The sequence below is a fragment of the Onychostoma macrolepis genome, chromosome 12, assembly GCF_012432095.1.
Source record: "Onychostoma macrolepis isolate SWU-2019 chromosome 12, ASM1243209v1, whole genome shotgun sequence".
In the NCBI taxonomy this organism is placed as follows: Eukaryota; Metazoa; Chordata; class Actinopteri; order Cypriniformes; family Cyprinidae; genus Onychostoma; species Onychostoma macrolepis.
The window spans coordinates 14,396,727-14,540,905 of record NC_081166.1 but is presented as its reverse complement, the minus strand read 5'-3'; the positions used below and the strand labels follow the sequence as shown (position 1 = coordinate 14,540,905).

General features: G+C 36.7%; 5 protein-coding genes across 21 annotated transcripts in view; 4 read left to right on the top strand and 1 right to left on the bottom strand.

Annotated features, from left to right (window-relative positions):
• The window catches only part of jcada (junctional cadherin 5 associated a), a 20,288-nt gene extending 8,079 nt beyond the window's left edge, over positions 1-12,209 (top strand). Inside the window, 4 exon segments of the mRNA XM_058794344.1 lie at positions 2,240-2,721; positions 4,504-6,353; positions 6,356-8,542; positions 9,830-12,209. Coding sequence (XP_058650327.1) covers positions 2,369-2,721; positions 4,504-6,353; positions 6,356-8,542; positions 9,830-9,864 — 4,425 coding nt within the window. The 5' untranslated portion in view covers positions 2,240-2,368 and the 3' untranslated portion in view covers positions 9,865-12,209.
• An 11,300-nt stretch (positions 12,210-23,509) lies between these two features.
• On the top strand, positions 23,510-90,982 carry svila (supervillin a). 15 transcript variants are annotated; one of them, XM_058793040.1, is made up of 42 exons: positions 23,510-23,677; positions 49,376-49,436; positions 49,936-50,021; positions 53,266-53,326; positions 54,534-54,682; positions 54,879-55,539; positions 56,270-56,353; positions 61,055-61,222; positions 61,777-61,811; positions 62,777-62,841; positions 63,783-63,919; positions 64,808-64,903; positions 65,911-66,196; positions 68,280-68,649; positions 69,990-70,212; positions 71,477-71,606; positions 73,005-73,052; positions 73,855-73,923; positions 74,729-74,779; positions 75,235-75,403; positions 75,554-75,649; positions 75,826-75,912; positions 76,015-76,192; positions 76,341-76,513; positions 78,123-78,278; positions 79,024-79,160; positions 81,121-81,268; positions 81,413-81,558; positions 81,920-82,095; positions 82,449-82,596; positions 82,699-82,892; positions 82,974-83,056; positions 83,470-83,618; positions 83,906-84,011; positions 84,133-84,340; positions 84,426-84,559; positions 85,589-85,744; positions 85,981-86,124; positions 87,030-87,151; positions 87,236-87,391; positions 87,755-87,775; positions 90,106-90,982. In XM_058793040.1, exons 4-42 carry the CDS (start codon positions 53,319-53,321, stop codon positions 90,190-90,192), a joined length of 5,754 nt encoding a protein of 1,917 aa, XP_058649023.1. In that variant the 5' UTR covers positions 23,510-23,677; positions 49,376-49,436; positions 49,936-50,021; positions 53,266-53,318; the 3' UTR covers positions 90,193-90,982. The 15 variants fall into 15 exon arrangements, 14 of the variants coding, with proteins under 14 accessions (XP_058649023.1, XP_058649024.1, XP_058649014.1 ...); XM_058793041.1 differs by lacking the exon at positions 23,510-23,677 and adding an exon at positions 36,780-36,926; XR_009273619.1 differs by lacking the exon at positions 23,510-23,677 and adding an exon at positions 45,489-45,699 and having other exon boundaries at positions 87,714-87,775.
• A 2,616-nt stretch (positions 90,983-93,598) lies between these two features.
• On the top strand, positions 93,599-126,747 carry psme4b (proteasome activator subunit 4b). 2 transcript variants are annotated; one of them, XM_058793632.1, is made up of 47 exons: positions 93,599-94,125; positions 96,181-96,321; positions 96,691-96,807; positions 98,277-98,330; positions 104,447-104,491; positions 104,825-104,974; positions 105,103-105,166; positions 105,264-105,338; positions 105,831-105,953; positions 106,039-106,131; positions 107,380-107,645; positions 108,099-108,285; positions 108,410-108,499; positions 108,595-108,659; positions 108,745-108,895; positions 111,649-111,747; positions 111,834-111,903; positions 111,985-112,052; positions 112,576-112,791; positions 112,912-113,069; positions 113,202-113,297; positions 113,812-113,867; positions 114,010-114,066; positions 114,168-114,223; positions 114,347-114,445; positions 114,530-114,592; positions 114,875-114,970; positions 115,057-115,188; positions 115,289-115,498; positions 117,108-117,244; positions 117,328-117,381; positions 117,479-117,608; positions 118,359-118,440; positions 118,591-118,744; positions 118,830-118,896; positions 118,977-119,102; positions 120,031-120,183; positions 120,264-120,368; positions 121,043-121,134; positions 121,223-121,354; positions 121,455-121,749; positions 121,882-122,010; positions 122,892-123,047; positions 123,148-123,304; positions 124,522-124,655; positions 124,774-124,912; positions 125,151-126,747. In XM_058793632.1, exons 1-46 carry the CDS (start codon positions 93,929-93,931, stop codon positions 124,906-124,908), a joined length of 5,532 nt encoding a protein of 1,843 aa, XP_058649615.1. In that variant the 5' UTR covers positions 93,599-93,928; the 3' UTR covers positions 124,909-124,912; positions 125,151-126,747. The 2 variants fall into 2 exon arrangements, with proteins under 2 accessions (XP_058649615.1, XP_058649616.1); XM_058793633.1 differs by lacking the exon at positions 98,277-98,330.
• Positions 126,748-128,638: 1,891 nt separating this feature from the next.
• On the bottom strand, positions 128,639-135,567 carry chac2 (ChaC, cation transport regulator homolog 2 (E. coli)). The gene is made up of 3 exons (XM_058794130.1): positions 134,885-135,567; positions 134,714-134,749; positions 128,639-133,587 (listed from the first exon to the last, which is right to left on the bottom strand). The coding sequence occupies exons 1-3, from the start codon at positions 135,146-135,148 to the stop codon at positions 133,210-133,212; spliced, it is 678 nt and encodes a 225-aa protein (XP_058650113.1). The 5' UTR covers positions 135,149-135,567; the 3' UTR covers positions 128,639-133,209.
• Positions 135,568-136,117: 550 nt separating this feature from the next.
• Positions 136,118-143,203, top strand: asb3 (ankyrin repeat and SOCS box containing 3). Of its 2 annotated transcripts, XM_058794129.1 has the most exons (10): positions 136,145-136,225; positions 136,602-136,811; positions 137,632-137,790; positions 137,894-138,006; positions 138,377-138,509; positions 140,553-140,730; positions 140,939-141,145; positions 141,237-141,506; positions 141,673-141,806; positions 142,947-143,203. In XM_058794129.1, exons 2-10 carry the CDS (start codon positions 136,613-136,615, stop codon positions 143,102-143,104), a joined length of 1,551 nt encoding a protein of 516 aa, XP_058650112.1. In that variant the 5' UTR covers positions 136,145-136,225; positions 136,602-136,612; the 3' UTR covers positions 143,105-143,203. The 2 variants fall into 2 exon arrangements, with proteins under 2 accessions (XP_058650111.1, XP_058650112.1); XM_058794128.1 differs by having other exon boundaries at positions 136,118-136,811.
• The last annotated feature ends 976 nt before the right edge of the window (positions 143,204-144,179 follow it).

Genomic DNA, 144,179 nt, shown 5'->3' with positions numbered 1-144,179 from the left:
GATGTTAGGACCTTAATATGCAGTATGGTCAGATATTTCCTAAATTGTGGGGCTCAAATATGCATGTGTGTATTTGCAGTTGGACTCTGAAATGTTTCTGAAAGACATAGCTAATGATAACGGATGGCACTGATAAAACTCACATTAAGGGTTTTCCCTGTGGCAGTACAGATGGGAAATATACCTCCCTCATTTTTTGTTTGTGCTGAATTTGTCTGTGTGAGTGTCTGCAAGAGGAGACAGCTAGAGGAAAGAAAAAAGTTGGCATTATTTTTGGTGCTTCTTTTGACCTCTGTGTGTGTTAGAAGATGCTGTGAGAGGAAGTTGTCTCTAAGGGCCTTTAATGGTGAATGTGGATCAGTCTGGAGTATCTGGGTTGGAAAGTGTGAAAATGCGAAAGTCATACCTCTGCTAACTGCTTCCTTCTACTTCTGACAAACATCATTTAGATCAAAACAGACATGACAGGTTTTTTTTCCTACTTCGCTTTTCAGTAAATATAGCGGCATGAAAATGTGAGTGCATTTGTTTCATCATGTGAACGTTCGATGCCATCAGTAAAATCTCAACCCGTGACTTGCTGTCACCTCATTTGTTACCTGTTTCACTTTCAAAAGTCAATCCTCCAGCACTAATGGGTTTGAGAAAATCATATTTGCATTCTGGCATTCTGTGAAAGAGAGCTGTGCATTTAAATGAATGGTGTACCCTACCAGCCTCACCTAATCTTTTGATGTACTTCCTGGTATTTAAATAACTATTATAAGGTTTATTTGAAACTAAGATTTAAAAAAAATAATAAGTCATGCTGAAATTAATAATTAATTTGAGCAAAGTTGTGGGTGTTTATAATTGTGCATTGACTCTTTTATAATGAAATAATGTAAGATTCTGCTTTAGCTTGTTTTAGGGGATTACAGAATCATTCAGCTTGCAAAGCAGGGAGAACATTTAGGTATTGTGGAAGTCTAAGCTTTAGTTTGGACTTTACCCTTAACAGATCAAAGAAATAACTGTAATAGCCTACTTATAATAGTGGGAGATTGCAGGCAATTTTGTTTTGTCCTTCTCTCTCTGAGTGTGTGTGTTCAGAGCAGGTTAGGTAACCTCTCTTTCCTTAGTCTTGCTCAGACAGTTCCATTTCTGTCTTTTCAAGGCAGGTTTCGTTTTTGTTGCTTGCTACTACACTAAGTTCTTGTAAGTCTTCACTGGTGGGCCTGCTACTGTTTATTCTAACGCTATCTCACGACCAATGCATACATATTTTATGAGGTGGCTAATTCGTACAAATTATTTTGTATGATTTCTGTGAGTGGTAGATTTAGGGCGGGGTTATGTGTGGTCCTTCGTACGAATTTGCCACCTTGTAAAATACGTAAAATTTTTCACAGGTATCTAATTCATATGAATTCATACAACCTCACTCGTACGAATTAGCCACCTCATGAATACGTAGGAATTGCCGTGAGATCGGGTTGTTTATTCTGTTGCAAGTTCGAATATAAATCTGATCTATGAAATTATGTTTCATTACACTCTGGATTACTGTCATGGATTTGTAGCAGTGTAGTTTATATTTTTCGACCCTTAACCAAAAACATAACACTCACACTTCACACACACTTCATACTTTTTGCATTTAGATATTCATTAAGGAATTATTTAATAGTTTTCTTAACCTGTTTTCCTTGAAGGGCCAGTTCTGTCCAAATTGTAAGTGATTTCAGGATTTCTATCCTTGTAGATTCAACAATTCACACAGATTCAAATATCCAAACAACCTGCTTCAAATAATTACGTATTAGATTTTACTGAGGTTTATATATTTAATCAATGACATTGCTAATTGTCATTTTATTAAAATGGTCAATTGCCACAAATCTGATCAGAGTCTTTATAACTATTAGTCTGGATTGTGGCTTGAGTTTTTTCACGACATTCCACACCTGGGTAATACGAAGTTTCTGAGCGTGAGGTAGTCAGTCATCTGGAGAGATTTTCCTTTCTGGATGGAGAACAGAGGAAAGAGGAGAAGAGGGGGCAGATGGGAGAAGAGAAGACTGGGTCAGTGGATAGACAGACCGGAATGGTTTCTCTCGTGGTTCTCTTGTTTTGTTTTGGCTGTGAGCAGCAATCCTCTTATGAAAAAGACTGTGAGAGAGAATCATTTTAACTTCATCTGTGTGTCTCTCTCTCTCTTTCTCTCTCTCCCTCCCCTCTGTCCCGTTTTCTTTCACAGCGATGGCCTCTCCTGTGCAGCTGTTCATGAGCTTGCCTCATCTGGACTAGGAGCGGAATTCATCTGACACTCACACATACACACACACACACACACACACCACTAAAAGCAAAAACACACCGCTTAGCCATGTACAGCGTGGAAGACCTTCTCATCTCTCATGGATACAAAGTCCCTCAAAGGAACAGCAACAATGTCCCTGTCTCACATTCGTCTTCCCCCCACCCCGCAACCTATGAGAAATGTCTGCCGACGCGAAGCGACAGCCGGTGTGAAATCGCTGAGAAGCGTAAAGGACACAGCGGCGTGAATGGCTACGAGGGGGACCATGTTTACAGCGGCGGAGGCATCAGACAAGCTCCTGCCAGGGGATTCCCCGGTGACGCCGAGAACAGGGTCAGGAAGCAGAGGACACAAGACGTGGACAACGGTAACCTAGGAGATGGACGTTTGCCAGAAGATAGCCTAACCACGGACAGTGGGTGAGTTGTGCTGATGAGTTGTTTTTGACCTCTTCGTCTTCTGCCCTGCGCTCTTGTATTGCTACTGTCTTTCCTTCTTTTTCATTCGTCCCTTTGATCTGAGGTTTAAGCTGTCTTGCATGATGAAGAGTGTTACGTAAAGGTAGGGGCTGTCAAGGACTTCCCTTTCGCACCAGGACAGATCCCAGTTTAAACCTTTTTCTTTTTTTTATTCCTCCCCTGTCGCCTTTCTCTCTCCATTTCTTATTTTTGTTTGCACTTTCTTTCATCCCCTGAAATCTTTGTACTTCCTACATTTTCATGTACTCCGTTTCCTTCGTCTCACTCATTTCCCAGCACTCTCTCCTACTGCACTCCCCCTGTAGCCGATGAATTCATTAACTATGTTTAGTAGATTTTGCAGTGCGGTTTTCATTTCCTCTCATTTCACACGGGACCATAGTGGAATAAACACAAATGTTGTCAGAAAGCCCACAGCACCCCCTACTGAGCATGCTTAGTTCTGCAGGCAGAGGCAGCAGTAAACTACATGTCCCATGAGCCCATTGTCAGATCAATATTCCATTCCTTATAACAATCTCTTACATAACACCATTATTAATAAAACATGATGAATATAAATGTGAATATCTGCATTTGCCAGCCATATTGTCGCAGAGCAGCTTCAGAGATTTAATTTGCTTTAAAAAAAGGTTACATGAGAACGTTTCATTTTCCATAGGAACAGTGTCATTTTTTCTTTATGTATGTTGATCAGTAAGTAAGTCATAATGTCCTTGTGACATAGATTTTTTATGTAACAGATAGATAGATAGATAGATAGATATACAGATAGATAGATTAGATATTATTGGCATACCATCAAGCTATAGTGCATCTTTGCACTTTAAATTAATTGCATGTCACATGGTTTGAGACTCAGCAGTTCAGGGCAGGAAGTACCTCCACTGCTGTGACTGTTACTAAGCTAGATTATCCTTCCATGAGTGCAGGTCAGGATTGTTTAACATGCAGATCATATGCTCTCTGCTGCCAAGATGTTGGATGAGAGAACAGACCTTCAGTGCTGACTCAACGGTTTGCACCACACAAGCTAGTCGTGTTCCTGCTTAAGAGAAAATGCTCATTTATCTTGGTTTGTTTGCACCATTAAAGCCTCCCAATCTATTGGGCCCTTTGAGGTGCTCTGTTTTGTTGACAACATTGTCAGCATACTTTTTCCCCTCTTAGTTTAGTGTTTGTGTGATGTTACCTGTGTGCTTGCATAATGGGATTTGAACACAAATGTATTGATTGTTATCCAGTTTTTGTTGTCTTACCTAATTCAGTGGTTCATATCTTTGCTTCAGGACCCAGGATATGAAGTATTATATACAAGCAAATGCAAAAAGTAAAAAAAACAAAAAGTCTGTGTTGACATCTGCCCAATCCAAGCATTTTCTCCTCCCTTTGGAAAGTTGCTATTTTAATCTATTTACAATTAAGTTTATACATTTTGTTATATATTATTATGCAAAATTTTTATTGTCAGTTCCAGTTTATTATTTGTATTTATTATTTCGGGTCATTACTTGATAAAAGTTGAGAATCATCAACATAAAGAATAAGTATGTGATTAATAATATTTCTTATTAATAACAAGAAATGAGTAGTTGTTTGAAAACTAAATGAAATCCTTCATCCTACATCCTCAAGTCATATAGATAGTGTCTATTAAAGTATGGCTTATCAAATATAACAACCGACCTCTATTTAATTGCATATGTATGTTGTTTGATGCAGGTTTTTTGAGACCCACAGAGGAATACATTCTCAGCCTAGATCTGAGCAGGATGTGTCCTACTGGCGAAGAAGAGGTCAGGACTTTAGTGTGCTTTTGGATTATGCAGACTTCAGGGACCCACGTGGAAGTGGAGGAGGGGTTTCCAACAAACCAGAAGGCATGCAACGGAGACCAGAATCTGCCTTAAGCACAGAGGAACATAACCGTGAAAGACAACGACGGGCAGAGAGTGCACGTGCCAGGGAGAGAGAGATGGCCCTGCACCAGTGGAGAATTGCAGCTGAAAGGAAGTACCAAAGTTTGGGCACGGAGGAGTGGCGCCCAATGACCAGCATGAGCCGTCAGCCATCTGAAAATGAGGTGGCACAAGAGCAACGCAGGCCACGAACTGCAGAAGGAGCTGTTCCACCCAGAACCAAAAACAAGTCCCAGTCACTGCCCAGAATGGCTCTGCAATCTGAAAGCCTCCAGTACTTTAGCATACCAACTGCTGGGCAAGATTCATATGGAGGCTATAAGTTAAATGGCCACCATGCACGAGACCCTCATGGACGGCATCTTAATGATGGGGAGAACAGGCAGCGGTGGACTGACCGATCAGGTGCTCAGTCCGCACCACTATCAAAACCCAGATTCAGCCGACCTCTCAGACCTCCATCTTATGAAGTGCACCAGCAGATGCGTGGGAGTGCAGAGATGCTCACAGCGGAGCCTGCCCCTCGCGCAAGAGACAGAACTCCACTGCCCTTCTCAAGGCAAGAGTACTTTGTACAAGAACTTGCTGGATCTGGTGTGGAGCCCCCCGGTTATATCCCTCCTCCATCCTACAGGAGGCAGCCTGTAGTTAATAGAGGTCACAGAACTTATCCTATCTCTATGGGTAACCACCAATATAGAGGTGACCCATTTATGCAGGGTTCTGCAATGACAGAAGTGCAGGAATGGTTTATCAGGCAGACTGGGATGGCTTGGCCAGACCATTACAGGGATGGAAGAAGAAGTATGCCCTGCAGGAGACAGGCGTATCCAGGCTACAGTGAAGAACGGATGGGTAATGTTCAGTATATTCCCTTTGACGACCCCCGTGTCAGACACATTTCAGGAGCAGGGATAGATGGAAACTCATTGACGGATGCAGACAAAATCAGAAACATCAGAAATGAGATTCCAGTCAACCTCTTATCTGAGAAGTCTAACGACAGTGCCTTTCCTCTCACAGAAAAATCCTTTGACCGCACTGAACCAAGTAAAAGCAATATTAGTGACTCTGTTAATGAGGACAGTATACACAAGGAAGTGCTGAAGGGGACAGAAAGTTCAAACACAATACCTGACCAAAACTGCAACAGACATCCAGCTACCCATGGAAATATAGTTGCTCTTCAGATGACAATGCAGCAGAACTCAAACCAGGGTTTGATTGAGACAGTGACACAAGTAAAGAAATTTGAGGCAAAAACTGTGTCTGAGAACAAGAAAAACTCAAAGAAGAAGCTCAAAGAGACAATGTTTTGCCTGGTATCTGTCCCTATTAGTATGCAAGCTAACAAAAGTGTCTCTGACCCAAATAACAATGAAAAAGTGACTAATTCAATAGAAAACACAGTGGTGCAGCATGACAACCAAAACCTTTTAAAAACATCAAGCAAAGAGAAACAAATACAGTCCAGCAGCTCCCCATCCATTAAAAGTTCCCCTTTGAGGAAAGAGATTGTAGATACTAGGTCACTTAATCCAAGCCAAGACAATGAATTGTTCTATGCAGGATCCTGGCCTGGAGATCAGTACAGAAACCAGGAAACTCAGACGGGTTCTCCAGAAGTTTCCAAAATACCCATCCTCCGGCAAATGACCATTCCTCCCCTTACACAATCACTGATAATGAAGGTGAAACCAACTGTAGTGCCAACTACGGATATCCCATGATAGGTCAAAAGGATCTCAACCCTTCCAGCAACAGTGCGTTCTCCAGAACTAGGACTGGAAGTAGTTCAAGTATAAGGAGCCCAACTCTACCCCAATCATCATCAATTCCACCATCTCCAGACCGTCAACCTTTGCTGAGAAAGACAAACCAAACAGCAGATTGTCAAGAAGTTTTTGGACAGTTCTTGCTAAAGCCGGTGAACAGACGCAAATGGGATGCTATTGGGGAGCTTGAGTCTTTTAATAAGGAGATACAAGATCATACTGGGAAGTATCCAAATGTTGATCAGAATATAATAGAGGAGCTGGATGAGGCATTGAACAGTATTCTGGAGCTGAGTGACTCAAGCAGAGAAGTCAATGATACAAGACAGGAAACCACCCCACTTCATGTGAAGAAGGAAACTGACCAGCAGTCACATATAGTACAGGTCACAGAGATGCAAATGAAAAGCAATAACTTAAATGTAATGTCTGATTCAGGGAACAGAGGCCATCCAGAATACAAAGGTATAAAAAGTTCCTTGTCCAAGGCAAAGGTGAACTTGGACAGCCAGATACAAGAGATACCCGTCACCAAAACTGATAATTATGTCAACTTTGAGATTCTGCAGAGGAGGCACACTGATCCAGTAGCACATCGGCAGGATATCCCAGTCCCAAAGGAGTGCTTGCTTAAGGATGTTGGTTTAACAGTATACACTGCCATTCCAGACACTGTGACCTCTGGATCCCCTACATGCTTGAGTCCTGAGTCACCTATGTTAACCAGCCCCTCAGACAACTCAGAGATGTGTGAGACTTTGCAGATTACATCATCAGACAGTAGCGGAGATTTGAGCAGGCACAGTCCTGAGTTTGCTGAAGGTACTCAAAGCTTGAACAATAATAATGCCTTCAACTCCAAAGCCCTCAACAAGAAGGAAGCTGGGAGAGAAAACACAGACGTTACTAGATCAGGGAGGTCATCGCGTATCCATGTGATCAAGAGTCTTCATTGTAGGTTTAAGGCTAATTATGAGGATGACGATGATGACAATTGTTATTCAGATTATTTAAGCTGGAGTAATGAAAAGACCTTGGCAGATGAACATCTTGAGACTCTTCTGAGTCAAGAGAAGGCCAATAGTATGCAGACCGAAGACCTTAGTAAGCTGTACCAAGTCCAGTGTGCCAAAGGTATTCCTGAAAATGAATCCATTGAACAACGGGCCGCCAGAATACTTGGTATTGCAGTGCCAGTTGAAGCCTTGGTTGTTGATCAGGTTGATGACAAACCAGTAGAAAGAAATTTGAAAACCACAGATGCTCCAGAATTGGCAACACAAACCAAAGAGTTGAGCTTAAATGAGGAGAAACAGAATGTCAGTAGACAGTGTGAGGAAGTGCCAGATAGGTCTATGGAAAGTCATGAAGATATGTCAGAGGTAGGATTTGGAGAGGATCCAGAGTCTGGAGAAGATTTACATAGCACTGAAAAGCATAGCCAGAGAGCCTCCTCGGTGTTGGAGCTGCCAGAGTTTCCTCCAAGCAACTTGTGTTTGTCGCTTCCGCTGACCGAGGATGAGGAATTGACTCTTAGTGTAGGTGGGGGAGACAGGAAGGAGACGGTTAATTCTGAGATAACACAAGCACCACATAACTTGCAGGCATATTGCCAACCTCCTCTGTCTCCCTCATCCACAAACGATCAAGCATCCCTGGAGTACACCGTCTATGCAAAGGAAGAAAGCTCTCAGTCATTAGTGAGAAGTATCACCAGGATCACTTTGGCCAAAGAGACAGACTTAGAAGAAAAGGGAAGTGAACTAAAAGAATCCGCTAAAGAGGATGAAACACTAGTGGAAGAGAACCAATACAGTGAGAATGTAGTTAGAGAAAACAAAGACATGACCAGTTATATGCAAGAAGAGGATGAACAAGCTCAGGAGGAGGTTTCAGCTGAAGAGGTGACACTAAGAAGATCAATGCAGCCACCAAAGTCAATGGCACGTCCAATCCCACAACCCCGCAGTGGCATGGTAGCGAAGAGAGAGATCACTCTGCCACAAGGATTCAGCATGGATAATACAATGTCTGCAATTGAGGATGATGACAAGCTGTTTATTTCAGGTCAGTACACCGAACTCCAACCAAGTTTGTAAGTCTTACAGACTGCACGTGTAGTAAAAGTGCACTCCTGTGCAAAAAAAAACAACAACAAAATAATAATAAAACTGTATTAAAAAGCTTTTAATGGCATACATTACTTTTAAGGAAATTATCAAGAATTAAGCAAATGCACTCCTTAAAAAACATTGCTAGTCTCGGAAAAAAAGAATAAAGACAAAATTAGGTTTTTGGCAGAATACGGGAAGTTTGATGTTCAGCAGAGTTGTTTGGACTGATGAATCACATTAAAACACAACTTGCACTGTGATGCATCAGAGCAGAGTCACAATAATGAAGGCATCTCTACCACAGTGAGTCATGATGTGGGGAGCCTTTTCAGCTCTTGGTACTGGTGAGCTGCTTCACTGTGAAAAGTCAAGTGATGCTTTGGAGTATAGAAGAATATTGCAGAATGGCTTGTTCCCACAATTGAAAAGTTGTTAACTACAGAGGAACAATCAGATGTTATTGCAAAGACAGCCAAGAAGTGACTTGAGAACAAGTCCATTAGGCTCATGTTTTGTCCTGGTTAGAGTCTAGATTTGAACCCTATAAAAGCACCAACTTGCTGCGAGACATTTTTCAGCTACTCAAGAAATGTTTGAAACCATCAATATTGAAAGGAATAACATTGACTCCTGTAAAAAGTAGTCGGCAACAAAACAAAGGGAAAGGCTATCCCGTAATAAGTTACTTAATCTACAGTATTTGTTAAATTCTTTCTAATGTCTGCACCAACACAACCCCCACCCCACCCTTTTCTTTTTTTTTTTTGCCCAGGAGTGTACATATAGCTTAGTTGTTGTTTACCAGTCTGCTTTTAATATTAGTGTTGTTTATGTGCTATTGTGATATTGGTATTGTGTGCAGTCCACTCTATGTAGTGCCCAAGTCAACTTGTACTAGGGCAACTTGTACCCCCATTCTGTAGAATTATGAGGTGCCAAGCCACAATAACTGGTTTTAATACTCGAGGGTAATGAGCAATGAGGTTCTTCACCACAAGAGGGAAGCGTGGTCTGATTTATCATACTCATTGCCATGACAAATCAGCATAGAATAATGGATCAAAACAATCAATTCGTATTATATTATATTTCTCCAAAAAAGTTTAGACTAAACTTATATTAACAATCTGCTTATCTGTTATATTGTACATATATTGTACTATATTTATGGTCCTTTACATGTCCATTCTCTTTTGGTTTTGAATCAAAAATGGCTAATATAACTTGTGTTTGTTTTCAGATGCATATGACCCCAGTCGTGTGGAGAGAGTCTGATCTTGGACACTGTCAAAGCAAACTCTTTGACCTTACTGGAATACACAATGACAACAAACACTCATCTGAGACTGGACATGATGCAGGCTTGGACTCAATCTACTAATACATAGTCACAGAAGTTCATAAGCAGGCAGATTGACTTCATGCCACATATTAAGACTAATTTTCAGAACTTCTATGCTGGTGATGGATGAAGTAGCTAAGTTGTTTATCAATGAGATATGAATGTATAATGTATATCAAGTAAAGCTCAGACATTACAGAAATAGCTACAAATCAGTCTGTATAGACTTAATAATTTTCTAAAGTTTCTCTGCACCAGCAAATGCTGGAGTTCTGTCGGACTTTCACAGAACACAGTGTCATTGTGCCAACAGCGACAAGAAAGACACAAAAGCTTGCACTTCTCATTTTCTGCAGTATTACCAATGAGAGAAAGGAAAGAGGCCTTGATGTATTAAAGCAATGAATTGGACTGGTGAGGTAGCAGCTGAATCGGTGACATTACACTGTGCTTTTAATCACAGAGAAATATTTTTGTAAGAAATGTTAAAAGGAAAGTGTAATTATCTGTTTTACAGGTGGGAGAAACCATGTATGTCACTGTGGTAAAACTGCAATATAAAATCATATTTTTTGCAAATGGAATAGGCTGCTTTTACCCAAATGAGGCAGCTAAGAAGAAAGCTACACAGAGGCAAAGATTTAAGAATATTTTGTGTGAAGTCTTGGTCTCTAGCAACTTTAATCTTAACTGCAGTGTCTTCAATAGTCAGTTCCCATAGTTATTGCTTTAAAATGACTTCCTTCACTCAAGTTTTAATATATCTCATATGCAGTTTGAGCTTTTCAGTGTAGCAATCTGATAATGTATCATCTCATCACGAAATGCAATCAAAATAAGAAAAAATGTATTTATTTTTATCAAGCTATCAGTCTGTACAGATGAAAATATATTCAAAAAAGTGTTTTTATTTTACCTTGTGAGTTTGTTTGCTTGCTTACAATCATTATGGATATATCATATCTGAATATGTCTATTAATCCTGTATTACTCGGACAATGAATGATTCTTTTATTGTGCCGTGTGGCGTGCTTTTTGTTGCACAAATGTCAGAAAGTGTTTCTTTATGCACATACAAAGTATTCTGCATTTTAAGTCCAATATCAATTCTGAAAGCTTACTCATATTGTGAGTATATCTACCCTTGTAATTGCTTGGTTGCTTTCTATTATGACTTGGACTGTGTCCAAGGTTGAGGTGTTATATGTTATAGTTCAATGTTAAATCCATCACATAGTTTTATAAATGCAGTCCAAAGTGCACTAAAATGAATTTAATATTTAGCACATCCAAAAACTGGCAATAGTGGCCAAAAACTCAAGAAGAAAGTCATTGCATCCATTTACTCTGAATCTAGTTATTGTTATGGATAGAGAGTGCAATACCATAATGTTATAGTAATATTATTGTCAATATATTCCATAAGAATAATAATAAACTATGAATTCATGCAGATAGATGTTCTGTAATCAGTGGATGGTTAGAAAAAATATATAAGACATAGCATTCGTCACACTTACTTTTTGTAAGTTAGAATCAAATAATTGTTGTAAGTAGTTCTTGATTGTTTCTACCATTTTGTACAATTTTGTTTTTCAAAACGGATGATTATATTGTTGCATATAACGCATATGGCATTTAATATCTTTTTCTATTTTCATACAGAAACTGTACATGATTATTTTGTATTGGGCTGGAATTGATTTGCTTCTCTGCATGATATAAGAGATGTAAACTGGGGTCAGGAAAATGTTTTGCATACAACTGCATTTGGTACTACATTAAAATATATTCATTATATTACATTGTGCACATTTTTATCCTGCTAAAAAAGCTTTGAACAATATTTAAATTCAAAACAAGCTATTTTTTGAATATTTTACAGAAAGGGAAGTATTTACTGCGCACCTCAGTACTTGTGTCTTTGAAGTATTGGGTGAATGTGAATGAAATGTTTGAGAGGAAACTCCTTTGTATATTATAGCAGATTGCTCATTAATAAACTCCTTGCATGGACTGTTGTTTTTATTTTAAGCTTTTGGTTAATTTCATGTGTAATATGAAAAGGAGAAACAGTTTGAATGCTTATTTCCTCTTTAAACGTTTTATGAAGACTCATGCATAAAACAAAACAATTCACATGTCAGGACTAGTAACTTATTCTGACACAAATATGATGATTCTCTCTTACAATGCATTCAATTAATGTATTAATAAAGTTGAATCCTTTCTGGAAACAAACCTATAAATGATAATCAAAAACATTTGTTGAACAAATGCCAAGTAATAAAGAAAACCTTTTTCTCATTATCCTCTCTCATTACTCTCATTTCTCATTAAGCCCTTATTTTGAGTCATTATTTAAAACTGTTCCCCACTTTCACTGAGAAGCTGGTTTTATGTGACCCTGGACCACAAAACCAGTCTTAAGTCGCTTATATTTGTAGCAATAGCCAAAAATACATTGTATGGGTCAAAATTATAATTTTTTCTTTTATGCCAAAAATCATTAGGATATTAAGTAGAGATCATGTTTGAAGATATTTTTTAAATTTCTTACCGTAAATATATCAAAACTTCATTTTTGATTAGTAATATGCATTGCTAAGAACTTCATTTATGGACAACTTTAAAGGCGATTTTCACAATATTTAGATTTTTGTGCACCTTCAGATTCCAGATTTTCAAATAGATGTATCTCGGCCAACTATTGTCCTATTTATTCAGCTTTCAGATGATGCATAAATCTCAATCTCGAAAAATTGACACTTAAGACTGGTTTTGTGGTCCAGAGTCACATATTGTGATAAAGATTAAATTTATCAAACATTCATTCGGTTACAGTCATTCAATTTCTTTTTATTTTTTTTTATTTTTTGGCAAACTATCACTTTATATGAATCAATATTACATTTTATCAATAGATTTTTTAAGAAGGCAAAGTGGGGAAAGAAGTGAAATTTGCTCTCAGGAAACTGCATCCAAAACAGTTCATTAATTAAGAAAAATTATTTCAGAGTGCAGGAGTCTCCAAAGGAGGCTAAACTTGGGACCCCAGACCCCTCAATTCATGCAGTGTACCACTCGGGAACCCCTCTACTATTTTTAGACATCTAATGTTATTCTTTGTAAATGATGACTGTTTTAAACCTTGTCACTTGACATATGGGGAATGGATCTCACAGGACCGTTATCTACCCATGATTATCAAATTGGCATGAGGCGCAAAGAGGATATGACAGTGTGAAATTAAATTAGCAAATTAGGACTTCGGCTGAGAGCTGTTTTGACATTGCCTCCAATTTGCCAACACTTAAATATGAAACAAATAATGATGTACAAATGCTTAAAATTCTCTGAAAATTCTGGACAGATTTTATGAACGGAATATGCATGTTTGGCTCATTGTAAATCTTTCAGCTCTCTCTCTGTCAGTCTGTCTGCCTCCCTCTCATGCCGCTCTGTGTTATTTCAAAAGGTCAGAAGCATAAATCACCAGCCAAGTTCAATTAAAGTCACAGGCAAAATTGTCAGCTGATGAGTGTTTGTGGGTGTGTGTTTGCGTCTCCGGTTACAGAAAGAAAAGGTTAGGCTAAAGAATTACTCTTCCCTGGACTGAACCAGAGCCAGTGGCCTTTTCCAAGACTGACCCTTAGTTGAACATTCAGTCAGTGGCAAACAGCCATGAGCTCATTCCAATTAGACAGACACAGAAAAAAAGCTGCTTATTGTCAGCGTCTAACTAATACGTTAGATCTCACCACCTAACCGACCTTTCAGAGCAATCTCAGATCACTCACTCACCACTGGCAATTGAGGAACTACTTACTGTCAGTACTTCAATCCAGAGATAGTCATGCAACTGAATCCTTGTATCCTACCCATCATGTCCAGGGTGATTCAATCAGATTCACTAACAAAATGCATTTAATGTTGGATTACGGTGCGGTTTCTTTTCCCAAACCCTGGATAAAGTTTAAAGTGATTGTACTTGTGACAAGGATAGATGGTTTACGGTTTACCCCTGCCAGACATTTACTTGGTAACCTTCACAAAGTAAAAAGATCAAAAAGTGTGCCGTTGACTGGTGACTCTTTTCATCAAAAGCATGTTTGAAATCAAGCCCAGCTCCATAGGAGGGTTTGGCCAACCTATTTATGAGCTTGGCCCCATCACAAAATTAGAACCCACCATTTAGCTAACCAAGAAAGTCTATGGACCACCTCACATCACAGAGCTGAGGTCTATGTGAAATATAGTCATTTCTAGCACTTTTATTTCATGTTTTCTAAATTTTCTAAATCTTTTTCCGTTGCAGTCCCTACCTTCTGCTGATTTTCCCAAGGTGTCAATCAGTATACCATCTTTACTTAGTTCCAGTTCTTGAATTTCACGGTAAACAGTCCAAAAGCACTGCTACGTTTTCTTAGTTTGTATAAGTTTACTTGTTTGCTCGTTCCAGTCAGACAGCGAGACTATTCATTAGTGCGACTCTTTCTGCAGACATCACTACACCAGTAGGCGGCGGCAGGTGACTGTTTTTATGAGTAAATCGTTTAACCAGTCAACTGGTTCGTTCAAAAACCATGATTCATTCAGCAACGAAATTCAATGGTTGAGTAAGTCATTGAATCATTCTGTCAACCAATTGTTCAGAATGACACACCGATATGTTGCTCGAAAATAGGCCTACTACTATTAGGTTGTTGTTGTTTTTTTTGTTTGTTTTTGAACATATTTTTGCTGAACGGGGCAAATGCACTAAGTAACTGGCAATAATTTGTATAAAATGTAGGATACTCAAAATTAACTTCTTTCTTTATTGAATTGTTGTAGGCTTAATGGTGGATAATAAAATGTGTTACTAGATTACATGGGCTAAATTTCTTGTTCTTACTATAGGCCTACAGTATATAGGCCTATTGTAGCCTAATATTTACGTTTTCAACCTGTTACCAAATAGTCACATTGTTTTTTGATAAATGCATTGTGAATATAATTGCTATAGTTTAAATGTGAAACTCACAGTTGAAATCACCTTTTAGTTTGGTTTGTTGGATGTGCTTTAGTTCTATTAATAGATCACCAATACCTTCAACCATTTCAAACTAGACAGAGGTCACTTATCTCTCACTCATTTTCTCTGTTATTGGGCCTATTTGTCAGTTTCTCTCTTTCCTTCTGTAATGTTTCTGTTTATATGAGTAACTGGGTGGATGTCTTTCAATTATTTAGCGAGAGTAACCGGAGGCAACATACAGGATGAGATCTTTTTGTATTCATCCTCTCAATGGGCTTTACTGAATAATGCATATCTGAGAGTCATATGAAAGTAGAAACTGGATGAGAACATTTGACATAAACACAATACAGCCACGGGCATGTTATAGTTGAGAAATAATGTTATTATGATGTCTAACTCAATGGGTGGTGGATGGTGGTCATATCTGAGGCCTTTTGTATTCTTTTCCTTTGCTTTCTTTTAGGTAAACACAGGCTTTGTCTCAGCAGGGGCTAAAGACATCTGACACTGCTCAGCATGAGCATAAAACATTTACAGATACAATTTTATCAATTTGTATTATTATAAAGATCATGTGATGCACTGTAAAAAAATCCAATTAACCAAATGTTGGAAGGGCAAAAATATTTAAGTTGAACTAATTTTATTGCTTGGGCTTAGTTGAGAAGACATATATTAAGTCTGCACAAATATATTTTAAAAACATTAAATGAATGGTTATTTTCAAAGCCAGTCAACATTCATAATGCTAAATGTTGACTAAACTAATAAAAACAAATCCAGCCAACACTGAGATCGTTCCGCACGTGCAGGTGCCTGAGTGACTACGCGGGAGAAACGGCGCAGCCATCTTGTCAAGTTCATGTGTCAGGTAAGTTGCACTAAATAAATGTTATTTTTTTTAGACTAAATTTAATGAGAAAATCATGCAACATATTCGATTTTGAGTGGACATATAGAAAGTGAAGAAAAGTGGATATAAAGCCCGATTCGGACGGTAATAGTTTCTCATATGGACGTCTGTAAAAATAAATGTAATGAATAAATTACATATTACCTCAGTGATGAAACTCATGGATTCTGAGGCGATTTATTCACAGTGGAGGAGCGAGTTATGTGGTCTACGAACCCGGGAAGCGCTGCTCGGGTGGCCAGTCACATGATTGTCTGCTGTAAGTTAAATACAATTAGTTTAATTTACAAATTTATTCTTATTATTGTGTAAATTGTATGTAAAAATACTTATTATGTAAAATGTATTCTTATTATTCCAAGCATATTTTGTAATATATAATCCTATTTATTATTTGATTATTTAAATCTCCCGTTTAAAAATAGGAAAATAGACGCACTATAGTTGTATATAATTATACGCCATATATATCTGTTTATAATATTAACACCTTAGTTAGTTCCCTAGGCAGTGAATCACTAGATCGTGCACACACTGCATTGGGAAAGACCGTGACTCAGTAAACACTGGGACCGCTGATCAATCAATTTTTGTAAAACGTCCCCACTGGTATTTATCAACAACACGCAGGACCGTTATATTTTGATATTATTTTTATGCTATTTGAAGTAACTGAAATGTACATGTTCTATTACAACCCTGCTAAAAAAAAAAAAAAGGAAAAAAAAAAGAAAGAAACCATCACAGAAATTTTAATGGTTTCCATTAAAATACCATTATAAACCATTAGCTTTTTCCAGTAAAACCATTACAAAATTCCTTTTTGTAGTGTGTTTTGGGCATTTTTCCAATAGGATTTAACATTCCACCGATAGAATCCATCACATACCAGTAGACACCATTATAGTTTCCATTAAAACCAATACAATTCCCATTATAACCATTACATTTTCTATTGTGTTTTGGGCAGGGTTCTATTGTTTTTTTTTTCAGCAGGGAAATCCAGTCAGCATAATGCTCCCTGTTGTGCAATGAAAAAAAAAAAAAAAAGGTTGCAACTTCTGTTTCATCACAAATTTAATTAACTGATATTGATACATTGTAAATGATTTAAAAGGCATCATTTCATTTTTTGAACCTAAAATGTACTTTTTTTTCTCCATCAGGGTGTGGCCAAAGGTTTCATTGGTGCTTTGTCATCGCTGCAAGATTTCAGATGCAACCCACTCAGTTCCTCCAAGGCACCAAACACTGGCTCGTGACCAGACCGCTCCACTGCAGCTACATACTGTGTGTGTGTACTTTCAAGACTAGGAGTTTGTTGTTTTCATTCCAGGTAATATGTGTAACTGTTTAGAGTTTTTACTACAATTATAATGTGCTTTACTGTTCTCAGTCGCATCTACGCTAATATTAGTCTGTTTTATTCTTATTCTGAAATGAATGGGCAATATGGCATAAAAAAAAAATCCCAGATTTTTTCACAAAAAATCAGATTTACGATTTAAATCGATTTTTTCCCCCCTACTTAAAATCAATCTGCAGATGACAAAGAAATTGTTAAAACAAGTTTTAACTTTATTTTGTTTTGCTTTTCCCTTCTAGGATTTGATCTGGATTTCCCCCTTGGGGTTAAAGTTCAATCAGAAACAACAAGCCAAAAAGACAAGATGGCAGGCCCTGCCATTGTAAACAGTGAAAATGTAACATAACAGATAGGAGGTAGTTCTGATAAACAATGGACGATGACATCGTGGGGGTTAGGGGGTGTGCCTGAAGTGTGAATCCGTATTCAGAAAGGCATGGAAAACAAATAACGATTGCTAACGGTTGCCTGTTTATAAAGTATATAGAATTTCACTTACCACATAAACAGAGTAAGGAGAGATGACTCAGGATGATGACGAATGATTTGCAGATCATGAGCAAAACTGACAAACATCTAATCTTGTAAAATGTGTGGTAAATACTGCCGCTTTATAGTATAAACAGAGGACGTGCAATTGTGAATCTCGAAAGCGAAAGTGAAACTAAAAGGCGCTCGTGCATTCAAAAGCAGTTTCAGTGCCAGGCATAATAACGGCTCCCTGATTCCCGCAATTTTATATACAGTATGATAATCACCCAATGATAAAACTGGGAGGGAAAGAAATATACATTTTCCTCCCATCTTGTATTTATTCCCTTTAAGGGATCCGCAGTACACGTCATTTTCTTTCCGAACACGTTGGGATGCGGCGGATTGCTGGGGGTATGGTGGGGATCACAAAACCCTACCTAAACTCTAATATGGCAAACGCGCGGGGGGAGGGCTGAGTCCATTCGGGACTATGGGAGCCCAGAGGGGAGCGTCGGCGGATGTTAAAGAGAAAACCGATTTTCATTCAAACAAGTCGACGTAAACTACACATTCGAGTTAATCGATAAAATCGATTTATCGCCCAGCCCTAGAATGTAGCCACCCAGGACGTATCCAGGTCAGATGGTCACTACAGTCACCCAGATCCAGTCCGTATCCAGATCAGATCGTGGATCAGCACCTAGAGATGACCTCGACAGCCCTGAATGTCAGCAGAGACCATGTCAGCTAGATGAGCTCCAGAGACAGATCCCCTCCGAAGACCCCATCAGCCATCAAGACAAGACTACGAGAACCAGACAAATCCTCTGCTCAATCTGACCTGTGTTGCAGCCTAGAATTAAACCACACCATGCTGGTGAGAACTGCCCCCGACTAAGACTGGTTTCTCCCAAGGTTTATTCTCTATTCTGTCACCGATGGAGTTTTGGGTCCTTGCCGCTGTCGCCTTTGGCTTGCTTATTTGGGGACGCTTGTCTGATTGCACAGACACTATTGGAAGAGAGCTGAACTGGATGATGTCATCACCGAATCACCAATGAACTGACTTTAACTGGAAAAATGACTTGTTATTGTCCTTTGACTCTGTAAAGCTGCTTTGACACAATCAATATGTAAATAAAGGTGACTTGACTTGATTTTATATACTGTAACACCTGGTTCATTTTATTTTTTATTTTTATTTTTTTTACTTCTGCCTCATTTTAAAGATGTAATTGTGAACAGTAATATTTGTAAATGTTTATTTGCTAACATTTTGTTTAGCTTGTTTAGTTTTTTTCTTAGTTCATTAAACAAAGTTTAAACAGAATTTTGCCGTTGTATTACAGATGTAATGTTTGTCAACTTGAGCTTTAAAGGGATAGTTCACCCAAAAATGAAAATATGCAGTTAATTTACTAACCCTCAGGCCATCCAAGATGTAGGTGACTTTTTTCTTCATTCCTGTATGTTTAGTTTGTACGAAATTTTTTATAAATGGAGATTGTTATTAAAAAAGGCTATTGTGTGTTGTAAAGTGTGTTTTTAGTGATTGTTAAACTACAAAAATATGTTTATGTAGTTCCCCAGCAATTTCTTATGATGCCCAAATAATAAATCTTAGTTGAGGTAACATAAAACACATGGAGTAAACGGTTAAATTTTAATTGACGTAACTTGCTGTAGTCTTCTAAGTGTTTGACCAATTCAAACATTTTAGTTGAATGGACTATAAAACTAGTTCACTAAAGGTTGAGCCAACTAAAAAATAACAATTCAGATAACACTTTGAAGTCAGAAATCGACTGAATGTAAAATTTCTGTGGAACTACTGTAGTTACTAAATAATAATTAGTTGAAACCGCTTGAAATTTTTTATAGTGTGTGTTTTATTACAAATTAAGTCCTTTTAGTCATCTGAGATATTTGCTGTTGCACATCTGTTTTAATACATTGTGTCAGGACTGTTTTACATGTCATTTCACTAATGTTTTGCAGTGTTTCTATTATATTGTTTCTTTTTTTGTCCTAACTTCTCTGAAAACGTTGTAGCTATAGCTTATACAGAGTTTTAGAATAAAGGGCTTTAATTTAAGATCCAGTATAAACTAGGGTTCTTATCTTATTTTCTCTACAAAAGAGAACCAAAACAAGCAAAGCCTTTGCGCCATGTGAGATTAATGGATCATAAAGTTGGAGATGAGTGTGCATGCAAACTGCCAAGGACAACCGGTCAGCAAGAAATACTCCATCAAGCTTTGTAATTCTCCGGTCAACTTGAACCTATGATTCATGGTTTTCGCTCTCAAAAGACACATTTTCCCTATTATCTGGATATTGTAGTATGGTGTAACGTGGCTCCATTGGGTTTTTTATTAGGCTTTTTTTCTTCACACTTCCAAGTTATGTTTGATCTAATAGAATCTAGCTCCCATAAATCTGTACTGCATAGAGATTCATTGTTGTAGGCAAAATAGCTATTGCTCACACTCAATATGGCTCTTGCTCTTTTCTCTAACCCAGAGACTCATCAACATGATCCATGTAATAAGTTCTGTTGTTGTCACTCTCATTTCACTCTCCATGTGTGCTTCTTCATTCCTTTCTGTTTAGATATGTTTCTCCTTGTCCCTTGTGAACCATCCATCCTTCATTCTCTGTCTCACGGCCTCACAAGAAAAAGAAGAAAAAGGCCTCCAGAGCTTGGGCTTTACAGAGTGTTGTGTTCAAGAGGCCGTCACTTTGATTATCACAGTGCATAAAACTATTGAATAATTCATTTGTTATTTTTATTCCATATATGTTGTTCCCAATCGACAGCATTCATGCTTTTTCCTGCTGATCTGTTCTATAAAGATCTGGCTTTTGTATGTATGTATTTAATATAAAACCTACATAGGAAAAAAAAGCAGTGGTTCTAAAGTTATATCCTATGCTACATATTTTTAATAGTGATTTGCCAGTTTAATGTTTTAAGTGCAGTAGGCTTTATCTACTGAAACGTAAAGATGATGTGCTTAAACAATACATTCTTTAATCAAACTGCATTAACATATTCTTTGATGTCAGAGTTGAAAATTGCCTTTAGATTCACAAAGGCCAGGATAAAGATGTCTTCCTCTGTATAATTAACATAGCTGACCTGTTTGATAGCGTCCTCCTTTACATAACATTCTCTTGTTGTAATCTTAAACTGGGTAATTTTCTTTCAGGCGTTTACACCACTGCTGAAACTGAAATAATACTGATTTAGTGAACTTGTATTCTGTGTGATGTAATTATAAAGCATTTTTCCCTGTTTTAAGTGAAACGTGTAACAATTATGTACTTAGGTTGTCTTAGTCTGCACATTTATTTATGTCTTTTGTTAAAAACTGAGGATATGAGACACTGCTGGGACCAAGGAACAGAACCTCTTTGACCACCTCGGTACACTGGTAGCATTACAACAGCCTGAGTCAAAAGAGCATTGTTGATCAGTCATGGCTCAAAAGCAAGAACTTACATATCCTTTTTTATTTCTTCATTTCAAAAGGTTGTAGTTTCAGTGAGTTTTGTTTGTTCTCATTCACTCTATCTTTGTCTTCTTAGCCTCAAAAGAACATTAGAATCAGTGTTGTTTTATTAGTATTCAGTATTCATTAATATTTTTATATTTTCAGTTTTCATTGTAATTTTAGTTTCAATAATTTTATGTACTTTTGTCATTTTTTCCTAATATTCATTAACATTTTTAAGTTCTTTTTGTAATATTTTTATTTCATTTAAAATAAATATTATTTAAATTTATTTAAAATAAAATAATATTTTGTAAAATTAGTCTTATTTTTATTTATTTTTAATTTCAATTTTCAGTTTTCAGTAACACGTTTTAATAGTTGTAGTTTTAGTAAGCAATAACAACAGTGATTAGAACAGAACACACACACACACACACACACATATATATATATATATATATATATATATATGACCACCCTGCTACATAGTTTATGTCATAAAAATATTAAATTATTTGTATATATTTTGTTATGTATGTCTATTTCTATTTACATGTGTATATAAGTTTAATTTAAACTGAGAGAGTTGAGAGAGAGTAGAGTTATCGTGACTGCAGCGCATCCTCAGACAACAAAGAGGACCGCTTGGGCAACCACTAACTCTTGTCTCTGTCTCTCTCATTTATTGTTAAGGTTAGTTAATTTTATTAAAATTTAATTTAATGTTAATATTGTGTTTAAATTGATCATTTGTGTAATTGTGTAATTTTAATACCTGTTTCATAGAGAAGTTTATCTGAGTCGTTTGCATACCTGTAATACTTACCAGTTGATCTGAGATATTTATGAGTAAATCCAGATGTGTGGAAGATCTACAACATTTCTGTATATATGATTATCTATTTATTTGTTTACTGTGATTTTAATTAAGTATTTATATGTGTTAATGACTACTGTGATTCAAAGTGTCTTAATGAAATGCAATGTTTATTAAAGACAACAAAGAGGACCGCTTGGGCAACCACTAACTCTTGTCTCTGTCTCTCTCATTTATTTTTAAGAGAGTACTACATATATATATATATATATATACATATTCAGATTTATGCATTATTTTCAGATGAAGTCCTGCAAGCTTTGCATGAGACTTGAAATGCAATATCAAGACATAAAGAGCAAGATGCCGAGGAAGGTCACATCTGTTTCCTATGTATCAAAATACCAAATGGATTTGCAATCAAATTTCCCTTCTGCTGCATGTGAAATGACGGTTCATGGAACATTATTTACAGTGTCAAACATCTGAATTTTGCTTCTCTTCACAAGGAGGATTGAAGTGGGTCTTATATTAGTGAAATCAAATGTCTTATATGTAAACTTCACAATTAAATTAAGATTTCATATAAATTAATCACAGATAATATATTTGACTGTTGATCAAAAAAACTGATGCATACAATGCATCAATTTGTTTGAGTGTGTTGCATCCAACACAGGTGTTTAACTCATAAACTGGATGGACAGATTCAATACACATATTCAATGTATCCAACCTCTGGCTTCTTCAGAGTGACTTTTCTTGAAGTTGGAATGACAAGTAACCAATGTTGGAATGATTCCAGCTCCAGCTCTTCTGGATCCATTGTCTCATACGTGGTAACCACATGTTTTCCCTGTTTCAAATTTGTTACGCTGGCATGCTGTTTCAATTCATGTTGTCCACCAAATAACAATCATTGTCTTTTCAAACTTCAGCTCTCTGAATACAAAGATGTCTTTATTGCTGTAGCTGAATTTGTATTGCAGGGAATTTGGTTGCAAACCACAATGATGTATCTGACAGTTTGTATATTCATTCAAAATAATGAATAATGGAACAGCTGATGATAAGGGAACAATTGTTATGTCTGTTATGGTTTCATGTACGATTTCAATTTAGTGAAATTTTTGTCGGTTATATATTTCATTAAACATAAAAAAATATTTATTTTAGAAATTTTATATTTATATAATATATAAATATATTGTTCCAAAAACGTAGATGTTTGGAAAAACTAACTCAGTCACCATTTCATTAATTTCAATGAAAGTGAATGGTGACTCTGTCAGTCCCTAAAATTTCCTTTCCACAGAAGAAACAAAGCAATACAGTTTTGAAACGTCATGATGGTAAGCAAATTATTATAGACTTTTTTTTATTTATTTTTTATTATTATTATTCTGGGTGGATCAACTATGCCTTTAAGATTACACTCACGTCGCCCGGAAGCTGCTGCTGAGGACAAATGCAAGTTCGAGGCGCGCGCTGGTGAGCGTGAATGACAGACGGACGCGCGCGCGGTTCCCCTGCACTCACGCAACTCATTCGTTTGTCAAGATATGTTTGTTGAGCTATTCTTTGATGCCGCTTTTGTGTTCACGAACTACAGTTTGGAAATAACTCCTAAACATCAGTGACAAGTACTTCTCGGTAAGTTGTTAAATTAATTAACTTGCTTGCTTATGCACAGTTCGTTGGGTGTTACGCCTTTTAAACATTATTTCGCTTTTGCGTAATTCCCGAAGTGAGTTTAGTCTTGTTTTCAGTAATTAACAGAACAATAAATACAACATAAGTAGGTTTGTGTTTAAATACTCTTGAGGAATTAATACATAGCGTTAATGAGCTAAAGCTGCTTCTCCTCAAACCTGTTGGTGGTTTGTTTTTGTCAGTTTGCTTAACGTTAGCGATTTCCGAGAGAAGTATTTTTGAATCGTTTTTATGTTCTTATTTCTTTAGTTTTATTTTAAGCGTTGCAGTTAGACAGTACGACTATCGTTTTGTAATGTTTCTTTAGTTTACATCAAGGTTTCTTGAGTTAAAGAGCGAACGGGATGCGCGCTCCCGTGCGCCAGCAATTGAATGATGGTTGTGCTCACACGTGAAAAGTGTGCAAAATAGACCGTGAACTAAAGTATTGAACTTTATTGAAGTGTATCCGTAAGATAAGAACAGGGCGAGGTTTCGAAGCACCATGCAAAGTATATTCAATGCTCTGTTTATCCTTCATTGTGGCTAAAGGAAGGGTCGCTCCCGTTACTTGATACACTGCATGTTTCCCAGCTGGGGTGCGCGGTCATGAAGCGCGCTCCTGGGGAGATGCATCTCACAAAAGTAGAGACATGAATGTGACACCTGATGACTGATGATGCTCGTATGATGTCACGGACTCTGCATTTGGGTGTACATTTTTTTTACATTCTAAATCATGAATCTTACTCTTATTAGTTGTACACAACTAATGTAAAAGTTAGTTGTGTCTATTTAAAGAGTTAGTTTAATCTACTTTATAGTTTGAGAGCTCTATGTACATAGTTAGCACACAAACAAAACCTGCCTTTGCTGTGATGCACTGGATTATTTTATGATTCAGTCTCATTTGCATTGATCAAATATAACACCATCACTGATGCAGCTTTATGACTTTGTGGTTCCTTTTTTAATTTAGTTCTAAACAACTTCATTTTTACATGTGGGTAGTTGGTCTGAATTGGAAATGGGAAGTTGTTCTGTGTGACATGCTGTAGTGTAGACCATCTAAAACTATTTTAAACAACATTTGCATAATGAATTTATATAATTAGGCAATCAGTTTTATAACATCCTATTGAGAGACTGTATGTATTTTACTTAAAAAATTAGGAGTCAGTGAAAAAGTGGACTAGTTACAGGACCTAAAATACACTTTACCTTGTACTTTCAAATATGTTTTAAACTTAAACCTTATACTGATTTAAAAAAAAAAAAATACTATACATGGTTTTAAATCCAAGTTCATTACTTTTTTAACACATGGATTTTATTAGAAAATGTGAATGCATGTAAATGCATATGGCTGACAACGAGCATTTGTGATCTGCCCTGTCAAAGTGCACTTACTGTAAAGCGAACAGTAATAAATGCAAGTGTATAATCTCTTGCCATTACATTTGAATTACGAAACCTTGTTTTGCATTTACAAAGGGTATGAAACAGGTTGTCAAGTCCGTTTGTTTGAGAAATGGCTAATATTCATATGATAAAAATATACAATAAAAAGTGGCAAAACAATAATAGGAGCATTTTGCTATCAGGTCTTTTTACTTCTATTCAGGGTGTGCCTGGGTTGCATTTGGAAACCCTCCTGAGCTTTAACGATTTCCTGCTTGGCCTTTAAAATCTGAGTTTAATGGGTTTTGTAATGCTGGCAGCTATTAGCATAGATCTTCAACCAGAGAGAGAGAGAGAGAGAGAGAAAATGAAGGGCTTAGATATTGGTATAGACTGAAACCGAGACAACTGGCCCAATGATGTAGGTTTGTTTTATACTCCAAAGACATTAAATGTTCAGCATGCTTTGTACGTGCCCATCTCTCCATTTGGGTGTAAACAGGCTAAAAGTTATATATGAAATTGCTCATCCATACATTTTTTTGTTTGTTTGTTTTTATCGCTAATCATTCTTAGTCTTTTTCAAAAATATTTATTTTATTAAAGGAATAGTTCACCCAAAAATTTAAATTTACTCCCCCTCGGGCTATCTCAGGCTATCTCATCAAAATGCATTTTAAAAAAATTAGCATTACATCATTTGTTCACAAATGGATCCTCTGCAGTGAATGGGTGCTGTCAGAATGTGAGTTCAAAAAGCTGATAAAAACATCACAATAATCCACAATCAGTTCGCATGACTGCAGTCCATCAGTTAACAAGTGAAAAGTAGCATGTTTTTAAGAAACAAATGTATCAAGGCATTTTAACATTAAACTTTGCTTCTGGCCAAATATAAGTCCATGATCAATCATAAGAAACTGAAGAAGTCCTTTGCCTGCTGTCCTCACATCAAAATCCACTGACATATTTATTTAGTAGGTTTTTGGACTGTTTTCACTTGTAAACAGTACTTGATCTGTGCATGTTTCTCCACTGATTCCGACAAGATGACTTTCCTTTTTTTTTTTTTTTTTTTACTGGAGAAAGCAAATCATGGATACAGCCAGGACTCATATTTTAGCCAGAAGCAATGATTTGAAGTTAATGTCTTAATAATGGATTTGTATGTTACAAACATGCAGCTTTTTGCTCCACATGTTATTTGATGTACTGGAGTTGAGTCAATTGCTTTGTGGTGTTTCAGCTGTTTAAACTCTCATTCTGATGGCACCCATTCACTGCAGATGATCCATTAGTGAACAAATGATGTAATGCTAAATTTCTCCAAATCATTTACATCTTAAATGGCTTGAGGTTAAGCACATTTTCAGTGAATTTTCATTTTTGGGTGAACTAACTGCAAATGTTTTCTCCAGTATAGGAATAGGTAAATTTCATTTTTCGTTCTCCAAACTAGAGTCAAAGGATCATCCTGTCCATTCATATCTGTTTTCATCACAGTGATTGGGGGAGCTTTGCCTCGTGACTGATCATAGCTCTTATGTTTCATAACAAAGCTGTCTTTCCATAGGCTGCTATATTTTGCAACATCAGGAAGGAGCATGATGTGGATTACAGAACAGGATGTCTAGTCTAGTAAGTTTATGGTTAACCTAACTTTCCGTCTCTGGTCCTTGAGTCAGATGACTGTTGTAATGTATACTTTATCAAAGCTCATTCCTTGTCTGCTTCAAATCATTTTAAAACTATAATTTGTATTAATTGGTTCACTTCTTAATGGGCTATGAATTAGAGACCCAGAAAACCAGACTGTGATGGTATAAAAGTATGTCAGTAGTTTTTAAATGTGTTAAAATGAATTTAGGCATCACTATAGTATAATATACAGTATTAAAAATTGATGTTAAATGTGATATTTGCTAAAGATGAAATTTAACAAGTTTACTGAATTGTCTGTGTTTTTATTAACTTTATATAGATTATAGCAAAGATAATTAAAAGTAAAAATAGAACTAAGCATACACATTTAAATGCCTATATGCATGCAATATTGAATGCAGTGTTATTTTAGTATTGTGTGTATATATACACGTTTTATTTAAAAACCTTGTACTTGTGAATATATGGCTTAAAAATAAATAAATATTTATTATTCTAAAATATTTTGCATGTGAAAATAAAACAGAATAATACATCTGGTTCATGTTGCGTTAATGTTTCAGTTCACACACACTTCTCATAATGGGGGAATGACCATGTGTCAGCGTTGGCACAGTAACACCCTACCCATCATTCAGCAGACATAACCCTCAGGGCCTTCTGAAGCAACTGCTCATTAATCAGAATAAGGATCAGCTCTCTGAACAAGATAATAGCAGCTGTAGTCTTGCTCTGGCCTAAGCAGGAAGAGACCATGACATCGCAATGAGACTGGATGGTTTTCTTGTCACCAACAATACTTCTCCTTACCCTTGATTAATACCGTAATTTCCTTCACAAAGGATGTCATTGTTTTATTCATATACAGTACTGAGTTTCTTTGTGTTCCTTTCTCGTTTTTAAATATTACTGATGAACTAACCCTTCTATCCTAGTCTCTGGGAAGCTGTGTGGAATAAAATCCGAACGTGTACATATAAATATTTCCTTTAGGTGTGCCTACAAATTTATAAAAACATAACAGGCACATATAAAGTTACAGAAAATTGGTCTTTCAACAATCATCTAATAAATGCAGCTTATGAGAACATTTAATGAGAAAAAGGTCTTGATGTTCCCTTTCTAGTGCCCCTGAGCTTTCTCTCACACAGTCCCAGTGTTGTCCGAGAGGAGAACTTCCCTGTAGACCCTCCTGCTTTCTCTCTGAGTCATGGCTGACCCTGTTGCATAAGTGCAGGGGCTGACATCATTGTTAGAGTCCCAGCACTGGGGTTTGAAGGCAGTGTGAACCGGTGTGGGGCCTCAAATCTCCCCCTGCACTGGGATGAGGAGCTGCTGGGGCTGCTGGGGCTCCTGAGGCGTGGCCTGTACTGTTGAGAAAAGATTGTGAAACAGCTCCTCTGTATGTACTGTAACACAAGCACCTGGTTTTTGCATTTTGCTTGTAAACGATGTAGGCCATAGCTTGGTGTGTGTGCCTTTTGTCTTTGTTTCTCCATTGAAAGATTTTGCCTGGACATAACCTTTGGGAAATTTGTAGAGAAGATTTTAAACCACAGAGAAATGTTTAAAATGCTATCATGTGCACATGTGGTTTAATAATCACAGACTAAGATGTGTAACAACACTAAGTATATTATCAATAGTGTTTGAGCAATCAATAGTCATTTATAGCCTAAATAAAGTGCAAATTTTTAAAAATGTGTTTTAAAGAGGTTGCTTTGTCGGTGCCAATAGGGCAGGACGACGACATATAGTGCTGGTGCGCTTTGGGTGTCCTGAATTCGAGTTTCCCGTCCCCAACCCCCTCTCGCTCTCCCACTTCGTTTCGTCTAATATACTGTCCTATCCTAATAAAGGCATAAATACCAAAAATAAATCTTGTAAAAAAAGAGAGAGGTTATTTGTATTTTTTCTCCTTATAATGTAACGACTTTTAGTCTTTACTTTTTTTTGCACCATAATAGGCTATTTGTTGCCACATGCTTCAGATCTTCTGTGTATCTTCTTAATAAGCTATGACTAAAATGTCCACATATTGCGAAGGTAGGACTGAAATTGATCAGGAATCTTGTTAAAAATAACGTGATTCTTCAGAAGAAAGTGCAGAGCTGTAGGTGCTACACACAGCCAGCAACAGTGCAAAGCTTAACCATCTTTTATTAAGAATAATAGTATTTCCCCAGATTTCTCCTAATTGTGCGTTTCTGAATACCAAACAGGAGTTGTATAATTGTGTTCATTTGTCTAAAGTTTTAAAGTTGCAAAAGAACAAGTCATGTGCAGTTCAGTTTCTTTTTACACTGGGGAGGATGTTTTGAGTTTTGAAAGTTACAGTGTTTTCATAATACACTGAACTCGTCCTGGAAAGTTCAAGGAAAATTTGATTCCTCATGGTATGACCCCTTTAAAGCTTAAGCTTGGAGGGCATGTTTTCTTAGTTTAGAGAAAACGGATGTGTCACAATTATGAGCTGAGAACATCTCTGACTCACTGCGAAGTATAAACACACACATACACATGAGCTCCTGACCATGGACAGACTTTGCACCATATTTACACACCAACATACCTTCTGCCCAGACGCACATAGTTAAAAACGTATATTTAGTCCTCACATGAGGATCCCAGATGTGTCGATCGCTCAGGATGTTCTCTGGCAGTGGGCCACACAATCCTGGAGTACACTGGGAAAAACACTCTGTTTCTAAGGGCTAATGAAGACATTGTCTTGTGTTTTTGTTTGTTTAAATGTATATGTGTGACAGTAGGAAAAGCACATCCAATTAGAGGTTAGATGGCTCATATCTTTGTTTTTCATGCCCTCGTTCCCTTTGCACCCATTGTGACTTCATTTAAAGACAACAGTGCTTTTTAGGTTGATTCTTTATGTGCACCATCAGCTGTTTGGCTGCTTGCTTATTCAATCTAAGATGCTTTGAGGAGGTTTGAATTTATGTAATTGCATTTGTTTAAAACATTGTTGCCCACGTGATGGAAGTTAACAACTCCAGACAGTTGTTAAACTATGTGTGGTTTGCAAATTGCATTTGGTTAGTCTCTTAACATGGAATATGCAGGCACAGTTGTCAATTTTTTCCTGGCTGGATAGTGTAGCCCTTTTTTTGCTCTCAGCAAAATCATTTGAATTTGGCAGGTAGTCAGCAGTAATTTTATTAGCGGAACTTTTACATGGATGATTTTTGTTTCTGTTGTTTATTGTAGCTTGAAGTAAATGATGCCATTGAAATCAGTTAGCCGAAAAATGCAAAATGAGAATGAGAGCCTTTACTGCCGTTGTTTTGATCTAAGTTTTTATTGAATTCACCTGAGGTTATCTAGTAATCCTTGGACATCATGAGGATGCACTTAAAAACAAATGCCAGCACACTTTAGACACATGCATCTTCTCGTCTCTGGTTGTATGCTGTGTTGTGGATGGATTTGTCTTTCCAAAATGCTACTCTGGTTTTCATAACTACTTGTCAGATGGATCAGGAGTTGATGAGATGATTTATATGGCCTTGTCAGCTGCAAACTATTGCCTCTGCAAATGGCACTAAACTTTCTTTAGCACAGTGGATGTCACAGAGGAAAAGAGGCAAGAGGCTGTTTTTTGCAGAGGTGATGGGTTCAGCCTGTGGTTGAGCGAGAGAAAGAGAGCGAACATGATTTTTCAATTAAGCCTTCCCTCAGAATTTTCTTCGTAAGAGTGCAAAAAGCCAGATCTGGAGGGAGATCAAACCTCCACCCAAGTTGTGCATGTTAAATTGCATACACGCACTCACTTTTATATAGAGTAACAGAAAACCACCCCATCGTGTTTCAAATCTTACTCTTCAACATTCATTTGTTAGATGCAGTGTGTAGTAGATAGCCAATAGTGTCAAGCCCATGTTAAAGAATTCATAGCTCATGTTGTGTGGTATTTTGACGATGTCTGTAGAACTTGTAAACTCGTAGCACACACACAATGAATTTTGGATTATGATGGCGCTAGTGAGTGATCTGTAGTTATCTACTAGGTCTACTATGCATATAGGGTTGGATTATTTACTGTGTTTTCACTAAAAGACCAGACTGTGCAAATGCATTCGTCAAATGCACTCATTGGCAACAATCACCATTGGCCAAATATTTTGCTACATAAGAATGAACACTTACTTTCAGTCATCCTGTCATACTGTACATCTGCCTACCTTTTACAGCATCAGCATTTTTGTCCATCTTGTGGATGTTTTGGGAACTAAAGTTCACTTGAAGTGCTAACTGATTGTCTTTACCAATTTAAAAATTATATACATTTATATTTGTGTTTAAAACAATATATTATAACAAAGTGTGTAGAATTTTTTTTTTTTTTAGCTGCTTCTGTTCTTTCTCGTCATGTAGTTTGCATGCAAAAGACACTGCACAGCATTTTTTGTGGAGCATTCTTTGCGATTACATGGTCACAAGCATTTTAAAGCTTCTGACAATCACTGTGTTTTCTTACGGTCTATTTCTCTAAATGATTTTTAAATGCTGATATTTTTCCATTGTTGAAATCATATGTCTCTGCCCACTTTGGAGCAAATGTCACAAAACATGTTCTGTGTGTGATGATCATACCTAATCTATGCAAACTCTTGAATCTAAGAAGTTTTAAAATGCCATTCTTCACTTTTACTTGGCTGTTCATTGATTGACATGGAAGGATCCTCTGTGTCACTGTCGTTTTCTGTCTCTCTCTCATATGCTGGCACATCTGCTTTTTTTTTCTCTCTCAGCAGGTGTGCCATCAGCGTTGGTACTTGACATATGATGATTGTTTGAACAATCTGATATTTTTCTATTTTGACATGTTTGACATGACAGTATGCTATTCTTTGCTTTTCCTGTTCATATTTTGGCATGTTACATGCAAAGACATTTGTATACAAAAACATTAAATGCTAAAAGTTGTTTGCGCAATTATTTGTGCCCATTGTCGAAGGAACCAGTGGCAGTGGCTTCTGCTTGGTCATAAAGACTTAAGGATAAAGTAACTAATTCCAAACAAATTCCATCATTTTGACAGTAAAAAAATAAGAATACAACTAACATGTACGGAGTCAGACAGACAGTTGCGAAATTTTGTTGCATTTGCAAGTCATTTACTTGGAGAGGGTTTTGTTGATTCACATACCTTCAATTTTATGTAGTAAATACACTGTTACTTTAAATAACCAGTTCCTTTGATTCTTTGGGTAAAAGAAAATCTTGCTACTTGACACTCCAGGTGACACTCATGCATAAAGCGTTGCATAGTTTCCATAAAGTTTATTTTAGCAATCTTTATGCAAACTAAATAAATAAATAAATAGTGTATGTAAATTGGGTAGTTATGTAAATATATCTGTACCCAATGCCCTCTTATTTTAGTTTTAATTTGACATCTAAAAGTATGAGACTATTGCATTTTCTTATAGTCTAATACTTTTTGATTACATGCAAATGTATTCACTATGGTCTCAGACTTTTGTACTCTGCTGTATGTGTGAGTACTCATCCAACCATCCTTAAAACACCAGCCAGAACACTATAATTTGGTAAAATGTATTATGTTGACTTCAATTTACCAGTTTGACACTAGAGTAGCTCAGAAATAGGACACTTTTCTAAATGTGTGCCTAGGAAATGGGGCACTTTTTTGTTACAGTTTTACTTGAGACCACTGTCTTTTCTTCCAGTAGTGCTTATCACAAGATTAGGCATTATCTGTGTGCAATATATCTGTCAGACATAATGCAGTAATGGAGAGATAAGTCTCCATGGTTTATTTGATGGATGGAGTGGTGGAGATAGAAAAATTGCCTGAGGAGAGACATGGAAAGAGGACGGGTGGATACAAATGTCTTTTTCACACATTCTCTTCGCCTTTAGAAAAGCGTTCACACAGATACCCAGGGACGCCACATTCAACTTTGTTAGTCTGATTCTGCCCCCCACTGTCTATAATAATGTCAAGCTGTATTTTACCTGTCTTCAGCTAGTAGAAGAATAGGTTGCTAACATTTAAGCATAAAACACTAGTGGGTACGGAAAAAAAAAACTTAAATCCCCTCATAAGGGGGATAATAATTATTAATCATATAAGTAGATACAAGACTACTTTTGTTTATTTCTTGTTAAGCCTAAAATCTGAAGTGTCTTAATGTGACCCATGAAAATATTTTTAATTAACATAATTTGGTATTTAAGAACTAATTACAATTGGTTTGATTGATTTTTATGTTTGCATTATTATTATTATTATTATTATTATTATTTTTTTTTATATGGGTCAGCCGATAATGCTGATGATTCTCACCCAGTAGATGATCAATTATACTGTTGTCTCTTCAACCGAAAACTATTTTTTCATAGTCTAATGATTGTCTAGTTGTTATTGTGCCAAAAAGCGCAAAAAAAATAATAAAAAATTAGTTATCAATAACAGGATGTTTTTTGTAGAATGATTTTTTTTTTTTTTTTGTAGATTATTATTTTCTTATAATAATGACTTATCAATGCAAAACACTCAGGTCAGCTTCAAGTTTGCCCAAATACAACAGACTGACAGCTGTGATTATAATTGGTCATTTGAAATGTTTTTTTTTTTTTTTTCTGTCCGTACAGTATGTCCAGAATAACATTATAGACATTGACCTTTCTTTTACGATTATCACATAATTTTAAACTAGCTTAAGTGTCCATGTATGTTAGTTTGTTTGTTTGTTTGTTTGTTTGTTTGTTTGTAAACGTCAAGCTTTTTTGTTCATGTTGTCTTTGGCAAGAACTGGGTTTTCAGTTTGTTGCTGACACAGGATGCACAGATGTCCTAATGAATAAAGAGGCTACACTCATTGTGTGTCTGGCCAGATGGACCAACTGGCATTGGTCCATGTTATTTATATGAAATGTTTTCCTACCGTGACCCACTTGGTACCCTCATTAAAAGTTTTTCCACCAAGATTTATGTTTCTGTCAACATTGCAGCACTCTAATGAACTGTTATCTCCATTCATTTGAGTTCTTGATGAGTTGGCCAGCTTTTCGTTATCCTTTTGTGCCTATGGTTTGGGGGCAGCCGTTATAACTTTGGCAAGGTCCACTGTCTGTATGTGGGTACTGTACTTGATTTTCTTCCTGCTGGCCTAAAACCCTCTTCCAGATTTATGCTCTTGCACCTTACCAGTCGTAAAACGATAACCTCTAACAAAAACACTCTGTGGTAGCAAAGCTTCTCTGGTGTGAAACCACATCATGGTTATGGGTACGTCACGTGTTTCTCAGTTCACTGGGCTGTCCTGTCCTTCCCAGACCATCCCATTTGCCTGTCTCTACAGTGTCTTCTTCCCAGTCTTTGCAGGATGGATCGTCTTTCTGTCAGTTGTACATGGTCTAAAAAGGCTCCTAGATTTCTCTCTGCTGTCCAGGTGCAAAGAAAGAAACGCTAAAGGGAGAGATCATGTTGAGAGGTAAAGTGCTTTGGCTCAACGTACAGTGTCTTTCTGTTTGTCATATGCAGATATTTTTGTTATGCAGATAAAGCTTTTCCAGAAATCTCTATCTTGGGCTGTTTGTTGTTTCTTTGGTCTATATTTTAGCTCTCAAAATATGAGTCTGTGTTCATGTATATTTGCACTCTCTGCCTTTAGTCTGGTTTCTTTTTGTCAAGCATGTCAGAGAGGATTAAGAAATATTGAAGAGCCTCATCTGGTTTTGCCCATTTTAATGAGGCACATACAAGCATGTTTGTTTCTCATTTTTCTCTGTGATAAAGTGAGTATGTGCATAAAGGAGGTTGGGGAATTGTCCCCTCTCTCCTATAAATATGCATCCTCTGCCAAACTTGTTTTGCCTAATCTTATATTTCAATTTTTTTCTCAGTAACACAGAGAAACTTGATTCAGGTTGCTGCAGAAATATATTGCTATTAGTATTTTTAATTTTTTTGAAACTTTTTTGAGCCATGAAAGTGAAGCAGAATAACATGTTAATTTCATAGTGCTGATGACTGACTTCTGTGCAGCTACATTTTTAAAACCTGTTTTTGTACACAAACAAGGTGTTGATTATGCAGTGGTTGAGTGTTAGTGTTTATTTACTAGTTGGCTGCAGCATGTACAAGCACTGTAGTTATTGGACTGAAAATAAAAATGTCCTGTGGACAGTGACACAACACATTGTCATTATATTTGATTATTTAATATAAAGTTATGAGGAGTGGCATTTTGGACCAATGAGATTTTACAGTGGGTGGGGTTATTTAGTGCAACTCCACAAAATGGAAAACAATTTCCTGCAGCTTGTCGAAGTGTTAAGACAAAAATCCAAATGAATGTGGAAAACTGGACTCCGCTGATGTGCCTTGGTTTTTACCCAGTTGAAAAAAAGTCATCAGTTTAATTACTATTTGATGGCATCTACAGAAACACAAACATGCATTTGCTTATCTAAATGAGGACATTTTATATAGTTTAATGTGCTTTCTAAAATGTTCTTTGTAATAGGGAATAATTATTTCTCCTATTGAGGGTGTCCCCAAAAGAAAGTTCTGCCCACAAACAATCTGAGTTGTAAAATGCTAGATAAATGCCCAGGCTGTTGACTAATTCAGTCCAAAGTTAACTTTCCTCAAAGGTTACTGATGAATTGTTTACTTGACCTAGTTGCATAAGCGCATTATGAGCACAATAAGGAAATGGAAAGAAAAATATTTGTAAGTGTGTGTGTGTGAGGGTTTGAAAAGGGGCACTAGGTGGAGCTCTGATCTCTTTCAGGAGCTCAGCACAGGTGAGGATCTTGACTTTTTTCACTGTTTCTCTTTGGGGTTTTTTTGTGTGATGTGTCTATCTCTCAAACACTCATTTGCTGTTCTTCTTTACTCCTCACTCTTACAGAATGCAGTAATCTTAAACAGTCATGATCTGTTTTATCTCACCCTGACACCTAGAGTCTGTCCTGCACACTGTCATCATGTTATCTCCAGAGATCCCGCTCTTGGTTTAGTGTACACAGCACATTGGTTTTGTTTAGAGAGGAAACAACTTGGACATCTTCCCTTCACAATTTTAAAAAAATGTTTTGCTTTGATTCATATATTTTTTTTTTTTTGCAACATTAATTTCCGGTCTAGTGATTGAGATTGAATGTTGGCCAGGACAATTAGTCAGCCAGTATTTTGCCTCAAAAAAAAAAAAAAACAACTGTCTCTACGTCAAAGAATCCTGACAAAAGGTATCCTGGTTTCCACAAAAATAATAAGAAATGTTTCTTGGGCACCAGTAAGCATATTAGAATGATTTCTGATGGATCATGTGACACTGAAGAGTGGAGTAATGGCTGCTGAGAATTCAGCTTTGCCATCACAGAAATAAATTAAATTTTTTTAATATATCAAACAGCTATTTTACATTTATATTTCAAATAAATGTTGATATGGTATGCATAAGAGGCACATATAAAATCTTGCCTATCACAAACACAGGAGACACATTTGTGACTCATTTGATTTGTTAACTAGACACGTATTCTGAAATTTCTATTCACTTTAATTCAAATTTTCAAATTTGTGAATGTTCTCTTGTGTTGTTTTCATGTATACCTGCAATGTTCCATTCCATTCTTCTATTACTGTGATCTGTATTCATTTTTTAGCTCAATAACACATCACATCAGTGTGTCAAACTTCACTTTGTCCTTGTGCTTTCATGTCTCAGGATCACATTTCCACTACTCTCCTCCCTGCCAGTCTGTGAGGCCTGCTATGGCATGACTGTGGTGGGAAAGCACCGTGCTATATTTGAAAACCTCTGATGTCTGTCTTCACATGAAGCTTTAGCTGCCGCACAGTACTCCAGTAGAGGGGGTGTGATTGACAGTAAAGGGGAGCTTGTTAGTGTGTGTGTGTGTGTGTGTGTGTGTGTGTGTATGCCAGTACCACATGGCCTTCTGCTGTCCTCCCCTCTTCCTGTTGCTTGTTCGTTCTCTGACCTTCTCCAGAGCCGATACATCTCTTTGGAAGTGCAGCGAATACATCTGTCCTGAGTATTATTGTATTTAACCCTTTCGTGATTGAAATGCAGTGAACATAGTCCACTTTCCCCAGTGAGGCACATCTGATACGAGCATTACTGCTACAGTAAGTTATTTGGACTTTTTTTTTTTTTCTTCATTTTTCATTCTCATATTCATTCTGTTATTTAAAGTTTTTGAGTTTCAGAAAGCTGAAATATGAAAGCATGTAATTTTAATGAATTGTGTGTCCTCTTTAGTCTGTGTACGTTAAATGAACTCAGAATCCCAGTATATGTGTTGTTTTTTTACTGTAAGTAAAGTGGGTCAGTATCAGTGACTGAGAGTTCAGAGAGACTGTGCAGTGTCCATTAAGACTGAGTGATCTTTGATATGAGACAGACATGGAAAGACAGTGACAGAAAGTGCTTATAGACTGCTGAACTAAGTGGTATTGAATCCTAAAGGGCATCTGTTACCTCCCATTCCTGACAAATTCCTTAAACTCTCTCAATGACTCATTCTTACTATTCTAGTAAGTATTAATTGATCTGCTTGGAGTTGCTGTGAATGCTTTTTAACATCATAGTATTTGTTTATCATAGTACTTTATTTTATTTGTTCCACTGGGTGTAGCCTAAATGATCACATCTCATCTGATTATAGCATAATACAGAATAAAAGTTTGAAATCCACATAATGTATACAGATGTTTGCATAACATTCTGCTTGTTTAGATACCTTCATCTGATCCTAGATTTGTCCTTTACTACTGATGATATTGCTGTTCAGTTTGGTGGAAAGAATAAAAATAGGGTCTGAAGGAGTGGCTAAAGGAGTAGATTATGACATGCAAACTAAAATATATTTATTGTGGCCACATTAAGAATTTGTCTGCTGGTTTTCTTAATTTATTTAAATGTAATAATAATTACATTTAATTGATACATTTTTTTTTTATTTAATTTTTTATTTTTTTTATTTTTTTTTAGTTAAATCAGCTAACAAATAAGAATTGATTTCCACGAATTATTCATTCATTCATTCCCTTGTTTTATTAAATTATGGCCATCTTGTACTAATCTGTTCCCTCATTTTAATTTAATTAAAACTAGGGAGCAAATTAGTAAAAAAAAAAAAAAAAAAGTAAACATTATGAGGTATTTGATAAAAGCTGACTTGAATGTTTTCTAGATCATTAGACAGGATGTGCCTTGAAAGCCTGTTTCATTAGAAGGTGCTTTCGTTTAAAAAAAACAAAAACACTGCTTGTGAAGTCATTGATCTTAGGTTTCAGACACAGCCATAGTGTTTTTCTGAGCACTTTCTGTTGCTGAGTTGTTCATCCTTTAATGGTGTGTGCGGGCAGTAAGCCTAAATAACGAAGCCTCATGCTCAACAGCTGTCCAGTGACCCCCCACCTGCTCTCTCTCCATCACTTTGACCAAAATAGACCCCCACAAATGGCAGATACACATTACAAAGAATATTTTCTGTACAACATGAGGTCAGAAGAGGAAATTAGGCTTTTATGCTTGTATCCATATGCAGTCAGATGTGATTAGGACGTGAAAACACATTCTGTACTGCTGGATAAGCTTTTAAGCTATGTAAATATTTTAACTCCATTTCCACACCGCAATATCATTTTCCATTGGATGAGTATTTGTGTCTGTAGTCCTTAATAGTATGACAGGCTTACGTGTTTGCTGTAAATGAACTAGCTCAATGCTAAATATACTCGCTCCAGCTTTAGCTAAGCTTAACTGGCTAACAATGACTTATTATCTGGCTTAAGGATGATTTTCTGTGCTTTCTGTCACTGCATAATAAAATTCACATGCGTCACGACAAAGTGTTTAGCTGAGAGCATTTCTGAAATTTGTCAAGCCTTGTGATATCAGACTAAAAACATCTGAACACATTTTTGTATTCAAAAGAGATTGAACACATTGAATGGAACAGAGATGATTTTTAGAAAGTTGAACTGTTTTTAAAGCTGCAGTCCGTAACTTTTGGCACTCTAGCGGCTAATAAACAGAACTGCGTGCGTGTTGGAAGAACATTGTAGCCGGAGCTACTTCTCTCTGTTTATGTCTATGACGAATCACACAGATACTGGGCTACTCTGCAGCGGTACGTACCCGAACCAGTCTGAATGGTCCGAATACACATCAGTTTATTTTAGCTACATTTACATTTTAGTTGAAAGTTAAACTAAATTTGTTTATTTAAATGTAGCTAAAATAAATTGATTGCAACCACTTACCTTAAATTTAGTAAATTCAATGAATATTTTTTTCAGTGTATAAACACTTATTATAGGTGTACCGTAGTGATTCAGGACAAGCCAAAAACACGGTTTGGAAAATGGATTCATGGTGTACTCGCTTATTATATACATTTTGTAAATTTTGAACACAATGTTACGGACTGCAGCTTTAAGTTGACACAGCTTCTTAAATACTGCAAAAACATACTTCTGATGCATGTGTACACTACCGTGTCAAAAGTTTGGGTTTGGTTCGTGCTTTCCAAAGCTGCATTTATTTGGTCAAAAATAAATTAAAAACAGTAATATTGTGAAATATTACAGTTTAAAGGAACTGTTTTTTTTATTTTAATATTTTAAAATGTAGAATTTTTAGCAGCAATTTATTTCTCCATTCTTCAGTGTCACATGATCCTTCAGAAATCATTTCATTATGCTGATTTGTTGCATTTCTTATTATTAGCAATGTTGAAAACAGTTGTGCTATTACATGTTTGTGAAAATCATAATACTTTTTTTCAAGATTCCTTGAATGACATTTATTTGAAATAGAAATTTTTGTAACAATTCACATCTTTAGTGTCACTTTTGGCCAATTAAATACATCGTTGCTGAATAAAAGAATTAAAATAAATAAATCTTACTGACTTCAAACTTTTGAACAGTAGTGCCCTTATAGCAACAATCAAAAAATGCTTTTTGTGCGAGTTAGTATTGTTCTGTTTATGTATATACTGGCACTTGTTTATAGTTTGTGTAAGCTGGGTTTGAAAGGCATGGCTAAATCTGTTGGCTGTCTTTAGAAGGTGACTTGTCATTGTTGCCCTAGATACTCAGTGAGGGTTATGCACTGGGCACACGCACAACCTCCTATTGCTTTCAACATAAAGGTACAGTCACATCATTGACACAGCCCAGCCATTCAGACAAGGGAAAGAAAAAAGCGGTGACCCAGAGTCAGCCACTCAGAAAACACATTCCCTTTTTAGGACCGAGGTAGGGGGTGTGTATGTGTGTGAGTGAGTGGTAATTTTAGGTAAATGTGTTGTGGAATGAGTGGACAGTTTTCTGACCTTGTCCTGCTACATAGGACTGACCCAAATCAGGTGACCAATGAGTGGATGAAACAGGACTCAATGATTGTTTACCAGTCACCTCCCAATCTTGGGAATTTGATCATATATCAAGCGCTGTAGTCATACTGCTTATGGAGCAGAATGCAGCTATGGGTCATTATTTCATTCTTCTGTTACAATCTGAGATTTCATTCTGCTACATCAGTTACGGGGGTGAAGCATTGATTCACTGATGTAGCGTGATTTCGTTTAGCATATTATTCACATACTGCTTCAGGTTCTGCAGCATTAACATAGATGGAATCTTGAAGTGCCAAAGTTTCCAGCCTTTAATCAATTCACATATCATTTTTATATATATTCGTCATTTAGTTTAACATTGCTCCTTTTTGTTTGAGTCTCATTTCAGCAACCTGAAATGGAATCCGCAAAATTGGCTACTTTGGCTATGTAGAATGTGGTACTTCAACTCTGAATGTAGCAGGGAAAATGTTATATTCATATTTCTGAGGCCCAGCACTGCTGGAAACCCAACTCTCATAGTCTAACATTCAAACAGCAAAGGTGACGACAGATACCCATCTAAAGAGATGCTGTTCATCTTACTTCATATTATCCAGCACAAGATAAGGCAGCACCTTCAGGGTTTTACAGTACATCTGAAAAGAATAAAATGACACATTTATGGAGAATATTTGTTGGTTGGTTTTATTTAGCAGATCATTTAGTTGTATTAGAAAACCAAAAGTCAGAATAGCTTAAACTCCTTGCCAGGTAGTGTTGTTCTGGCACGGGACCTTCTGAAAGTTGATATGTTGGAAAATCAGGGTCATTTTGAGGACAAGCTGAACATGAGTTATAGCCTAGAAACACGGCTAGATTTCTGCTAGTCATATTTGAACTATCCAGACTTTAATTAATTGCTAAAATGGATCAGATTTTTTTTTTCTTCTGGCTTTCCTACATGTTTCCATTCATTTATAATCTGTTTATTTGCCTTCCCTGTGACATCTGACAGTACTGTTTTACAGATGATAGATGCTAAGAAATTCAACAAACCAAACTGTGGCCAAGTCTCTCTGCTTAGATTTATGAAATTTTTTGGTACACAGGAAACAGTTCTTAGGCTAACATGCGATTTTTAAACTCTGGATTTAAGCTTAGACCCACTGCATGGCCTTTTGGCTTAATTTGTCTCATAATTCCTCTTTATTTCTGTTTATTGTCACCATTTACCACTTGAATCTTTATTTACTACTGTAGCGTGCAGATGGTGTTAATCCAAGCCCAACAGTTTGAGCTGTAAATACTGAGCACATGTGCACAAGACCATATCATTAGAAGGTGTGTTTTAGATCAGGGGATGATGTCATATTTGTGCTATTTGTTATCTGAGAAAGCAAACCAGTCTCCAAGGAATTAGTAGATTACATTATTTGTAATGACAAGGCAGTGCACATGCCCTCCTCGAGTGTCACGCAGTGATGTCATCTCTTTTTGGCCTTTAGTTAGATCCGGACGGGGTCTCAAGTGCTGATTATTTTAGATATTAGTTCAGTCTCTGGTATGTCTTTGATTTCCTAATCATGGTCTGTGATGAAGGCTGATCTCTGTGATTGTGTCAAGAGAAACAGCAGCTGGTTTCTCTGGCAGCTTGAGACACTCATTGACACATTCTTGATTTTTGATGGGTCTCAGTCTCAGGCCATCCTTAAGGGCGTTTGTTTGAGTGTCGAAGAGTATGATAAGTATTGCAGTTGAAACATTGCAGTCAGGATAATAAGCCAGAAATAGTGCAGGGCAAATGCCATTCTGCATGTACACGAGTGCTTAAATGCCCTGCTTGCTTGAATGCGCATTGATGTTAAGCTCTCTCTACTGCTCTCTACTCTCCCTATATTACACACTGGCCTGTTTCTTATTGTTCAATGTCTTGTAAGCTTCATACTGCCTCCCTCAGTCCTTTTTGTATTCCAATGGCCATTTTTTTAAACTTTTTTTCCATTATAATGTTATTTATAATGGCCATTTTATAATGCATTCTCACAACCGCAGAATGTGGTTTAGAAACCCCTGGTTTAGATGGCTAAATATGGCTATTTCCATAGAGTTAACGTTGGGTTTACTGTAAGCCTTTCCTGTGTTATGGAAGTTGATGTCTTAGATTGTTTGCCACTATCGCAATATTAGAAAAAGGTTAGTTCAATCCAAGCGGTTACATTCACAGGAAAATTCTAGAAAAAAGCATGATGTCCATTAGGGGTGTAACGGTTCACAAAATTCACGGTGCGGTTCGATACGATACAGTAATGTCACAGTTCGGTACGTTTTCGATACAGCAAAAAGAAATGCCAGAGAAATTTCCTTGATTTTTACTTTTTTTTTTTTTTTTTTACTTTGAACTAGGGGATGTAACGATTAACCGTGATTCAAATATCCATCTTTATTTGTCCCTCTAAATCTAGCACACTCTATTTTATCTATCTGTTGTCTTTTTATTTAAAAAAAAACACACACACACTTGACCCTCTATCAATTGCATATTTATCGTCTAACTGCTAGCTTTTCTAAAATCTAACACTAGCTTTCTTTTTTCTATTCTATCTACTTGTTCCTTTTAAAAAAAAAAAAAAAAAAACTGTTTAGTTTTTCTATATTCTATCTACTTGTTTTCTTAAATAAAACTTATGTGTACTGCTTTAGGCTAACCGAGACTTGTCATAGCACTTGCATGTTGTTGCTCTTTTGTTGATTTTGATTGCTTCTATTGTCCTCATTTGTAAGTCGCTTTGGACAAAAGCGTCTGCTAAATGACTAATTGACGCAATAAAACCAACAAAAGAGCAATAATATGTGAGTGCAATATTAGTATATTATAGTGTTATATTTCAATTTCCCAAAGAAATGTGCAACATTTTGTCCAAGTAATAATAAAAGGACACATTTAATTTATAATTTGTCTTAAATCTCATTTTGTAAAAAAAAAAAGAAAAAAAAAAAAAGGTGAATCAAATCGTGAAATCAAAATCATGAATCGAATCGAATCGTGAGTTGAGTGAATCGTTACATCCCTACTTTGAACAATGATGGAGCTATACTTGACCCATCTTCTGGGGTGTCGTCTTATCAGCATATAAAACAAAAACAGCTCCGGTTTGAAGTATTCCAGTTGATGTAGCAGATTAATCTTTTCCAATAAGCAATATGGGCATTTTTTTACCTTTTTATAAAGCCATTTTTTTTTCTAAAAGTGTGCATCACCTTTTTATTTATTTTTATTTTATTTTTTTTAAGTGTATTTATTTATTTTTTTATACATAAGTCAATAAGACATTTGGGCTGTTACCAAGCAAATGAAGTCAGTATTGACAAAATTCATCTTTGCAATGCAGAGGAAACATAGATATTATGTTGATATTTTGAACATAAAACATTGACAACTGATGCTTGAAATTAATTTAAAAATTAAGATACTTTAAATGTGAAATTAAAACCGCCAGCAGGTGGCAGCAAGTCACTGTTAATAAGTGAGTCATTGTGATTGAACCAAATCATTTAACGGGTGATTCATTCAGGAACGAAACACCGTCATGTTGCTCAGGAAGTCAGAATTACAAGTTTGTATCATGCAATTATGAGAAAAAAAGTCAGAATTGTGAGAGAAAAAGTCGCAATTACCTTTTATTTTTTATTCAGTGGCTGAATGGGCTTCCATGCAAAACAGTGCTGTGGCTGTGTTTGGAATTTTGTTGTCGAAATTGGGCAAAAACAGGCAATATGCTGTCTAAAACGTAAGTCTATTAATTAACTTCTTGCTTATTGAACTGTTGTAAAAATCATTTGTAATAATGCTGATTTTGGAGAGAAAAAAAAACTCTTCTGTGATATTGATTGACTATATGAAATTATATAAATGTATACATTTTCTGCCCCCATATCTTGAATTTCGCAATCATTGTGGCGGCATATATGCAAATTCATTCTCTGCCAGCAGGAGGGCTTTTAGAGCGCGGAGAAATAGCGATTTCCCCGGTAACACTGTACACAAAGCAGCGCTCCGCTTACAATTGCTGCTTTATCAGACATTACATGCAAGGTGAAATGAAAATGACATCCAAAATTTTCTGAAGACAGTCGGTTTCCTTCAGAAATGCAGTGATTATAAAAACACCTGCACTGGGTTTCGATTTTGAAACGTGCAGTGCTCTTGTTTATTCAACGAAGTCAAAGCTTTTTGAAAAAATCTATTTGTGGCGGTCAGTTTTGATATTGTGGCGGGCCGCCACAAATAAATCAATGTATGGGGAAACACTGAAAATATATTCAAACAGAAAACAGTCATTTGAAATTAATATTATTGCAGTATATACAATCGTAACTTAACTTGCTTTAGCTTTTCCTACTGTTGCTATAATTAATTCATCATATTTTTTCTCCTTACACTTTCATCTTTTCCTCCATTCCTCAGCAGTTAGTGTCTTCCTCACAGATGGGTGACTTTATTACACAAGAATTTCTGAGTTTGGCTGCTTTTGGATATTTTATCCCATTTGAACCCCGGAGCTAACAGGTGCACTTGGTCAGAGTCATTCTTTTGAAACTCATCGTTATTCCTAAGCAGAAACTCAAGCAAGGAAGTTTGTTTTTTTTCCTACACCAAAGGGACCAGGATGGTAAAAATGAAAAATCTAAACCTATTTAACACACACATTCTCTATTGATATTGGGAAGACAGAGTGGGAAAGACCTGATGAGTTCATAAATCCAATGATTTTTTTTTTTTTTTACTACACACGTCGTCAATTTTGTCCCTCCTTTGAGCACTTGGCACAACAATATGACTTGGCAAGTTACATTCCCTGTGGCAGGGATTTTGCTTTTCCACTCTTTCTTTCTCTCAGTACCACACATATGTCATTGCTCAGAGATGAGTGGAATTTCTAGTTCCTTTGAGACACTTATCTTCTCTTTCTTTCTCACCCTTCAGCTGTCCTAAAAGCTAAACACACATACACTGTATGCAGCTGCTAGTGCACACAACCGCTACTGTCTGACCACTGTGGTCTTCCCTCTCACCCCTTTCTATACATTTCTCTCCCTCCCCTCATCCTCCAGCCTCAGTATTGTTAATCTGATTAGCAGTGAGCAGCATTAGCTCCGTAGTTACCTTGCTAGCATTTAGCAGAAGCCATGCAGACAGCAAAAGGCTCTCCGTCAGCATAGTGTTGGAGAGAGACTGTTCTCCTCCTCCTCTCGCAGCATTTTTTTCTCTCTCTCTCTCTCTCTCTCTTTCTCTCCACCTCCCTTCTCTGGCTGTCCCAGGACTGCTGCAGCGAACTCTGCATCACCTTGCAGTTCAGACACTGCTGCCTTTCTGCAGTCCTCTCTCACTCTCTCCTAATTTCCTCCTCTCTTTGGTCCTTCACAACCCCCTCCCTCCTTTTCTGATCACTTTCTTTTCTTATCTGTCATCCACTCCTTATTTTATTTTATCAATATGTATCGGAACCCTTGGATCTCTAACTACATCAACCATGTCAAGTTGTGCCAAGGTGAGTAAATGGCAGTTGGGGTGGGATGGGATGGCACAGGCCCACCAAATGCTGCTTGGGTTTAAATGGTACTAGAGCCTCCAAGGACTTAAGTATTCAGGACAAGGAACACGCTGACTCAAAATGAAGAGAACTGAGGCATTATGAAGCAGAATAAGTACTGTGCCTTTTGCATTTTGTGGTTTAGATGCAAATGCTTTAAATAGTTTAAATTCTGCAGATGTGTCTGTTAGTCAGTTTAAGAAAGTTCGACTTGTGGTACTGCCTTTTAATGGTTTTGTTTTGGTCTGTGCACTTGCGCAACAGCACATGCTTTTCCATTTATCCTGTGCGTTCTTAGTTAAGTGGTGCATTTGCACATTTATAGCAGGTGTTTGTCTTTTAGACATTTTGTGCATCCAGATGAATATAACTTATTATTTTCATTAAAATGTTTAATTTGTTTTCAATCAGAGTCAAAGTATTCTATTATAATCAGTGTTTAGACTGCTTTAAATGTCAATAGGTTAATGTGTATATGTATGAATGGGTTTTAGAGATTCCCTGTCACCTAATTCGCCCTTTCCTGGTGTGCAGACACCAGCTGTCTCATTTAAGACTCTTAAGATCTTCATCTCTGTCTGTGAATCTGTAAATGACAGTTTTGCACTCGTTTGAAGGTATTGAAGAATGTTTGGAGTTGAACTAGCATTAAACATCATGATTTAGTGTAAATGTCGCCATACCCATGCGTGATGGCACACTTCCTGTGTCACATTTGACTAATCCTTTTCCTCTTGAAGACTAATCCTTTATTAGATGCGACAAGTCCTACAATAGCACCTGACTGCCACATTTTGGCCCTGTGTTTTCCAGTTTAACAGGTTTTTTGAATGAATGGCTAGCATTTTCTACTTGCTGACTTTCATAGTTTTATCGCTTTAAGTGATTAGTTGTTAATTACTTTGCTTTCTTAATTGTGCTTGAATGTTATAATTTAAATATTCAGATTTATTATAAATATTTATTAGATCATTTATTAGATCATTTCAAAACATTTGGGGTCAGTAAGTTTTGAAAATGTATTAATACTTTTATTCAGCGAGGATGAATTCAATTGATCAAAAGCATTTATTTGAAATAAAAATAAAATACTGTTCTTTTAATTTTATGTTCTTTATACTTTGTTAATTAAAGAATCAAAGAAAAAAGTGTCTCTATTTCCACGACTGTTTTCAGCATTGAACATTAATAAAAAATATTTCTCAAAAGGATCATGTGACACTGAAGACTAGAATAATGGGTGCTGAAAATTCAACTTTGCCATTATAGGAATAAATTGTTTTAAAATATATTCAAATAGAGAAGTTATTTTAATTGTAATATTTTATAACATTACAGTTTTTCCTATAATTTTGATCAAATAAATGGAGTCTTGGAGAGCACAAGAGACTTCTTTCAAAAACTTCAAGAAATCGACCCAAACTTTTGAATGGTAGCGTGTTGAAATGTGATTGATTTAAACCTTTCTACAATAATTTATTAAATTCATTTTCAGTTATTTTACTTTCATTGAGGTTAATCATTTCTAACTGTACCTAAACGGTGACTGCGTTTAGGAGCCTGAGAGCATTGGGGTTATAATCTCGTCATATGACCAAACAGGCTGTGACTTGCTTCAGCTGTATCTCCTCCATGTGCTTCTACTCCGACTAATGCCAGATATCAGTGACTGAACCCTACAGTCATGCAAGTTTATCAGTCACCAAATTATGACTGTGCTGGGAAACAGGTGTGTGATGTGCTGGAACATAAAATTAACCCAAACAAGTTTCAGAGCTGTGCAATCAGCTTCTATATGATGCTTGTTGTATCAGAGAGGTATGTTGGTGTGTCACAGGCCTGTGGAATAACAAGCGTGCCATTTAAAGTGCTGTAAATGTCACACTTGACTGTCTGATTAGCATCTGTACTTAAGCGGGCACACAGCCAAGGTGTTGTGGATTTCCATGCATGTCTGTTAGCAGTGGGTGCTCTCAACAAGACCATGCAATGCACATAATTAGTGTTTAGGATTTAGTGATCAGTCCAGTTTATCTGCATTACGAACTGTCAGTTTGCATGATGGGTTTGTGTTGTTGTTCCTGCTTGTAGGAAACATTGTCATTAACTTTTAATTTACCCTGTAGTGTTAATTTAGTGAGGACATCGGAAAATCTGCCAATGCTTTGTTTTTAACGCTGGCATCATTAATCACTTGGTTTGCTTGAACGGCAATGGCTTTGTAGTTGAATTATCCCAGATGCAACAATAACATGTCGTTACATGGCACAGAAAGACGTCCTCAGCGCAGGGTACCAGAACAGAGGAGCTTCTGTCATTTGCTGTGAATTCTTTGTTCTTTGAAGCTAAAAAACATCTTGTATCAGGCATAGCATCACAAATCCACTTTATTTTGCCTCCACCCAGTTTCTTAGTGTATCATTTCTCTTTTCTTCCAAAACTTTCCTGTTCTCTTCTTCCACCCCCCTCCGGTTGATGTTGCCTTGTCCGTTGGCCCTGTGACTCTGAAGTGTGAGGAGATTTTTAGGCAGTGAGGAATGTTTTTCGCAGATACTCGTCCCAGCTGTGAAAACTCACTCCGTACAAAACACAGTCCATCAGTTGGCTCTCTCATTCACTTTTCTTCTCAAATGTTTTTTATAGATGGAGAAGGAAGGAGGTAATGACATGTAACCACAGTCCTTATTGTAGATGAAAATATTTAAATATATAATTTTTTAATGTCAAAGAGGGGGTTTGGTCTGTGTGGGTGAATGTGTGGTCAGGCTATTGATCTGTGGGTAAAGTGGAAACACATGTTCTCCTCTTCCAATCCCTTTGTGAGACTCAGATGTCAGATCTCATGTGCTTATTCATAGAATTGATGCCACACCTGGATAACAACACTAGTATAAGTCATTTAATTGCATTAATCAAGTGAATGTTAACAAAACTGTTAAATTAGTCCCATCAGAGTGAATGTATTTTTATTTGTTTTTAAAAGGTTTCTTGCATCATACTGGTTATTGCCCAGTATTGATGATTGTATTATTATTATTATTATTATTATTATTATTATTATTATTTATTTTTTTTATATTTTTTTTTTCTGCTAATTTAAAACATTTCTCGTAATTTAAATTACTGCAAAGATTTAACCTAGTAGGAGTAACCACATAAGCATCAAAAATGTTTTGACATTGACAAAATGTTTGATTTATTTATAAGTAGCGAAAGTATTAATAATTAATATTAACAGTATTAATATAATAATTTTGCATTTATTTTGTCTAATTATTTGCTCTAACAGTATAAATAATATCAAATGAATTATTATTAGTTTTGTGCAGGATTCATTATCACTGCATTGCTGTTTTCTTATATCTTTGCTGTTGCTGAGTGGGGGAAAAAAAAAAAAAAAACAGCACAAGGGCCTATAGGCAGTTTACTCTCTGCATACAAATGTACCTTTGAGTGTATGCAGAAATATGTCTGTTCAACTATGGACACTGCACCATGTTGACATCCATGAAATGGATACTATTGTTTTCGTTCCTGCCCTTCACATGGGGCCTTTGAAACATCTTTCGCTGATCACTCCTGTCACCAGCAGGAGTATTTGTAGTCTGAAGGCTGCTCTCTTTTGTGTGCACAGGCTTCACAGGAGAAACAGCTCCTAAAGTTGGCAATACCAAACTACAACGGAGAGCTCTTAGGTAAGATCCTCATTTTTATATAACTTGGATTTTGAGTGCTTTTATAAGCTCAATGGAAAAGATCCACACCAACAGAAATGCAGTCTTTTTAAATGTCTTGTATAAGGCTTGAACAAATTTAATAGGACTACATTGTGTACCTCCAGATGTGGGATGTTTGTTTTTAATAGAATGTGGAATATTTATTCTCCCAACTAATTGTTTTTGTCCTGTACGGTGCTTTGGCATTATTTGCTGTTGGGAAAATATTTCTTAACCTTATTACCCTTGTTACTACTTTAATAAAAATACTTTTTCCATTTGTGGAAAATCACTTTTTTATGTGAAGATATTGCATTTCACATTTTTTGGATTGAACTGTGTGATTTCTGCCAAGATTCAGATCTCTTTTCAGGTGCTGCTTCAACAAAAGCAGGCAATTCTGAGGCCTCTTGTTTCTGTTATAAACATTATATGCAAAATATATTGAAATTTCAGGCTGGTTTCTCTTTCTCTCCAGCTTCCAGAAAGAGTTCTTGTTTGAAGAGAAAGACGAGGGAACTAACAAAGAATTACATGTCAGTCTGCTGGGAAATACACCCAAGGGTAAGTGCAATATACACCAACGTTTCAGCTGTGTGGTTCTTTATCATGACTATTATATCAGTTCAGTTCAGTTTGACTCTCTCTAAACCAGGAGCCATGAGCTCTGTCACAAACTTAGCAAGATTCACTTGACTTTATGTGAACACTAAATGATCTGTGGCTCTTAAGCCCGTTTAGTTTTACGGTGTCTTTCCCTGATATAGTCGCATTAGACATTCTGTATTCACATTAGACAAGAACAGTCTGCTAAAATGGCAAGTAAGAAAGTATACAATGCTAGTGCCTTGATCAAAGTTTACTAGACTGTATGGTCTTTCAATTAGCATTGTCTTGATGGTTCCTGGACACATGGAGGTCATTGGGTTGGGGGGATGGGACGTTGATGACCTATATTTGGTCTGCTGGGGGCCACCTGTTGTTGGGCAAGTTCTCTTGCTTACTGGCCCTAAAAATGTGACTGTTGTGTGAAAGAGAGTGCCGAGATACTTTGTAAAAGGGTTTGTACTGAAAGCCAATAAAGAAAATGGGTGAACATGATTTTGTGGAACTCTCGCAGGAGCAGCCTGCTTCTGGTAAGCTCCAAAAGACATTTTTGCATTTTTAAGTTGTATTCTGTCTTTTCGTTTTTACAAATGCTGCCAGTGGGCTAATACATGTTGTCAGTCTCTTAACAGACTTTTTTACAGCATATTTTGAATTGAACTTAAGCTTATTTTTATTGCTTGACTATATCTGAATTGATTTCTAAATGCATGTTCCTGGTCTTATTGTGAACAATTGTCCGTTGACGCCACATGGGCTGTTTATGTATTTGACAGCCAAATAGCAGTTTAGATATTTGTTTTAGTAAACTCACATTTGATTTGGCTCCATTCTAGTGCGTAATACCCACTTTTCACGTAAAATTAATTCTTGATGGATGAAATCAAGTCTACATTGTTTCCCTTTTTGTGTGTTTTGTAAATTTGCAGGTCACAGTAGGTGTTCACCTTACTGAAAAACTCATGACAGTGATTCATTCTTGGCTAAAACTTTGTATATTTCAGTTATTTTATGTCCCCCATTCATTTTGCCGTCATGAAGCTCTTATAGTTGTGTAATCCTGGCTTGTTAGAATCAGGTCTGTCTAATGTCAGATTCATACTGCTGTTTGTTCTTCCCCACTTTCCAAGTGGAAACTTGATTTAAAGCATGACATAACAAACACTCTCGCTGTGTTACTTTAAAATATATTGAAGTGTCTGGTAAATACATAAAAATAAATATAATGAATTGTTCTTTGACATTTTTATATCTTTGTCCATATGTCCACTTTTTTATGGAATTGATTAAACTAAGCAAGTAAGAAAACTTGACCTTACTTCAGGGTGTCTGCAGGTCTTAAAAAGTCTTAATTAGCCCTTCCACAAATTAAGGCCTAAAAAGATCTTGGATCAGAAACTGAGGCATGTAATTAAATGTAGCATACACTGCAAAAAAATGAATATCTTCCTCAGTATTTTTGTTTTGTTTTCCAATACAAAAATCTAAACATCCTTGAATCAAGATTAAGAGAATTAATGTGTAAAACAAAAGAACAAGCATTTGAAAATTAAGCAGATTTTTTTCTGAGGCAGATATTTAATATTTTAATCCTAAACATTTCATTTTGATCAATTTTTCATAAAACAAAAGGTTTACACTTGAAGGGGTGTGCATGATGAGACTGACATGACACCTTCATAATCATGACATGACAAGTCATGAATATGAAGGAGGTTTTATGCAGGTTTATGGCAACTGTCACTGAGTGTCATTCGCTCAGTTAATGCAAAGATGACATTGTTTGAGATGTCTTTGTTATGGGCTAGGGTTAGGGGTAAGGTTAGGTCAAATAATGTCATCTTTGCATTAAAAATGACATAACTGAGCGAATGACAGTTGTCATAAACCTGCATAAAACCTCATTCATATTCATGACTTGTCATGTAATGATTATGAAGGTGTCATGTCAGTCTTATGCACACCCCTTCAAGTAAAGTGTTACCAACAAAAGTTACTGTTTCGTCATTTTGCTTCTCAAGTAAATGCATCTAATTTAAGAATCTTTAGACATTTGCACTGGAAAACAATACAAAAATGCTGATGAAGGACATCTCTTTTTTGCGGTGTGATCTGAGGCTACAGTAAAACTATTTTTATGTAGTGGTTGGGAGCAGAGATATTCAAAAAAATGAATAAAAAGGGAAAATGAATAAAAAAAAAAAAAGGAGATTTGAGGTTTTTTTTTTTTTTTTTTTTTATCTTAAAGATATTCAATCTGCTACATATTTACATTTAAAGACTATTTTGAAGTATTGTGTTGTGTTCTGTTCAATTTATTCCTTTTAATTTTCTTTACTTGGTCTTAAAAAGTTTGTTACTTGACTACATGTAACAGAAAGAGAGTCTTCATTGCATCACTCCGATCTTTGCTTTGAATCCCAGAGAGACCAGGCTGAGAAAGCATTGTTAGAAACAAGTGTGCCGTGTGTACACACTAGCCCATGATGAGTCTCCTCTCAATCACTTCTCAGTCTCCTGGTGACTGGACACAGTTGAGTGTCATATTTCCATGGCTACAGCTGAAACAACATTCACTGAGGATGCACCTATGATTGGCTAACTTTTGTGGAAAGCCAGTCAGCCATGCTCCTAGCTAATGTCAGACGACTCTAAGCAGCTTTTGTTTTAGATAACACACTGGACTTTTGTCTCCTCAACTATTATTGGAATTGTCACTGTAGCTATGTGCCAGTATACTTTAGTGACACAGGCAGCAGTACTATATAAGGATCATGAAGGATATTTATTTTATTTGGAAAACAAATACAAGGGATGGGATTGGCATTTTTATGTTTACCACTCATTCTTTGGTCTTACTGTAGGAAAATGTTAGTGTTGCCAAAGAGCTCTCAGAACTTAACAGGTTTATGAAGCTGCTGGATATGCCCAAATTCATCATGAAACAAGACTTGGTATTAAACACCAGCAAAGCTAAACTATGTAAGGATTAGACTGTCCTCATGTGCTGTGAAATGTTGTTTATCTTGCAGCATACAGGAAGCTCTACTTGTTTTTTTTTCTTAGTTTAAGAATTTAAAAATACAGGATACTGTTTACTACGTTTTAGTATTTGTAATGGTTTTGATAGATTTACTACTCCCTTGGTCTCTCATTCTTTTACCAGTCCATTCTCACTTTCCCTTTCTTTTTCTTTTTTTAGTCTCTGAATTAAGGAAACGTTTTGAGAGTGTAAGCTCGAGTCAGAGTTGGGACATGAACAGGTGAGAAGTTAAATCATTCTCAAAGCATGCACAGCCAAAGTTCAGTTAATGCAGGTGTCTGGCAACAATAACAGTCACAAAATTGTCAGGACACTTTAATTTCCCTTTCACCACACGTTTCAAGCTCTTCACCAGAATTAAAGTAGCATACGTATCCAAAAATACCACAATAACTGAATGTATAATAAATGTGTACACTATCATTTAAAAGTTTGATGTCATTACTGTTATTTTTTTTTTATCAAATAGACATAGCCTTGGTGAGCAGCACTAAAACCTTTCTTCAAAAACATTAAAAAATCTAACAGAATCTAAACTTTTGAATGGTACTGTATAAATATAACAAAAAGACTTAACTAATGAACATTTAAGTGTGTTTTTTAATTAGCAAAAGTTTTTTTTTTTTTCACATTTTATTTTCAGGTCCAATTCTGGCTAACAAACCATTAACTTTTGCCTCAATAAATTCCTAATTTGCTGCCTATTAATAGTTAGTAAGGTAGTTTTTAAGGTTGGGCAGGATTAGGGATGTAGAATATGGTAATGTAGATTAAATACTTTTATAAGTGCTAATAAACAGCCAATGTGTTAATAATAGGCATGCTAATAAGCAACTACTTAATAGTGAGAATTGGTACTTATACTAAAGTGTTACAGTTTTTTTTCTCCCCATATTAAAGGGTTACTCCACCCCAAAATGACAATTTTGTCATTAATCGCTTACCCCCATGTCGTTCCAAACCCGTAAAAGCTTCGTTCGTCTTCGGAACACAATTTAAGTTATTTTGGATGAAAACCGGGAGGCTCGTGAATGTCCCATTGACTGCCAAGTAAATTACACTGTCAAGGCCCAGAAAACTAATTGTTGAATAAAGTCATTATTTTTGTTTTCTTTGTGTACAAAAGTTATTCTTGTCGCTTCATAACATTCAGATTGAACCACTGATGTCAGATGGACTATTTCGATGATGTCTTTCAAACTTTTCTGGGCTTTGACAGTGTTATTTACTTGGCAGTCAATGGGACAGTCACAAGCCTCCTGGTTTTCATCCAAAATATCTTAAATTGTGTTCTGAAGACGAACAAAGCTTTTACTGGTTTTGAACAACATGGGAGTAAGTTATTAATGACAAAATTTTCATTTTGGGGTGGAGTAACCCTTTAAGAATTACACTTTAATATGCCCTTGTACCACTCCTGTTTATAGGAAAGAGCGAATTGCAAGACGTCTGGAGGGAATCGATAGTGACGCTCTCCAAAATCTCCCAGGCTGTGATGGTCTAGTTACCAATCGACTGCTAGAGGAGGACACTCCGAGATATACCCGTGCAGCAGACACCTGTGACCCCTGTACAGGTGAGAAATGTGTTTAATATGTTTATACTTTGAATCGTTCACTCACCTATAACATGAATGAGAAATAATGTGCATTAAATATCTTTATTTTAAGGTTGCATATCAGTAAAACAATGATAGGTTTGAGTTAATTAGAAAAGTTTAGGCAAACGGATTCTGTATAAACTATGTATTATCTTTATCTCTCTCATTGTAGTTTCTCTTCAGCACTATGGCAAAAATGACCCAAACTTCCCAAATCCGCACAGTGCAGAGGTTCAGTCCAGAACCCACACAGTCCAACCGGAGACTGTCTACAGCACTGGCTCCACTCATGTGGCAGAGCTGGACTCTAAAGCCGAAAGGATCGCACGCTACAAGGCAGAACGGCGCCGTCAGCTAGCAGAGCGCTACGGCATCTCTCTGGACCAGGAGTTGGAGACCGACTATACGGCTCGTTACTCCAAAACCTCCAGAGAGCCCGATGGCTCAGACCGACAACATAGGTCAAAGGTAGAAGGAGGAGATGGAGTGGAGCATAATGCTTACACCCCTAGCCATCATGTAGACAGGGCCAGCTCACACATTCACAACGATCCAGAGTCCATCTCCGAGCGCGAGAGGATGATGAATCTGGAGAACCAGAGGAGGGCACAGGAGCGGGATAGATTGCATGGAGGTGGAGGGGCACCTGACCCATCTGCATATATGGATGTATCAGGATCTGTCAGGGTCCCAGGGAAGGAGCCAGGGGCAATGGGGGTTCCCAGCTCGCCTAATGCAGGTCGAAGGACCATGATGCCATCTTCAAAACAGGGAGCATCTCCTGGTGATCTGTTTATTGAGCAGCAGGCTCACAACATCCTCCAAAGACACGGGTGAGTCTTCTCAGCATGATAGATCTAGTAGTATATATATATATATATATCACTGTCTTATTTTCCTTCACTTACTCTTTCCTTTCTTGGAAAGAATGTTGGCTGGTATTCCTGTGAATCTGTCTTTCACAGGTATTTTCCCCAAAAGAAATCCGTCAATTTGCAGGATTTGGCTTGCATACTGTTAGGAGTGTTTTAACAGCCCCCTAAAGATGGGTGGGCTCTGTTCAGAATGATACATTATCCATTAGCATTGACCTTTACTGTCCTTTTGGCATTCATTTCTTTATGGCATGGGTCAGTGCTCTGTGTGACGCATTGGAATTAAAGTGCGTGCCAAATTAAGCAACAAAAGATTCCAGCAGAATTAAAATTCCCAACATCAAGCCAAGCCAAAAAATTACAAATGAATATGATAAAGAATGATATTCAGGAAATACCCAGAGCACATTTGTAATGTCAGTGTAAAGTTTGATTGGTTAGTTAATGTGAACAAATGAGGACTTGGCCTTTAAAACCCTGTTCCCAGCAGGCCAAGCTCAATTTTCATAATTTATTTGAGGCCCTATTTTCTTTTCAGGAACCTAGTTTTTTTTTTTCTGAAGTTTTCCCCCACCTTTTTTTTTTGAAGAAGAAGCAGAAAAGAAGAATTGTTTTTTCCCCTCTCTCTAACCATAAACACTAAACTGTTGAGTGGTTCACTCTTTTGGGCGTTTCTCAACTAATTTAGCTCCTGTAGCCAGTCAACAAACCAGTGGTCACTTCAGACTGATTCAGAAGGAGACACCTTCTCTCCGATCAACTGGCCTTCCAGGTACCATACACTTGGGATTTATGGGTGTGTTTGACACCCTTCACTTAACAGTGGTCCCGCCTAACCTCATGGCCCTATCTCAAACCATCTCTAGTCCTGTCCTATAAACGTCCTTGCTGGTATGCGAGGTAAGAATGACTGTGACAGGAATCTTGTGTTTTCTAGTGGTTTATTGGATTGTAGTCTGGTGGTTCCACTTTACAACTTACTGTGGCTAGGAACTAGTGGTTGTGCGATATTGACAAAATATATTTGAGTTTTTTTTAGATAACAATAATTAAACAATTTTGCTGAGTGTGTTTTTGTGCTGGTACCTTGGCTGGTTTAGGCTTGTCATGGATACATAAATATGACACTAAAACCACCAGTAGATGGCAGCAAATTTTTGTTTTTGTTTCTTCTTTGCAAAGTGAGTGACATACTCGGTGTCCACTTACATATTGTTAAAACAACAGTTGCAATTATTAAGTCGCAGATGCTAAATATTGCACACCCCTACAAGGGACCAAACTTAGCCTGGAAGACTGGACCACAAAGTTGTAAATTATGTGACTGTTTCTTACTTAAGTGATCATAGTAGCAACCTGGCTTTACAAAGGGATAATAAGTGCTGGTTTAGTCTGTCAGGTTGTTAGGAACCAGCCAGGCAGAGGGCTCAGGGTGTGGTTTTGAGTTGGGCCTATCATTTCAGTAACAAAGTGGCCATCCTCGCACACATTGCTACCACCCATCCCATCCACGCTGTTAATGAGTGCTGTGGGTTTGAATTTGGTCAATCAACGTTTAGACCTCTTGCTGCAGTTTACCATTAACTCTTGCTAATATACTTCAGGCACAGTCCAGTTACTTTGTGTGTGTGTGGTTTATCCCTATATGGCAGTTATTGTCCTCATATTGTATTTCAGTACGTGGCTGAATCAAGTGTGTCCATGTTTGAGTTTGTGGTATTGTGTGGAAGAGAAAATTGTTGAGCTGTGAGTCACCAAACTCGACAAGATTGGAAATGCAGATCATTTGGCCTGCATTAGCTCAATATGCCAAATGGAGAGTGTGATAACTTGATTAGTCATGCAAAACACCAGAGCCAAGTTTGCTGGGAATCATTTCACACGCAAATTGTGTTCCTGTTTTGCATCTTTTTTTCCTCTATTCTTTCCCTGTTCTTTCATTCTCACTACTTATTCTTTTAAGTTCTTCCAGAGACTAAACTAGTTTAGTGTTTTATTTTACGTGGACATATTTCTCTTTTGCAATTCCTTGTCACTGAATGTCTGCTGACTTTAACAAACCCAATGTATATAGAAGAGATGTGTAGAGAAAGATGGGCTCTCCAGCACCTCCTCTGAAAAATCTACAGAGTATTTGCACAATCATTACCTTCTAAAAAAATATGGTTTCCTTTTGTTATAGTGATCAAGTCCGAGATTTAGATGATTTTTGAGTTAATGTTTAACTGCCATAAATTTGCATTTGAAGTCAACATGAAATTTTATTGAGATATTTAAATACGTGATATTGGTCTTATTGTAAACACAGACTTTAAATTAAAAAGCGTCTGTGTTTATATTAGCATTTAATTTTTTTAAAATTTATTTATTATTATTATATTTTTTATTAACCATATCTCTTGGCTACATTTTGAATGATATTTTTCTAATTTAGCCTTGAAAATACAGTCTGCTTAGAGGAGGTTAAAAACAGTTCACATGACTCAACAATTACAGAGCGCAGTGCATGGCTTCACTTAAACAAGGGTCCAGAGGAGCTCAACGGAGTGCATGGTACCATGTGTGAGGGTATAGATGGCAGCCGTCAAGCTCAGGTCTGGAGAAACCGCTTTTATCAGCTAGAGGAGTGTGGGATAGAACTCATGAAAGAGTGATGTGTAGAGAATGGTTAAATTGTTTGCTAACTTCTGTTTTTAACAGTATTATGGCTCTGAGCTGATGGAAAGCCAGCATTAATGTAGGTGAACAGGTGGAGATGAAGAGGTAGACACACAAACAGTGTAACCCTATAAGAAACAGACATTTTTAAAAGGGTTATAGGAAGTTTTCTTGGTGATATAAGTCTCTTCACTGGTAGTGCACTGACTGCTAAAACTTTTGTATGAGAATCTTTTGCCTCCCCCTACTGAGAACTTTGATTCTGCTGACCTAACATAAAGAACCAGTCATCTCAAAATAAGCTAGTTTATCAGCAAACCTTTCTCACCCAGCATGTAATGAAATGCTGTGTAGTGTGAAATTAGCTGGTTGTTTAGATGTCCATAGCTATAAATCTATTAGATAATATATAAGGGAGAAACCGCCTTTATGTATCAAAATGGTTTTAGCTTTTTCTACAGTTCACAGAAAAGCTTATTCAGAATTCTCAATGCAGAATCTTTTGGTTTTTCAGTCATTTGTCATCTGAAGCAGGGCTTTTCAAACTGGGGTCTGTGGAACCCTAGGAGGCTCTAAGGAAGTCGGGGACCACGGTTAATTTGGAAAAAGAAAATATTTGATTTAAACTTCATTTTTTCTCTTCAGATTTATTCATGCTACACTGCAGATATTTTCCATTTGCCAATTGTTTAAAGGGATAGTTCACCCAAAAATTGTCATGTTCTCACCCTCATGTCGTCCCCATTGACTTCAATAGTATTTCTTTTCCTACTATGAATGTCAGTGGGGACCACTGTTTGGTTCTTCATTCTTTTAATATATCTTCTTTTGTTGCTGGAACGACATGAGGGTGAGAACATGACAAATCTTTCATTTTTGGGTGAACTATTCCTTTAATGGTTTTGTAATTTGGCATAGTATGAATAACATAAAATTGTATAAAAGCTAATTATTTAATTTTGCAAACATGTTTTCTTAATTTTCACAGTTATTTTCACGTATGAGCCATTTATACTGTTTCAAGACAGTATAAATGGCTCATACGTGAAAATATAGTTGCCTATAAACAGTTTGGGATTTGAGGATCTGTTATCATAGTTAGAAAGCCTCTGATTCAGTAGACTGACCTTTTGTTTATGTTTTGACTCTAATCACTATTTTGAGATTGTTTCAGTATGTTCCAGTTGTTTGAAATATCACAGTTGTTTTGCTGCTCGATTTTTGTTACAGTAAGCGCAACTTTTTTCACATGGTTCTCATTATTCCAACCACTGAAAACATCAACTTTTATTAGTGTCTCAGTGTTTTATATTTTATTTCAAACACTGTCAAAGTTGTTGTTTAACCACATTCTAATAAGCAGAAACCATACTGAGTTACTTCTACTGGTTCTGTGGCTTGGGTTGTTTTGGTTGGATCAGAATTTCTTGCTTCCACTCACTTCCGGGGCCATGAAATGGTTCTGTTTTTTTCTTTTCTTCTTTTGCAGAGTCAGTTAATATCTCATTAAAGTCTAAGTAACCAACCCTTTTCTCCTCTTCTGAAGAATCCGAGTTAGAGAGAGACTGGCCCGTGATGAGCCGTTTCACAGGGGTCAAACAACAGAAGGACCTGCATACAACCAGTTTCCTCAATCATACCTCGATATCTCCCTCACAATCGGAACCTCCCTGATACTCCAGCCAAACAGTGGCTGACCCACCCTGGACAAGACGAACGCCATGACCTGGGGTGCCAGAGCTATTTCTCTATGGGCAGCGAATCTGTTTCCAGGCATAAACTAGAGATTCAAGAAGTGCTTGAACCAGAGGGAAAACAGGATGTGAGGACAGTGGGGCTCCTGCGGAGCAGGAAGGCAGTTTTACCTTCTGAAATTCGTCGGAAAGAACGGAGCACTGAAGACCCGTGCCAAGGAAGTACCGACAACGTAGAGATAAACCCAGGCATCAGTCTGCACAGAAGGGAGGATATTGCAAATGACCCCAGAGGGCGCCGTGGAGGTCAGTCAAGACGGGAAGTTTACACAGAGCATGTGTCCCGACTTCAGGCCGCCGAGTCTATGCAAGCAAGAGCTCGAGAGGCCCATAGAAGGGCTGACGGTAGCTGCTATGCCCCAGTCCAGACCTCCAGTGACAGATATATGCCAAAACCTCTGGATACTGGAAATGTCCAACAGAATGCCATCCAGAACCTAATCAGAGAGCCTGCCCCTCAGGAGAAAGTGCCTAATGGCCATCGCCTTTCCCACGATGCAAGGATTTCAGTTGCCCAACTCCGCCACACCTACCTGGAAAGTGTTGCGAGTCCCCGGAAAGCCGAACTGTAGGTGGTGGTACATTATCATTACGTGTCGACTTACTAACATTATCTAACATTGATGATTAACACGCAGTTAATCAAAATCTCATCTAATGTAACTGCTTGGAGAATTAAATGTTAGAAGAGACATTGTGATCTTACAGAGGAATCGCTCATTCATAGTTGACCAGCAGATTTTTAATGCTCTATTCTTTCAGCCATCATACTGCTCGGCTTGTCTAGTGCGCACTTTGTCAGTAATAATTAACCATTTCTGCCTGTCTGTCTTCTTACCTTGGCTTGGCAGCTTTGTATTTCTAGAGACAATTATGTGTTTACGCTAGTTGTGCTGACAAAATAATTCTTAACCACTTTTTATGTTTGTTGGGTTTTCATTAGTTCGTTTAACCCACTATGAGGACGCTCAGATGAAATATTCATCCAGCATTAGCATTTTGCCTGTGCACCTGCCATTCTTCAATGCTGCCTTGTTTAGTCATGCTTTGTGACGTAATAGGGCAGAAGAGGTGCCTCCAGATACACATGCACCCTGGAGAAGTGAGAGAGTCAAAGATCGCTCATCTCGTCGCCCTTTGCGGTATATATGTCCCACTGAGAATAGAAAGACATCTGAGAGGTTTAGAACGCAGCCTGTCACATCAACTGAGCGTGAACAGTCGGACCGGTAGGCATTTTGAGTAGTTTTATGCACGATATTGTAGAGTTGTCCTGGAGTGCAAATTTAAAATTACACTTGATGTGCAGAAAACTAAACCCAGAGTGGTTTGAAATGTATTTTTTAAATTTACCTTTTTTAACTGCACTGTATTTATGCGCTGATTACTTCAAGTTAGCTTTTAGCTCACTAAATAATTTTACTCCTTTAACACACTGTATACTGTTTTTGTGTATTGGATTCTAATCCAAAGGTTTGGTCAGTGATTTTAATGAAAGGCTCTTTTGTTGTCATTTTTTTCTTCTTCTTCCATTTCTGTGGCATGTTGCGAAATCTATAATTCTGTCAAACGCTGTGGCTTAAGCAGGCCTGATTATGTTTTCTGCACTTTCCCACTAGCTGCTTTATGTATTTTCCTGATTCTCTTTTTCCTAAATATGCTGCTGCTTTTGTCTGCTTACACTATTGCAAGTCAGCTGGTTGACCTAATCATTTTAAAATCCAAAATGATTTGATGTTTATTTGTAACCATTTTTTAAGACTTAAACTTTTGTTCTCTTTAGGTCTCATCTAAGCCCTGAACCACTGAGCCCTGAAGGTAAGTCGTTTTTTTTTTTGCATACACAACACAAGGTTTAATATAGCATATTTTTTCTATTGTGTCATTTTAAAATAGAAAGTCACTCTAGTCACTTTAGTTGCTGTCTTGCGGTCTGACTTGTGTATACAAACTTTGTGATGGGGCAGGATGACACAGTAACATTACAAAACTTTTGCGTTAGTAATACAAACTGACATGCTGATAGTACATACAATTATTGAAACAAATGTGTTGCTCAATATTTTTATATACATTATAAAAATATTTAATACATTTAATACATTTTAGTATTATTACACTGCAAAGAACAACATTTATTTGGGAAAATAAATCAGTCTAATGCATCCTTGCTGAATAAAAATATGCTGAATTAATGCTGACCCTAACATTTTCGACAGATAAAGTTTGAGCAACCTTGAGCAACATGTAAAAATAAACGAATAGTATTTGATACTTTGACATTAAACTTTGGTTAATCTTTGAAGCACAAATTAAGATATTTTTAATGAAACTTAATGACACATGAATCTAAGTTTTGGTTTCCTGAACTTTCAGTGGAGGTATAGAAGTCTCTCTAGTTTCATTAAAAATAACCTAATTTGTATTTTGAAGATTAACACAAATTCTATGGGTTGGAAGCAACATGAAGGTGAGGTAAATGGTCACAGATTTTCATTTTTGGGTGACATGTCCCTTTAAGTGTTGCATGAATCATGTCACACTTTATATTAGAGCAGATTTTAATATAAACGTTGCATTTAGTGTCTTATTTCATTGCTGTGTCTTATTTAAGGTAACCTTTGTGAAATCAGAGTAGAGAAGCAGAAATTTGCTTGTGAAATCTTTCTACCATGTGTTTAGCATTGTGTTTGTCCTCTGAAAGTCATGGGATTTCGTGAAATAGTTCTCATGAAAAGGCTTCTGACTCATTCTTTTCTTCTTCTCTTCCTGTGTTTTTCCAGTGGATGAAGAGAAGTTGGATGAGAGGGCAAAGCTGAGTGTAGCCGCCAAGCGCTCTCTTTTCAGGGTATGGGTGTGTGTGTGTGTGTCTGTGCTTCTGTTCCAAACCCTGAAAGTGAGCTGCTTCATTCTACTGTCTGTAAACAGAGAGCATCCTAACCAAAGTCTTTTTAAGTGGCTTATTTGAAACGCTCTGTGTTGGCCACAACCCTGCCAATGGTTATGCAGACCACACAAATATTGCTCATTATCTTCATACATGAAGTGCACATAAGAATCGACCACAGCTCTGTTGATTCCAATGGAGTCTGATGTTAGCATGTTGCTAAGCTAACTATTTGATGCTGTAATAAACAACAAATGCATAACACACTAATATTGGGTGAAGTGCTGCATTTTAAATTAGATAGCACAATCTAATTTAAATTTCAATTGTTACTTTTCAGTGCTGAATAAAATATACCTCTATCGTCCTGCTATCTGAATGAAGATTAAAAATTACAATTTTCTCAGAGCTTGTGGCAATGAGTTCTGGGATTACCCCCACCCCCAGTTCAGTTCGCTCTTTGATATAGTCCAAAACAAGATCTCTTTTGCTGCCTGTTGATAGAAACATGACATTGGTGACTAACAATGTTGCTTAAGCTTTCAGTTTTCTTGTTTTTGGAACAGAACTTGTCTGTCTGTCGTTGTACATGCTTATTAATTTGGCATTCCAAGAATTGTGTAAAGAGGACACACCTCAGTCCATCACCCCTCAACTCTCACACCATACAAAAATGCACATTCCTCAAATATGACATTTGAAATGCCAGGAAATAAATTGTGTCCAACACAATTTAGTGAGTCTAATAGAACCCTGAGTTAAAGGAAAAACATCTGATATCTTGAACAAGCTAGTAAAGTTCCTCAAATGCAGCATTTTAGTGTTTTTTTATTTTTTGTTTATATTAATTTTGTTAGAAGTTATTGTGCAAAGCTTTCATATAAAGTCTTCCTGTTTCTTAGGAGCTTGAAAAGACTTCAGATGGTTCAGTTTTGAAGGCATGGAGCCATAACCCTGCTGTTGAACGGAGGCTGAGGAGAGGTCAGGATCGCTCCCGCACTCAGCCCGTCACCTCGGAGGAAGTAGTCATCGCTGCTACGTAAGTGTTATAGTATGTGACATGTTCAATAATTCAGGTTGAGGGCACAAAAACCCCCAAATGTTTACTTTTGTTAGCTTCAACATTTACATCAACATGAATATTTAAAAGATTTGTCAAGATATAAACTACAGTTCAGTGGTGGGTCTGTAACATTTTTTTATGTTTTTGAAATAAGTTTCTTAAATTCACTATTTATTTGATCTAAAATACACTAAAAACAGCAATGTTGTGAAATATTACTACAATTTAAAATAACTGTTTTCTGTTTTAATATATTTTAAAATGTTATTTATTCCAGTCACTGCTCAATCATTCTAATATGCTGATTTCATGCTCAAGAAACATTGTTTAAAACAGTTGTGCTGTTTAATATTTTTGTGGAAATCGTGAATTTAAAAAAAAAAATATTATTCTTTGATGAATAGAAAATTCAAAAGAACAGCATTTATTTTAAGTATAAACCTTTTGTAACAATATACAAGTCTTTTCTGTCACTTTTGGTCAATTTTAAATTGAATAAAGTTGTATCTTTTAAAAGAAAAATGTTAATGACTCCAAACTGTAGTGTAAGCATCATATATGTATCGGTCAACAAATGAATCAGTCAGAAAGAGCTTTTTTGCCAAGTGTTTGTTTTGGTGACAGAAACTTACAGTACACACAGACTACAACAACACGCAGATAACAAAAGTAAAGCGATATAGAGATAGATATAGATATAGATATAAACAAAAATAGACACACGCTCTATTTACACAGTTTTTTCCTTTAAATTCTATCCTTTCCTTTTCTTTCGTGTGGTGTATGTAGCTATGATGTTTTCTTCATTTTCCTTCAGTTTTTTCCTGTCTCTGTTTCTTTCCTTCTGCTCTGTGTGGTTTAAAGTGTCCCTGGCCATCTGTCACAGTCCGTGACTGTACAAACCTCTGTAACGCGTGTTCCTAGTCCCACTCTAGTCAGCAGCTCTGTGACCAAATACAGGTACCCAGGACACACATACAGACACTCCCATGAGCGTGTGTGTGTGTAATACAGGCATGGCCACTCTCATCAATACTAATGTTTGTCACTGAGAGCTTGCATGTTCACAGATTTTTCTTTACAAAAATGTCTCTTTCTTTAGATTCACACATCATGATGAAAGCGCTCAACGATTGTATTGTGAAATATAATTACAATTTAAAATAATTGTTTCCTATTTTAAGATATATTTTAAAATACAGTCTTCAATGTCACATGATTTTTCAGAAATCATTTTAATATACACATTTGGTTTTATTTACAACTTTGAAAAGTCAAATTAAGAACCAGCACCCTCTTGTGGTATTTTCAAGCCAATACAGAGTATTAGTTACTAGAATTAAGAGTGAGAATTTCAAAAGCACACCCACAATTTCATGACTACAAATAAATTTATCATTATCATCACTGACTTGTGCTATAATATGTTGTTAATGATTTGTACGTTCATGAAATGGTAACAGTTGTTAAATGCATCTGAATTACTTGGGAAAGTATGACACATTTCTTGGAGGGATTTGAGTCGCTTGTTTGTTTTTTTTTGCTTCATCAGCAACAAGTTCAGCATATAAACTCCATGACATGTTTATCTGCACATGCTACTATAATCTTAATATTAAGAAAGGTTTTATTTATTATTTGTCCTTGAAAATGTTTAACACAGACATTTATTCATTTGTGTGGATAAATTGACTGCTGAAAGAACAACACATTCAAAATGTTTCTTTGTGGTTACCTTTACAATGCTTTATTCATACTGTAACATGAATCACAATTGCTTGTATATTCTATGCATGCACGTGTGTTTAATCCAAGTTTATGTAAGTAGTTATTTACACAAAATGTTGTAATTCTTTAGTATTATCATAATTATATATGATAAATACAGTCATGCAGCCCAGCCTTACAGGTAATATAATGGAATTAATATGACACACTTAAGTGTCTGGTGTTGATGTGTCCTACAGCTTGCAGGCATCATCTCAGCAGAGCTCCATGGTGAGGGAACAGGCCAGAGAGGTTCGACTGGCTCAAGAGGCAGTGGAGACGGATCGAGCTCACCACGCATCTCCAGGGGAGGATGGCCAAGAGGAGCCAGACCTTTCCACACTGAGTCTGGCAGAGAAGATGGCACTCTTCAACCGCCTGGCACAGCCGTTCAGCCACGGCCCTCGGGCCAGGGGAGACACTCGGTCACGTAGGAGTAATGCCCGCTACCAGACTCAGCCAATCACACTAGGAGAGGTTGAACAGGTACGTAACATTTCTGTCTCTTCATTAAACAATCAGACCACGCTTATTCATGCCACATTTGGGAATTGTATCAGTTTAGTACATTACTCATCATGTAATTTAAATCATGAATCATGACTTGTCATTAAATTAAGCACATATGGGTGTGATCTTTGGGTGTGCACATGCTTTTGGCCGTATAGTGTATGTCAGTTAAATACTGGAGGAGAAGAGAAAAGACTAAAACAATGAAGCTATAAAGTAAAGAAATTTCTGGCTGATGAATTACATTCTCCAAGTAGGTACTTTTTTTTTTTTTGTTTGTTTGTTTTTAATGCATACTTTGCAGCCTTTAAAAATTATATTCTGTAAAGTATTAATGTGTGTAGCGTGAACACATTAATAAGGATTTTTTTTTCTAATCAACCGAAATGTTTAGAAATATTGTTATATTTGTGCTCATATCGCCCACTGTTACCATGTACCCTGATTTAAGTTTGTTGGGCATATGTTGAAGTATTACATCCACAGACATGCAATCAATCTTAGTTCAACACACACAGACACATACGATTGAACATTTAAAGGGGTTTGTCTCTGATGCAGGATGATTCTGATTCTGAGATGTTTGACGAGGAATCGGAGTTCTCAGAGCTTCTGAGTGATCTGGAACATGTGAGGATACCAGAGTCCTCTAGAACCGTATGATATTTCTTAGAAACCAAGGTTTTACTCAGCCTGCAGTAAAACCATTGTCCCGTGTCTTAGAAGCAGTTGTCCTAATGCTTCAGCATATAATTATGTCCCTTTGTGCCAGTAGGCTGAATTCAAACATTTCTTTTAAGCATCTTGCTTAGATGATCATACAGCCCCAAAGAAGGCATGGAAGTAAATGCTTCTGTTTGTGAATGTAGCTCCGGATTGCTGGTAGATCAAGTACAGGCTTCACAGTCTTTATGTGCTTTTGAAATGGAGTTGAGAAATGTTAACAGATATGATGTTTTGTTTGTTTATTGTGTTTTATGTATAAACATCATTAGTACTGGGTTACTCTGCAAAGAAATTTGCTATAGTGTGTTTTGCTTTCTGTGATTTAATTCTGTGACGAAGCATGGAAAAAATGTGAAAATGCAGACTGGAATGTGTCTTGAGTTAAGAAAAGAACTATTTGTAATCACTGTGGGCTATAGATAACTATTTGTATAGCCCGTTTCTAATCGCTTTTTGGGCTTTCTCACATCTGGAGCATTTGTTTTGGAACCTGGTGTGTTTTCTCCGTTAGTTCGGGTTCATTTAGGCATATATGATCACAGTAAACATTCTGTTACTAAAATAATCATTCTGACATCATCTGATCATGTCTTGGCCCGATTGAAAACTCTGGGGTGGTGGTTTGTGGTGAGAAAGCAATCCGACCACTGCAGTAAGATGCTGCTGCTTTACAGTAACATTTCCCACATACTGCCCACCCCTACTCATTATTGTTCTTTTCTATACTTACTATTATATGAATATTTAAATTGTCACACTCCATGCATTGTGATCAAGCAGTTCTCTAAAGGAAGTCAGTTGTGTTTCAGTTGTTGTCATTGAAGATGTTCTGTGTTTTTGCCTATGAAGACTCCCTAATGAATGAGTGGGAGGTTTTGAGTGTTTTTAGGAGAAATGTCACTGCTGAATGCTTACTTTATTTGGAAATCAATGATCTTATTCTGAATGTACACCGCAACTCTGCCTAAAGCCCTGCTGACACAGTAGTGCTAAACTTAATTGATATTATCTGTGACTCAGTGTGTCTGTTTCTGAGGGCATGATGGGAACAGACGGGTCCAGTATATAAAGGGCATGGCTTTGTGAATGGTTTTGTTATTGGCTGATTTGATGCTTGCCTTTCAGCTACAGGAAATTCACTAAGTCAGCCTCTGATTAGTCAGCATGATTGACGTGTGTCTGCTGATGAACTGTTGATGAATGTGCTGTTTCCTGCCCATGCTGACTCACTTTTTGTTCTCATCTCATACCTCTCTCTTTGCTCAAATCTTTCTTCTACCCTTTCCTTTTCTGCTCAAACTCTTCATCCTTCTCTTTTATTTTGCTCTTGTAGCTGCAGCCTGCAGGTGGAGCTCGTTTTGCATCCACCTCTAACTCGGCCCTGAGATCTTCGACCGTTTCCACTGAACATGCTGGTGACATCCACCTGACCATGCCCAATGTATCTGGCCCTGCCTACTATGAGCAGACCCTCTCCCCACCTTGCCAACCTCAAACTGCTCATCAGAATCCAGATGTGTTCCCGGTGGCCCAAGGAGAAAAGCAGTTATTGAGCATGGGGAAGAGGAAGCTCCCCTCTCCAGAGAGCATGAAACAGACACCACACTCTCAACCGGAGTATAAAGGGCACAATGAGGCTCTGGTGACCCCTCAAGACCCTTCAGAAACAGATGGAGAGCACAAGTCAAAGGCAGCCATATCAGGTAGAGGAATATAGGTGATGTGTTTGTTTTCTAAGTGGCACATCTCATACGTTTCTGTACTTCTATGTAGTTATTTAACACTTCTTTTCTTTTTCTTTTTTACCTGTTTTTCCTAGTTAATAATATGGTGGGATGCTCTCTGTAAGAACAGTGTACATTTACTGATATATAGTGAAACATGTACAAGTTGGTGACGCATCATCCAATACATATTTTATTATTACGGGAAATAGATGGACGCAGTTGTTTATTTAGTTGTAATTTAATTTTGTCTCACTGTTTGGGTAAGATGAGCCCCTAAATAGGACAGATAGCCCCCTGGGAGAAAATTCAGGTCACAGCGGCCATTGGATATTTACTAAATATGCCATATATATCTGATATCATTAAATAATACTTCCAAGCAAACATTTAGTGGAGTCGGTAAGATCAAAGAAAGGCGAGTGTATGAAAGTATGACATTTCCAAAATGACATATCTGAATAGTTTGTGTATTTTGTGATTTGATGATAGGAAAGGAAGACAGCAGAGCAGTGTATTTCTTTAAAAAGTGGCATTAATATTTTTAAATTAATTTAATTAAGGTCACTCAAATGGAATAAAACTGCCAAATCTCAAAATCACAATCTTAAAAAAAAAGTTAAAGATGAGTTATATGGAATTACTAAATGCTAATTCCAATTAATTATCATTTAAAAATTTTATTTAAAATATTATTTAAATTACTTAATCTTTTTGCATCTTACCCCAAGGTTCTAATTTGACTGTTCCATTTCGAAATGAAAAAAATATTAATGCATATTTCCATCTTAGACCTAAATCAATTACTGTGCCCATGATGCACATCTACATTTCACACAGTCATGTACTTTTGTTTTATCAAGGATGGCTTGTTATGATGGTTTCCTGCAGTGTCTGCTGTACATGTGTTCTGTGCTGATATCAGTGTGACTTTACAAAAAGATAGGTGTGGATAGGATATGATGTGCGTTTGTTCTGTAGAGTCTTCCTGTTTGGTGTCTGCCATTCAAGCTGGTGGTTTTAAACTTTTCGCCATTTAAAAAGACAGAAAGATGTGTGTCTAAGCCACATGGTTGCAGCATGAACAACAAAGCGTCCCTTTATGCTGAGAAACTGACACTCATTTCCTGTGTTACATATTCATCAGTTTTACTATGCATGTATTCACATGCTCAAGCGAGCATTAACTCTTGACAGTGTGTGTGTGAGAAAGTTTGGCTATGTTTGTATGTGTCTGTGGAGGCTCCGCCTGTCAGTGTGCTGTTATTGATTGTATCACTGGGGCTGCTCTAACCCTTTCCTGTGTCTGTGTTTAACAGATCTTCCTGTGCACACAGCCGCAGTATGTGCAGCGGCAACTGTATCGCAGGGCTCATCCTCTTTATGGAGCGGTTCTCTTGCGCCACACACGCACACAGAGTCTGCCGGACACCCCTCGGAGGACAACAGGAGAGAAGACGAGCAGGAGACTGACTTTAAAACAGAGGAGGGAGACAAGCTCTCAGACATCATGTCTACCAGACAGATGTCCATCAAAGAGAGGTGAGTGTATGAAAGCATTAAATATCCAAACATCTTTGAAGAGTTTGTGAATTATGATATGGTGATGGAACGATAAAAAAAATCAGAATGTCAGAAAGCAGAATGTTGTATGTTAGTGTTTTCTCTTGCATAGGTAAATGTATACCTATAGATGTATATTGAAAACCGATATCTTTCTATCTCTGTGTAAAGCAGGACATTGCTGCCTTAGACTTTTCTGTGTGTGTGTGTGTGTTCTACTTCGACTATTTGGGGAAAGTGGGTTGCACTGTGTGTCTTTTGAATATATGTCAGTTCAATCATTGTATTTAGAATGAGAACTGAGAGAAAAATTACTTTTGAAATGGAAACATCAGATTCTCCAAGTCCTTACACAACATTTTTTTCTATAAACTAGGTCATTGTCGATAGTAATGATGCTGCGGTAATGTCTTCGTGCCATCTGACTGCCTCCTTGTGTTGTGGTCTGACAGGAAGCACACAGATGGAGGAGGACAGATTGTAGAGTGTAAAACTTCCTGAGTGTAGCATATTCCAGTTTTATGTAACACTTTATTGTGTATAACTCTGTATAGATTGGTTTGTTTAGTTTTGTAAGAGCTGTTGGGTTTGAGATCAAAGTATTGTGTAACTGATGGGCAACTGTCTGTTGCCATAGGAAGCAAGCTGACGCAAGCTGGTCAGATTGATTAATGACATAATGAAAACGACTCATCTGCATAAATACAAAATATGTAGCCACACTTGAAAAGAGTTCAGTGCATGTCAATGAGCATGAAAAATGCCTATTTGTTGTCGAATAATTTGCAATATAAATTTTTGTTTGTCATGCAAGTTTAGTTACACAAAAAGTTTCAACACACAAAGTTCTTCAATATACCATTTTTTTTTTATATACATAAATATACATTTGGAAATTATGTAGCGACCGAAAAACTGTAAACGTAATCTGATATTTTAGCTCCTTTGACGTGGATGTCATTTGTCTAGATTACAGTACTACACTACTTGGCTGAGGAATCTTTCTGGATTGCTTTTCAACAGTGTTGAAGGAGTTCCCAAGCATGCTTGGCTCTTGTTATCTGCTTCTATCTGGTCCTTCTCATCCATTAATTGTTTTTGTGAAGAAACTTAAGTCTGCACAATTATTAATTAGTAAATGCATCTACGAAATTAATTTCAAGCATTTAAAAGTGTATAGAAGGTTTTTAGATCATCAAATCATTCTAGAATTCATAATGACACATGATTCTGTCTCTCGCAGGCTGGTACTGTTGAAGAAGAGTGGAGAGGAAGACTGGAGGAACAGGATAAATAAAAAACAGGATGTGGTGAAGGTTGCTGTGTCTGAAAGACACGCCCAGCTATGGGAAGTGGAGCAGAGCTTCAAGAAGGTAACATCTGAACCTTGAACTGTCTCAGCTGACCATACAGATCATAGGTCATGGTGCGTTGTCTAATTTCATATACAGTGTGTATTCAACAGCTGTTGTGTTAGATTGATGAATATAGTACAATATAATATATTGTAACATCTTGTATTATCAGCTCCGGTAGATGCAGCTGGTTGATTTTTGTGATTTACTAATTAAAAATGTGATTTACACATTTACAAAAATGTGTACAACATTTTTATATTTTGCATTTGTTGCATAGTCAGCATTTCAGTTTAGAATTGGCCTTTGTGCAGTTGAGTAACTCTAAACAGAGAAGGGTTAGTGCTATTTATTGTTTTCTTATCTTGTATCATTTCACTTTATTCTGTCCTTTCTGTTTGCATGGTTTTGTGGTGTGCATGGGTCACTCTTCAGTTGTTTTAAAAATATTATTTTATTTGCTTCTGTGTGAAACTCAAGAGTTCTAATCTGCACACAATCTCTATATCAGACAGGTTTGTTCAGAGCTAGCAATTTATTTACTTTTAAATAGTGTAGTCTGATTGTTAATGATGTTTAGAAATGATCAAATTAGAGGTATTTATGCACTCTTAAATAATTGTGGCTGACATTAAAAAAAAGGTTTTAATAGGGCTGGTAGAGGTCACGTGGTCATCATGAATGTGTAGATAATTTTTATAGCAAAGGGTTCTGGATTATTTGTATGTTTGATACAGTATGTGTTCTTAACCTGCTTAATCTCTGTCTTTCTGCTAGTCCACTACTTTACTGCATGTTGTGTTTTTTTTTTTTTTTTTTTTTATTATAATAAAACATTTCAAAACTTTGCATGCTTGATACTAATTCTCTAGAACGGTGGGGGGTGTGGTGAGGTTTCACATGCCTTTCTCTGTTTGGATTTAGTCTCTAGTCACTTCACTGCAGGGTTTTGATATCTTCAGGTTGCATAAATGCTGTAATGTGATTTACTTTTAACATCACTTTATCACAAAGTTCAGCATAGGAAATTAGCTATCATTAGAGCCAATACTCGGCTGAAGATCTGGCAGATCAGATTTAGCAATCACAATTGCTTTAATGCTGATGGAATGGAGATCTTGTAATCTTTTAAAGTTGGCATGAAATTACAATTAATTTAATTTCTTTTGACCTCGGGGAAATTCTTTTTTTTTTTTTAATACTTGTAGATCAGAATACAGTATTTCATGCTGATTTAAACAAATTAGTTAACTATTAATAATATTGAGTTACTGTATTAGAATTTGTGCGGGTAGCATCTTCAGACTGCATAATGAACATGTTTATTCTTCAGTAACCAGATTCAAGGTTAAGTTCAGTATCCAAGCTTTTAGTAGGCGATCATTTCTCCCCTGTTCATTTTACCCCTTTTTGTAGGATGATGGGATGATAATTGATGACTTTGCCGTGTCTGATCAACTTTGGGTAAGGCTGTTGGCTGTTAGCTGTTAGCCTCTGTGCTAACAGGCTTAGCACGGGTATTGCCAGTGTACAAGGGTTGTGATTTTGTTTTTGTGTTTAATCCTTGTAATCACGGTGACGTCAGTGTGCTGTCATGGTGTTTCGGATCTTGTCAACTCAGGATTTCCCAGTTGCTTGTGGTGGTGATTTTATTTGCTTGTTCCTCTCACATTGCTACCATGGTGACGGTATGAGTTCTGCAATGTCAAAATTTATTTTCTATTATATTTTAACAGCCATTGTGGTGGCTTTGTCATTTTACCCAATGGTGACTTCACGGTTTTGGTGTGGTATTAATTGCCTTGTTCAACCACTCTTATAGATGGGCTACAGACTTTCAGTTAGCTTTAGTCGTAAATTTTACACACAGTGATCATATCAATTAATGACAGCCTGATGAGCTTGTGAATTTGTGATTTATTTACAGTACTGTATCTGCCCACTTATTTCATTTGATTCCAGTACTTTCCATTAGGGTTTCTCTTGAAACTGCTTGATTGACAGCATAGTTTGGAGAAAGATTTCAGCAGCATTAGATTCAGGGTGGTTGTACAAGGCTGGTGATTGTGTGTTGTATTTTAGATTTGACTATAGCATTGTAGCAAATTACTTTGTCTTGTCTAGAGGTCATGTGGTTATTTAGGTGTGACATTTTGTCTAAGACCAGTATCACCTGCCTGCTGTCTTTCCCTGGTCTTCCTCTTCATTCCCTCTGTTTTGTCATGTCTCTTCATCTTTTGTCTTGCTTCCCCTGACTTGTCTGTAGGATCCTGTCTTTTCCTCCTCCTTTTCGTGTGCCTCTGAACCACTGGATCAAATAGCAATCCTCCCCAAGGTGAGCAAAAACACCCAATGTAAACTATCCTCCTCATTCCGCCCCCTGATACTGACAGCCACCCTCTCTTGACCACTAATATTTTTCTCTTTTTTTTTTTCATTTTTACTTTCTACACCGTACTAAATCCTTTTAAATTTATGATTAAAAAACACGTCAGACCAGAAGTCCACCATACGAAATACAGGGACAGTGTTTCAGGGATGGAATTTCATTGCCTGTATATTTTACCTGTGTTATACTTGCATGTAACATAAAATAATGTACATAAATGGTAACAAAACAAAAAGAAGAAATATAATTAAATAAACAACATCTGGCTTCTGGGAACATCCTTTTATTTCTTTTAATTTATAAGAGTACATACTTTTTTTTTTTTTCTTACAAGTAAACAATTCTAACTAGTTCACTGAATATTTTGTATTCTGTACAGTGTACGATGCACAAGTGTACAAGTATTTCATGATGTCTGAGAAATTAATTTGATGAGCACTCTCAGTGCTTGTCTTCTTGACAGTTTCTTGTCTTCTAAGTAACTCTTAAACTCTTGATCTTTAAGTAACTTTGTGTAATTTTTATATACATTTCATATACTTCACTTAACGCTGTATATTAAAATCTTTCTACCATCTTCATTATCTTGATCAACAGATAGGATAACAGGTCAGCGGTGCACCTTCCTATGTCTATTAATAGGAGCCTTTTTAGTCTAGCATGCATCCTCTCACCTTTTATCCTTTCTTTCCATTCTTTTCTCATCCCTCTTTCTTCCCATCTGTCTTCCTGCTCTTCCCTCCGTGTGAAGGCTACCCCCCTGCCCGTGCAGGTGGATGAGCGTCACCCCTGGAGACGGAAGGTGCCTCTCACCCCCAAACACATATCCACTATTCCTCCATAACACAACAATATGACTTGTTGTAATGTATGTAAACGTATGTATGTTAAGTGTTTTTGTGGTGTTGTATTTGTATTTTGGTGCCTTTTTTGGCGTCAATAACTAGCTAGTTTGACTACATATAAATATTCAGTTATATAGATGCTTTCGATTTGGTTCGTTTCCAGGTTAATGCTAGGAAAACGGTGGCTAAGTGTGTATACTGAAAGTTATTTTCACAGTTTTATTTGAGCTTTTTCTTGGCTAAATATTTTGAGATTTCTAATCATTTCGTTTCTCTCACTACTTTTACAATCATAATGTTTATCAACTAAGCATCACTTTTAGATTAAAATGATTAAAAAGCTATTTAAATTAAAGTGTGAGAACATGTTTCAGCCTGACATTGATGTAAATGCTTAATTTTGTCATCTCAGAGGATGGGAAATGAGGTGGGGGAGAGTCAGCAGACTGAGCGAATTGAGATGTCGATTCAGGAACGCAAGCAGCTCATCACCGCACAAGAGGATGCCTGGAAGGTCAAAGGTTACAGAGCATCTAATGACTCCACTCAGTTTACAGTGGCTGGACGTATGGTTAAAAAAGGTTAGTGAAAAATACACGCATTGCTTCACAGCAGGGACACAAATTGAGACTTTTTAATGTGATTTTGTACTAGGCGGACATATAGTTTTTATGCATATAGTTTTGCTTTGTAACAGTGTAAAACATTCTCCTCTGTTTTCTCTCTCCCAGGTCTGGCAGCCCCCTCTGTGCTCACAAATCCAGTGCTGTCCCCTCTGTCCTCTAAAAGCAAGAATGCCTCCCATACCATCTCAAAGCCACATGAAGGTGAGAAGCCATACTGTACTCATATTCAAGTCCAGTTTGTATCATTTCCTGGTCCCTCTACCCTTTTTTCCAATTGTATCTTCTGTTCTCTTTCTACTATGTCTATCATATATTTTTTATATTTATATGTCATATGCATACATATAGTTATATCACTGCTGTATTTTCTTAAGCAGAGATAGAAGTCAGAGAGGACATGAAGGTGGAGTCAGACAAGAAGCTGGAAAAGTTGGAGTCATTCCTTGGTCGGCTCAATAGTAAAGGTGAGTGTGATAAGAAAATATGTAATGAACTTTAGAGATGTTACATTTTCTCCTATATCGACTTCATTCAGTTTATTCTTAATGTTTTTATACATGTCTTAGTTTCAGGACTTCAAGAGGCCACGATTGCAGTCACAGAGAAGTCTGTTAAAGAGGTCATGACTGTAGATGATGAGATCTTCAATAAGTTTTATCGACACACAGAGGATATGGCCAAGATCACTAGCAGGGTGGAAATCAATGACGATTTTGATGACATTTTTGGAGTGCAGTCGCCCAGGTAAAGCCAAAAGAAATATTGTGGTGCTATGAGTGGATGCTGGATTCGTCACTGTACAAACAGCCATATTTTTGGTTTAGAATATTAATTTGTTTATTTGCAGCTTGACAAATACATTTTTTATTTTTATTATTTTTTTTTTTTTTAGGTTGACTTCAGACATGGTGCAGCACAAGCGTGCAGTACGGCCAACCAGAAACGTTCAGCCATCCAAAAACCCCCTGAAAATGCTGGCCGTTCGGGAGGACATCAGACATGAGTACACAGAACAGAGACTGAATATCGGCCTTCTGGAGAGCAAGAGGATGAAACAGGAAAAGAGTGAGTGATTTGAAGAAGGGTGTAGAATTGGACTACTCAGTTTATGAACCCCTTTCATTTAAATATGCACATTAATGTAAGCAATATCACACGAGTAGGCGTGAGCTATAGCTGTATATCGGCACGGCTGTGATGCAGGCTGAGTGCCGTAGGTAATCACAGTGTGCTGATATACAGCCATATCTCACGTCTACGAGTGTGATATTGCATTTATACAACAGTTCGACGGAATGATAAAAATAACAACGGAGTGTCTTTAAAGCCCTCTTTTGTGCAGAACTACTTCCTTCCCCCACGGATACAAATCTAAAGTTGACAGTTTAACAGCTGAGCCCAAGCCTCCATTACTAATTCCAAAATGTCACTTTAGAACTAGTAATGAAGGAACGTTGAGTTGCTTCCTTAAAAGCATATTGTATTATGGTATTACAAGTGGCGTATTGTGTATAGTAGAGTTGTATGAGGCAGATTGACTGAGCGATTGTGATTACCTGCATCTGATACAGCATTTATTCTTCAGATCAATCTCATATTCACAATTAGTGTGAATGTCCGATAGGCTCATACTATCCTTTAATATGTTAAGGATGATTTCTGATGACAGCACAGCTCAGTGCATTTGTTGGCTGCATGCAAGCTTTTTGAAAGGAAAAAATAACTTCCTTGCTCAAAACTGTGCATTTAGTATTTTTCAATTTAAAAGTCTTTACTGCTGACTCGTGAAAAGTCTCTTGTCGCCATCCAATGGTGGAACAATGTAACTAAAATCACCATCACGAATACAAACACACCGTTTCCTAATACTAAATACTACTGTTATTTATATAAAATGTTATTTATTGAATAATAATATTTAATAAACAAAAACAACAGCCATCATAAAAGTTGCTAGGCAATTCGGTCAAAAGTACAAAGGCAGCGCTCTGATATACAGCATTGAAGTTACATAAACATGATGATATTTTGCCAAAACTGTTTTCTCTGGAACAAATAATAGCTTAATGAGACCAAAGACAACCGTTAAATTTGCCCAAAACGAAATATATCAAATTTTTAACCACTATAGAGACACCAGAGCCAGCTGTAAATTCCAGAAGATCTGGCCGAGGTGAGGCACTCTCTCCGCGAGTTTATGAGTTTATTACCAAACTGCATATTTGAAGTCCAAACAAGTACATTCTCACCTAAAATGCTCTTAAAACTACACTCTGTGACCCTCGCTGTGAGAAATACGTCAACTTCGGCAAGCGGAGTGATTACAAACGGTGAAGCGGCTGTTGGACTCTAATATCGACACTCTTACCAGCCAATCAGATTCGAGAACCACAAAGTACTGTTGTATAAAATTCAGCCAGTGTGTGACAAACAGCATTTTTTTTTAACTAGACATCTTTTTCTACAATAAAAAAAATTCTGCACAAGGATTTAGGTGATTCAGTGAATAATTTTTTGGATCTCTTGCCACCAAACTAACACAAACTGTTCCAAATGTAAGAGTGAGGATAGTGTAGCACAATACAATGAAAACACTGTTTTGAGTTACTCTCTTTTAAAAGTTAAGAGTTCATGCTCTTGTTGTCTCTCTCTGTTCTTTTCCTGTCTTTCTTAGTGAATAAGAACAGTGGTTTCTCTGAGGTTGCTCTTGCTGGATTGGCCAGTAAGGAAAACTTCAACAGTGTGAGTCTGCGAAGTGTGAATGCATCTGAGCAGAGTTCCAACAACAGTGCCATGCCCTATAAGAAAATCATGCTCATTCAGGTCAAAGGTGAGTGACAATAACAACAGCTGTTTGTGATGGAACAAAATTTCAGCTCAGTGACAGGGTGAAGGGCTCCTTTTACAGATGGCTCTGCTGGTCAACATCATCTGTTCTGACCTTGTTTGGGCACAGCTTTATTCATGTAAAGGTTAATAGTCTCTGATTAGCAGCTAGCCATATAGAGTAAGCTGTATCTGTGTGTTTCTGTGGAGACAGCACTTATTTGGCAGTGAGACAGCCATGAAAGATGCTGTTTACTTAAATGTAGGAGGGAGAAGCCATCTTGCATGAGACCTGCTGCTTTTGTTATGGGGACAGCTGTTGTAGGATGTAGAAGGGCTTTGGATACCAATTCCTCATAAGGAATCCCTCTCAATCTAAACCTATGTGCATGTTCCCAAAACAACATTCTATCCTTAATAAAAACAGAGAGAAGGAAACCAGATAGGCTTAATGAAGAGAACAACACATGAGCAGTTCATGAACAACATATACTGCCAACTGCAGTAATGTTCTGTTTTGAGGGAAGTTTATGCTGATTTTCACTGTTTTCAGTGCACATTTTATGAAAATAAAATATAACATTTCATAGTAATATATCATAACTTGGGTGTCTTCTGAGTTTAAAATTCAACCAAGATAAAGCTGTGCAGTCCAAGCAAATCACTTGGTGTGTTTGTACCTGACATCAGGGGGTTCAGCATATGACTCACATTGATAGTGTCCCAATTTCTCTGTGCATTTTAATCAGGTCGACGGCATGTCCAGACCAGACTGGTTGAGCCCAGAGCTTCCTCCCTGAACAGTGGTGACTGCTTCCTTTTGATCACACATCATTATTGCTTCATCTGGATTGGAGAATTTGCAAATGTTATTGAGAAGGCCAAAGTGAGTGTGTCCTGATGTACCAACAAATGCACATCACTCGATCACGCTTTAGCATTGTTTAATATCCAGCTGTTAGCAGTGTTGTTATTGTTAATTAAAACTAATAAAATTTAAGCTTAAATAAAATAAAATGTATAAATAAATATATATTAAATTAAACTTTTTTTATTTTTTTTTATTTCAGTTAGTAAGGTAACATTTCAGTTTTTAAGTTGGAAAAATCCTAATAAAATGAAGTGAAGTGAAGTGACATACGGCCAAGTATGGTGACCCATACTCGGAATTTGTGCTCTGCATTTAACCCATCCAACATGCACACACACAGCAGTGAACACACACACACCCGGAGCAGTGGGCAGCCATTTATGCTGCGGCCCGGGGAGCAGTTGGGGGTTCGGTGCCTTGCTCAAGGGCACCTCAGTCGTGGTATTGAGGTGGAGAGAGCGCTGGACATTCACTCCCCCCACCTACAATTCCTGCCGGCCCGAGACTCGAACTCGCAACCTTTGGATTACGAGTCCGACTCTCTAACCATTAGGCCACGACTTCGACAAAAACAACAAAAATAAATTCAGCTAATTCAGAATTTTAATAAACACTGTAATAGTATATAAATAATACTAAAATAACACCGGCTGTTTAGTGCAAAATGTCAGTATTAGCCACCCATATAAAAAAAATTTATTTTGGTTTTAAGGATTTGTTACAATTAAATCTGTCACATCCTGTACTCAGCGGTGGTGTTTTCAGTACTATTCATATGTTGGTGAGTACCCCACGTGCAGGAAGTAAACAGAATTAACCACAAAGGAAATGTCATATTGTTGTACAGGAAGCAGGAGGTAAAAGCTCCTGTGTCTCTCTTACAACTTTCTATTATTGTTCAATCCAGACTGCAGGTCATTGAACTCTGAGTTTGACCTACATCTCACCAGTGATGAAATGGTCATTGTCTTAAACTGATGGAAAAGTTTTTTTTTAGGGGTTCAAGCACATAGCATAGCATTGTAATTGTTAAAATGACCCGATGTTGATGCTACAGCGATCAAAAGTACTCCTAAACCATTAGTGTCTTATATCATTGGAATCCTTGGCTCACAACAGACAATACACATGTCTCGGATTTTCGGGTATTTTGAGTTTTTTGAAAAACCTACTTTTGCAAACTAGTCCTAGATTTTTCACTCGATCGGAACCAAACCAATGCAGAAAGATTCTCTGGAGAGTGAATACCAATAATTATCCAAAAAAGTTGAACTTTTGACTCACCGTCATAACATGATGCAAAAATGTTCACATGGTGCGGAGCTGCTTTTACTAAAATGCCAAAAGGGCCACAGCTGTCTACGAGGACATTCGTGCATCTCAAAAACATGGCCGCCATTGGCCGATGAATTTTGAGCATCTACTAGCCAAGGTTAACGAAGTCCTAGTTTTTTCACTCAACCTTAATATTAATAAGCAGTACAGCACAATTCTCTCTGCACTCTCTAAATCAATAATTATCAAAAATTTTCAACTTTACCCTTGGGTTGCTATAATGGTTTGTTTAGAAAAGAGGCATGTCCAAATATACCCAAAAGCCTATAATTTCTAAATGAAAACTTCACCAAACTATGTGAGCACATGCAGCAGACGATTCTAAACAAGCATGCAAAGTTTTATGGAGATCGGACTATAGGTGGCAATATAACAGTTATAAATTTTAATGAACATAATTCTATGGTAAATTACCTGTAATTGACAATTCTCTTTTTAATCATCAGTTTAGCTAGCTACAGGCTTGTTAAATAATACACAATGTCTTTTTCCTTATGTGCTTAAATGTCTTAAAGAGCTTGAACCCCGGTAATTGATGCTTGCAGCTATATATATATATATATATATATATATAAAATATATTTTAATTGAATAATTAAGCGAGCATATGTGTATTTCTATATTATATTCAATCATGCAGGCCGCAGAGTTGGCTATGTTCATTCAGACCAAGCATGACCTGGGATGCAGAGCCTCGTATGTGCAGACCATTGAGGAAGGTGCCAACACTCACACTCCTGCTGCCAAAGAGTTTTGGAAGATTCTTGGTGGCCAAGCCGGTTATCAAGGTAAACTAATCTGTAATTCCTTCTGTTGAAGGATGAGTGTTTGAACATCTGTTTTTTGTACACAAGCATAATATGCTGATGTTAGAGCAGTTTACCACTTTACTTACCACAGTCCCTGTTAATACGGCCCTCTCTACCCTACAGCCGCTGGCACTCCAGAAGAAGATGAGTTCTATGAGAATGCCGTCGTAGAAACCAACTGTATCTACAGGCTCATGGACGATAAACTTGTTCCTGAAGATGACTACTGGGGTCGAGTTCCTCGCTGCTCCATGCTTAACCCTAAAGAAGTACTTGAAAATACTACATATTTAATATTAGGGATGGTTTGATGACGTGAAATAAGATTTGTTATTTAAACACTTAAACTAGCAATATACAGTATTTTATTCATATTATAAGCGACAGTCTACAAGCTTGCATGCTTGAAGTTGAAAAAAATGGATTGATTGAATTGATTTTAGGGTGTATGGTCATATTTGGTACGATTATCTTTAAATATTAGCCTACTCAGACCAATACCTGACAATTAAATTAAAATAAATTTAATTCAGTTCAATTATGAATATATTGTACATCTGCTAAACACTCTATGCTAAAGTAAAGCAAATTCAAGTTTAAACCAACTTTTTATTCTTGTTTGACATCTAGGTGCTGGTGTTTGATTTTGGTAGTGAGGTCTACGTATGGCATGGTAAGGCGGTGACGCTGGCACAGAGAAAAGTGGCTTTTCAGCTGGCAAAGCACTTGTGGAATGGCACCTTTGACTACACCAACTGTGATATTAATCCTCTGGACCCTGGAGAGTGCAATGCACTTATACCCAGGTACAAATTGGAGCAGAGTATGTTTGGCTGTGCTAATGCGTACTGTTCCATCATAGATCAAGTTTTGGCACTTGTGACCTTTTAAAGCTCATTCATACAGGCCTTTCAGGTCAGAATTGTGCTACTGTTGCTTCACTTTACTACACCTGTCAAAACAGTAGCTTAGTATCTCAGTGTTCATAAACTGCCAGCAGAATTTCTGAGACCTGATGCATCTCTACTAAAACAAATAAGTGCTGTGTTCCCATCTCATGGTTATGTTTTGTTCTATTCTTATGAAGTTATATACAGATTTGTATAAATGTTTATGAAATTAAAACAATTATCGTCTTTTCTGAATCTGTTATTCATAGGAAAGGCCAGGGACGACCAGACTGGGCTGTGTTTGGCAGGTTAACTCAGCACAATGAGACTATTCTTTTTAAAGAGAAGTTTTTGGACTGGACTGACTCCAAGAAATCCACTAAGAAGAATGGCGACTCGCATGTTGTTGAAAACAAGGTAGACTCGCCCAAAATACTTACTAAATTAGAATTGAATACTTCAGAATACATTTAAAATGTTCCAAAACTTCAAATAAAATTGGTTGCTTAATATCTTTAGGAGCATCGGGGTGGGGAATGTCGGCCATACGATGCGTCACTGATGTTGACAACAGTATGGATGCCAGTCAAGACTGTTCTGGATGGGGTCGATGTTGGACGAGGTTATGGATTGGTGGAAGGTGACGAGGGGCGTAATTTTGAGATCAGCACGTTATCTGTTGATGTCTGGCACATTCTAGAGTTTGACTACAGGTAGGATGGATCATTTATTTGTTAAGGCTATTAAATTAATGGGGTTTCATATACAAACACTCTCTCTCTTGCTTGTTCTAGTCGTCTACCCAAACAGAGCATTGGTCAGTTCCATGAAGGAGACACATATGTGGTCAAATGGAAGTACATGATCAGTACAGCAGGTGAGTTGTGTGTTCAAGGCGTGCATTGTAATGTTGTTTTTGTCAACGAAAATATAAAAATAAAAAGTTTCAGTAATTGAAATAAAATATAGATTTAAGATGGAAAACTCTCGGAACTAACTAAAAAGTTTAAGCACTAAAATTGCTAAAACTGGGAAAAAAATGAAACTAAATGAAAAAAAAGAAATAATAATAATATGCACTAGATTCTTTACTTGCACCTTTTTAATATTTAATGTTAATTTAATTTAAATTAAACCTCCTCTCCATGACCTGATATCATTCCCACTGTGGCCCACCATACAGTCCATCTATAATCAACTGCTCGCAAATGTTAATTTTGTGAAACCACAAGATATAGTGTTTCTGAAAATGTTTGACCATGATCCAAAACTCTCTGCTTTTTTGTACAGTTGGCAAGAGACTGCATTCAGAACGGATCATCGGTCCAGGGAAGGAGAAATGTTGTTATTTCTTCTGGCAGGGTCGCAACTCCACTGTGAATGAAAAGGGAACCTCAGCACTAATGACTGTAGAGCTGGATGAGGAGAGGGGTTCTCAGGTATTCACTATGGATCATCATATACTTTAAAACTCATTTTTAGGATGTTCTTAGGGCTTTTCTGCACTGCTGTTTAAAAGTTTGGGGTTTCTGAATTTTCACATGATCCTTCAAGGATTATTCTAATATGCTGGTTTGATTTTGAAGGAACATTTGTTATTGTAATCAATGTTGGGAAGAGTTGTGATGCTTAATATTTTTGACACGTTTTTCAATATAACAGCAGTTCTTTGAAATGGAAATCTTTTGTAAAAACAAGTCTTTTTAAGATTATGCTTGTTATGCAGGTCCAGGTACAGCAGGGAAAGGAGCCTCCTTGTTTCTTACAGTGCTTCAATGGAGGAATGATTGTTCACGCTGGAAAGAGAGAAGAGGAGGAAGAAAATGCACAAAGTAATCTTTTTTTGCTAGCTTTACCACACATTGTTTATTTTACATAATTTTACATCTTGAAAATCATATTTTGAACAGATTACTTCTTATAGACTTGATTCGATTTCCCTTATTTTTACAGATGACTGGCGCTTATACTGTGTGAGAGGAGAGAAACCCATAGAGGGTCATCTGCTAGAGGTCGTGTGCCATTGCAGCAGTTTACGGTCTCGCATCTCTATGATCCTCCTGAACATCCCAAAAGCCAGCATGTACCTGTGGCATGGCTGCAAAGCACAGACGCACACACGTGATGTGGGTCGTACCGCTGCCAACAAAATCAAAGAGCAGTAAGTCAACTCACACGCAAACAAACCAATAGCACTTAACTTCAAAAAGGTTGCAGACCCCTGACGTTGACTTTCTGGTCTCCAGGTGTCCTCTGGAGGCGGGGCTTCACAGCAGCAGTAAGGTGTCCATCGAGGAGTGTGATGAGGGAGCTGAACCACAGGGCTTCTGGGAGGCCTTGGGAAGAAGAGATCGAAAGGCGTATGACTGCATGCTGCAGGGTGAGCAGAGAAGCATGTGTCTGTGTGTTTGCATGCTGACGTGCAGGTGATTTACAGCAATCCTGCGGGTCCTTAAGATGTCTTAAATTCAGTATGAAAAGTAAAAAGTCTTAAATATATTAAATAGTACAACACAGGTTTTGAGAAATTTCTTGAGAAAATTCTGGCATCATTTGCTCACCCTCAAGTTGGAACTATTCACTTCCTTTAATTATCATTTTAAGAGATCTTACGTTTGGAGACGGAAAAGGAGGAATCGTGATGCAGCCTAATGTGATTATTAAACTAAATGTGAGTGCTGCACATTTCAAAATAAGAGCGCAGTGCAGTTGTGCATTTCACAGGCTCATGGTTTCAGAGGTCAGTGCACATTCATGCAAAGCCATTGCTTATAATCTATTAGCAATTTTTACTTTATAGTGTTTGTTTTTAATATATTGTAGATGTAGATATTGTATTTTATCTCCCTTGTTTTTTTTTGAATGAGCAGCTGTTAGTAATGACGTATATACATTTCAAAATAAGAGTCTCAACTTCCAAAAATCTAGCATTATGCATACATATTTTCCTGGATATTATTGCTGTATTGGTTACACAATAAACTGTATCCAACATTTAGTTCAATATAAACTCTTACCTCTTCTTTCTGGGCTACACTATGACAGGAAGATGAAAACTAACATTGTCACATTCAATATATAGATTATTTTTTTTATCAGCACAGTCTTTTTATTGTCTTTCTTTTAAACACATTATTAGCAAAATCCAGCATTGATCAAGCTCTAATTCGAATGTACAGATATATTAGTACATAAACCAAGTTTAATACATAAGTACTGTATATATTAAATAAAACATAACTATATTAAACTTACCCTGTTTTGTGGTTGAATATGTACCTGTTTACATTAAAGATATGTGATTTATTTTGAGATTGTTTGAATTTGCTCTAAATGGACATATAGTATTATTTTTATTTGTACATGTCTTAAAAAGATTCTGTGGATTGTGTTTTGTCATTTTTCTCAGATCCGGGAAAGTTCAACTTCACTCCCCGGCTGTTCCAGTTAAGCAGCACTTCAGGAGAGTTTGTGGCAGTAGAGTTTGTGTATCCATCTAGGGAACCAAATTTGGTCAACTCGATGCCTTTCCTACAGGAGGATTTGTATACAGCTACTCAGCCAGGTGCTTGACATATTCGTGTTCACTAAACACTGTTAAGAGTGCTGTCTGATGTAACTTGTTAACTTGCACTGTTAGGTATTCTGGGTGGGTGTCAGTTACACTTTAATTAGGCTTTTCTACGCTCATTTCATGCATAATGTATTAAGGAAATTTGATTCTTCACACGCATTTAAAAATCATGAGGTATGTCTGTGGCAGTGTCATGATGTCTCTACTTGTGCTTGATTTTATTTTAGCCCTGTTTTTGGTGGATAATCACCATGAAGTGTACCTATGGCAGGGCTGGTGGCCTCAGGACAGTGAGAGCACGGGATCAGCTCGCATACGATGGGACTCTGACAGGAAGTGTGCCATGGAAACAGTACTCCAATATAGCAAAGGTGACTTAAAAAGACACACCAGTCATTAATGATGTTAGGGAAGACACAAGAATGATATTGTTTATTAAAGCATGACTTTCTAGCAGCTCCCTGTTTAAACTACTTAGAGGTGGGCAAAATGACAACAATAAGATAAAGATTTTGACTGAAAATTACTTATATTGTTGAAAAGATTTTGGTTGATAATTAATGTTCAACCACAGTGCTAAACAACATAATATAGTAAGGAAATCGGAGATATTTAATTTGAAGTTAATTCATATTAAAACCCTTTTGCCCGATTTCACAGACAAGTCTTATTTCCAAACAAAAATGCATGTTTGAGCTGTCTTAACTACAACACCTGATCATATTTTCATAATACTTTTTGAGAGTTGCTTACTCTCCCTTGGAACAAAACCAACCAATATTTAATTCTATTAATAGAACAATACCAGCCAATATTTGAATCCCAAATTAAATCTGTTCATCCTATAAAGCGGTCATATAAAAAATAAAAGACTTCACAAAACTGCTCGATTCATATGGATTCATTTTTTGATGGCTATCATGTCAATAAAAATATCTTAATTTGTGGTTCAAAGATTAACGGAGTGATACAGGTGGACAAGTATGAACAACTTTCTGAAAAGCAGCTATGAAATGATGTGTCTTGTAAAAAGATTTGACTTGCATTTGATAAATTTGACTTTACTTAATATCGTTTTGAAATGAATTTCTCTTGAACATATATGTGCATGCTTTTATAACATACAAAGCTGCTGTGCTCATGGGGATGTAAACTCAAATCCGAACTGTATTATTTCCTAGTCAAAATGTTGGGGTTTTTTTGTACAATTTATATTATATTTTTTATTGTGATTTAATATTCTGACAATAGCATCACTTTTCTTTTGTTTTTATAGAAAAAAATGAGAAAAAAACTCCCAAATCATACCTGATCCACGCAGGACTTGAGCCTCTTACTTTCACTAATATGTTTCCCAGCTGGGAACACAGAGAGGACATCGCTGACATCACAGAGAAGGTGAGAGAGACCGTTTAATCCACATACCATGTTTGTGTTATAAGAATATGGTTTAAAGATTTGGTTGTTTTCTGTGATTTATAGGAGGCTGAAGTATGTCATCAGATCATTCTGGTTGAAGACGTCTTGACTAGACTCTGCAAGACCACTTACCCACTTGCTGATCTTCAAGCCCGTCCACTACCAGAAGGAGTTGACCCTCTAAATCTTGAGATCTACCTTTCAGATGAGGACTTTGAGGTGAGAAAAACACATTAACAGTTAAGTTTCATTAGTTGTGCAAAAAAGCCTAACTTTATAATTATGGATGATTGAAAGTATTGTATGATTTTGAGACATTGGACAGGGACATTACTGAAGTGTATCTGTACTGTAACATCTGTCTGCCTGTGTGTGCTCATGTTCTGTCTTTCAAGTACTATTTACTTTTATTTTGCCTTTTTTTTTTACCCTTCATCTATTTCATGTTTCTCCTTCTGCTCCCACTATGTCATCTTAAAGCAGCCTCTCTTAACCTGTCTCTCCCTGCATCTTTCTGCTTTTCCCCTTTTTGCTGGTGTAGTCTTGCGTCTGATGAGGTTAATTTTTCCCTTCACATGCCAGGGTGTAGGGGCTTCTGGGAAGGTGAGTTTTGTTTCATGAGGAACACTGGTGTTTTCCCACTAATGCTGCATCCTCACTGTGTGAACTGCATCACCATGTGCTTGTGTATCACATGCCATGGCACAAACCACTTAGTATCTAGCAGCGTGTGGGTCACTGTTTACCACTGTTATCTCACTGATACTCTAGGTCTCACATATGGGGTTGAATTTTTCTTGGGCGTACACTATGGTTCAAAGGTTTGGGGTCATTTAAGATTTATTTTTTTTATTTTTTTTGAATACTTTTTTCCAGCAAAAATGTGTTCAATTGATCAAATGGACCACAAAAACAGTCTTAAGTGTCCATTTTTCAAAATTGAGATTTATACATCATCTGAAAGCTGAATAAATAAGCTTTCCATTGATGGATGGTTTTTTAGGATCGGACCAAATTTGGCCAAGATACAACTTGCCTTTATCGCCTTTAAAGTTGTCCAAATGAAGTTCTTAGCAATGCATATTACAAATCAAAAATGAAGTTTTGATTCATTTATGGTAAGAAATTTACAAAATATCTTCGTGGAACTTGATCTTTATTTGATATCCTAATGATTTTTGGCATAAAAGGAAAAATTTATAATTTTGACCCATACAATGTATTTTTGGCTATTGCTACAAATATACCCCAGCAACTTAAGACTGGTTTTGTGGTCCAGGGTCACAGATGTGACCAGTAAATACAGTTCTAAAGTTGCAGAGATTTCCATTTCAAATAACTTCCTCTTTTAACTGTCAATTCATCGAGCAGTTCTGAAAAAAAGTATCGGAACAGAACATTTTCAATGGTGTTAATAATAAGAAATGTTTCTTGAGCACCAAATTAGCAGAATAAGTTCTGAAAGATCATGTGACACTAAAGACTGGAGTAATGGCTGCTAAAAATGTAGCTTTGCCATCACAGGGATAAATTACATTTTAGAAATAGTTATTTTAACTTGTAACAATATTACTATTTTTACTGCATTTAAAAAAAATAATAATAAAATGCATCCTTGGCTGGCCTTTAGAATCATACTAACCCCAAACTTGGTTAAAAAAACAAAAACAAATGGTAGTAATTTAGAAATAAAATCTAATAAAATTTGATCCTCCAGTAATTGTTTTCATTTTATGGCCAATAACCAATTTTTCCCTAAAAAATAAATTAATATATATATTTTTTAAATGCTTCATGTGAATTTGAGCATCACAACAACATGATGTACAGTATAAAAAATATTAATTTTGATAAGATTCAATATTATTTAAATTATTTTAACTTTGAGTGTTATATGATGACAAAGGTCATGTAAATGTTAAAAAAGGGGAAATGAGCATGAGCAATTAAAAATTAGTGCTGTCAAACTGCTTATACTGTGTGTGTATATACATACATACATACATACATACATACACACACACACATACACACACACATACACACACACATACACACACACACACACACACACGTTTCACTATCCTTGTGGGGACATTCATAGGCGTAATGGTTTTTATACTGTACTTACTGTATGTGCTATTGCCCTACACCAACCCTACACCTAAACCTACCCCTTACAGGAGACTTTCTGCATTTTTAGATTTTCAAAAAACTTAATTCTGTGTGATTTATTAGCTTGTTTGCCCATGGGGACCTCAATTTAGGTCCCCACTGTGACACGAGTCCCCATGAGTCTGTGTGTATTCAGGTTTAAGTCCCCACCTGAATAGAAAAACAAGTACACACACACACACACACACACACACACACATACATATATATACACATACAGTATATATTTTGAAAATATTTACATGTATATATTCATATAATTTATATTATATATAAATATTTAAAATATAAACATGTTTTTCCTAAATATATACATGCATGTGTGTGTATTTATATATACATAATTAATGTACACAGTACACACACATATATTATGTAAACAAACTTTTATTTTGGATGGGATTTAATCGTTTGACAGCACTAATAAAAATATTCAACATTGACTGATACCTGCAAATTAAAAAAAAAAAAATCTAATATCAGTTTATAACAGAATATGGCTCAGGTAAATTGTGCATCCATAATTTAAATACTTTGTATTCTAATGTTGTTTACATTTTTTGGATTGGTGAATGGCAGTGACCAATATCCTACAGCTCTTGTGTGTGTGTGTGTGTGTGTGTGTGTGTGTGTGTGATCATTCATCCATTTTGTTCAGCACCTCAGAGTCTTGAGTATATGATTAACACTTGTATGTCACCTGCATGCGTTGTTAAATCCATGTACTTAGTTATATATGTGTTGTATGTTCTCTACAGAAAGCATTGGAAATGACAAGAAGTGAATATGAGGCACTGCCAGGGTGGAAGCAAGTGAATGTGAAGAAAGCCAAAGGACTGTTTTAAAGGAACTGCTGATTGGGATTGAATCTGAGGTGGAGACCTTGTCATTCCTTTTGATCCGGACAGAACAAACGCAAGTGAAGATCTTCCTGTGTCAAACCACACAGGGAGGTCAAAAGGGGCTGGATGAAGGAGAATAGACACTGATGGGCAGGGGTTTAGCAGCCTCTTGTAGCACATTTCTCTCCCATTTTCTCCTCTTTTTTTTTTTTTTTTTTTGTTTTTATCAGTGAATTAGCAAGATTTGTTTTCTTGTTGAATGTTTTGATTGCTCCCCAGCATCTTTTCTTCCCATTGTTCTGCATTGTTGTCCACATAAAGCCAGTCACCGTTCAACATGCACAAGGCAGCCCTCATGCACTGCTCAGCTTTATATAGAGACCTAATAAATGAAAAAATGCCTTTTAGTTATGATCTAATTGTAAGAAAGCTCAAAAGAGCACTTTATGTAAGTACGTTCATACCTGCTCTCATAAATGGCCTCAAGATGTGTTTAAACCTTCCAGATAGATGCTTGAACTTGAGAACCCTATATATATATATATATATATATATATGTGTGTGTGTGTGTGTGCGTGTGTGCGTGCACATGGGAGAGTGTGTCTCTCTTCAAACAGGATTGAATGAAACTGTGGAATAAGAGAAAATCTCTTTCTATTCTGCATTGTATAGTGCCTTGCCTTCATGTACAGTTTATATAAAGACAGATGCTAGTCTGCATTTTGAAGACATTTGTGATATAAATAAATAAATAATGGTGCAAATAAACACTGAATAATGTAGATAATGAAAATCTTGTCTGGTGCTTTGTTTGCAATCAGTTTTTTATCGTATGTTTTGAAATCAAACTCATAAAATCACAATTATACTCTGTATTTTTTTGAGGGTTTTAGCACTGCATGTATGATTTTGATTTGGCAGTTTTGTTTGACATGCCGTGTCCCAATCCGCATGTTATTAGTCTTAAATGGTATTCGAAATTAGAATTAGTGTGCCTCGAATCGCAGTAGGTTGAAAAGTGTCCTACAGGTTCATTATTTTCAGTGAAAACTCAAAGTGCAGATTCATGCACCATAAATATATGAAACAAACCATATTTTGAACTTTAGCGGATAAACTTGAAGTTTCTCGAAGGAACGCAGGGTTGAGGCTTGTATCAAATTTGAACCCATTTCAAAGATTAAAAAAAAAAAAAGTCCATAAAAACATTAGAGCAACAGAGGGCGCTGTTGTTCCACAAGTGAATTTGTATTGCATCATCCCAGAATGTCCTATCATAAGGCAAACAGAGTAAAATGTCTGAATATACATTTGCATTATCTTTTCTTTTCTTTTTTTTCCTTTTTTCTCTTCATCTTGCCATATTTCTGTATATATTCATAATTCACAAAAATAAAATAAAAATACATAAAATGCCTTTTGTATCTATTAATCTTTGCTCTAACACAGTTCTTATTCTAGGAATACCTATGATAAATGACAAAAACTGAAAGTACAAAAAACAAATGAGCACTGCCATAAGTCCACAAGAGCACAATTAGGACACCGGGAGTGGAGGCTTTGAACTTGTCAGGTCAAGCAGGATTTATAAGTCACATGATCCAATCAAACTCAGGGCTAAAAATGTTGTATGGCCAAGGAGCCGCTTCCTGTCTCTTCGACTGAGGATTGAGGACATACCTACATCTCAAACAACAACTCAGATGCAAATGTACAACCATTGTAGACTAACCATAGTGTACAATAGCCATTGTTGCAATTCGTATGAACACGTTTGATAGCAACATTAACATGCATTTTGCATGCATATTGGCAAAGTGTAATTGACTTCAAATGGTAACTCAGAGGGGCCTAAAAATAGCATGTAAATATTCTGTTACATGATATGCATTCAATTACTAGTCATTTCAGGTGATCTATTCTCTGTTACAACTGACATAGCACCATATTTTAGAGACTGGCAACAGGGCCTGGTTAATCCAGGATCTCATTAACAATACCCATGATCAGGGCAGACAAATCTGCTTTACCTGGAATGGAATAAACCTCCAGGCAAAGAATCTGATTGGCTGAATAGTAAAAGGTCACTGCGTCTGATTAGCTGGAATTTCTATACTGAATTTCCTATTGGTTGGAAAAGACGTAGGGTGTGTGACTGATAGGTAATAAATGACCTTGAGGAACCTATCGAGCAAGGAGCTGTGGGAATGTAGTGTACTTTTATTTTCTCTGCCATGAATCTGCTCATTTTGCATTGACCTGGAGGTCTCTGTCAAGATTAAATATCTGTGAGAAACTGGAAATCACTTGAGAGCTGAACACAACATGAAACATGAGAAAAACTGAATTAAACTGTTGGACTAAAGGCCCATTGAGCTACAGAAATGCACACATCTTTGTAGAACTGAGAGCCGCTGAAGGGTGACTACACAGAAAACTCTTCCCGTCTTCTGCCGTGACAGTAGGTCAAGTGAATTGTAGTGCACTCGGTCAGTACACAAGGAAGGAAGCAAAGCGGATTTAAGTTATCTCGTTAGTATCATCGCCTCGGATAAACCGTTTAAACAACGTAAAGGGCCCTATATACAAAACAAAGCTCACATCATGCGGATGTTCTCAGCATTTCTGTTAAAGGACATGTTCATTTTAGAAAACGAGCAAGAAAAGAGAAGGTTTTCCCAGCTAACTAAAGTGACACACTCAAAAACTTTAGAGCTTTTTAAATGATTCATGCTTACATATATATACTATATATTATATACTATGAGCTAACTGCAAAAACTCACATTCCAATACCAAAACTCCAAGGACTATGATCCCTTTTAGCATCCTCTTCACTGATATGTATGTAAAATAAATAAATAAATAGTCATTAATGTTATGTGAATAAAACAATTATAAAATTAGATATTACTAAGACATTATAAACACAACATGTTGTTTGCAACTTAAATAAATGGCTTTCATATTGGCTTTATACTAAAAACCAAAAGAATTTATTAAAAGGACAAATTCATCTAGTGTCAATTCAAGTTGTCCTAATACAAGAACACATTTTGGAAATGTTGACTAGTGTACATACATACATACATACATACAACAAATACAACAAAATTATATATATATAATAATTATATAAATAATAAATATATATATATATATAGCCTACATTATTTTATTTATTGTTTTGCATTTTATTTTACACTTGAATTGACAAATTTATTTAGTGTTAACTTTCAAATTTTAACGTTACATTTATTATTTTATTTTATTTTTACGCTTTTGACATTTTTAACGGACCCGCTAGCAGCTCAATGCACCTCCCGTTTGACAACATCGCTAACGGGCCATGTTGTTATTGCTGAATGTGCAGGTGAACACCGGTAGGGGGCGCGCCGCTTACGGCTCATTGTTGCATCCGCCGGTGTGTGTGCATGCGTGCTTGTGTGTATGTGAGTGTGTGTCTGTCCGTGTGACTCGTAATATGTGTCAAGAGAGTGAGGGGGACTTCTCTATGTAGGTGACTGAAGCTAATGTGTTTAACACCAGAGGTCAGAAAGACAGAAATTTGTCGAAGTAACAAGTTTTGATCTGAAACCTACTCCACAACACCGGCACATATGCGAAAGTAGCGGATTTTGTGAATAAAGCAAAGATTTGTCAAGCGAACTTCTGTCAAGAGGGGAAGGAAATAAGCCGGACACGTCAGAAGAGGATATTTATTTTTGGAAATCGTAATATGAAAAAGGAGCAGGCCGAGATATTAGGTTTTGTCCCTCAGAAAGAGATCGTCTACAACAAACTTCTCCCGTACGCAGACAAACTAGACCGCGAATCCAATGACATTTTGGCCCAGATTAAAGGGAACTTGGGTCGAGCTGTCCAGCTCCGTGAGTTATGGCCCGGAGTTTTACTTTGGACTCGGAAACTCTCCACGTAAGTACAATTGAGTCTGTTTTTATTAATAAACAGCAGCGAGAGCTGAATGACTCAGGTAGCTAGTAGCCGTTAGCTCGCGAGCTAAAAGCTAAGCGCTACATGAGTCACTCAGCTGTCCTTGCTCATATGTAAACATCACATATCGATCTGCTAGTACTCTATGATGACCTTTCATAATTTCGAGAGTAATATTACTTCGGTCTGGTTCGTCAGCGTGGCTTCAGTCGGTAAAATGCAGGAAATGCAGGACCGTTATAAGCTCATTTCTAAGCTAATCAGCTAACGGAGGCTACCATTAGTGCTGGATAAGCAGCTGCCACATGCATCACTGCAACTAGTGGTTCAGACATGGAGTCCTTAAAAAGGCATTTTACTTGGAGGAGACTGCTTAAATATTTGCTTCATGTCTTTATGGTTTGCCTTATTCATTTCAATCAATTTTAGTATGTTTCTTATTGGCACTTCAAAGTGATTCATGATTTTTTTTTTTTTTTTTGACCATGTTGTATAACAGACACTTGCACATGTATATTAGACCTTATTTATGGGTACAAGGGGTTATTGTTCTATTCAGATACTTAAGTTTTATGATGCATTATTTAATGACATTTAAAAAGTCTTATATAAGTTCATGCTGCATAACATGTTACCTCATGTTATGCAGTTAAGTGTATTACTAGTTGTTTTGACTGCTGTAGAATTTCCGTAGAGTTTGTACTACACTAAATACTTGACAATATCTCTGCTTAAATTGGCAGCGTGTTTACAAACTTAATTCTATTTGGCTTCTTACCTCATCATCAGATTAAATTCAAGGGATTTGTACTCATAGTGGGCATGTTGTGTAGAATTTAATATAATATGAGGTTCAGTGAGAGAGTCATTTGAGCCGATTCAGTGAAGAAGTCAGTGAATTTTTTTCAATTGGTAATAATGTAATAATTGTAGTTGTATGTGTGTGTTTACAAGTGTGTGTGTGTGTGTGTGTTTAAAGGACTGTGTTTACAGATGTGTGCGCGGGTTTACAGTATATACTCTGCTCTCCCATACTGTTTTCAGGGGTACAGTTTAATAGTTGCAGAGGAATCTCTGCCAACTTTAAATAAATAAAAAAGACTCAAATGGGAATAAGTCTGAGTTTTTAACATTCAGTTGAATGTTCATAAAGGCTCTCTTATATAATCTATTTTGAGGACCCATTTCACTATTTATGCCATGCAAGCCTGACTCAGCTTTAGTCAGACTCACAGCTCTCTCTGTTTGTCTCATGATCACATGGTGGCCTTCGCACTTACATATTTAGTGATAAGGTCAAAAGTTCTCCTACAGATAACTGATGGCCATATATTCTTCCCTCCCAAACTATATATACAGTTGAGGTCAAAAGTTTACGTACACCTTGCAGAATCACACAAAATGCATGTTATTTTTTATTTAGTATTGACCTGAGTCAGATATTTCACATTAAAGGTGTTTACATATAGTCCACAAGAGAAAAAAAATGCCTCCGTTCAAAAGTTTGCATACACTTGACTCTTAATACTGTGTTTTACCTGAATGATCCACAGCTGTTTGTTTTTTTGTGTTTAGTGATAGTGGTTCATGAGTCCCTTCTTTGTCCTGAACAGTTAAACTGTACTAAATACTAAGTACTAAATGAAAAGTAACATGCATTTTGTATGATCCCTCTTATTTTGGTAAAATAATTAGCCTAACATTTTGCAGATTCTGCAAGATGTATGTAAACTTTTGACATCAACTGTATATATATATTCTTCCACCCAGGCTTTCCAAATAGTCACTGTATTATTATTGTATTAAATATTATTATATTTTAATGCTACTTGTTATTTTGGGCTGGTGATGGATGCTCACTTTCATATTTGGTGGTGTATTATTGCTTTATTGTGTTGATGTAAATGAAAGAAAAATTTGTTTTAGAAAAATGGTGTGCAATCTCTAGACTTATAGACTACGCAAGTTTTGGTTGAGTGAATCATGCTGTTTCGCTCCTGCTCTTACCACTCTGACATGATCTCTGCTCTTTTATAGGTACCTTCGGCTGTACGGGAGAAAGTTCAGCAAGGAGGACCATGTGCTCTTCATCAAGCTTCTGTACGAGCTGGTCAACATCCCCAAGCTGGACATCAGTATGATGCAGAGCTTTGCACGACTCCTCATCAACTTACTGAAGTACGCAGAAGTGTCCCCGTCAAACACCTGACCATTGCCACACATTTGAGAATTACACAGTAGATTTCTTGTTGGATGATTAAAAAGTTTATTTACGTGAATGAATGATTAATTGTTCAAAATAATTTTAACTAATTGCATATATAAAAAGCTAAATATCAAAATAAAACATGGTAATTCAAACAAAATCAAGGTAATTCAAAGTTTGCTGTTATTATGTGAGAATATGTTGTTATTTCCATATAATTGAACACAAGGCCTTGGCTATGATTAATGCATTATTATTAGTATTATTATTAATGATAATATATAATTATAATTTGTTATAAATCCTAATGTTTCTGAACACACTTTTTTTTTAACATACAGGAAGAAAGAACTGCTGTCCCGGGATGACTTGGAATTGCCTTGGAGGCCTTTGTACGATCTCTATGAGAGTATCCTGTACTCAAAAACTGAGCATCTCGGTCTTAACTGGTTTCCAAAGTAGGCCTCATGCTCTTTTCATCTTTCTACCTATCTCTGCTGTAAATCTCACTGATTCTAGTTTGTTGTGAACTATGGAAAAAATTCTAAACAAAATCTTCCATGTGACTGCATGCTATGTTTTATAATCGCATGGAACCTGATGATCATGCTCTGCTGACTTTAAATTGCCATCATTCACAAAGTTTTACGCACTGTTTTAAAGCTCTAGTTAATTTGATTATGCTTTCAGCTACTGTATATACCATATATTTATTATATATTTATAACTAGTTTTACAATATTTAAAGGTCCCCTGAAGTGCTTTTAAACACGCAGCGTTATTCTATGTGGTGGCTACGTAATTTCAACTGAAACAGGAAGATATCGATAAGATATCGGACATATCGAGCAGCCCCGCCCCCTTTTTAAAATAGCCAATAGCGTTTATATCTGCTCAGGCCAGAGCCGTACTTGAGATCGGTAAAGCCGCATTTGACAGCCATAGTCTAATTTGACAACCATACCCATAATCAAGCTGAGGCTGTGTAGTTTTAAAAATGTTTAATATATGCAGACTCGCGCATATGATCCGCTCCGTGCGATCGCGTCTCTAGACCGGAGCCAAAGTCCGGATCAGACATTGCGCGCTGCCATGGTTCGCGTGACACAACGTAAAACCAGACCTCATTTGCCCCATTCGAAAGCATATTTACACTGTCTGAATCGTTCCCTATCGCATACATTGTACACTTCGTGCTATTCACTGTACAGGAAATACTACACTGTGAACAATTGACCGGCTTCAGCATCTATTTGTAGTGTAGGGGGCGGGTGCTTTGGATTCTACAGAGCGTTTGATTGTTCTGAAGATTTGATGAGAAGCTGAAGTACGATGTGACGTCGTTGATCCGTTTTGGCAGAAGTGACAACTGCAAGCTTTGAATGCTTATATCTTCTAAATGCGAATATTGTCACTGTTTTGGAGCACACTGCCTTATAGATAACCTTAAGACTAACATATTGATACTAACCCAAAAAGACTTTAATTTTGATTTCTGGGGGGCCTTTAAACCCATTCAATAGATTTCCCTCCCAAAATCAGCACAGAAAATATGAAATTAAGTCTTCAGTTTCTTTGTGGGCCTGTTCATGACATATTTCTGTATGGTGAACACACATATGACATATGATTCATTGTACAGGGCGAGGTGAGGTTTAAGGGAGTAAAAAAATTGTCAGTGCCAAGATTGGTTCATGGAAACGAAGGACCCTGACGTGCTGCCTAAGATTTAGCAATTTGCTTTATCTTGTTTTATTTTTGTCTTCCCACATTTCAGGCCTTTTACTGAGCACTCTTGTAACACAACCATTCCTATTTAACAACCCCGGAATTCTAAGAAGAACCTATTAAACAATTACAACTGTGAGATTGATGTTATTGGTATGTCTAGCACTGGCTTATGCATTTTTCCTTTTCTCACATTCAGTTATCGAGCAGAAGCCTCAACTAAACAAAAATTGCTTAGTATTGTGCGCAAGCGGTAAGCACAGCCCATGTTTTACATGTTGCACTGTACCTTTCCAAGGGCAGCCGCTTATATTTATTTGCATGTGTCCAAAATGAAAAGCAAATCAACAATCTAAATGAAAATCCCACCACAGCTTACACCTGCATTTGTATTCATAATCTTTGTTTCTGTAGTAGCCTAGTCGAATCCACTTAATAACATGCTTCATAAACACATCAGGAAATGGTGCTCCTTTTAAAGTTTCTAATATTTCATCTTTGTCTGTCAAACACAATTCCTGGATGCTCAGAGGTGTCAGTCAGCTCTTATATTTAGGCTAAGAACTCTCCTGACAAACTACAACAGCACAATGACAAAACAATTTGTTGTAAGTAACTGTTCTGCAGCATACCTCCTCCAGGAATGGGATAGACTCATCGCTGTGACTTCATTCTCTTTATCTAAGAATCCTTTGTTTGATTGTTCTTACAGGTGGGCGAAGGGTTTATATTAAAAAAGTTACTAATCAAAGCTGTGTTTTCCAAAAAGCATCATAAGCATATAGAGTGCAGCAGACGTGTTCTGGAAGTTCAAAACTACGTTCATTTTCTCCATAGGGAAATAATTGAGAGGTTGTAAATTGTTGGTGTACTTTTGTTGAAACCATTCGTTTGCATGATTTCAACTGATTTTTAAAGGTACACTGCTTAACTCTTACTAAACAAAGCTGCACGCATCTTGCAGAACAACAATGTAGCCTGGAGCATACATGTATACAGTCATGGCCAAAAATATCGGCACCCTTGGTAAATATGATCAAAGAAGGCTGTGAAAATTAATCTGCATAGTTAATCCTTTTGATCTTTTATTAAAAAAAATTCACAAAAATCTAACCTTTCATTGGATAATAATAATTTTAAATGGGGGGGAAATATCATTATGAAATAAACGTTTTTCTCTACTACACGTTGGCCCTTTTATTCAATACTTTTTGAAACCTCCATATGCCAGTTTAACAGCTCTAAATTTTCTCCTATAATGCCTGATGAGGAGAACACCTGACAAGAGATCAGAGACCATTCCTTCATCCTTCTCTTCAGTTCACCCCACTCATTTTCTATAGGGTTCAGGTCAGAGGACTGGAATGGCCAAAGCAGAAGCTTGGTTTTATGCTTGTTTTGAGGTTTGTGTTTGTATTATTGTACGGTTGGAAGATCCAAACATGGCCCATTATAAGATTTCTAACAGTGTCAGTCACTTATTGATTTGTTTGATCTGTAGGTATTTGATAGAATCCATGATGCCATGTGTCTAAACAAGATGTCCAGGACCTCCAGCAGAAATATAGGCCCACACCCATCTTGAGTGTTTGCTGCTAAAAAACTCATTTTTTTTTTAGTTTTATCTGACCATAGAAGCCAGTCCCATTTGACGTTCCAGTCGTGTCTGATAACTGAATATGCTGGAGTTTGTTTTTGGTTGAGCGAGGAGAATTTCTCTTGAATCCCTCCCGAATAACATGTGGTGATGTAGGTGCTGTTTGACAATTTTTCTTTTTAAGGTTTTCTGACCCCGAGACTCAACTATTTTCTGCAATTCTCCAGCTGTGGTCCTTGGAGAGTCTTCAGCCACTCAAACTCTCCTACTCGTCGTGCATTAGGACGATATAGACACACGTCCTCTTCCAGGCAGTTTCGTAACATTTTATGTTGATTGGAAATTCTTAATTATTGCCCTGATGGTGGAAATGGAAATTTTCACTGTTCTAGCTCTTTTCTTAAAGCCACTCCACTAATTTGTGAAGCTCAATTATCTTTGCTGCACATAAGAAATATATTCTTTGGTTTTTCTTGTTGTGATGGATAGTTAAGGGAATTTATATTTATATTTCTGTGAAACAGGAAGCCATGGCTGGATAATGTCATGTTCATAATCACCCTGGAGTGCTCAAAATTGCGAATATGAATGGGAATATACTTCAGAGATATTTTACTCATAAGAATTTCTAGAGGTGCCAATAATTGTGTCCAACGTGTATTTGAGAAAAACGTTTATTTCATAATGATATTTCCCCCCATTTTAAATTCTTATTATCCAATGAAAGGTTAGATTTTTGTGAATTATTTTTAAATAAAAGATCAAAAGGTTTAACAATGCAGATTAATTTTCACAGCCGCCTTTGATCATATGTACCAAGGGTGCATACATACACAATATGAAAATATATATATATATATATATATATATATATATATATATATATATATATATATATATATATATATATATATATATATATATATATTCTTATAAAATGTTGTTTTTATAGATAAAATCAACAACTTCAAAATTATAATATCGCTTTAATAAAGTTTTTTTTTTTTTTTAATTCCTATGGGACAAAAATGTATTACACATATTTTCTGAACCAACGCTACTGAAAAAGTGAGCATGCACTGTTGCACTCTATAGATTGTAGTGACCACTTGTACAAATTGCATAGTGGGATAGTTCACCTAAAAACACAAAATAAGATATTTTGAAGGTTGAGAAGCAAACAACATTGGAGCCCAGTGACTCCTATTCTGTGGACAAAAAAATACTGAGACAATTCTCAGAGAAAATATCTTTGTTTGGATTCCACAAAAGCAGGAAAGTCATAAATATGAATGATGTGAAGGTGAGAAAATGATGATTGAATTTAATTTAGAGTGGACTATCCCTTTAAGCTCACAGCGCTTTTGGGAAACACAGTGTAGTCTGTTGTCAGTCCTGTTTCTTTTAGGTCAGGCTGTATATGTGGGTCGGATCACTTTGGCTCACTGATTTAGAGGGCAAGGTCACCCAACTTTTGCCAATTTTTCCCTTGGGTTCTGGTATCATTGTGTTCTATTTTAATCTTGCCTGAACTGAGAGAGTGCTGAATGTGGAAGGTGTTTGTTTACACTTGTACCAAGAGGAAGATCAACAGCTGCTGTGTCTTGCTAAGTTTCGCTGGGCTGTATTTTTAGAACTGGGGATGTACAAGACAACATATTTTAATTATTAACTAGTCAGTGGGTTATCTGAACAACTAGTTGACAGGCCTATTTTAAAGGGATATATTCCCCCCAAAATGAAATCCCACCATGTCATTGCAAACCTTTATGACTGACTTCTGCGGAACACAAAAGAAGATATTTTGAAGAACGTTGAAAACCAAACAACACTGGAGCCCATTGACTTCCATATATATAAAAAAAAAAACACATATCTCAAAATATCTATTATGTTCCACAATAGAAAGAAAGTCATGAATTTTGGAATGATAAATAGAATATTCATATTTGAATGAACTGTCCTTTTAAGTAAGCCTTGAACGATCAGGATCAGTAGACCCCAGTCAGATGTGTTTTAAGGGGCTTAATTTAGTGTTCTTGCATTCAAAAAAACTAGCTGGATTGACCATATCAGAATGGAACAGAATGCAGGTTGAATAAATCATAACTTCACACAATATGTAAAAAATGTTGCAGAAGAGTTAAAATGGCACAGAATGATTTATAGAGCCCTTCAATAGCATTATTTGATAGAAATCTAATAAATGGTTTGGCCGAATATACATTTTATAGTAAATCACTGTCATAGTCCTCAAAAAAATGCTGTGAGCACCACAGCCAAAAATTAACAATTCTTTCATTCATTACTCACCCTCATGTCATTCCAAAACCGGAAGATCTTCATTCATCTTTGGAACATAAATTAAGATTTTTTTGATGAAATCCGAGAGCTTTCTGACCCTGCATAGACCACAACGCAACTACCACGTTCAAGGTCCAGAAAGGTAGTAAGGACTTTGTTAAAGTATTTTCGTAGCTTCCTAAAATTATGTTTGAACCACAGATGTCACACAGACTATTTTAATGATGTCCTTCCTTACTACCTTTCTTGTCCTTGATCGTGTCAGTTGCATCAAAAATATCTTAATTTGCATTACGAAGATGAACAAAGGTCGTAGGGGTTTGGAACGATATCAGGGTGAGTAATTAATGACAGAATTTTCACTTTTGGGAGAATTATCCCTTTAAGGCTAAAATCCTTATCAAATAGTTCATCATCTCTATTTACAGCATTTACTAGTATAATTGTATTCATAAGTCATAATCCACAGCCAGCGGTTTGCACATCTTGGCCAACTTTGACAAGGTAAAAAAAATAAAATAAAATATATATATATATACACAGTGAGGAAAATAAGTATTTGAACACCCTGCTATTTTGCAAGTTCTCCCACTTAGAAATCATGGAGGGGTTTGAAATTGTCATCGTAGGTGCATGTCCACTGTGAGAGACATAATCTAAAAAAAAAAAATCCAGAAATCACAATGTATGATTTTTAACTATTTATTTGTATGATACAGCTGCAAATAAGTATTTGAACACCTGAGAAAATCAATGTTAATATTTGGTACAGTAGCCTTTGTTTGCAATTACAGAGGTCAAAGCGTTTCCTGTAGTTTTTCACCAGGTTTGCACACACTGCAGGAGGGATTTTGGCCCACCTCCACACAGATCTTCTCTAGATCAGTCAGGTTTCTGGCCTGTTGCTGAGAAATACGGAGTTTGAGCTCCCTCAAAGATTCTCTATTGGGTTTAGGTCTGAGACTGGCTAGGCCACGCCAGAACCTTGATATGCTTCTTACAGAGCCACTCCTTGGTTATCCTGGCTGTGTGCTTGGTCATTGTCATGTTGGAAGACCCAGCCTCGACCCATCTTCAATGCTCTAACTGAGGGAAGGAGGTTGTTCCCCAAAATCTCGCAATACATGGCCCCGGTCATCCTCTCCTTAATACAGTGCAGTCGCCCTGTCCCATGTGCAGAAAAACACCCCAAAGCATGATGCTACCACCCCATGCTTCACAGTAGGGATGGTGTTCTTGGGATGGTACTCATCATTCTTCTTCCTCCAAACACGTTTAGTGGAATTATGACCAAAAGTTCTATTTTGGTCTCATCTGACCACATGACTTTCTCCCATGACTCCTCTGGATCATCCAAATGGTCATTGGCAAACTTAAGTCGGGCCTGGACATGTGCTGGTTTAAGCAGGGGAACCTTCCATGCCATGCATGATTTCAAACCATGACGTCTTAGTGTATTACCAACAGTAACCTTGGAAGCGGTGGTCCCAGCTCTTTTCAGGTCATTGACCAGCTCCTCCCGTGTAGTTCTGGGCTGATTTCTCACCTTTCTTAGGATCATTGAGACCCCACGGTGAGATCTTGCATGGAGCCCCAGTCCGAGGGAGATTGACAGTCATGTTTAGCTTCTTCCATTTTCTAATGATTGCTCCAACAGTGGACCTTTTTCACCAAGCTGCTTGGCAATTTCCCGTAGCCCTTTCCAGCCTTGTGGAGGTGTACAATTTTGTCTCTAGTGTCTTTGGACAGCTCTTTGGTCTTAGCCATGTTAGTAGTTGGATTCTTACTGATTGTATGGGGTGGACAGGTGTCTTTATGCAGCTAACGACCTCAAACAGGTGCATCTAATTTAGGATAATAAATGGAGTGGAGGTGGACATTTTAAAGGCAGACTAACAGGTCTTTGAGGGTCAGAATTCTAGCTGATAGACAGGTGTTCAAATACTTATTTGCAGCTGTATCATACAAATAAATAGTTAAAAATCATACATTGTGATTTCTGGATTTTTTTTAGATTATGTCTCTCACAGTGGACATGCACCTCGATGACAATTTCAGACCCTCCATGATTTCTAAGTGGGAGAACTTGCAAAATAGCAGGGTGTTCAAATACTTATTTTCCTCACTGTATATATATATATATATATATATATATATATATATATATATATATATATATTTAGGAGCAGCTTCCTGATTTGAATTGGCTGTAGGTGCAGTGTGACTGTATTCAGCGTTTTTGAGCTCCCTTGTTAAAAGGACCCGAGGAGAACCTGATAACCTGGCATGTTGCACTCATGTGCCCAGGCTCTGGTGTTGGGAAACTCATTTACACTTTCACAAAACACTGTAGTTGGATTTCTGCTTTGCACGTGGTCTAATCGCATCTATTGCTTCAAACTCAAATGAGCCTAGTCTTTCATATTATATTAATGCACTTCCTTTCTTTCCCTTTTTCCTCCCTCTAGCTCAGTGGAGAATGTGTTGAAGACACTAGTCAAGAGCTGCAGACTGTAAGTACTTTCAGTCCTTCGTCATTCACTAATGTGCCTATAAATGTTCGACCCCTTTCACAAAAGAATTGCACATTGTGTTAATCAGCTTTTCGTTGTGCTGTTGAAAGAATCATGTAATCAGGCCGTTGTTAGACAAGCCCACAGCTTTCACACTGAGCCGATTACAGCTCTCTTAACACATTATACTGTTGACCGTTTCATTCATATAACAACCACTTTTCATCATTTTGCAAGAGCTCACGTAATAAATAAACAACCATGGATCTGAGAAAATGACGTGTGATTTGGTTCTCATAATGTTTGTGCGTGTGTCCCCATGTGTGTGCATAGTTATTTCCCTGAGTCAGCCACACAGGAGATGCTTGATGAGTGGCGGCCATTACTGTGCCCGTTTGATGTCACTATGCAGAAGGCCATTGGCTACTTTGAGCTCTTCTTGCCCACCATCATGCCCCCAGAACAGCATGACAAAGGCTTCAAGTAAGACTCTCTTATGCAATTTAGTAATGAAATAAGAGGGTTGCAATCTAAAATAAATTACTCAGTAATCATAAAGTGCAACCAATAAGTCTGACCCAGTGTAATAGGAGGATTTGTGCATGTTTTAGGTTATGGTTTGATGAACTGATGGATCTCTGGGTTTCAGTGCAAAACCTGCCTGCTTGGGAGGGTGTAAGTACTTCTCATTCATGAATTCATTTGTTAAAGTGCTAAATATTATGTCACCATTGGCATTCAATCCTCTGTTAACTCTTGTCTCCTCTTACAGAATTTAATGAATCTTTTTGCACGTCTGGCTAATGACAACATTGGTTATGTGAACTGGGATCCATACATTCCCAAGGTACTTTCCTGCTTATATATGCTGCTGTTCAAAATTTTGGGGTGATGTTTTTGAAACAAGTCTCTTACTAAGGTTGCATTTATTTGGTGAAAAGTACAGTAAAAACAGTAAGATTGTGAATTATTATTATTATTATAATTTAATGTAGCAGTTTTTTTATTTTAATATATTCTAAAATATAATTGAATCTCCTGTCTTCAGTGTCACAGATTCTTTAGAAATCATTCTAATGTGCTGATTTGGTGCTTATGAGACAATTATTATCAATGTTGAAAACAGTTGTGCTGCTTGATATTTTTGTGCATAATTCTTTTCATGATTCTTTGATCAAGAGTAAGTTCAAGAACAGCATTTATTTGAAATCCTTTCTGAAAAGTACCAGATTATTTCCAAAAAAGCTTACTGACCCCAGACTTTTGAACCATAGTGTAGTAGATGATGATCTAAAGACATCAGAGCATTTTATACTGATACTTTGTTGTATTGCTTCAGATCTTCACCAGGATCCTGCGTAGCTTCAATCTTCCTGTTGGCACCAGCCAAATGGTCGTTCCCAGATACTTAACCAACTCCTACGATATCGGTCACGTGGTCCTCTGGATTTCCTCTATGCTTGTAAGTCTCATGAATCACGCTCCTGCTATTATAGGTTAGTTATTAAAGGATGCATTTATTTACAGATCTTTATTATTTTTTTCAGGGTGGCCCACAGAATCAGGTCCAGAAAAAGCTTAATGGGCTCTTCAGTAGTATTGCATCTTTCTACCACCCTTCAAACAATGGACGCTGGCTGGTAAGATGTTCCCGATTAGGAAAAACAATTTGTGCGGTGCAAGATCTTGTCCCCCTTAAAGTCCAGCCCACTTCTCAAATCAATTATGGAACTGTCTGTGGTTTGTGTGTTGTCAACTGAGTTTTATGTTTGCATGCAAGAGGGAGATATGCAGTGACAGATGATCCTTTGACAGAGTGAGGTCACTTCACATTCCAGCTACTGAAACACCACTAACAACTTTCCAGTTACTGACCACCTATCATGCTAGACATGCATTCTTTTCTTGCACTCATGACTCAGTAGAGTACCATACAGTATCACAAGGATAGCTTGCAAATTTTATCATTTAGCTCAGACATTTTTCTTTGAAACTAAATGTTATTCAAGAGTGTTAATGTCACAGAGTATTGCTAAATCTTTATGCCTCGCTACATTACTGTTCAAAAGTAGTGATGCACCGAAATGTTTTTTTCCGAGGTGAAAAGTGGAACAGAAAATAAACTTTGAATAATACATTTAATACATAGGTGATAATTTAAGCCAGTCATATTAAAGTTCTTCAGCCACAGTTTTTGCATATTGCTACTTTAGCATCCTTTTTGTTCACAATGAAGTACGTCCACACTGATGACATGTTTACCTGTTGTGGCCTATCCACATTGTGTGCATGAAATAGATGTTAAATCAATCCGTTATTAATGTTTTAATTATAACACATGGCAGTTTTTTTTAAATTATTATTACTGTTTGAAATAAGTCCCATGGCAACTAAAAAAAACTGTCATTTTGAGATCATTCTAAAATTTTAATTTTGGTACCACAAACTTTGGAAAAGACTTATGGCATTTGAAGAAGTTTGAAAAGCCCATTGCAGTGTTTCATTTCTCTAGAAACCTTATAGTTTATTGTTCTGAAGGCTGTTCCATGTGTGAGTGGCACTGCTGTCTCAGAAGATACAAACGTTATCTTGCCAGGACTGAGAGAAGGGGGCATTCTCTGTAGTTGGAGAATCCAAAAGCTTAATTGAAAAAGAAAAAAATAAAACATGGCAAATGCTGGTTTCATTTGCAAAAAGTCAATATAAGACTGCTGGCATTTTAGATGGGTTATCACTACTGTGAGAGGTGCTACAGAAAACAGGATGAAACTTTAGCTGAATTTCTTACAGGATTAGTGTTTTAATGAATTTAAAAATCATTTGTTTTGGCCATCTGCATCAGTTATATCTTAATATCGCGGCCGTCTGTCTCTTATTTTCTTCTCCAGATGAAGTTGATGAAGCTTCTACAGCGTCTGCCTGCCAGTGTGGTTCGGCGGCTACATAGGGAGCGCTATAAGAAACCCTGCTGGATCACCCCTGTTCCCACCAGTCACAAACTCACGGACCAGGACGTGACAGACTTTGTGGAGAGCATGAAGCAGCCGGTACTGATGGCCATGTTCAGCAAGACAGGCAGCATGGATGCAGCTCAGGCCTTGCAGAACCTGGCCCTGATGAGACCAGAGCTGGTCATCCCACCTGTGCTGGAGAAGTGAGTGTGTGGAACTGCTGGAGATGTTCAGGGCCTGTAGGCGTTAATATCAGGCAGATAGCGCTGACTAATCAGCCTAATTTACATAAAAAGGTTACGATGACTTCAAAGCTAAACCAGCAAAGTGAATTCAACCCCACAGTCTTTTTTTAATGTATTCTGATCAATTTGTTAGTATATGATGATTTACAGCTGATTAAATATGCTTAGTTTTGTAGTATTTAAACAGTTATTGAAGATGAGTTGCCGTATAAATTCATGATTTTAAGTCATAAAGCTGTATCATAACCTGTATAGTGGCTTCTTTTATTCACTGTCAGGATTTACAGATCTAATCTTTGTAAATAGACTTTGTAAGCAGTCATTTTAGAATCCAGCGTAAAGCAGGAGCTGGATTTTTCCCAAAGGAGGAACCTACTAAAAGCAAATGTGTGAATGTGCTGCCCCCTGCAGGACGTATCCTGCTATGGAGACGCTGACGGAGCCGCACCAGCTTACTGCCACTCTCAGCTGCATGATTGGCATGGCCCGCAGTCTTCTCAGCGGTGGCCGACATTATCCCGAAGGTCCTGCGCACGTCCTGCCCCTTCTAATGAGAGCATTGCCTGGTGTTGATCCTAATGACTTCAGCAAATGCATGGTGGGTAAACTGTGAAATAAACATTTACAATTAAATAAAGAATTTTGAATCTTTTTTGTTGCTCTTTCAACTGTGATTTTATTCCTGATTGACTTAAAATAATGTTCACACATTTTGTTTTTAGATCACGTTCCAGTTCATTGCTACTTTTACTACTTTAGTGCCTTTGGTGGACTGTTCATCAGCCCTCCATGAGAAGAATGACTTGACAGAGGTAGGGCTCTGAAATCTTATGTAAAAGACCCACTGCAGAGATTTTACATAATTATTCTTTCTGTATTCTGTCATAAAATCTTTTATTTGTTGTAGACGGAGAGAGAGTTGTGCTCGGCTTCCGCTGAGTTTGAAGACTTTGTTCTGCAGTTCATGGACAGGTGAGTCATTCAGTGAAATGTGTGTGCCTGGAAAAAGAATAATACACTATTGTTGTGGCTTATGCCCTATTTTGTGTGTCTGTAGGTGTTTTGCATTGATTGACAGCAGCACTCTGGAGCAGACGCGCGAGGAGACGGAGACAGAGAAAATGACTCATTTAGAGAGTCTGGTGGAGCTGGGCCTTTCATCCACCTTCAGCACCATTCTAACACAGTGTTCCATGGAGATATTCAAGGTTTTTTTTTGTTTGCTTTATACATTTTCTTTAATGGAAACACTGTTTATTACAAAAAAAAAGTCTCAGACCTCTGTTTTCTTTGCCTCTTAGTAATTAGATTTTTCTAACCTTATATATATATATGTGTGTGTGTGTGTGTGTGTGTGTGTGTGTATATGTATATAAATATAAATTTTTAGACAGTAGAATTGCATTTATTACAACAGCAGTCTGCGTTTTTAACATTCTTGGTTTATATTAATCTGCGGCTCAATGAGTAATCTGAGCTGATTTAGTAAAGAAGTGAGTTGTCAGACCAGTGACTCTTTATAGACTGATTCACCGGTTCTTTTGACTGATCAATCAGTCAAATTTGACAGCATGTTGCATTTGCATTGTGGTTGCATTTGTGTAAAGTCGGTGAGGACAGCAAATTTTTCTCTTTATTTATATATATAGTGGATATAAAACATCTACACACCCCTGTTAAAATGCAAGGTTTCTGTGATGTAAAAAAAAATCTATATATAAATTCAGAACTTTTTCCACCTTTAATGTAAACTATAACCTGTACAACTAAATTTAAAAAAAAACTGGAATCTTTTAGGAAAGGTGGAGTAAAAAAAAAAAAACTAAAATAATGTGGTTGCCTATGTTTGCACACCCCTAAACTAATACTTTGTTGAAGCACCCTTTGATTTTATTACACCACTTTTTGGGGACGAGTCTATCAGCATGGCACATCTTGACTTTGCAATATTTGCCCACTCTTCTTTGCAAAAATGCTCCAAATCTGTCAGATTGCAAGGGCATCTCCTGTGCACAGCCCTCTTCAGATCACCCCACAGATTTTCAGTCGGATTCAGGTCTGGGCTCTGGCTGGGCCATTCCAAAACTTTATCTTCTTCTGGTGAAGCCATTCTTTTGTTGATTTGGATGTACGCTTTGGGTTGTTTTTGTGCTGAAAGATGAAGTTCCTCTTTCTAGCGGAAGCCTGAAGGTTTTGTGCCATTATTGACTGGTATTTGGAACTGTTCATAATTTCCTCCACCTTGACCAAGGCCCCAGTTCCAGCTGAAGAAAAACATGCCACCACCATGCTTCACTGTGGGTATGGTGTTCCTTTGGTGATGTGCAGTGTTGTTTTTGTGCCAAACATACCTTTTGGAATTATGACCAAAAAGTTCAACCTTGGTTTCATCAGACCATAACACATTTTACCACATGCTTTTGGGAGACTTATAATTTGTTTTTGCAAAATTTAGCCGGGCTTGGATGTTTTTCTTGCCACCCTACCCCATAGCCCAGACATATGAAGAATATGGGAGATTGTTGTCACATGTACTACACAGCCAGTACTTGCCAGAAATTCCAGCAGCTCCTTTAATGTTGCTGTAGGCCTCTTGGCAACCTCCCTGACCAGTTTTCTTCTCATCTTTTCATCAATTTTGGAGGGACATCCAGTGCTTGGTAATGTCACTGTTGTGCCATATTTTCTCCACTTGATAATGACTGTCTTCACTGTGTTCCATGGTATATCTAATGCCTTGGAAATTCTTTTGCACACTTCTCCTGACTGATACCTTTCAACAATGAGATCCCTCTGATGCTTTGGAAGCTCTTTGCGGACCATGGCTTTTGCTGTAAGATGCGACTAAGAAAATACCAGGAAAAGCCTACTAGAACAGCTAAACTTTATTTGGGTTTAACCAGAGGCACTTTAAATGATGGCAGGTGTGTACTGACTCCTATTTAACATGTGACTGTGATTGCTTAATTCTGAACACAGCCACATCCTTAGTTATAAGAGGGTTTGCAGAATATATTAAAATATTTCAGAGGGTGTGCAGAATATAATAAAATATTTCAGTTTTTTTTTTTTATTTAGTTGTACAGGTTATAGTTTACATTAAAGGTGGAAAAAGTTCTGAAATGATTAATCTTGGTTTTTACATCACAGAAACCTGGCATTTTAACAGGGGTGTGTAGACTTTTATATCCACTGTATATATTATATATATATATATATATATATATATATATATATATATATATATATATATATATATATATATATATATATATATATATATATATATATATATATATATATATATAAATAAATAAATAAATAAATATATATATATATATATATATATATATATATATATATATATATATATATAAATAATATAGATTGACCGTCTATATATTTTGACTGCCAATATATTATTTGTGGCACCCATATACACTACTGACAAAAGTTTGAGGTAATTTATTTTATTTTATTTTTTTTTTACGTTTTTATTCAGCAAGTATGCATTACATTAACCAAAAGTGACATATTTCTAATGTTACAAAAGAACCCTGAATAAAAAAAATGTATCACAATTTCTTTAAAAAAATATTACGCAACACCATTTTCACAATAATAACTGTGATGATAATAAGAAACATTTGTTGAGCACCGAATCAGCATATTAGAATGATTTCTGAAGGATCTTGTGACACTGAAGACTGAAGTAATGGCTGCTGAATACACAGCTTTGGCATCAGAGGAGTAAATTGTATTTTACAATATGTAAAATAAAACATTCTTTAATCATTGACAATATTACTGTTTTTGCTGTATTTTTGATCAAATATATACAGACTTGGTGAACAATTTCTTTCAAAAACATGTAAAAAGATACCCATTTCAAACTTTTGACCAGTGTATTTTCTCATATACACCTAAATATTATCTGTTAACAGCTGTTATCTGTCTATAGGTTGCTCTCGAGAAAGTCTTCAACTTTGCCACCACCAACATCTTTGAGACTCGTGTCGCAGGCAGGATGGTGGCAGACATGTGCAGAGCAGCTGCTAAGGTAATACTTTCCCTTTGCCCAACTTGTGCCGATACACACACAGCTGTGGGGCCACATTGATTCATCTGTCCTCTGCTTTGTTTCAGTGTCACCCGGCTGAGTCTCTCAGGCTGTTTGTTCCACACTGCTGTAACGCCATTACTCATCTAACTGCCAGTACGTACAAGAACATAAATGACAGTTTGTGTTATCTTGAGTCTGTGTCAGCATCCTCACTTGTGTTTTGGTGTGTTTCAGATGAAGATGTTTCAAATGAGGAAGAACTGGACAAAGAACTGCTCTGGAACCTTCAGCTGCTGTCTGAGGTCAAAATAACACCATATCAAACTGCACACGAAAGATTATGTACAGAAGAGCTTAAAATGTATTACAAAATCATGATAGCTGCCTAAAAATTTACTCACCTCCTCATGTTGTTCCAAACCTGTTTGACTTTATTTTTTCTGAAGAACATAAAAAACGATATGCTGTTAGTAATCAAGCAGTTTCAGTTCCCATTGACTGCCATGTTTTTTTCATATAATAATGTCAATGAGAATCGAAACTGTTTGGTTACCAACATTCTTTAAAATAGAATTTATGTTCCACCGAATAAGTAAAGTCATACAGCTTTGGAGCAACATGAGTGTGAGTAAATGAAGACAGAATTTAGGTGGTCTATCCCTTTAACTAGGTTAAACTATGAAGTGTGTATCACATGCACTTTCCATTAGGTACAGTAATGGAGTCACTGCTTATGAAGAGTTTTTCCACATCAATCATTACATCTGTTTTGACACTAGACAACAATTGTTGTGTATCTCACATTACCACCACTTCTTGCTTCAGGTGACTCGTGTGGATGGAGAAAAGCTCCTCCCGTACCGCACACAGCTGGTACAGACTCTACAGCTGACCCTGCGTTTGCACTGTAAGCAGGGCTACACTCTGGCCTGCAACCTGCTACACCATATCCTGCGTTCCACAGCGCTCACTTACCCCACAGACTACTGCAGTGTGCCCGGCGGCTTCAACAAATCCCTGCAAGAGTACTTGCCCATTAAGGTACTGTGAATGTGTCTGGTACATGTGAGGACATTTGACCAGTGGAGAGAACAGAGCACTGTATTCGATCATTGTTGATCCCATGAGTTCTCACTACCTCCCTTCTTGTTCTTTAAACAGGACTGGGGTCGTCCGGGGGACCTTTGGAACCTGGAGATCCAGTGGCACGTGCCCAGCGCAGAGGAGACGGCGTTTGTTTTCTATGTTCTGGACCTGTTGCTGCAGCCAGAGCTCCAGCGTCTGCAGAAATATTCCCAGGGAGAGCAGGAAATGAGCAGGTCAGGTGTCAAAAGTGCACTCTGTAATAATGGTAAAGACAAAAAAACATCATTCTGTATTGGTTTTAAAAATCTTGAATATTTTCTTAAATTGCTTTTGCGAATGCTGACATGTTTCTGAACTTTAAACAGAGATGATGTTCTTCAGAGTCTGTGTATAGTCCAGCACTGTCTGCTGGGTGCTGGTAGCATGCTCCCCCCTCTTGATGGACCCACAGTAACCGGCCTGTAAGTCCTAAAACTCACTGTGATATAGAGCAAAGTTTGGTCTAAGCAGCAGATATGTGAAGGGACACACAACACTGATTAAATTGTTTCATTTTTAAATAAATTTAATGAAAACTTGTATTAATCAAGGACACATTAAATTGTTAAAAGTTATAGTACAGATGTTTATAATGTTACAAAAGTTTATTTAAATGCTGTTCTTTTGAACTTTCTATTCATGGTGTCCACAAAAACATTAAACAGAACAACTGTTTTCAACATTCATAATAAAAAAAGTTAAAGACTGCTAAATGGCTGCAAAAATTTAGCTTTGCCCTCAAAGGAATAAATTTAATTTTAAAATATATTACACATTTGAAATGCAGAATACAGCTATTTGAAATTGTAAAAAACAAACAAACAAACAAAAAAAACATTACAATTTACAGTACTTTCATCAAATAATTGCAGCCATGAATTTCTTTCAAAATTGTTAAAAAAATTTTTTTGTTGTTGTCCATTCTCCTTTGTGCAGTGTACCCAGCATGGTTAGTTTGGAGGAAACAAAGCTGTACATTGGTGTCGACTATGGTAAGCCAAAACTGGGAAGTTCATATTAAAACTCTGCTTATGAAACCTGTTGTGATGAATGTCCAGTTAGAATAAGTTGTTGTACATCATGATGATAGAATAGGATATCAGCTTCTCAGTAAGAGCTTGCTGATTTTTCCAGATGAGTCCAGAGAGAACTACCGTGAGGCCATCTGTAAAGTGATGAGACAGTTGCTTCGTAAGTGATCCTCATTTAGAACACCTTCCGGCACACAAAATTTACTTAATATACATTACCCACAATTCTTAAGGCAAGCGTCTTCTAATTCTCTTCTGTAGATTACATTCTGGAACACTCAGAGGATGACACCAAATCCCTTTTCGCCGTTATCAAGGTAAGTGTGCACAGTAGATATTTGTGCAAAATGAATTGATCAGTTCATTAAGTTTGTATTGGATCATAAAGCAATTCTTAGGCATTAAAGTTTTGTGATTCATCAGTTGTTTGTCTCCCTCAGATCATCAGTGACTTGATGCACTTCAGAGGTTCCCACAAACATGAGTTTGACTCTCGTTGGAAGAGTTTCACCTTGGTGAAGAAGTCGATGGAGAACAGGGTGTGTAGTTGGGACTAAAAAATCTTTTATGTGCCGTTTATTTGAAAAGTATAATTGTCTGATGAATCTTCTTATTCTCTCCAGCTTCATGGGAAGAAACAGCACATCAGAGCTCTTCTGATTGACAGAGTTCTTCTTCAGCATGAGGTAGGAGTCAATGCTATGATAACCTGGCATAGTGATTTGGCGCATAATAGATATTGCAGAGCTTTCACTACACGATTTTCATGGCCAAAAAATTCACAAGAACAATGTTGTCGTTATGTCTATAGAACTTTTGAAAAAACTGAACAATGTTATCAGTCAGATTCTTCTTAAACTTTTGTGTTTTCTGTTGTTAGATTAATATTAGATTATTGTCAATACCAGTATATTTAAACATCCCAAGTAGGAAGTTTTAATTTTTTTTTTTCTGCTCTCGATGTTTAGATGCGAAAGTTGCAGGTCGAGGGCTGTGAATATAAGATTGTTCATCAGGACCTGTTGAGGGACCTTTTGCGTCTTTCCACCAGCACCTACAGCCAGGTCTGATTCCACATTCACCAAATTTTACAAAAAAATAATCCCCTTTATTTTATATGTTCCTGAATACCCATTTATTGAACCCTCAGGTCCGCAGCAAGGCCCAAAATGTGTTGTTCACAGCTTTGGGGACCTATAACTTCTGCTGCCGAGACATTACTCCACGTGTCCTGGAGCTACTGGAGCCCACACGAACTGATGTCACCCAGCAACAGTTCAAGGTATATAGTCTGTAATTTTCACTTTCTATCATTAGCATAACGCTGTATTTGTCTTTAATTTAATGATTTAATACCATTGTTTTATCATAATTTGCTTTAGGGGGCGCTCTACTGCTTGCTTGGGAACCATTGTGGAGTGTGCCTTGCTAACCTACATGACTGGGATTGCATCGCTCAGACGTGGCCGGCCATAGTGCGCTCAGGCCTCAGCTCAGCTATGTCTCTAGAGAAGCCCTCCATTGTCAGACTCTTCGATGACCTTGCAGACAAAGTCCACCGGCAGTACGAGACCATCGGCATCGATTTCACAGTGAGCAGCATCGCCTGTTTCGTACATTTTGTACATAAACTTTGGCGTAATGTGGTGTGTCGTTCAGACTGTTAAAGTGCGGATACGTTTATAATTGTTTGGTGACTATTCACAAGAGAATTCCAGTAATTTTAAAGGGATAGTTCACCCAAAAATGAATAATCTGTTCCAATCTGTATAATTGCAGTGAATGGTGCCCCTCTTTCTGAATCCAAAAAAAAATAAAAAATCTATCCATCACTAAACTACACCACACGGCTCTGGGGTGTTAATAAAGGACTTATGAAGTGAAACGATGCGTTAGTTTAAGAAAAATGTAATGAAACAAAAGGCGCAGCGTAAGATCCAGAAAGAAGACTGTAGTCTCTTTAGAGTAAGCTCCAGGAAGGAGCGTGTAATCTCGCGAGAACCAAGTTTTGTATACAGCACAGGGAAACCATGTGAAAAAGTAAATTATATCTGTTTTGATTTAAAATGGTGCGTTCGTGTCGATAACCGGGATTTTTAAATAAATTTGTGACGGGTGTTTTGTTTTGCTTTCTCCTCTGTGAATCCGCGTTTGTCATGCACTCTCTCCCCGGATCTTACGTTTGCCTTTCATTACGCCTACGTCATACGCTCGACCACCTCGTCGCGAACACGCCTGCTTGAGAGACCGGAAGCTGCGCATTTCAATTTATAAAGTTTTAAGAATCAACATTTTTGACACACTAACGTTTTGCTTCAGAAGTCCTTTATTAACACCCCAGAGCCGTGTGGTGTAGTTTTGTGATGGATGGATAAAATTTTTCGGATTCAGAAACGGGGGCACCTTTCACTGCAATTATACAGATTGGAACAGACAGGACAATGTGGAATATAACTCCGAATGTGTTCGTCTGAAAGAGGGAATGTCAGACACGCCTAGGATGCCCTGAGGGTGAGTAAATCTTGGACTCATTTTCATTTTTGGGTGAACTAGCCCTTTAATAGGAATCCAGGTATTCTGGAATTTGTCATAAAGATTTCCCCACAGGTTCAAATTGCTCGATGGATTTGGTGCGTTATCCAATAGAAAGCTGCTTGATTTAAAACTGATTTTTGTGCAAACTACTTCATACATCGCTAAATTGTTGATAATAGACTTTTTCTGACAGCAACATTTTGCAGAAATTTCGCTAATGTGGCTGCATCTTTAATGGGCGTTTACAGAACATACGGTTTGGCTATTAATTTACTTGACAGCTGCAAACTTTTGAAAACAGATTTCAAAGTGCAAGTTTTTGAAAACGTTATGTCATCATCTCTGTGTAAATTGCAAAAAATGTGAATTTGAGAAAACTGACGTCTTGCATATGCATATTATATATATTATGTTATATATTACTATGTGTTCAGTCTGTAGTGTTTCTTTACAAAGTAACATCGGCAACTAGTGGCCTGGCATGCATAATACTGCGTTTCTCATCGTAATCGTGGATCCGCGTGAAAGAAAATTGAACATGAAATTTTTCAAAACAAAGGAAACATTTTTGTTTTTAACATATCATTGTCTTGTAAACTCACCCTTAGGATAAAATAGCATCTGCCTTGTGCTGTAAGACTTATGTTTCCCTGAATTAATCTGTAGGTACCTGAGAGTGCAGTTTTCCTGGGCCAGCGCATCACCGATTCAAGCCAGCCCACTCCACACATTGGCACTTCCACAGAAAAGGAGCTGGAGCAGGGACTGGTGCTTCAAAAAGACAAAAACCAGGAGGCAGTGCAGTAAGTGCTACACATATACCCAGTCACAACATTTAATACTCATTTAACATGGTGTAGTAAATCTTTGCTGTTTCCTCTTTTAGGAAATATGAAAAGCTTGTGAGAGACCTGTTGGAATGTCTAGATGACAGGGACATGTAAGTATCAAACAGATGTTTAAAAGTCCTACATTATTCTGTAAAACTAGACACAAAAGCATCACTTATTTGTGAATATGTTATTGTGTGTCATTAGGCCTTGGAAGTTTGAGCACATTGCTATTGGCTTCCTGTCTCTACTGCTAAGAGATGACTATCCCCTCCCGGCCCGAGCAGTGCTCTTCTTTGTACAGAGCCTCAACCATGATGCACTTGTTGTTCGCAAGGTTCGTGGAATGTTGTTTTTGTTGGCTTTGCATAAATCTGTATCATTCTTTGCTGGGTTTTAACACCAGCCTACTCCAGTACACTTACCTAGAAGTATCTATTACTGATGAAAACCTTTATTAGCTTGTTTAGATGTGTTAAATTTGGATTAGGATTAGGTTTAGGTCTAAACTCTGTTCAAAATTTTGGGGTCTGCAAGATTTTTTTTAATGTTTTAAAAGAGGTTATACTCCCAACGGCAGCATTTATGTGATCAAAATATAGAAAAACAGTATTATTGTCCAATATATTATGAAGAAGTAATTATTACAATTTAAAATTACAGTTTTTATTTTGATCTATTTAAAATGCAATGCAAAATGTTTTTGTGTTTTTTTTCAAATGGCAAAGCTAAATGCTCAACATTAATTTTTCCAGTCTTCAGTGTCTCATTAACCTTTAGAAATTTAGAATATGCTAACTTGGTGTTCAAGAAACATTTCTTGTTATCAATGTTGAAAATGTTTTTTGCTGCTTAATATTTTTGCGGAAAGAGTGGTACATTTGTTAGCATTCTTTGAGGAATACAATGTTCAAAAGAACAGCATTTATTTATAATAGAAATCCTTTATGAAATTATAAATGTCTTTACTGTCACTTTTAATTAATTTAATGCTTTCTTGCTGACTCAAGTTTTGAACAGTAGTGTATATGCACTTAGTCTGTTACATGTTATATTATTGTTTTGCTTCCAATAATTGCTGATATAGATGGCAATCGCTGCAATGGCAGGCATACTGAAACAGCTGAAGAGACAGCGGAAGAAAATGCCTGTTAGTCCCTGTGATATAAGTGAGTAAACAACCACGTACAAACAAATAAATAGTACAATTAAATGAGGAGATGATTAAATTAACATTCACATCCATATCCATCTGTTGGTCCATCTGTAATATCACAGTATCTGTGGTAGGAGATAATTACACATGTGGTGCCTTGCAGGTGGGGTAATGGAGCCGGAGGGACTGGTGGCGGGAGACAGGCCGGGGAATGACTGGCTGCAGTACCACGGTGACAGCCTGCCGAGCACCCAGCAGGACTGGGACAATTTCTGCTTTATAGAGAAGACACACTGGGGCTACTACTGCTGGCCAAAGTAAACACTCCCAGCCTCTGATCACTGTATGATTCACTCACTCCAAATCTCTGCTTATAGCTATTTTATATTTCTCTGTTTATAGGAAGTTGATAGTATATGCCCCAGCAGTAGAGCAGCCCAAGGATCTTTCCGCTGAGAACATGAATGAGGTATACATGGACTGAGTGCGCTAGACATTGTTTTACTGCCAAACTTGACAGTATACATACTAAATGTGATTTTCTTACAGAGGGAGCGCATCATCTGTGACCATTTCACAGACCCCACATTCATCAAACAGCTTATTGAGTTCATGTCTCTTGAGGACCGAAAGGGCAAAGACAAGTTCAATCCTCGTCGCTTCTGTCTTTTCAAGGTACCAGCATTTATAAGACAATAATCATGGTAGAGGAGATAAAAGTACAGTTTGGCAGTAGGTTATAAAGGAAATCAATAAAATGGAGATTTAATTGACTATTTAATATGACAATATTGTGCCTACTATCATCATTGAAAAGTTTTAGGGTTAGTAAGATTTTTTTTTTCCCTTTTTCTTTTTCTCCAAGACTGCATTTATTTCATTAAAAATACAAGAAAACAGTAGTATTTAAAAAACAAAAAACAAAAAAAAAACATTTAAAGTAAATATTTTTTATTTTAATATAGTTTACAATTAGTAGTTTACTCATTTGATGACCGCTACATTTTTTTGCAGTTCAATTATATTTTGATGCATTGCAGTGTACTGAATTGTGACTCATGTATCACAACGTTTATCATACCTGGCTATCATTGAAAGCATGTTGAATGGCCTTGATGTAATCTGTAGACATATTTTTAGATGTTCCTGTGCATCTTGTTAACAAGCCACTGTTTGTCCTGGACATTTGCTTACAGTGTCCTCTGCACCAGGCTGCATACAAAACTCTCAGATGCAGAGAGGACATTAAGATATGTTCAATCCCCACATAATTCCCCAGACTTCTATTTTTGCGTTCTCAGCAGAGAGAAAACCTTTAAAAAGTAGCATTTATTGGATCATTATCATCCTGTTTATGTTCACTGATTCCAGCAGTTTTGTTGCAGTTTCCCCAGCTGTAATTCCCAAACCGAGAGATTGCACAGATTGTGAGGACCTATTCAATAAATGATTTGTGGAGGGTAGTAAATACAATTGTGCTCCCAGCTACATCTACCTCTGCAAATCTCTGCATTTTAACCAGCTCATAAACCTGCCTTGCTCACCTGCCATTCGAATTTATTACAAAATACAGATGGCTTGCTTTCTCATTCAACACCCACAGGGACTCTTCCGGAACTACAGTGATGCCTTCCTGCCTGTTCTAAAGCCTCATATGGAGCGGCTGGCAAATGACTCTCACGAGAGCACCCAGCGCTGTGTGGCTGAGATCATTGCAGGACTGGTTAGAGGCAGCAAGCACTGGAGCTTCAGCAAGGTGAGGATAGACTTAAAATTAGGAAGCCACTGAGATGTTTAACCACATTGATGTCTGAACCACCTCTTTCTTTCACACAGGTGGAGGCATTATGGAAATTCCTGATTCCTTTGATGCGCACAGCACTGTCCAATATTACTGTCGAGACCTATGCTGACTGGGGTACCTGTGTGGCAACTGCCTGTGTATGTGTTATATATCTTCACTCTGTTAAATTGTGTGCCACGTAATCCACCACCTCAATGTCTACTTGACACCAACAGTAAATGGTCATGAAAACATTATAAATAAACTTTACAAAAATATATATTTAAAGGGATAGTTCACCCAAAAATGAAAATTCTGTCTTATTACTCGCCCTCATGTTGTTCCAAACCTGTAAGACCTTCGTTCATCTTCGGAACACAAATTAAAATATTTTTGATGAAAACCGAGAGCTTTCTGACCCTGCATAGACAGCAAGGGAACGACCACGTTCAAGGCTCAGAAAGGTAGTAAGGACATCGTTAAAATATTCCATGTGACATCAGTGGTTCCACCTTAATTTTATGAAGCTAGGAGAATACTTTTTGTGCAAAGAAAACAAAAATAAAAATTGATTCAACAATTTATTTTCTTCCATGTCAGTCTTCGACGCGCATTCATGACAGTACCACAACACATTTTCTAACGTTGAAACTTTTTAAATGTATATAAAAAAACATTATTTTAAAATTTCTTTAACTATTATTGTTTTTGTTTTCTGTGTTGAGCATAAGAGACTTCTATCAAAAATATTAAAAACTGTAATTCATTTCAAACTTTTGGGCAGTATGTGAAGCTATGAGGACAACTAACTGTTGATGAATGATATTTTCAGGAGAGCCGAGATCCACGAAAGCTCCACTGGCTTCTCGAGATGCTGATGGAGTGTCCTCTCAGCGGGGAAGGCGGATCGTTTGTAGATGCCTGGTGAGTGTATTTTGTGCTTTACTTGATGGGAAATTCTGAAACCATTCTTGATGTTTGAGAGATTAATAATTTCTTTCTATCTCTGTAGCCACCTGTACGTGCTGCAGGGTGGTCTGGCACAGCAGGAGTGGAGGGTCCCAGAGCTGCTACACAGATTGCTGAGTTACCTGGAGCCCAAACTCACTCAGGTTTATAAGAATGTGAGAGAGCGCATTGGCAGGTATGTGTGCAGTCAGGGTCAAAACGGTCACTGTAGTCTAAAAATACACTGGCAGTTCTCTCTTGTCATGTTTTCTGTCTTGTCATGTCTTCTCTTGCAGTGTGCTGACGTACATTTTCATGATTGACGTTACCCTGCCACACACTCTGCCTACTAAGTCACCACACATTGCTGAGTTTACCGAAAGGATCTTGTCTCAGCTGAAGCCCCTGATTGAGGGAGACGAAGAGATCCAGAACCACGTGGTGGAGGAGAACGGAGTGGGGGAGCAGGACGAGAGGACCCAGGCCATCAAACTCCTCAAAACTGTTCTGAAGTGGCTGATGGCCAGTGCGGGGCGCTCCTTCTCTACTCCAGTACCTCAGCAACTACAGCTGCTGCCCCTGCTCTTTAAGGTCTTGCTTGCTTGCTCTCTCTCTCTCTATCTTAGCCCATGCTCTTTGTATCTCATTCTTTATACATTTGTGTGGAGTGCTCTTAAGTGGACTGCTGACTTCCACTCAGTGCCTGTTTTTGTCCATCTGTAGATCGCTCCCGTAGAAAACGATGACAGCTATGATGAGCTGAAGAGGGACGCAAAGACTTGCCTGTCCCTCATGTCTCAGGGTCTCCTCTATCCTGAGCAGATCCCTATGGTGCTGAAGGTGCTACATGAGGTGAGGCCTCAGACCCTACATATCAGGACAACAGTTTGAAAGCTGAATCTGACCTTGACCTATTTTTTTTTAATTATTATTGTTAAGTGAAACTAAAACTATTAAGAACTGTAAAGCTGAAAATAAAATAAAAATGATGAAAATGAGAAATATAAGAAATATTACCTTATTAACTACCTGAAGTAAATTGCAGTTGAAGTATTAAAATTATTGAAACTAAAACTGAAGAAAAAATAAATTAAAGCAATATAGAAATATCTTAATACAATGACAAAAGTACATAACTAATTTACTAAAACTAAAAAATAAAAGCTAATTTAAATAAAATTAAAATACTAATAAATAATCAAAATGCAGATTTTTGTTGGTTCTTGTTTTGATTTCAATGGTGACACCACCAGCATAGAAATATTCATAATTCTGCTTTGCTGAAAAAAACAGAATTGTTGTGGATGCAACACATTGTCACTGAATGAGTATGTAATAAGTGGCACTGATTATATACTACATAGGCATTTAAAATGCTGCACATTTACTATTTCATGATTTTATCATTTGATTGTATTACCGTCTATTGATGTAATATTGTAATATGTTAGTATCATCAGTGATTGCATTCACTAGAAATATTTAAAAAGTGTATATCCAGTAAAATTATGTACTTATTTAAATCTAATCTACTGGTGAAATCAGGCATTATGGTGCTAGCAAATATTCATCCAAATATGTATGTTTAGTATTACATACAATAATATCCCACATGCTTAACATGTCAATATATATATACATGTATAGACTTTTTTTTAATTTACCATTATTACCCAGTCCTAGCGAGTGCTATATTTGCTGTGCAATCATAAGATTCTTGTTATTTTTTTCAGATTGCTGGCAGCAGCTCTTGGCATGCACGATTCTCAGTGCTAACATACCTCCAGATAATGGTGTTCTATAATCTGTTCACCATACTGAGCAATGAGCAGGCTGTTCAGGACGTGAGAGCACTGGTCATCAGGCTGCTGGAGGATGAGCAGCTGGAGGTACCTTTCAGGCCACACTGGCATCCTGGCATCATCATTTATTCACTTTTATGCAGCCTTGTTCATTAAACCTTCATCTCTTTGCATCTCTGTGCCTTAGGTGAGAGAGATGGCTGCCACCACTCTCAGCGGCTTCCTGCAGTGTAACTTCTTGGCAATGGATGCCTCCATGCAGACTCACTTTGAGGCTCTATGCAAAACCAGATTACCCAAAAAGAGGAAGAGAGGCTCTGTGGTGGACACTATTCCTTCAGTCGGTATGATCACACTTTAATCACATGCAGTGCTGTGCTGTTTGAATCGGAGCCATGGCGCAGTGGTAACATTTAATGCCTGCGAAATTTAAGAACCAAAGTCATTTAAGTTCAAGTCTGGTCTGGTCAAGTCCCATTCCCTCTGTCTAATTATTCTGCCACGAAAAGGCATGAGATGCCTGTAAATAAAATAATAAAAAAATAGCTCTAGTGTTTTATTTATGTGCATATTTTCTATTTTGAATATAAAATGTAAATATCCTTAAAACATGATACATTCACTTTGATAAGCAAAACTTCAAGTTCTGTTCAAGATAAATTACAAGTTTTTTTGTTTGTTTTTAATTTTGCTGCTCTGGTGAATTTATCTTGTTTTAAGGATATTTAGAATTTTTATTGGAAAACAAAATTATTTTAAGAATAAGTTAAAACACAATTTTTGAAACTTTTGTGTGTTTGAAAATCTTGTAAATATCTTTAAAAACAAAATAAATCAGATTATTTCTTTTTCTTTCAAAAGAATCTGAATATCCCTGTGGATTAGAAAAAATCTTGTATTTTTAAAAATATTTTTCTTTTTATTTGTATACTATTTTAAAAGGAAAAAGCCTTAATCATATTTATCTTTTCTAAAATGTTTTTATTTATATTATTTATTAGAAAACAAATACAATTTAATTAAAAATAAGTGTACAAAAATAAACTAAATCTGTTTATTAAAATAATGTTTTTTTTTACATTTATAGGTATATTCAGATAAAAATCAATTAAAAATTAAATCACAGTTTTTGAAATCATTTTGTTTTCTATTAAATCTTCTAAATATCCTTGAAACAAGATGAATCTGATTCCTCATTTTTTTCAAAAGTATTTGAATATCCCTGTGAATAAAACATCTAATTGTCTTTCTCTCTCTCTCTCTCTCTCTCTCTCTCTCTCTCTCTCTCTCTCTCTCTCTCTATATATATATATATATATATACACACCTCAAGAATCCTATTTATCTTGTCTTAAATGCTTTCATTTATATTATTTACTAGAAAACAAATACAATTTTATTAAAATAAAATGTAAAATAAGTACACAAAAATAAATTAAATTTGTTTATTAAAAAACATTTTTTTTTTTTAATTTAAAGGGATATTTAGATACTTTTACTGAAGAAAAAAAAAAAAAAAGAATCATTTTGCTGTACTTAACCCATGTTTGTCTATCCTCAGATCTGGTACGGCGTCACGCCGGCGTGTTGGGACTCAGTGCTTGCATCTTATCCAGCCCGTATGATGTCCCAACCTGGATGCCTCAGCTCCTCATGGACCTCAGCGCACACCTCAATGACACGCAGCCTATTGAGGTACACCGGTCACATCACAACAAACACAATTGCTTTCTGTCTCCCTCTTGTGCTCTTCGCTCTTAGGGCCCATTAAATCTAACAAAAATCAATACAAGCCTCTCTCCGTCTGATTTAGATGACCGTGAAAAAGACTCTGTCTAATTTCCGCCGTACTCATCACGACAACTGGCTGGAGCACAAGCAGCAGTTCACAGATGACCAGCTCGTGGTGCTCACAGACCTTCTCGTGTCACCCTGCTACTATGCATAGACGGGTACGTTACAAAGACCTGTTTGTTTCTTCATCAAACCACATTTCAAGAAATTTAGCATTGCATTACTTGCAGTGAATGGGTGCCGTCAGAATGAGTGTTCAAACAGCTGATTTTTGTGATTTGTTTTTATTTGCTGTTTGAACTCTGGCGGCATCCATTGTGACTCATAAATGAAATCTGTTTAGTCTATAAACGCTGCTTAATTGCATGATCATGACCTTTATCTGTTTCTTTACAGGTTGTGACGATGTTGCTGCAGGTTTTAGTTTAGTTTTTATATATATATATATATATATACATATACATACATACACACATACATATATATACATATATATACATATATTAGTATGTATATATTAGTATGTATATATATATATATGTGTGTGTATGTGTATATATATATATATATATATATATATATATATATATATATATATATATATACACACACACATAAAATATATATATACATGTATAAGAAATATCTTATGCATTCATGCGGGTGGGATGGGAGGACACAGATGCTCAGAATCTCAGCATCTTCAGCAGAACCTCTCGAACCCAGACCCAGGAGCCCACTAAACCACGAGCACATGATGAGAGGAGGGCAGGAGGCACATATAGGCACGAAGGAGACACTAGATGAGTGATTTAACGACCTAGACATATACTCTGTACGTACTGTTTGTATGTATATATCTAGCCCATATTTTTGCATTTCAACTATACTTAATATTTAAGGTTTACCAGTGCAGGAATGTACAGCCTGCAGTCTGTAATATTATTGTACAGATAGATTTTTTTCCTCTATAATCCTGTGTGTTGACATGAAGTGTGTGACGAAGGACAGAATGCCTATGGATCGCCCCATAAATCCAACTCCAAAGCCCCCATGATGCTCTCTGGCGAGGTTCTCAGTGATCTGAGCCTGTGAAGGTAGTCCAACAACTGAATCTGTTACGTTTAGAATTTGAAACCACTTAACTGGAAGATTTTTCGTCTTTTAGCATTTTGTTTTCAGTAAACATTTTACAGCTAGCAGCATGTGATTCTTGGTTAAGTGTCATTTTTGGCACACCAGCATCTTTTCAACCTAAACCTCCACAGTAATCTGATGCGACAGGCACCACTTTGTGTTGGCGATGGTTGCTCGACGCATCGGTAACTTGATGAAGAATATATACGGGCTGAGCCCTCGTTATTTATCATCACATGAGGACGCAAGTCTGAGTACTGTGATGTTATTGTGGTATGTGTGTCATTGTCCTGTGGCGCTCTGCTCACATGCCATCATAACAGGGTTTTGTTTTGTGTCGTATGTGTTTGTGTATTTTATGTGTATGTATGCATTAATGTACTGTACATATGCATTTATCTATGCATAAATGATTGACGCGTCTTCTAGCGAGAGCAGCCAGGCTGGATTCAGTATGAGAGTGCGTGGAAGGCAGTAGGATACATGTGCATGTTTGTTTGAGTGTGCATGTTTGTAGTTTGATCGTGTTTTGAGCCATTTCTTACTGGCATGTGACAGAATCCAGGATAGAATTTCTTTTTTTTTTTTTTTTCTCCTGTCACTCTTTTCTCCAGCCTCAGTACAGAAACACTTTAGATTGTCGTCTGAATCACACACAGCGCCAGGAAGGGCTTCAGGTTCTACTATGGTTAGCTCTGTTTTACATTTGGAAGTGTACATAACTGAAACATTATTTAGCTTAGTGCCAAAACTGCAGTGATTTTTCTCTATTTTTTTAGATGTTTGCTTTGTTTTACTCTCAAGGCCAATAAATGTACTGTTTTTAACAAATTAAAACACAAGGCCTCTTTTTTTCCCCACAGTGTTGTGTTTTTTTATTTTAATTATTATTATTATTGTCTGGGTCTCTCAATAAATATGCCATCATCATTATTAACTAGTAACAGTGGTGAACTCAACAAAGATCATGTACACAAAATGTCAATACAATAGACTTGTGCTAGAATAGAGTTGCAATTCTGACATATTTTTAAACAATAACTGGTAAATTATGAATAAAAAGTAGATAAACTCAAAAGCTTTGCTTGGGTGAATCTCAGGTAGAGTGAGACAGACAGACAGATAGAAAGACAGATAAGTAGTCTTTATGGAGGACACAATGCCAAGATGATTAATGGCTTTGACCTTTTGACCTTTCCCCCTCCCCCACACTGCCCACCCACGTCATGTTGACCCCGTGACCCGTTAATGAGATCCAGATGTTGCAGTCGGCACGCGTGAAATTCCGATGTTTGTACAAGTGTTTGTACATGTCCGACCGGTGACAGGAGATAAAATGAAGCCCTGTGGAATATTTTTGAAGATTTTATCCTTTTGAAGGTTTTGCCCATCTGTGGCCCACGTGTCTGGTTGCATTCCAAGGCATGGTGTGTTATAGACTCTCTCTGTATGGGTGTGTGAGAAAAATATATTGGACTTAAGGACAATAACAGAATAAATAAACAATTTTAACAGAATATAAGAGCATATCACAATATCCGTGTGCGTACCCACAATATAATATGATGACTGTATAAAAAGAAATTAAATAAAATATGTAACGTGATTAATAATGAGATGGGAATAAAACAATAAATAAAGAAACGGGTATAAAATCCTCTTACATCTTTTTTCCCAAGAGAAAAAGATTTCTACCTCGTGCAAGGACCCCCATTCTTCGAATGAGAGGTTTACAAAAAATCATGTTTAGTTTAAGTTAAAAGAAGAAATCTTTCTTTGAGATTCTCTGTCTCTTTTTCTCTCTTTCTCTCTTTCTCTCTCTCTCTCTCACTCACACACACACACACACACACACACACACACACACACACACACACACACACACGGACGGACGGATAAATTAAAATAAAAATATTTAACTTGACAAATAAATAAACAAATGGATAAAAATCCCCTTACATTTTTCTGTAAGAAAGGTTTCCTCTTGCAAGGACCCCCATTCTTCAAATGAGAGGTTTACAAAAAATTGTGTTCAGTTTAAGCTGGAAATGCTCCTCTCTCCCTCTCTCCCTCTCTCTCTCTCTCTCTCACTCACTCACTCACTTGGCCCCCACAGCGTAGGTTAAACAAGTATACAAACACACATTCAATCATTCAAGTCTTATTCTTTTCTTATATTTCTAAATGAATATAAATAAATTATGCGATCACACACGATATAAAACGGTGCAAACATTTACACTAGTTTTAGTCATCAATAAAAATATAAAAACGTACATTTTACCAGGAGCAGGGGAAAAAAAGAGTTTGTCATGTTAGAAAAAGTTATCGGTTGATTGTAATGAGGAACCAGTGACGTCGAAATAAGAAAAGGGGAAAACAATATATATATTTTAATAGGCCAAACGATAAGGGCTATTGTGGCTCCCGACATGTCTGGACATGTCAAATTTCTATGTTTTATGGATGCTTTCCATAGACATAATTCAATTCAATTCACTTCACATTTATTTGTATAGCTTTTCACAAAACAAATTGTTGCAAAGCAGTTTCTACATTATATTTAGAACCTTTAATATTTATATTTACATTTATATTGATGAATTTTATACAGTATCATCGCTTAAACCTACACATCACAGTAAACTTCATTTTTATATTTTCATAAACATCATTTAGTATAATTTAATAAAAAACGAATTTATTAAAAAAAAATGTATTTAATTTTAAAACATTTTGCTCATGGGTACAATCTTTTGGAGTATTACTACACTCCACAGACATTCTATGACACTACATAGACAATGATTTTTACTGTACACCTACCCATCACAAAAAAAAAAAAAAATCTGCATACTATTAGTAATTACTATTTTAATAAAATATTGTTTTTAAGCGATCTGAATTATGAGCACTCAAAGTTTAATCATAAACCACATTGTCATATCAGTGTAATACCTACATCATTATACAATTTTGTATCATAAGTCATATAAACAAACACGCACATAAACATTTCAAGCTAAAGAGAGACTTATCTCTATTTTAAAGAATATGGAAATATATAATTATATACAGTATGACAGCATGTTACTACCATGTTACTAAAGCAAATCATTCATCATTCATTTTAAACAAGTATTCAACATTTAAGTTTATTGAACTTATAAAACACAGAAACAAATATGTTGCTAAAGCAAAGCAAATCTTTTATTGTACATTTTATTCATGTATTCAACATTTACTTAACACTTCATTCTCTTCATTTAAATAATATGGTAATAAACAAAATATATAATTATATATGTCATAGTAACAAACATGTTACTAAAGCAAAACATTTATCATACATTTTTAAAAACTATTCAACATTTTGTATTGAACCTATAAAACACAATTCTCTTCTTTTTTTGGTAAAAAAACTGTGGTTATATAAAACATACTGTATAAAAATAAAACACTTTACATTATTCTGGGGGCAATGATGTTCATACTTAGAATTAAATGTTTACAAAATGTACCTAAGTTGGGAAATTAAGTCCTGCTTTGAGCTCTTCTCACTCACAAGAGTGAAATGTCAGTCTGAGTGGGGTGAGCTGATGCACGCACACACACACACACACACACACACACACACACACGCACGTTGGTTTTCTGAAAGAGCTTCTTGGCACTCTGTTAGGCTAATTGCTACATCTTGTAAAAACGGGCATAATAGGTCCCCTTTAAAGGAAACTTGTACTTAGTTTATTTTATCAGCCTTTTCTGAACCGATCTTTATCAGCGTGATAAATAACATATACTATCAATATTCAATTGGTTAACTATACTGAAAATATATGTAGAAAGTTACAATATGTGATGTATCCGCTTTGTATGCTTGTATTCAGGAAGGTCTGCAGTTCAGATTGGCATATGTAAGTTAGTTTTCAAACTTTTTCCCAAAATCAACTATTGTATTGTACATTTGTATAACACTTACTGATTTTAAATCATAAACTTGCTTTAAAGCTTGAAAAAAAGGTTACCAAATGTAGTTTCATATCTGTTTTGTTGTAACAAAGTCATTAATCAGTTCTCTTTGTTTCATAAGATTTACTTTTATTACTTCTACGAAGGTTCACGCTACTTTTATAAGACTGATAAATATGTGGTGAATGCACGATGAAACGAGAATCAGGCTACCAAATAAGTTTGACGCAATGTTTTTAAGAAAGGGATTTTGTTTATTTTTAAATACAACTAAACCAGATAAAATATTCTTCTTTCTTTTTGACAAACCTACATTTCAAATGATTTTTCCCCGAGGTGTTCATTATCCGAGTGGAACTGGTCTTATTTGGGGGTCTAAATAATGCGGGGGTCTAGATGAAGCTTCTTAACCGAACAAAGAAAACATATTTTACATTCATTCATCATATTTTATTCAATATTTTGCACGAGTAGCGTGGCTTCCTGACGATCGGGATTATGGATGACGCTGTACACATTTTGTTTGTTGGACTGTATATGTCGTTACTATAGGCGAGGCCTTCTCTCTAAGAGCCGTCAGCATTGTGTTTATAGAAATAAATGAAAATTAAGAAAATTACTCTCTACTTGAGAGCCATTAATATCGCTTCGGAGGATCTAACCCATAAACCCCGAAATTGAAAGTGTTAATGCACTGTAAAAAATGACCGTGATTTTAACGGTAAAAAACTGTGAAAATGCTACAGTAAAAACCTGTTAAATGGTTAACGGTAAGTTCCTGTACAATTTACAGGGAAAAAACGTAAACTGACATTCCCAGAATTCCCTGCATTGCATTTCAAATTTTGTTTGAATTTGATGTTTTTTTCTTTGAAATAACTGTTTCTTCTTATTTTTTCAGTTATGTTTATTAGGGTTGTATATTAATGTTTATTGCATATATCTCACCATGATGGCGTTTAGTGTTTGTGTGAATGACACTGAGCACCTTCTACATATGTTATTATTGAAAAGCTGCTTGTGATGGGCTTTGGTTCATCATGTGACTTTCTCATCACCACCTGCATTTGGTGGTTATCAGTGTATTTCAAAGGTACAAAACAGATTTCAGTATTCAATAGGTTGGTACATTAACATTATATCAGTTAATGAAATTACGGTATTTAACTGTAAATTTAAGTTAAACCCGTAAATCCTAAAATGTTGTTACCGTATTTTACCACAGCTGCCGGTTTTTTACCATAAATTCTAACGTGAATTAAAACAGTCAATCCAGATTCTAGGAAACGGCGACAACGCTCTATATAGATTAGGGCACAAAGTTTATCCCTTGAAAAGAATCGAATTTTGAAAAAGTTGTCTGACGCCGTGCAAAAGCTGATGGAGCGTGACTCTGGAAACTGATGCACACGGTCATCGAGCATGTGTGCGATCCGAATGATGATTCTACGGGAGATAACAAGTGTGTAAAAAATCTCAAGAACAAAATGGACGTTGTGCCAATCTGAACTGCAGTCCTTCCTGAATAACGTCATTGTGTGTGTGTGGATCTGTTTGGATTATTTTTAAAATAATCAAATTTTAAAAACACTGCAACAACCGCATTTATCAACATGATTTCTTTTGTAATATCATGTTTTGGCCTCATATTTACTAGGAATTTAATTGAAATCTTTGTAAAAATAAGAAAAGTAATTAATTAATTAAAATAATATAGATCTATGAGACTTGTGAACCCGTTTTAAGTGTTACCACTATTAATAAGCAGTCTTAACAACAAAAGCATGATGACTAAAACTAGTGTAAATGTTTGCATAGTTTTATATTGTGTGTGTGTGTGATCGCATAATTTATATTCATTTCATTTAAAAGAAGAGAATAAGACTCGAATGATTGAATGTGTGTTTGTATACTTGTTTAACCTACGCTGTGGGGGCCAAGTGTCCTCTCAAAGAGGGGAACATTTTGACTTTGCATGGGCCATTTTATTGAGCCCCATGAGAAAATTACTTAGAAAGCACATCAATTATTTATTTATTGTGATGAGTTAGTGTCAGGTTGTAAAATGTAATTATCTGTAGAAAAACTTAAAAAAAACTAATAGGAGTCTGTAATGTCACCATTTAGATAGCTAAGCAAACGTGTGTGTGTGTGTGTAAGAGAGAGAGAATCTCAAAGAAAGATTTATTCTTTAAACTTAAACTAATGAGGGTCCTTGCACGAGGTGGAAATCTTTTTTTCTTGGAAAAAATGTAAGAGGATTTTTTTACCCGTTTCTTTATTTATTGTTTTATTCCCATTTCATTATTAGTCTTGTTACATATTTTATTTAATTTATTTTTATGCAGTCATCATATTATATTGCGGGTACACACACACATATTGTGATATGCTCTTATATTCTGTTAAAATTGTTTATTTATTCTGTTATTGTCCTTAAGGCCAATATATTTTTCTCACACACCCATACAGAGAGAGTCTATAACACACCATGCCTTGGAATGCAACCAGACACGTGGGCCACAGATGGGAAAAACCCCCCGGATGTAGGGACGGACCATAAAATCTTCGGACATGTACAAACATCGGAATCGATTGCAACATCTGGATCTCATTAACAGGTCATGGGGTCAACATGACCTAGGTGGTTACGAATTATTCATAATTTAAAAAATGACCACATTAAAGTAAAACAATCTATAATATTTTTGTTAAGTAAAATGTTAGTGTGAATTTGGGTTGGAAATGAAATTAAAATTGTTAAATGTCATTAAAATGTTATACAATGGAAAATAATTATTTAAGATTTCAAGAACATGTTTAATTTGGTTTATTCAAATTATTATTATTATTATTTGAATTTTGGAGTAAATTGGTGACTTAAACGTTTATGTTCATGAGATTCACCTCGTTATGGCTTATTTGAAGATTAGGATGGTAAGGAACTTTAAAAATAAAGAGGAAATGGCTTTGTAACATATTCAAGTATCCGGAGTCAAATTAACCAGCCTCTGAAAAATAAATCATCCTTTCATTTACATTTTCATGGACGTAACAACGTTATGTGCAATATACTGAAATCCTTTCAAGTTCTTGATTTGTATCTCAAGGTTTAACGCGAGACAAATGATGTGAAATGTCACATCATAAAATCAAGTGTAGATTCAGTAGTGACTACCATATATTAAATAATCCTATTTAAAAACATAACAGTGGTTTAAGTACTGCTTATCTGACGCTTTATCAGGTAATCCCTTTAAGCATGCATCGGATATATGTGCAACAAAAAAATGGACTAAATTCCTGAGTTTTTCAGAAGATTAAGGACAAAGCAGACTATAGCAGATCACTCAATCTCCTTCTGCTTCTGCAGCTCCTTCACAAGACGCTCCAAAGAGAACAGGTGATCGTCTAAGTCTTCGGGTATTAGATGCCTGAGGGCTTCGGCGAGCTCAAACAGGTAATCTGTATTCTTGCCACTGGGGCCTACAGACTTCACAATCTGCTGAGCAATTGTCTCCAAAGGTGCTGGGCCAAGGTAATTTGGGTTGTCACAGGAGCCGATGTAGAGCAATGTGTCCTGCATTGGTTGGTGTTCTTCATCTTTGGGATGAAATGTAACAGTGATCACCCCATAGCCGCCTTTCTCTCTGTAGTCCAGATACTCTTTCACTTCCTTTTCTCGGCCTGATGGCAATTTATAAGCAACGCCCCATACACAGCCCTAACAGCAAATAGAGAGTGAACAAACAGGAAAAAAGTGGTTGGATTATTCACTTTTTGTTTGGATTACTCTCATTTGCATGTAGCATAAGACTTAAAAAATGTACATGTAAATGAAATATAGGTATGTAAATCTCATATACTATCATTAAATGATATATCACAAATATAATATAAAAAATATGGCACTTTCCGTTAATATTGTACAAAACAGGGTCTGAAACTCTTTTTAAAAAACATTAAATAAACGGTCAGATGCTGACTCAGAAGGTCATAAAATAATATAAAAAAAGTTCAAAAATATTAAATTTAATTTAATACAATTACAAATATTAAAGTGAATTAGAAGTAATTGTATAAAAAAAATCTGTGTATTCCCCATTTAAGGTGGGATATACAGACATTTGATTTGTTTCAAAACTAGCTAAATTTCATGCTAGGTTAATTATGTGTGATGATAATAGTTTATTTAAAAATTAATTAAAACCATTAATATTTCTGAAGTGGAATAAAAAAATAAATAGACATACTGTATACTGCATCAACATTATTAGGCTGGATACAGACTAAAATCATAAATATTTAACATTTTCATGCAAGGTTAATTATGTTACATAATTTATTTAAAAATAAAATACAATATTAATGTGAATTTAAAAAATATATTGACACTGTATAAAAAATACTTCATAATTTTAAGGTGGGATACAGAAATTCGATGTTTAAAACTGGCTACATTTCATTCAATGTCCTGTTATATAACATTTTTGTTTTAATATAAAATATTTTTAGTATATTTTATAATTATAATTTATATTAATTTAATGCTAGGCAATTATAAATGTAGTAGTATTAAATAATAGTTTATCAAAAATAAAATAATAATAATAATAATAATAATATATATATATATATATATATATATATATATATATATATATATATATATATATATATAAGTTTAAAAAAGTTCCTTCCATGCTTTAGGGGGGAAACAAAACATTGGGGTAAAAAAAAAAAAAAAGTGTACCGAATTCGAGGAACGTAACGTAATGTGCCATATATCGGCTCTGTATTGGTTTGAAACTTATAAATTGAGCAGTATTTAACAGGTTGACAGTTATTACCTCAGGGTCCTCTATTAATGTCACCACTCGCCCAGGCTGAAATAGAATCAATAAAAAGTAAAAGTGTTAATCGTACTGTGTAGTGCTCTGTCATCCTTAAAGGTCACTATGACTGGGCACCTGCTGTTCATAAACTCATATGGCTTTGATAGGGAATAATTGGGTCCATACCTTTCCAGGCACCCCGCGATGATCCGTACTTCCCTGCCAGAATCTGCGACTGAAACCTTTGACGAAACCCACTCGTTTCTCCTCGTATGGAAAGTCAACTTTCCAAATCAAAGATCCGTAACCAAAAACCCACATGCTTCTTGCTGACAGCTCAAGGTGTGTCTGACTCTGAACACATACTCCACTCATACATCGATGGACGGGAATTTTTAGGGCTCGTGCACCGCAAACGAGTATGGTTAGGTATGTTGACACCGGTGGCATAGGTGTGGACACAACACAGTAATTAGTATGCTAAAGAGCACAAAAGAAAGTCATAAGGTTACTTGCCAAGGGCAGATACAGATCTAGCCGAAAATATCTGGCATCAAGTCTCACACCCGTTGCCTTTTGATTTAGAAGCTGCCGTACACACTGCGCGTTACTGTTTATATAAGCTTTCGCTAAAAATGATAAACATAACGTAAAAAGCCGTACAGCATTAGTTGAATGTATGAACAAGCTGCTAGTAGAGATTATTTTTCAAAATAAAAGCCAGGTCACCGGCTTTAAAAATAAATACTTACAAAATAATAAATAAATAAACCTACCATGATAAACAGACTATCCACGATTATATTTTAAATAATAATAATTATTATTAATAAATAAATAAAAAGTAATAAGTACATAAATAAATAATAAATATACCATGATAACCAGACTATCCACCATTATATTAATACATTACTGGATATTTGCTGTAATAACTAGTAGCGAAGGCATTCTGATGAAACCTATATGGGGTTATATATTTTTTTTTTTTTATGTAAAGGAAGTTACATCTGTAGAGTTGAGCATAAAAAGAATCGCTTTTAAATATAAATATATGTTTGTTTGTTTATTTAATACGTAGTTTCATGTAACGTATATCACGCATATTAAAATTATATTTTTACGTTTTCTGACCATCCTTGGGAACCCTACTTGTTCAATAGACAAGCAATGCTTTAACGTTTGTTGTTTTGCTGTCTTACGTTATGTAATTATATCTAATTAAAGATCTGAATGAAGAACTCTGAACAAAAATGGCTTAAGCTAGATATTCTTAGTTATGTTTCCGTCTAGCGGGTGGATCAGATGAAAATATGTCAAACAAAATACTGGACTTGTTTTTATGATGATGTTGTTGTTGTTTTTATTTTCTCTTTTTTTTTTTATGGACGGAACGAAACATTACACACATGTGTTCCAGCCGGAGCTCTGAATCAGCCAATCAGAAAACAGCATCGGCGGAAATGTCCATTAAATTTATCTTGTCCTAAAACGACTGGATTGTGAATTCTGTCGTCACTTTTTCATGTGTGTACAGATGTTTTAGGACCGCGATATGATTTTTCTTTTTGTTGTCTTGTGGACATATATTAAAGATTCAAAGTGGGGAAGTCGAACTAGATTACTAGACTAGTATACTAGAAGTGGCAGAGGACAGCTGTTAACTTATTTTGCAATCAAAGCACCGTTATCTGCCCAGCTTATCATAATTATTGGTGTAACCTAGTATCAACTTGACCTGGTTGTGCATTATAGAGGTTTAACCTGTGGCACTGCAGTGTATATCAGGTGCAATTTAAGACCTGGAGCTGTCAACCTGCACTCAAGTCAGAGTCGCTGTGTGTACGTGAGCGAACACGAACTCTCAGTAATGTTTGAGGGATAGTGTTGTGTTTTTAAACAGACAATAATCAGATGGACTTCACGGAGTGCTATGGAGACACCTGCTCAGCCGTCGCGCTGGCAGCCCGGGAGGGGAAGGGTCGACGGGTGCAGAAGCTCATCCAGAGAGGCTTCGCGGTGGATGTGAAAGATAACCGGGGCTGGAACGCCCTGCATGAGGCTGCGGCAGCTGGATCAGCAGAGTGTGTGCGGCTTCTCCTCCCTGCAGCCGGTAACAACTTCAGATGGGGATTTAGCTGCTTTGAACGCGTGGAACATCACATAGAGTGACCTGTTTAGACAAGGAACGGATAGTTCACATAGAAATGCAAATTCTGGCATGTACTCAACCTCATGTCGTTCAAAACCTGTACGACTTTAAGTAAAGCACAAAAGGACATACTTGACAAAATGTTCACGCTGCTCTTTTCCATTGCTCATTTAATTATAAATTAATGGGGACTGGGGCCATAAATCTCAACAACACACATAATTGTGCAAGAACGTTTATCTTTACCACTTGTGCACCATTTGTCATATTTTAGGATAGTTTTGTGTGAAACAAAGTCTTGAAAATGGGACAGACAAGTGATTTTTCTTCTTCTCATTTTTAACGATTATTACCGTTAACCAAAACTGTTTTAAAATCATTTTGTAACTTTAAATAAAATGATTAACTAGAATAAAATGTTTAAAAAAACAAACTAATTTAATTTCATCTAGTTGCTAAGGCAGAATTTCAAATTTTTGTTTAATTTCATTTGAAGTACTAAAATAACTAAAACTGTAATAAAAACTACAGAGACATTTAAAATAATGACAAAAATGTCTTGTTTTTGCAGAAGAAACAAAATCAGTAAATAAAATCAATACAGTTTTTAATGAAAGGAATATCATTTTTTGGTGAACTATTAAAGATCAAGACCAATAATCAGAGCTCTTTTGACACTCTAGTATATTTAATCATTATTAAACTGTTTAAGATGCAGTACATGACTGTATCTTTTTCTCTAATGTGCAGTTCATTAGTTGTATGTCCCTGTTCACTTCAGTCAATTGCGAAGACTACGTCAACACTTTGACGCATAACTCAGAGACTCCTCTTTACTTTGCGGCGAGGAATGGACATCTCCGGGTAGTGAAGTGGCTTATCAAGGGTGGTGCAGACATTAACAGGACAACCAATGAACTCTCCTGTCCCCTCTTTGCAGGTAAACTCAAAGTACCTAGGATCACAATCTCCGATCATGTTAACCATGTGTATTTTTCCTCTTTTGAGCCTTGTTATATATTTGTCTCATTTTTTGTTCCTAGCTGTAGACGGTGGGCACAAAGATGTGGTGGAGCTGCTGGTGGAAAATGGGGCAGAAGTCAACGGGACTTACTCTGTGTCCGGCTGGTCTTGTCTCCATCAAGCTGTTTACAAGGTTATAGCTTTAATCTACAACTCTAATTTAAGATTGATGCTTTGGAAACATCAAAACTTGTACAAATACTACATTCACATGCCTTAAAAAGTTCTGCAGCTCTTCTTACTCACTTTTAAGTGTAAGTGCTTATCAACTAGTTATCAGGAAAAAACACATAACAACAATCACATGATTGCTACTTTTAAATTTATACCTCTTTCAATAAATGTTATACGTCTAAATGTTAAATTAAGCTTCAAATAATGAAAGCCCAAGGCCATTTTGCTTATTCTAATTTAATCAAGTTTTTAAATCCTACATCTAAGGCAGTAACCAAAGTCTTCCATCAAAAAACTGATGAAATAAACATCTGTAAAACCATTTCCAGGGCCATACTGAGTTTGTGAGGTACCTGGTGAGCATGTGCTCTCTGGAGGCAGTTGATGACTATGGGATCACATCATTATTTGTTGCTGCACAATATGGACATCACCAATGCTTAGAGATTCTTGCAAATGCCGGTGAGAACATTTCTTTAATGATTAACCCTGTACAAGCTTCATCTAGCCAATCATATGCTTCTCTTTTTGAACATTACATGCTTTGGTCAACGTTCACTCTTGCAACATCAGATTTATCGCTACTGTAGCGACACATTCTTCAGACACAGATAAAGAGTTTGATGTAAGGGTCAATGACATGCCGCTCATTTTTGTTCATATCTATTAATGGTAACACTTTAGAATAGGGAATACTTATCAACTATTAACTATGACTTTTCCCTCAATGAATTCCTAATTTGCTGCTTATTAATAGTTAGTAAGGTAGTTGTTTGGGTAGGATTAGGGATGTAGAATAAGGTCATGTAGAATAAGGCATTAATATGTGCTTAATTACTACTAATAAATGGCTAATATTCTATTAATATGCACGCTAATTAGTAACTAGTTAAGAGGCCTTAAAATAAAGTGTTACCCTATTAATTTATTCAGAAATGCAGTTCATAAATACAGGAACTTGAATACAATTATACTGAAAAGGCCCCTGTAGACCCTTGTGACTCTTTGTCCAGGTCAGTAAGTTTCTGAAAATAACAGATAATTGACTTTTTTTTATTAACAAGCAAGGTTAGTTTAGGTTGTGAAATGTCATGTGGTGCATTTATTATTATTTTTTAAATAAATACTTTTGTTCAGCAAGAATACATTAAATTGATCAAAAGTGACAATAAAGCCATTTATATGTCAAATTAAATAGTTCATATTCGGTCCATCTCATATCCTGAAAAGTCTGTCTTGACTAAAAATGAGCTCCTAAAACGTACTGCCAAATTCTGGAAGATAAATTCTTCAAAAAGTGGTACAAGAGGATGTGGTGCTGGTCCTTCATGAGTCACTTCAACTTATCTGTCTATAAAGCCTATAAAAAATTAGTCTTCATGTATTTCACAATACTTCAGCATGTTATTCTTATTAAGCGAGGATAATTTTTAAAAATTTTTACTCAAGCAAAGTCTCTGAGAATCTGACACCTTGTAGTTCTGGAGACTCCAGGAAGGTTGCAGTTCTGGAAAATAGTGGAGCTGGAGACTAAATGGTTCCTAAATGATTCTTCACATTAATTCTTAAATCTTTTGCAGTTAACGTGTCTTTTCTTCTCCACCTATTTTTTTTTCTGACCCCGCTGACCCAATGAGCATTTTGCTGTCCAATTTCTGTATTGCATTAGTTTTTAATATTTCTCATGGGATTTAATCATCTTTGACTCTATTTTGGCTTATTTTATCTGTAAAAGAAAACGTGCCTAATAATTCTGCACACCTGAAATAAGGATTTTTTCACTTCTAGCCTTCATGGACAATTATGTATCACTTATAAATGATTAAATACAAAATTAATAGTAGTTAGATTGATGTGGTTTGGAATTGGTAAAATGTGTTTGGGAAAAAAAATTATCAGAATATCAATGCGCCTAATAATTATGTATTTAGTATTATAATTATTATTATAACTTAGAACTATTATTTTCAAATAGAAAATGTTTTTTGATTGTACTAATATTTTAATTTTATATAAATTAAAATCTTATAATATTTAATATTTATAAATTGTACTAAGATTTTAATATTACTGTATTTTTGATCAAATAAATGCAGCCTATTTGACCATAAGAGACTTCCTTCAATAACAACAAAAAATCTTACCAATCCCACATTTTGAATGGTAGTGTATGTTTATAAATGTTTTATTATGAAAAATATATTTACAAACCTTTTAGGAAATTGTTTTATTTTTTTTACTTGATGGTTCCATTTTAGAGTCATTATAATAAAATTTCTCCTGAAAAAGTTTATAAAAGTCATATGAAACCACAATGAATATAAAGAAAATATTTCTAAAAACCTGGCATTACCTATATTTTTAAAAGATAATTTTCCTTTATGATGGGCATTATTTGTCATTGACCTAATACGTGTAATTGCTTATTAAATGAAGAAGGCAGAAGCCACACTGCAGTCGTGTATAAGAGTTTGGTTGCCTAAGCACAGGTTGTCTTTGCCACAGGGGCGAATGTGAACTGCCAGGCAAACGATCTGGCCACGCCGCTGCTCATTGCCGCTCAGGAGGGCCACGTACGGTGTGTGGAACTTTTACTGTCCCATGGAGCTGACCCCAACCTGTACTGCAATGAGGACTGCTGGCAGCTACCCATTCATGCTGCGGCCCAGTTCAGTCGGCTTAGGTATGGCAGTTCGGTCAATGACGTACTGGGTCTGTCAAATGGTTACGAAGACCATGCGACAGTTACTTAGTATAATGATGAACACATTTGAAAGCTAACCTTTAGTACTTTTTAAACAAAGATGTTGAGAGGGTAACTTTGGCCTTTATGAAATAAATTTTGATTAACTGCATTAATCTGGCTGCTCATCTCTTGTCGTTCTCTGTAGTATTTTAGAGAAGCTGATTCCGGTAACGAAGCGAGAATGTGACCGGGGCGAGGGAAAGGTCAGTCCAGTTTATTTGGCAGTACTTAGCGGACAAGCAGACAGCCTGCGGGCCTTGCTAAAGAAGGGCTACAGTCCAGACGCCCAAAGCTGTCGACAGTTTGGCTACAGCTGCCCTTTGGACATGGCTCTGTGGTGCAACTCTTGGAAGTATGACAAAGATGTACACTTGTGTCCCGCTTTTTATTTTAAACACAATCAGTTGGACAGTATGACACATTTTGTCCTGTTTGTCTCTCAGTTTGAACAGCGAGTGTCACCAGATTCGTGAAATCACTCTGATGCTCTTGGCAGCAGGGGCCCATGTGAGCATGGGCATCTATGCTTTTGCCTTACAAGGCCACGTACCAGAGCACCTTCCCTTGATCCTAGAGCACGCTGGCCTTCCTCGGGGTGACCGACTTGAAGAACTGGCCCATAGAGCCATTGGAGAGATGCAGAGTGGATCTTTCTGGCTCCCCCTGCTGCTCAAAGCAGGAATGGACCCCATGCTGCTCCTCCAGGACAAAATGTAAGCAACACATTGCGGTTGTTGTGCCACACAGGTTTTTATTTTAATCAAGAGTGGATTCACCATGCGTGCCTTTTAATAAATGATTGTACTTTATTAACGTCAGAGTTAAAAACCACAGTGTTAAGCTCTTCACTTCTGCCTGTTATGCTCTAATTGGGTGCAGGCTTGAAGAAGCTGAGAACAGAGTGCTTAATTTCTTTTTGGAGTTCATTAATTGGAAGACTCTGCCCTCCTCAATGCTTCAGATTCTCTCTCACCGTCGAGCAGATGGCACCTGGACGCCACGGAAGCATTTCGGTATGATCTGTACACTTTAAATCATATTGATGTGTGTGTATGTGTGGGTTTAATGACATTGAATGTTGCATATATCAAATATTTACAGTATATTCACAGTTATTTTGTTGGTGATATGAAATTAAAGGAATGGTTCATCCAAAAAATGTTGTCGTCATTTACTCACCCTCCAGTTTCTTTGTTGAACACAAAAAAAAAAGATATTTTGAAGAACCAAACAGTTATTGGTCCCCATTGACTCCCATAGTAGGGAAAGAAATACTATTTAAGTCAATGGGGACCAGCATTCTTCAAATGATCTTCATTTATGTTTAACACAAGATAGAAACTCCTACAGGTTAGGAACAACATGAGGGTGAGTAAATTATGACAAAATTTTCATTTTTGGGTGAACTATCCCTTTAAGAAACATAGTCAATGATTATATTACACTTTTTATGTCCATTTAGTTACCTTAAAGAGTAACATGGTGAATGATTTTATTACACTTTATTTGTCCATTAACTTTCCTAAAGAGTTTCTGCATTATAATATGTGATTAGCTCAATTTATTTTTTGGAATCAAATTGTTTCAACAAAGCAATTTAAAACCCACTCAGCCATTAACCCACTCAAAATAATGTTTGCATTAAAATGTTTTGTTACAAATCTGTTGGTAAATGTTGCAGTTTAATGCTATGCATTTTTTATATTGTATAAAATATCATTCTTCCATGATTATTTTAACTATTTAATCAATGTAAAATAGATGGCTGACTGAAAATGTTTACACACACACACACACACACACACACACACACACACACACACACACACACACACACAAGGGCTTCATTTATATTGTCAGAAATATTTTAATGTCATTTATGCCTGTGAAACCATGAAACATTTTTTTCAGGATTCTTTATGAATAGAACATTTAAAAGAACAGCATTTGAAATCGGAATTTATTGTAACAAAGTAAAAATCTTTACTGTCACTTTTGATCAATTCAGAATGCAGAATGCTGCTGAATGAAAGTATTGTTTGTCACAAATGATTTTTGAAAAAAACCTCTATATTGTCTTACTGTATTCCATAGCTATATCATCTGATGTGGTAAATGGCCACAGCTCAGTAACCTTTTGCCTTTGGTTCCAGAATCAGTCCCTGTCCTCACCCATCTGTGCAGACTGGCAGTGCGGGCAGCGGTGGGCAGCAGTGCTCTGTCTAAGACATCCTTCATCAAACAGCTGCCAATCCCCACACTGCTTCAAGACTACCTTCAGTTCAGCGACGTCTCAGGTTTGCTTACATAGCGGCCTGACTGTCAAGTGTGGCTAATTAAGTTATCTCAACTTGTTCCACTGCAGTATTTTGTATATAATGTTCATAAAATTTTAATGACTGCTCAATGACGCTGGACTCTGGCTCTTTTCATTACCTTGATATTTAGAAAATGTGGGAGGACAAATAGAGAATTCTACCAATTTATCTTCGCTGTTCTGTTCCCCTCTTACACAGCTGGCCTTCATACTGAGTTGGTGTTGAAATTCACCTCTGCTCCGTGTCTTTGGTCTGCCTCGTTATCTTCTCTCTCTCAGCGGCTCTCCTCTCTGTCTGCCTCCAAGGTCACTCTGCCTCAAAGACGCATACTCTCTTCGAATGTTAATTGCCAACGCAGCCACACTCATTCAGAGATGCTACTATCTGCCTTTGGTCGTGCTATTTATTTAACATTTTATGTTACCTTTTAGCAATGCTCATTGCACACCTTCAAAAGCTCGTCGTTAATTTAAAATCGGCCGTACCTCTGCGGCGTGATGCTCTCAACCTCTTGCTGCTTTGTGAATAGAGGTGCACCATTATGAATAGGCAGTTGATCTGTTTCTGTTTCACACAGGCTCAATGTTCTAGTATTTATTTATTTTTTTCTGCAGTACATATCCTGGCAAATTGTCTTTATCACCTCTTTAACATTAATTATGGAAAGACTAACCTATGCTTGTGTTATTGTGTTACAAAAATCGTGTTATATAACATCAAGGTGTTCCTTATTTCCAAGCCATTTCTTTTGGAATACTGTATACCATGTGCAAACAGCAGGGGGAGAACACGGATAACTGACAGCATGCCCACCAGTCCTACCCACAGTACCTAGCAGCCTGACTACAAGAAAGAGGGGAGCCATTTCTGCTCCCTCCCTGATATTTTGGATTCAGAGCAAACCAGAGGCTGTGTCTCAGCAACTCTGTGCCTTGTTCTAGACAATCAGGCCACCTCTCTGTGGGAGACTCTGGAAAGGCAAGGCATCAGTAATCATGTGCATTAAGCTTTTCTTGTGCTGCAGGTAAGCTCAGGTCCAACAGTTCGCCTTTGATTAGCAATCAGGCT

Excerpts from the sequence above, each read along its gene's own strand:
- svila (XM_058793031.1), top strand. The coding sequence starts at position 45,645 with ATGTATCGGAACCCTTGGATCTCTAACTACATCAACCATGTCAAGTTG. Across the intron at positions 78,279-79,023 it reads CATGCTCATTCAGGTCAAAG|GTCGACGGCATGTCCAGACC; the intron begins GTGAGTGACAAT and ends CATTTTAATCAG. Across the intron at positions 87,776-90,105 it reads GTGTAGGGGCTTCTGGGAAG|AAAGCATTGGAAATGACAAG; the intron begins GTGAGTTTTGTT and ends TGTTCTCTACAG.
- psme4b (XM_058793632.1), top strand. The coding sequence starts at position 93,929 with ATGAAAAAGGAGCAGGCCGAGATATTAGGTTTTGTCCCTCAGAAAGAG. Across the intron at positions 104,492-104,824 it reads CTAGTCAAGAGCTGCAGACT|TTATTTCCCTGAGTCAGCCA; the intron begins GTAAGTACTTTC and ends GTGTGTGCATAG. Across the intron at positions 112,792-112,911 it reads AAGAGTACTTGCCCATTAAG|GACTGGGGTCGTCCGGGGGA; the intron begins GTACTGTGAATG and ends TTCTTTAAACAG.
- chac2 (XM_058794130.1), bottom strand. The coding sequence starts at position 135,148 with ATGCCACCGGTGTCAACATACCTAACCATACTCGTTTGCGGTGCACGA. Across the intron at positions 134,750-134,884 it reads ATCGCGGGGTGCCTGGAAAG|CCTGGGCGAGTGGTGACATT; the intron begins GTATGGACCCAA and ends ATTCTATTTCAG. Across the intron at positions 133,588-134,713 it reads CATTAATAGAGGACCCTGAG|GGCTGTGTATGGGGCGTTGC; the intron begins GTAATAACTGTC and ends ATTTGCTGTTAG.
- asb3 (XM_058794128.1), top strand. The coding sequence starts at position 136,613 with ATGGACTTCACGGAGTGCTATGGAGACACCTGCTCAGCCGTCGCGCTG. Across the intron at positions 141,146-141,236 it reads CTGTGGTGCAACTCTTGGAA|TTTGAACAGCGAGTGTCACC; the intron begins GTATGACAAAGA and ends TTTGTCTCTCAG. Across the intron at positions 141,807-142,946 it reads GACGCCACGGAAGCATTTCG|AATCAGTCCCTGTCCTCACC; the intron begins GTATGATCTGTA and ends CTTTGGTTCCAG.